The following is a 144,179-nucleotide window of genomic DNA, read 5'->3' on the forward strand; positions in this document are numbered from 1 at the left end:
GTATTTGAAACCAGATGACTCTAGGTGTGGTTGATTTGTTGTACCACTGACTTACAGTTTTACTGTTTTTCAGTTCTAGTAGCAACAGCTGGCAAACCTATCTTGCTTTTCCATTCTACATTCACTTTTTAGATTTCTACTGATCACAGAACTGTAGGGGCTGGAAGGGACCCCTTGAGAACATTGAGTCCAACCCCCCCTGCCAAAGCAGGCTCCCTGCAGCAGGCAGCGCAGGGAGGCATCCAGACGGGTCTTGAATATCTCCAGAGAAGGAGACTCCTGGGCAGCCTGTTTCAGTGCTCCATCATCCTAACTGTGAAGTTCCTTCATGTATTTGTGCAGAACTTCCTATGCTCTAGTTTATGGCTGTTTCCCCTTGTCCTGTTCCCACTAACCAATGAAAAAGGTCAGCCATGTCCCTCTGACTCCTGCACTTAAGATACTATGAACATTAATAAGATCACCTCTGAGTTTTCTTTTCTCACGGCTGAACAGACTCAGGTCACCCAGCCTTTCCTCACAATGGAACTGCTCCTTTATCATCTTTGTAGCCTTCTGCTGGACTCTCTCCAGGAGATCCCTGTCTTTTTTGCACTGGAAAGCCCAGAACTAGATATGGGTGAGGCCTGACTAGGACAGAGTAGAGGGGGAAGATTACCTCCCTTGACCTGGTGGCCACTCTCCTTTTAATGCACCCAAGGATCCCAGTGGCCTTCTTGGCCACCAGGGCACAATGCTGGCTCATGGCCAACCTGCTGTCCACCAGGACCCCCAGGTACTTCTCCACACATCTCCTCTCCAGTAGGTCATGCTCTAACCTGTACTGATACTTGCAATAATTCCTTTCCAGGTGCAAGACTCTACACTTGCTTTTGTTAAGCTTCATCTGCTTATAGCTGCCCAGCCCTCCATTCTGTCCAGGTCTTGCTGAATGGTAGCACAGCACATCTTTGAAATACATGCAGGAATGAACTAGGCTGCAAAAAATGCTCCTGTTCAATCTTGACTTCTGCAGATTACTCTAGGGCAATCACGTCATATTTTACATTGACAGTGCCACACTTGGAATCCATTCCTGGACCTCAGCTTTTCCAGAAGCCGTAAAATGGACTGGTTTCTTCAGCTGTTTTCTTACATTTAGCTGTATAATGGAGGCACAGGATTCTAAAAGCAAGCAGGTTCTTCACTGCTGGTCAAGTGGTTGGTCGTCAGACATACTGAAGCCCAGCTGCCACATCTTCCTCCAAGTTTCACCTATTCCACCACTCTGTCATCCAGGCTCAATATACTGGCCTTGTACCTTCCCTGTTAGCATCCCATAGGACACAAATGGACACTTTCCCAGGAGTTTCTTTATGGAACATAAAGCAGACTTATCTCTGTCTATCACAAAGTCCTGGCAAGAAGTATCCCAACACTTTCAGTGCACTGCAAGCTGCATGCAGAGAGTGAGGATGTCATGTACAACAGTAGCAAGAGGCAAGTATATTTTCCATCGCTTACGTAAGATCATAAGGAATCAAAACTTTATTTAAAAGCCTCTAATTTATCTTCCCTTTCCTTTGTTTTCCACCAGGACTCACTCACTGACTTAGTTTACAGCAAAGAACTGTTAAAAAATACTGCACTGAGAACTGTTATGGATCTCAGCTGCCAGGAAATGAAGTGTGAAATGGCAATAAAGTCAGAAAGCACAGCACGCTTTCAAACCCTGCTCTCAATGGCCTGGTTCAGAGTTCTGCCAGAGGGCTGATGGACTTACCTCACAGGGTGCTGGGATGGTATGTCTGTATGCTTCTATCTCAGGAGCCTGCAGCACGGATTGCTGGAATACCCAGCTTTCCACCTCCCAAAACTTCTGTTGTTTCAGAGAGACGGGATAAAGAGAAGGAAGGTCCACAGGCAATTATATTTGTATCAATTAACTGAAGAAAAAAAAAAAAAAACTGAAGCAAGATTTAGGGTTAGAGAAGTTAGATAATCAGGTTTCTTGACCACTTTTGGATTTCTTCAGTTTAAGGCAACATGAGCCAGCAGTCTGTTTACCTGTTGGATATTAGACAGTGCTTTCCTGCTTGCAAGGACCTACTATTTCTCTGTTCAAGGAAATAAATCACTGCATCAAGAACAATATTGCGATACAGAGAAGGACCTTGACAGTCTCTCCCAGACAAACTAAAACTGCCAAGTATTATCAGCCAGACTAATGTTACATTTTCAGGCTCCACCAGTGTTTGCCAACAGTAGAAGAAAACTTCATCCCTTTTTTACAGAGTGCAGTAGAGAGAAAAATGCTATCAGTCCCAGGGGCTTTATTTTAGGGCTTCTGTGGTATACACTTAGACTGCATTTTCAACACCAGAATACCAGCACATAAGGGAACTGTCCAGTATTGGACAGCTTTGATCATCAGCTTTGATTAACTATTTTAGTGTAGTCAGTTCACATGTTAAAATAATCAATTTCCCAATTAAATTCTGTCCTCTTCAGCAAGGGACAGGGAATGGAGAACATATATGGCAGTAAACTAGCTTCTCCTTCCCCAAAATTTGGCCTCTATAGGTCCCTCCACCATGATTTCCATGATTCCTGCATAGCATAATTTCAGCAGGGATGTTTCCTGCCTCTCAGTTTGTGTTTGGGAGCTCTGTATTACAACTTTAGGTAGCCTTTGAACTGTATCTTTGTACACCTTTCTGCTGTCTTAGGAACACTTGGTCATCTTCAAAACAAGGACTAAAAAATCTACAATTTCAATGAAAAGGGAAAAAAAAGATCTATAAAAATTGCTAGCACCATCAGTCCAGTGCCAATTTGAATTGCCTTTGGTTAACCTGTGCCTTACCCTGAAAACCCATCTACCAGTGAATAATCTTTATGATACTCTTCCATCACTGGATAGTGTAATGCAGAGCTCACAACAAGCTGTGTCCTTTCCTGACACCCCACACTTATTTTGTTGTTGGTTCCAGGCTGGAGAACTGGTGGAATGCATTCTTGCCAAGCCTAATCTTAAAACCATAGAGATTTATACAAAGTTTCATATCAGCTCTTCATCCTAATTCTAGAATTGGGCAGATGGCAGAAAGCAAAGTGTATTCTAGGAGAATGTATTGGAATGCCATAAGAAAAAATAATGACTAAAATTTGTTTTCATAGTGAAACATTTAATATGCATGACATACATTACACAATTACTCACATTCTTAACATGAAATGGATAAATGTTTCCAGAAGGCATCATCTTCTAACAATTCTTTCAAGTGGAAGCCAAAGGAAGGGAAAAAAAGCTAGTAAAATTTCTGTACAGAACATACTATTATTGTCTCCAAATCTATCAAATGTGTTTTCATGAAAATTAGAGTCAGGTTAAAAGAGAGGCATCCAAAATTTATTTTTTCTTAGGGTGGGGATAAGTCAGTGATTCATTTAAGACCACTGTTTCACGTAAGACATTCTGTTTCCATTAGGGAAGGTCTGTGGACGAGAGCTTCCAAAACATATTTGTCTGTATTTACAACTTCAATTAATGTTTAGTTTAGGTTAGATAAGATGAAATATACCATAGAGGAGGGTAAAACTGCATTCTGATAGCGTACCCAGCAACACCAAAACCTGTTCATTTTTAGAAAATGTTCTTACCTGTCAGGTTTACAGAGCAAAACTCAATACACTGGCCATTTGCTTTCTGATCATATTTCAACTACTCGTCCATTCCTCTTGCATGTATGGCGTGTGAAGCCATCACAAACCAGCTGCAGTCCAAAAGCCTCCCCTCTGTTTCCAGTCTCCTGTATCTGCCTCTTCAGTCATGAGCTCTGTATCTTTCTCCATGTAGTTTTAGAAAATTCACTATGATATTGCTGATTTAAGAGCCTGGTGCTAACTTAACACTGAGGGACGGGACGCCATCCAGAGAGACCTGGACGGGCTGAGCAGTGCGCCAGGTGAACCTCCTGAGGTTCAACAAATCCGAGTGCGAGGTGTCGCACCCGAGTGGTGGCAACCCCCACTGCCGGTACGAGCCGGGGATGTAGGGACAGAGCACAGCCCTGCCAGAAAGGACCTGGGGGTGCCGCTGGATGGCAGCGGGGCGTGAGCCAGCAGTGTGCCCTGCGGCCCAGACAGCCGGCCGGATCCTGGGCTGCATCCAAAGCAGCGCGGCCAGCAGGGCGAGGGAGGGGATCCTGCCCCTCTGCTCTGCGCTGTGACACCTCACCTGGAGCACTGCGTCCACAGCTGGAGTGCTCAGCACAGGAGAGACGGGGGCCTGTTGGAGAGCGTCCGGAGGAGGGCCACACAAATGGTCAGGGATGGAGCAGCTCCCTGCGAGGACGGGCTGAGAGAGCTGGGGCTGTGCAGCCTGGAGAACGGAAGGGTGGGGGACACCTGAGGGCGGCCTGTCTGTGTCCAATGGGGGGCTGTAAGGAAGACGGGGACAGACTCTTCATCAGTATCTGTGGTGGTAGGACAAGGAGAAATGGCTTCAAATTGAAAGAAAGGAGATTTATTGAATATAAGGAAGAAGTTTTTTACAGTCAGGGTGATGAGGCACTGAAACAGGCTGCCCACAGAGGCAGTGGATGCCCCATCCCTGGAGACACTCAAGGTCAGGGTGGATCAGGCTCTGAGCACCTGATGGAGCTGTGGGTGTCCCTGGTCATTGCAGGGAAGTTGGACTATGTGTCTTTTAATAGTCTCTTTCAACTCAAACGATTCTATGATTCTTCAGTTCTATGATTCTATGTTCTACTTTCAGGCTGGGATTATATCTAGGTTTTACAATAAAATGAAGACTGTGAGTATCACCCATTCACTATTACTACATCTATTTTTGAGTGACACTTATTTCAGATAGCACCCTGGCAATATTTCAAGACTCTGGTCCAGGAATCTTCAAAATATGGGCTCTACCAGGGTGCTGAGTACAGGTAGGGCATAGCAGAGCAGCAGCCAGGTGAAAAGCAGACCTTGCAGTGAGTCAGCTACTGTGGATGCAGACATCTGTACAAAACCAGGCAGTGATGTACAGCCCCTGCCCTGGGCAGATCTCAGGAAGCTGGAGACTACAGGCTTGTTGTAGGTTCCACTCTTAAGTTCATGCACCCAAAGCACTCATGGGATCTTTGTTCTATTCACTAGTTGTTTTTTTCCTAAATTTCTCTTTGAGGCTTATTTCAGCAGTTGATTTTCCTCCCCTGACTTCTACAGTACTTCACATATTTTTCCAGGGATGCTTTCCTCTCCTTTTCTGTTTCTCTTTCCATTTTCATAGTATTTATTTATGCAGCAGTGGCCACTTTCCCATCATTCCAGGTATCAATTGCAGCAGCAACAGGCTGTCTGTTCTTCCAGATGAACACAAATGGATAACACAGAATAAGTCTAACTTCGCTTCTGTCTCAGTCACTAAAAGGAGACATTATATGCAATGTTAAACCACTGGGAAGGAGCTTTGTCTCCTGCTCTGAAGTGTTGGGCCACTATCAAATTTCCTATCCTTATCAGTACAACCGTCCATGTGGCCAGTCATGTGTCCAAAACGTTGGAGGAATCAAGGGCCCATAATTTTCCATCAACTTTTCTCATTATAAAAATGCCATGTAGGATTTCTACAGTATTTTCTGTTGCTAAGATAAGATGACTCATTACACATTACATTCCATTTAAGTAACTGTTTGTAAAATGCTGACCCACTCTGTTTTTGCTGCATGTCATCCATTCCTCTTGTCTCTGAAGAGTTACAGACGCAATATCTCCCTCAACTATGCTGTTCATTATGACCAATGGTTGCCCTGCTGCAGTTCAAACCTAGCTGCTCACAGAAAGAGCATCAAAATGTCTGGTATCAAATGGCAGTTTCTGCTGAAAACCAGAACTCTGCTTCATCACTGAAAGTTTCAGAGGTAATTTTACAGAATATATGCAAAGAAAAACAACTTGTAATGTACAAACAATTTACTAAAAGTTGCTAACTGCAAAATAATTGAAAACATCGTCCTTCCTCTTCTGGTAGCTAGACTCACTGAATTTCAGACTGCTTTGATTACAACTCAAGCTAGAAATGCATTACAGATGTTTCACACTGACACACAGCTGAGGTGCACAAAGTCTGAGCAGACATCAGTTTCATCACTAAACTGTTGTTCTCAAACACAATGGATCCCAATTTGTACAAGGGCTTGTGATTCAGGGGAGGTTCATAACGGATATCAGGGAAAGGCTCTGCCTCAGAGGGTGGTGGGCATGGAACAGGCTGCCCACGGCAATGAGCATGGCCCCAAGCTGCTGAAGTTCAAGATGTGTTTGGACACTGTTCTCAGACATAGTGTTTGGATTCTGAGTGGTTTTTTTTTTTTTTTTTGTGCAGCAAGGAGTTGACCTCAGTGATCCTTGTGGGTCCCTTTCAACTTGGGATATTCTATGCTTATCTGATTATTTATTAGTTATGGTGTGAGACATCCATATATATGTCTTTGACCCTGAGAATGCAACTATGGCAGGGATTAGCAAACTAATATTCAGGTCTCCCTCCTTGGAGAACAGTCTTTGTGAAGAAAACGAGAAAAAATAAGCAGAGGGGGTTACAGCACAGTTCATTTACTATCTGTGGATTCTCATCATATCCTTTCTGATTTTGCTGACAACATTCATCCCTGCAGGCCAGTAGCATGTACAGGGTGGGCAGGCTCCCCATATCCCCCTGAATGCAAGCGTCTGAGTCCACGCTTCCTGCTAGAGATCTGGAGGACGCTTTCCTTGCTGAATCCATGCCAAGTATCAAAATGCACTTCCAAGACACATCATAGAATCACAGAATGGCTTAGATTGGAAGGGACTTGAAAAATCACCCAATTCCAATTCCTGCCATGGGCTGGTTGCCCCCACCAGCTCAGACTGCCCAACCCAGCCTTGAGCACCTCCAGGGATGGGGCACCACAGCTCTCTGGGCAGCAGTGCCAACGCCTCACTGCCCTCTGAGGAAAGAATTTCCCATTAACATCTAATTTAAATCCCCCCTCTTTTAGTTTAAAGCTATTTTCCCTTGTTCTATCACTATCAAACTATCAGTTCCTGATAATTTTAGGCACTTACAAGTCAAACAGGTACCAAATCTTTAAGGGTTTTGAACTTTGACACTTGGTACACACAGTCAATCTGCTTCATATTTCTGTGTCTTTTCATGGATCTTTAGCTCTTGTTCCCTGCATGTTTTCTCCTTTGATAACAGTTCTTTAGACAGAGAGTGCATTTTATTTCATGTAAGGAATGTGCCTACTGCGCCCTCAGCCCACTATCCAACTTGAGGCCTCCTGAGGAAGAAACAAAAACCAAGAATAATAGAATAATGAATTGTCTTTAGAATCCTCTTTAATGCCATGTGCCCCACTGTGTGTCCTGTTTTAGTCCCCTCCTGGTGACCAATGACTGGGTATGTGAAAGAAGATGCTTGCTGCAGGGTCATCCTGCGGAGATGGGTTAGCTATTCTAACCAAGTTCTGGGAATAACAGTACATTCTTCCTCTTGGAGAAACAAGATACAATAATAAAGAATTTTAGTCAAATATTACACTGTGTTCTCATCTTTGGCGAGCCTGAAAACATTTTCCACATGAAAAGAAAATAAATAATCAATAAAGGATTTCTTCTTCTTTTCTTTTTCTTTTTCTTTTTCTTTTTCTTTTTCTTTTTCTTTTTCTTTTTCTTTTTCTTTTTCTTTTTCTTTTTCTTTTTCTTTTTCTTTTTTTTCTTTTCTTTTTCTTTTCTTTTTCTTTTTCTTTTCTTTTTCTTTTTCTTTTTCGTTCCCTTTTTCTTTTTCTTTTTTGTTCCCTTTTTCTTCCCCTTTTTCTTTTTCTTTTTCTTTTTCTTTTTCTTTTTCTTTTTCTTTTTCTTTTTCTTTTTCTATTTCTTTTTCTTTTTCTTTTTCTTTTTCTTTCTTTTTTGTAAAGTAACACATGCTGCTGAAAAACATCATATGAAATTACAAAGTCAAATGCAGTGTGTTTTTATACTGACCCATAAAATGTTTACAAGCATTGTTTATTTTCAGTACCATGGACCACTGACATGCAGTAAATAGCAAGACAGCATCTGATTCATTTTTATAGATATTTTTCTCACAAAACTTGATTGCGTATTCATCCAAACCCACCACATGCCAGTTCTTCTCTGTCTGTGATAGTAACAACTGCTGAATGCCATCTCATCTGCAGCAAAGTGTCCTACAAAGACAGAAATGTATCACTTGACCCAAAAAAATAAGGGATTGTGATGCCAGTGGGTTCACTGTTTTTGAAAGGAAAAGCATCGTGTTTTAAAGCATTCAGTAAATGCAGGAAGGATGCTTCAGGATGCCTCTCCTGGTGCGTTTTGTTTCCCTTGCTGCACTGCAGACAGCCCTGTATTGTTATTTTTCCTTTTTTTCATACCCAAAGCAGTTTCCCTGCTTTTGATGCAGTCCAACACAATGGGAAAAAATATTTTGTCCTGCACTATGCATAGGAATTTCATCTGAAATGCTCCATCTTGCAGATGAGAAAGGACAGAAAAAGAAGAGTCACTCCCTGCTGCTATGAAGGACAGTTTTCCACCAGCTGACAGCACTGCTGGGGTCAGACACTGCATCCAGAGGGAAAACCAATGAACACAGAGGGTCCATCATCCTCCAGCCCAGCCATAGGGAATCAGCAGGCCACAGCATTATACCCTGGCTATACAGCTCATTCCTTTCTTCTCTGCCACAGTTGGTTCAAGTACAAGTCTGCATATGTGACAGTATCTAAAAACACTCATAAAACAGAAAATTTTGCCAGCATGATTTCAGAGATGCTGAGCTCCAACACTAAACAGATAACCAGGCACTTCAAATTCAGTTTTTAAGCATATTTAAAAACCTAACTCTTTCTCTAATGTGCTTCTGCCTTTGATGCACAAAGTGTCTCCTGCAGATTACTGAGCAACACATAGATGGATCCAGCTTGGTTAGCTTAATTATTATCTAGTTTTCCCATGCCGTAGGGGCAGAACCACTCTCCAGTTTTATACAGTGCACTATAGTATATGTATGAAGACAAAATTTTAACTGTTACAAAATTCAGGACAAGTGGTTATCTTCTCCTAAATCTCAGGTCTGCCTTCTTCTGTGTGCTGTCTAGCCCCAGCAGTAAAGGAAAAAATACTTGCTTTATATTCTGAATTTCAAATATATTTTGCTAATAAGGTCTTAATAGATTATTGAATTCTGCACAGCTACCCAATTCTCTCCTTTCATTTCTTAGGCATGCATGATGAAGGTAGGATGAAAGGATGAGATGTAATGTCCTCGAATTGCTCCATAGGACATTCAGATTGGATATTAAGAAACACTTTTCCAGAACTGTGGTAAGGCATTGGCACAGAGTGGAGTCACCCTAGAGGTGTCCAAGAACCATGGAGATGTGGCACTGAGGGGCACAATTAGCAAATGTGGTGAGAGTAGGTCACTGGTTGGACGTAGTGGTCTTTTCCAATCATAATAATTCTAAGCTATTCAGATGCGTGCTTTCCTCCAGCCTGCTCTGCACATGGGTTTCCTGGAGTGCCGGGGCTAAACTCTTTAATGGGTAGTGGAAGAAATTTGTCACACCAAGCAGCAAACAAATTGAAATAGTTTTACAAAGTAAAAGATAATATGAGTAAGAAGGATTGTGTAGGGAGTGGCAGATTTATCACAGTACCTGAGGATCCATTGCCCTTTCACTCATTGCAGAACTGAGTAGCAAATGCTCTGCCACAGGATGGCTAGGCTGATAAATCATCCCTCTGGGAACACTGTGGCTTTATCTGAGTGCATGCTGAAGGCTGACCTGTGACACAAGCCTGACGGAACAAGTGAAAGGCTTCACTGTAGGCTGAATTTCACTCCAAGTTCAACTGCTTTAACCAGCAAGACCCAGAACAGCCTTGTAATCCTCACTGGGTGGCAAGTACTACATTTACCCCAAACTGTATCCAGGTACATATGAGCCATTCTGGTGCAAGCCCTTAGTTACAGTAGAATTCACATTCCAGCAGAATCTGGAAGATGTGAGGACAAGAGACCCACCTGTAGGACTACCATCTTCAGTTTGCTAAGAATCCCTCTCCCTTAGCAACCTCTCCAGTAGCCAGGATTCAGGTCTTGGCTCTCCATCTGTTTGTCCTCCTTTGCAGCACTAATAAAAACATTGCATATGCTATCTACTGTTATCTACAACATTAAAAAAAAAAAAAAAAAAAAAAAAACTGCATATATTCTTGGCAGGGCCTTCTTAAACAAACAAGTCCGGGCTGCAGGCAGAGGGCCGTTCTTGGCCAGAGAACATCTCGGGAGCCAGCGCATGCACCTGGAGGAGCCCCAGACTGCACCAGGAGACAGATGAAATCCATTATCGCTTGGAAATAACAACAGTGGAGCAGTGACTGAAGGTGCAGGTGCAGAGTGAGGGATGACAGGAGCATCCACTGCAGCCATAAATCTGGGGGAGAAACAGATGTCTCACACCACCTCTAAAACTCACTTTCCCTAATGTGGCTCCAGCCAGGCTATGTCTCCTTTTTCAAGTGTCAAAAACCATTTAGCTGCATACAGACAGGGTACGTGATGAGAGCTGCCTGGTGCCATAGAATAGGGGGCAGAGGGGAGGCTGAAGCAGCATATTTCTAGGAAACCTTCCCATGCTTCTAAATACTCCTCCCAAATCCCTGCACTCCCTCCTTTTTCCTCCTTGCAGGCAGGAAGCACGTAAGGAGGAATGACAGCAGGAGATGGTGGGAGAGCTGTTGAACCGCCTGACCTTTCCTAAAGGAAGGCATCCCACAAAAAAAAAAAAAAAAAAAAAAAAGATGTTTCTTCAACTGCCCCAGTTTCTTCTTTCACTGAATTTGAAGAGGTGAAGAAGGACCTTTCCTGCTTGTCTATGGAAGAGAAGGGAAAAGGGAGGGGAGGGGAGGGGAGGGGAGGGGAGGGGAGGGGAGGGGAGGGGAGGGGAGGGGAGGGGAGGGGAGGGGAGGGGAGGGGAGGGGGCATAATGTACAATCCATTTTAACTGTGAAATTTACTTACATGTTTTAGAGGTGGTTCAAGATTTCAGTGCTGCCTATGTGAGTCCAAATATCAAGGCCACTTGTCTGAGTACAACTCTGTTTGCCTTGGGATTGTAGCCATTACTACAGGGAAGTATTCTTTGCTAAGAGCACAGTGCCACTTCTGCAAGTGCAACTGCAGCACACCCTGCTATTCCCCACTTACACTTACCTGTGCACTGGTACACTTGCTGTGCCTCTGCTATATTTCAAGCACAGATGAACACATGTTGACATCAAATTTAAGGAAAACACTACAATGTAATAAATTTTCAGCTACGTGTCAATGCACCTGCAAGGGTATCTGTATACTTGTGTCTGTTGTTGGCATTGCTCTCCTGCATCTCTACAACTGACAACCTATCTCAGTACGGGTGTTGGAGGCTGAATTCCCATATATATACCAAACACCATATAGGTGTTTGGTTTCTTGGTCACTGAGACTAAGATCTGTCTGGAGCATCTGCTTTTTGGTCACACAGTGTGGATCTTGCAACAGTGCAGAGCTAGGATGTGATCAGGGAACAGTTCTGTAATGCTGGAGTTCAGAAGTGTGTTTATATTCCTATTATTTAGGATAGCATTGGATTTTATTATACAAACATGAACCAAAACAGGTGTTTGAATAAATTTAACCCCTGATCGTCTTTCAGATTCCAAAATAAAAATCAGTCTTGAGTCTGAACATAAAGCTTTGGCTAAGGAAAGCTGAAATCCAGTTGAACAGTTTTTCACACAACTCAATACCCTTACAGACACCTAACTGAAGAGCCTGGTTTACTGCTCCCAAATCAGAACTGATATCAGAAAAAATCAAATAATAACCCATATGAGACTTCTAACTTCTGAATCTCAGAAAGATTAAAGCCTAAAAGTGCTGTAACTGAGAAAACAAGATCTCATTTCAAGACGTTTGATTGGAATTGCTGATCAGACGCCTGCTTTGGCCTCCCACCATGGAACTGCAACATACTTTTGGTTTCTTTATTTATGTAAAATAATCAGCTGTAATAGGATCTATTTTCAAAGTAACATCAGACCTGTTGCCAGAAAATGAACAAACAGCTCTGATCACTGAGGAACTGCTGCAGCAATGCATTATGCAGTAATTCAGCTGGTGAGGTATCAGGTATGAGTAATGGGATTTAAATGTGAATTCTATGCAGAAGGTCTGTATGCTGGGTTTACTGCTTTGTTTGAAGGAATAATACTACTAGTATCAACAGGAAATCAGAGAATCGTTCTTAGAGATCCCGTCAACTTCTACTTTAGGAGAAAATTAAGTAAAATCACTGCTTTTCTCTGCAGAGCAATGGGAAGAAAAATAAATCCTTTCACTGGGCTACAAATTGTGGGCACCATTAAACAGCTGCCAAGGATTATTCCTGACATTTACAATGAAATCAGAGGTAAGTAACACACTTCGCAGGCTGAAAAACAAAAGCAGTCATAAGTGATTTGGTTTTACCACATGTAGCAAATGAGAGTTGCTATTTCCCAAACAGCCAGTGGTGCTTTTTTCCCAGTTAGTGTCAATGGGGTTTGGACACAGAAATTCAAGTCACAGGACAAGAGAGCTGCAGATGGGCATTTTAAGCCTGTAAATTATCTCCTTGAACTAAGGCTATCCTTAAAAGATTAGCTGGCGTTACGTGTCTGGTGTTACACCCAGCTCATCCTTGGACTGAAAGAAGAGTTGTTTTCTTTCTCACCGCCACTTGAATTCACAAAGAAGTTCCCACACACCTAAGGACTGTTGGAGGTCAGTTACCAACTGTGCAGAAGAGAGAGTAAAGAGAAAAGCTATTTCTCTGCCTTTTCGTAATTCACATTCTGAGGCATCCAGACGTACATTTCAGCTGGGACAACAGAACTTCAGATGAAAAGACAATGCTTATGTTACTGCTTTCCTCCTAAAGGACTTTCCTGCTCCAGCTATTCAAAATACATGATGACAAAGCTGGATTTTACCTCTCCTTCCTATTCCTTAAATTGGTGGAACCTCAGGATAGGGTTTCATATATAGATAGGGCTGAACTATGCTTACACCATTACCCAAAGGATTGCACTCTCCACATATTTTCAGATCCATGTTCCTGCTCCTTCTTCTCAAGTTCAGCACCCAAAGCTCCCACATCTAATAAGACAATCAGCTCAATTTCAGATGATTTCACACACACAAAAAAATCAGTTTTTCAGCTGCCAGACTTAAGTAATCAGAAGATCATAATCCATCATCCTCTGTGCACAGTATTTTTGTGTCACCCATGTGATCTGGGAGCCCACTGCAGACATAGTTCTTTGGAACCAGGGCTTCCAAACAGGCAAAGGCAATATTTGAAAGCACAGAAGAAGTGAAGAAGAAGAGACAAAAGTTTCACACCACTTGTAGTAAGCCAAAAGAAGGAGAGATCAAGATGCAAATCAAGGGTAGTGCAAAAGACAGTTGGAATAGGTGAGGGAAAGAACAAGGTAAAGGAAAATCGTCTGCCAGAAGGATGGAGATATTTCCAGTGAAATGGTGTACACAAAAATGCAGTTTGTTAAATGCATGAGAAACAGAAGCCAAGAGAGGCATCCAACAAAGTCCTTTGGAGGACAGCCAGAGAAAGCCATTAGTTGTAAATGTATTTTACAAGTCAAAAAAGGAATGAGACTACACTAAACACTGCTCAGCTTCAGTAATGCTCAGCTTGAGTAATGCACCTTATAGCTGTAAGTGTATCTGTAGATCTGCATGCTCTACATCCAAACACTCTGTACTGAACACATCCGGAAGCATAGTTAAAGCACTTGATTTGTGCCATGAAGGGGACATAACAGTACTCCTCAATTACGTAGCAGTAAAGGTGATGACCAAAAAATAGGACTGAAATCAGAGGGATTTTTGATACGTAATATTCCTTGGGGTTTGACATTTTGCCTTTGAAAGACTAATTCTTAGCATCAACTAATTAAGAAACATAAAAGCATAAATAAAATGGTGCTGGAAGAAGTTTTATCTGCAGGTTGGTTCATTTCAGAGAAGCGAAAGCTATTTTCACTGTTAAAAAAAACAATAGGATATTCCTGTTCAAACTAAATATTTTTTTCTTTTTCCCTTAAATTGAAGGCTACCATTTGGAAAAAGTAAATTTGCAGGGTCGGGGGAGAGGGGAGGGGGGAAGAAGGAGCATATCTCTTATCCAGCAAGCTGAAGAGTGAAAGACTTTGGTAAATTATACCTCCTATGGGAAAAGGAGGAAGCAGAACAGTTGTTACAAGGGTTTAAAAGATCAAAAAGGGACCTCAGTTACATCTTGATAAAAAAAAAAATTTCATGAGTATGTTTCCCCTACAGGCAGCTTTGTACTCTGTCATGCTTGTGCTATGTGATGTTGTGATAAAGGTCATATAGTCTGTGTTCAGCAACATACAAATCTGAAAGGGGAGAATTGGCTGTGCCATTGCCTGAAACAACCTGAACATTTTAAAAGCTATCACAGTGCCTCCTTCTCACTTTTATTAATGCAAATACTTATTCCTGAATCAGAAATCACCTGAAATATATTATTTCGTTCTAACCACTCTTATACTAATAACTCTTCACCTACTTTTCAATCTGGACAGGCTTACAGTTGGTATTAGATTCTGCTGCCAAAAGACAGGACAGCCTAATGACCTCCAGTTCAGTGCCTTGTTTCCAAACGCAGCTGCTTAAAACATCTTTCTGATGGAGGCAATATGAAACATCTTCCTCCACTGAAAACTGTCTGCTGCAGGCTCTTCCAAAAGCAGCCCCACAGCAGCTTTGCTGGTCATGACATAGACGATAAACATTTCTGCACCCACCAATTTCAATGCAACAAGAAATATGGGGACTTCTATAAATGTGAACACATTTATAAGATGAATTTATAGATTAAGCTGTCTCAAGAGACTGTGGAATTGCATTATACCCCAAAAAGCATTCCTTTCCTTTCTTCTACCTCACCAGAAAAATCTTTGTTTTCCTGATTGCATCAACAAGTTGCATTAAGAGCAATGCAGATGTCATCTGTAGGATCACAAGCTGAACCACAAAAATCATAAAAGGTTGCAGAAACAACTTTCTGCTTAAATCCCTGCTGGCGTTTACTGTGGGGCTTGAGAAGCCAAGCTTTTTGTTAGGAATCTTATGTATGTGAAGTGGTACTATTGTACTGTGCTTGATATTAAAAATGGACACAAAAGATCTGCATGGATCAGATTATTACATAGCTAAAAAATGTAGAGAAAACTCTGAAGAAAAATCACACAAATTCGCAGTGATCTGATTCCATTAGATGTGTGGATCAGTTTGGAGCAGGAGGAAAAGAGCCAAGACAGTCAAATGAAAAGAGGCTTGAAAAAAAAGTCATGGAAAGGAAAATATACATTTGAATATGTTTTTCCATCTATGCACTTGGGATAGACTCTTCTGCTTGTTTGATAACATTTTTTTTAAGAATGCACTGAAGCACTGCTCTCTAGATAGGTAGGCTTATATGCAATCTGTCATATATTGCTTAAGTTGCAGATCTTCCAAAAATAAGGAAAATATTATTAAAAGCTGAAAGAAAATATTTTAGGATTGTATTTCAATAAGCTAAGAAAAGATACAAAGAGCCAAATTAATCTCTGTTGCCATCACACTGACGACAACAGAACTGTATTTGGAAAGGTCTGCATCGGTACTGCCAGACATATATCTGCAACTTACAAAACTAGAAACACAATGAGCCAAATTGCTGCTGCTATCTGCATCCCTGCAGACTCATTTGCTTTCACAGCCACTCAGAGGGAAACTTACTGCATAGATCCAGTCCACCAGTCCTTACAGATAGGGACCTCATCTCTCTACTTTGTTAAGTGTGAAGATATGAGTTGAGACATGTAACGGTGCCAGTACTGTTATAAATTGCCCTGGTGAGTCAGACCCGTGGTCTATTTAGCTCAGTACTATATGTAGATCTAGCAGTGGTAAAGTGAACACTGTTTAGAGTATGACGTTGCAAGTCCTGCTGTTTTAAGCCCTGTCCTTCCCCACCATCCAGAAAGACAGATGCCACTGAGTACAGCCCTGTTTTTTCAGTACCCCTTTCTGTACATGCCTTTCTCACAGCTTTTTTCCAGCCTACCTTTACCCCTCCTGAGGCAGAAGGCTCCAGATATGCTTTTCGTTTTCTGTTTCAAACCTTTCCCTAATGCATATGACTAATTTTTCCATGTCATCTACTACTCGTGTTGTAGAACAGACATCAAAAATTCTTCATTTCAGTTATCCATCACCTTCTAGACTTTCTTAATCAATCACAAACCTCCAAAGCTATTCCCCTACAGACTAGGGAGTCTCAGCTTTTTCTGGGGTGTTACACAGGTACAGTAACACCATGGATCAGTTTAGTGCTGGCCTGTGCTTTATAGTAAATTCGTTGTTTGTGGCCAAAAGAAAAGAGCAGGAATTTCAATTCCTTACAGTTAAAAACAGTTCAGGATGAAATCAACATGAAGAATAATTAAGCATAAAAGTGAATTTTACTCATTACTTTGCTTTTTTATTTTATTTTTTTACTAATAGGATAAAAAGTCTTGGAATTATGGGTTTGTACTAAATATACGTTAAACCCATGATTTCACTAACTTCCACAGAAAGTCTGGAAAACCTGTGATTACAAGCAGCTTGTGGGAATATCCACTCTGCTCAGATCTGCTGGGATTAGCCTGTCCACCTGAAGTTGAGCTGTGCTGTCAGAAACCATAGAATCATTAAAGTTGGAACAGACATCTAAGATCATCTAGTCCAACATCAGCCCATCCCCACCATGCCTGCTAATTATGCCCCTCAGTGCCACATCTACAAATTTCTTAAACTAAAAGATCCTAGAATCATAGAGTTGTAGAATGGCCTGGGTTGAAAAGGACCACAAAGATCATCCAATTTCAACCCCCCTGCTATGTGCAGGGTCGCCAACCACCAGACCAGGCTGCCCAGAGCCACATCCAGCCTGGCCTTGAATGCCTCCAGGGATGGGGCATCCACAGCCTCCTTGGGCAACCTGTTCCAGTGCCTCACCACCCTCTGTGTGAAAAACTTCCTCCTAATATCTCACCTAAACCTCCCCTGTCTCAGTTTAAAACCATTCCCCCTTGTCCTATCACTATCCACTCTTGTAAACAGCCATTCCCCTCCTGTTTATACACCTCCTGTTTATACGCTCCCTTCAAGTACTGGAAGGCCACAACGAGGTCTCCCCAGAGCCTTCCCTTTTCCAAGCTGAACAAGCCCAGTTCCCTCAACCTTTCCTCATAGGAGAGGTGCTCCAGCCCTCTGATCACCTTAGTGGCCCTCCTCTGGACCTGTTCCAAGAGCTCCACGTCCATCCTGTACTGAGGGCCCCAGGCCTAGATGCAGTACTGCAGATGTGGTCTCACAAGAGCCGAGTAGAGGGGCACGATCACCTCCCTCTCCCTGCTGGCCACCCCTTTTTTAATGCAGCCCAGCTTGGCCTTCTGAGCTGCAAGCGCACAGTGCTGGCTCTTGTCCAGCTTCTCATCTACCAGGACCCCCAGGTTCTTCTCCGTAGGGCTGCTCTCAAGGAGATCTTCCCCCAGTTTGAATAAATACCTGGGATTGCCCCATCTTAAGTGCAGCACCCTGCACTTGGCCTTATTGTACCTCATTAGGTTTTCATGGGCCCACTTCTCTGGTCTGTCCATTTCCCTCTGGATGGCTTCCCTTCCCTCCAATGTATTGACTGCACCGCTCAGCTTGGTGTCATCTGCAAATTTGCTGAGGGTGCACTCGATGCTATCATCTATGTCATTGATGAAGATGTTGACCCAAGACCGACTCCTGAGGGACATCATACTTGTTCGACCATTACAGTGGGACAGAAACCACACACCACTCCTCCTTGTGGCCCGCCTTCACCCTGACACAGAACCATTGATCACAACACTTTGGCTGCATCCAGCCAACCAATTCTGAATCCATCGAACAGTGCATCCTTCATATCCACACCTCTCCAATTTAGAGAGAAGGATGTGGTGAGGGACCATGTCAAAGACCCTGCAGAAGTCCAGGTAGAGGACATCCACTGCCCTTCCCCCATCCACTGAAGCCATCACTCCATCATAGAAGCCCACCAGATTGGTCAGGCACGATCTCCCCTTGGTGAAGCTATGCTGGCTGTCTCAAATCACCTCTTCATCTCATGCGTACCTTAACAAAGCTTCTAGGAGGATCTGCTCCATGATCTTCCCAGGCACAGAAGTGAGGCTCACTGGCCTGTAGTTCCCTAGGTCTTCCTTTCTCCCTTTCTTAAAAACAGGAGTAACGTTTCCCTTTTTCCAGTCACCGGGAAATTCACTAGACAGCCATGATTTTTCAAATATGATGGGGAGCGGCTCGGTAACCATATCAGCCATCTTTCTCAGAACCCTAGGATGGATATCATCCGGCCCCAGGGACTTATACACGTTCAGTTTCAGGAGGAGGATTCATACTTGTTCCATCATTACAGTGGGACAGAAATCACAGACCACTCCTCCTGCCTTTGTACCTGTAGAATCCTTTCTTGTTATCTTTCACATAGAATCATAGAATCATAGAATCACAAGGTTGGAAACGACCTGCAAGATCATCTAGTCCAACTGTCTTCTCATTACCATTCTACTACAAACTAAACCATATCTTGTAGCTTCTCATCCAGACGCCTCTTGAACACTGCCAGGGACAGCGACTCCACCACCTCCCTGGGCAGCCATTCCAGTGCCTGACCACTTTCTGAGAGAAAAAGTTTTTCCTCATGTCTAACCTAAACCTCCTCTGGAACAACTTGTAGCCATTTCCTCGGGTCCTGTTCGTTGCCTGGGAGAAGAGGCCAAACCCCTCCTCATCACAGCCTCCCTTCAGGAAGTTGTAGAGTGCAGTGAGGTCTCCCCTGAGCTTCCTCTTCTCCAGACTAAACAATCCCAGCTCCCTCAGCCGCTCCTCATAAGACTTGTGCTCCAAACCCCTCACCACCTTCTCTGGACACGCTCCTTTCTTTTAATGAGGGGCCCAAAACTGAACAATATTCAAGGTGCAGCCTCACCAGTGCTGGGTACAGAGGGATGATTACCTCCCTGCTTTGCTGGCCACACTGTTTCTAATGCAGGCCAGGATGCCACTGACCTCTTGGCCACCTGGGCACACTGTAGGCTCATGTTCAGCTGAGCATCAATCGACATCCCCAGGTCCCTTTCTTCTTCACAATCATCCAGCCACTCGTCCCCAAGCCTGTAGCGCTGCGTGAGGTTGTTGTGGCCAAAGTGCAGGACCCGGCACTTGGCCTTGTTGAACCTCATCACGTTCACCTCAGCCCAGCAATCCAGGTTATCTAGATCCCTCTGAAGGGCCTCCCAACCCTCAACAAATCAACACATCCCTTGCCAAGTTCAGCTCCATCTGCTCCTTGGCTTTCCTAATCCTATCTTTACACACACAAACAACAGGCCTGTATTCCTCCCAGGCTACACAACCCTGCTTCCACTTTGTGTACATTTCCCTCTTTTCTCTCAGTTTAAGCTGCAGGTCCTTGCACAGCCACGACGGATGCCTGCCTCCCCTGCTCAACTTCTTCTGCTGGGGGATGGAGAGCCTTTGCGCTCTCTGAAGAACGTCCTTAAAGAGCTGCCAGCTCTGTTCTGTGCCAGTGCCCTTAAGGACATTTCCCAGGGGATCCCACTCAGCAGTTCCCCGAACAGCCAGAAGTTTGCTCTCCTAAAGCACAAGGTCCTAGCTCCGCTTTTTTTGCCAGGCCTGCATTCTTCAAGATCACAAACTACACCAAGGCATGGTCACTACAGTCCAGGCTGCCTCCAATTTTAACTTCTCTAATGCTCTCCTCTGCATTAGTGAGCACCCGGTCCAGTAAGGCTGCACCTCAGGTTGGTTCATCTATTACCTGGACCAGGAAATTGACCTTGACAGACTCCAGGAATCTCCCAGATTGTTTGCCGCCTGCCATGCCACTATCCCAGCAGATATCCAGGTGGTTGAAATCCCCCATCAGGACAAGGGCCTGCGAGTGTGATACCTCCTGCAGTTGAAGCAAGAAGGCCGCATCAACAGCCTCCTAGTGATCAGGCTGCCTGTAGCAGACCCCAACCACTAGATGCCCTTTACTGGACTGATCATTGATTTTTACCCACAAGCTCTCAACCTGATAGTGGCTGTTGCTCAGACACAACTCTTCGCAATCTATCCACTTCCTAACATAGAGGGCAACTCTGCCACAACTCCTACACTGTCTATCCCTTCTGAAAAGCCTGTAGTCATCAATGAGGGTATTCCAATCATGGGATTCATCCCACCATGTTTCCATGATAGCAATTAGGTCATACTTTCCCAATTGTGTCGTGGTTTCTAGCTCCTCCTGTTTATTTCCCATGCCGCATGCATTGGTATAAAGGCACTTCAGCTTAGCTACTGGCCTTGTTGCTTTCTCAGAAGACCCCTCCTTCGTACCTCCAGGATAAGTCTGGGGTTTTCCCTTACCATCTCCCAAGGTGACTGTTCCCATGCGCTACTCTGTCAGTTAGTACAACCCCTTTCCCCATCATATCTGGTTTAAAGCCCTGCTAACCAGCCCAGCCACCTTGTTCTCAAGAATGTCTGTGGCCCTTCTAGTCAGTTAATTCCCATCCGCTGTCATCATTCCCCCTTTCCCAAGGCTGGGTCCCAAGCCATAGTACCCAAAGCCCTGAGTATGACACCATTTGCAAAGCCATTCATTCAGCATGCACACCCTCCTCCTTTTGTGCGGATCCTCAGTGAAGACAGAGGAGAACACAACTTGCGCTCCTGATCCCTTCAGAAGCCCTGAAGTCTCTTTTGTTCACCTGAGAATTTCTTTTGCCTACTCTTCATTTCCAATGTGGAAAACCAGTAATGAATAATAATCAGAGGGCTTAACCAGGCGAGTGATGTTCCTAGCAGCACATCTCACCCCGAGAGTGGGAGATGGGAGATTTAGATTAGATGTCTGTGGGAAGTTTTTTACTTAGAGAGTGGCAAGGTGCAGGAACAGGCTGCCCAGAGAATCTGTGGATGCCTTGACCCTGGAGGTGTTTAAAATTGAAAGGGGCCCTGGGCAATCTAATGTAGAATTTGATCTAGTGGTTGGCAACCCTGCCTGCAGCAGGGAAGTTGGAATGCGATGATCCTTGAGGTGCCTTCCAACCCAATTCATTCTATAATTCTTAAGCACCCCCAGGGGACACGTTAGAAGGAAGGGACACCATCCAGGGGGACCTCAGCAAACTCCAAAGTTGGATCCATGTTCAACATAGCCAAGTGCAAGGTTTTGCACTTGGGTCAGAGGAATCCCAGATACATATACCGACTGGGAGAAGAATTCCTTGAGAGTAGCCCTGCAGAGAAGGATCTGGGTTCTGGTGGATGAAAAACTGAATATGAACCAACAGTGTGCACTTGTAGCTCAGAAGGCAAATGGTACCCTGGGCTCCAGCAGAAGAGGGGTGGCCAGCAGGGTCAGGGAGGTGATTGTCCCTCTCTACTCTGCTCTCATGAGACCCCAGCTGGAGTACTGCATTCAGGTCTGCAGTCCCTAATACAGAAAAGATGTAGAGCTGTTGGAGAGGGTCCAGAGGAGGGCCACTAAGACGATCAAAGGGCTGGACCACCTCCCCTATGAAGACAGGCTGAGGGAGCTGGGCTTGTTCAGCCTGGAGAAGAGAAAGCTGTGAGAAGACCTCACTGCAGTCTTCCAGTATTTAAAAGGGAATTATAAAAAGGACAGGAATCTACTTTTTACTTGGGTAAATAGTGATAGGACAAGGGGGAATGGTTTTAAGGTCACCGAGGGAAGGTTTAGGTTGGATGTTAGGAGGAAGTTCTTCTCAGAGTGGTGAGGTTCTGGAACAGGCTACCCAGGTTGGCAGTGGTGCTCCATCCCTGGAAGTGTTCAAACCCAGGTTGGATGGGGCCCTGGGCAGCCTGAGCTAGTACCAGGTCTGGAGGTTGGTGGCCCTACCTGTGGCAGGGGGTTGGAGCTTGATGATCCTTGAAGTCTCTTCCAATCCAAGCCATTCCATGATTCTATGACAGGCCCCAGAACTGACTCCATAGGATCACTACTCATGACAAGTTGCCAGCTGCATTTAATTCCATTCACCACCACTCTCTGGGCCCCGCCATTCAGCCAGTTCTTTATCCAGCCAAGAGTGTACCTGTCCAAGCCATGAGCTGCCAGCTTCTCCAGGAGAATACTTTGGGAGACAGTATCAAAGACTTTACTGAAGTCTTAGCAAGTTATATCCATAGTCTTTCTCTCATCCACCAAGCAGGTCACTTGATCATAGAAGGAGATCATGTTGGTCAAGCAGGACCTGCCTTTCATGAACCCATGCTGGCTGGGCCTGATCACCCAGTTGTTCCACACGTGCTGTGTGATCACACTCAAGATGATGCTCCGTAACTTGCCCAGTACTGAGGTCGGCTGACAGGCCTGTAGTTACCCACATACTCTTTACCTTCAAGGATAACTGTCCTTACTATTAACAACAGAAGCAAAGTAGGCACTGAGTACCTCAGCCTTTTTTCTCATTCTTACTGGTAATAATAGTACTGCTTGTCTCGAGCCCTAGCCCTGACCTGTGAGCACTCAAATTTTATTTTCATCTCTCAGGCTTCATGCTATCACTTTGACCCTTTGCAAGTGGGGCATAACGAGACACTCAGAACAGCCAATCTCCGCTGGGTGAAGCAGTCATAATAAGACATAGTGTATAAAGGTGATTAAATGAAATTACCTGGTTGGAAATTTTCAGATACTCAAATATAAAGCACAGTGGTTGCAAAGCAATCAGGTCAACAACATTTCTAAAATATGTTGCAAATACCTTGGCAGGATTCATGGTGAGGAATAAAATTCTAGCTTAGCTTAATTACAGAACTCAATGGTATTTTCCACAACAACCAGCTTTTCAAGTATAAAATATTATTCTGTAAAACAAATGGGAAACCAACTGATATTATCTTTCTTTCCAGACTCCCTGCAAAGCTGTGTGTCTAAACCAATTGTGTTCACATTTCAGAAAACATCAGCCTCCCAGGCTGAACATTCATCTGCCAAATTGTAGTCTGAAAGGTATTTGGGAGTAAGGGTTGCAATACCAAATGTTAAATTCCACCGGGGGTTTTTAATGGAAGCACTGACAGCACAACATCATAACTGCAACCCTATCCTCCTGGATGCTCTCTCTCTCAACTGCTGGTTTGCTTCTGATTCAAAACCACGAACTGCTGGGATGTACCATTTCCAGTTATTTCTTATGTTACTTAAACTAGGTGTAAACTCTTCCTGAGGACCCAGAGTCCCCTTCCTGCAAGATGATGCATGCAACCCTGACAAACTCCCATTATCTACAGCAGGGCTTTGTGTGAATGTAAAAGTTTGATCAAATCAGTTTACAAATATAAGCCGAAGAGACTACATTTGAGAGCATTTTCGTCTATGACTCCTCACTGCAGCTGGGCCATAGTTATCTCTCCCCCTAAGACATACTTCCTTTTCAGCTCAGTCAGTCAAGGCTCTCATCCCACACTTCACAGCATTGTACTTCAGATTTCCATGCTCCTCATTTTTTACACAGCAGACAGAAACTTTCATTCACTTTTTTAGATTTTACCCCTGCAAAAACTCCAAACTCTCAGGCTCTGCTCCTCATAACCTTCACTTGTTAATGAGGTTGAAGAATAGCCCACATTTTCATGAAATAGCACATAGCCTCAGCACAGGAGAGCCGTGGGAGTGCATCCAGAGAAGGGCCACACAAATGATCAGGGATGGAGCAGCTCCCTGCGAGGACGGGCTGAGAGAGCTGGGCTGCCTGGAGAACAGAAGGCTGAGGGAGACCTGAGGGCGGCCTGTCTGTATCTAAAGGGCAGCTGTAAGAAAGACAGGGACAGACTGTTCAGCAGCATCTGTAGTGATAGGACAGGAGGAAGTGGCTTCAAACTAACAGAGGGAAGATTTATATTGGATATAGGGAAGAAATTTTTTACAATCAAAATGGTGAAGCACCAGAAGAGGTTGCACAGAGACATGGTGGATGCCAGTCCCGGGAGACATTCAAGGTCAGACTGGACTGATCTCTGAACAACTGGTAAAGCTGTGGGTGTCCCTGTTCATTGCAGGGGAGTTGGAACAGATTACATTTAAGGGTCCTCTCTCAAATGATTCTATGATTCTATTTGATTCCCCAAGCAAGAATTTCGCTATTAGTGGTTTGTTGTTGGTTTTTTACTTAAAGAGCTTGTTTTTACTAAGTTATGTAGAATGCACTTCTAAACAAAAATCTTTGCAGCGAACCAGCAAAATAAGCATGGTGTGACAGTTTTCATTTTGAAGATTTTATTTCAAGGCCAAACTTGCAAAACAACTGAAGCAATAATACTGAGGATCCTTGACTCTCCATGGTGCCTGAGCCTAGTTTTCACTCCCTTTGTTGCTGCAAAGGTAAGAATTAGACTGCTTTGTTGTCCCAAAACTGTTATTGGATTCTAAATACTTAGTAGAAATTAAAATTTGTTACATCTTTTGTAAAGGGTCTATCTTGTCCCGGATCTCTGACCTACTATGCCCACATTTCACAGAGAGGATGAGGTTGAAAAGGACCTCTGAGATTATCCAATTCAAACCACCTCCTCAAAGGGGGCAATTACAGCAGGTGACCCAGGATGAGTTTTGAATATCTCCAAGGCTGGAGACTCCACCAGCTCTCTGGAGAACATACTGTAAGTTTGGATCATCCTCAGAACAGAAAAAAAAAATTAGTTTTCTTACATTTGAATGGAGTTTTATATATCTCGAGCTTGCAGCCACTGCCTGTAGTATTCTCATTAAAAAGAGCTTGGTTCTGTTGTTTTTACTGCTCCCCTCAGCAGGGATAATAAACACGTTGATAACTCCAACCAAATCTCTCCATTTTCTAGGGTGAAACAAACAGGTTCTCAATCTTTTCCCACAGGACAGATGTTCCAGTGCCTTTGCCATCTTCACTGAACACACTCAGTATGCCAACATCTCTCTCATACTGGGGACACCGGTACTGAACCCAGCACTTCAGTGTCACGCAGAGGGAAAAGATCACCTCCTTCAAAAATTTGCTATCAAAAATAAAGCTTCTTTTCAATCCGAGCAAAGCTATGCAACAGATCATCTCTTCTTACCTCAGCTTCCCAAGATCCTAAAAACATAGGCCCGCAATTAGTTCTGCTCTACAGATTTATTTGCTAACGTATTTCTAAGCCTGGGGTGTACATGAGGTATTTACCATTTACCAGTTAATTCCAGACCTTGGTTCAATCCAGAGAAACTATACTGGCATAATGTAACACACAAGTGTGCACAGCATAAGCATGCACACCAAATCCAGAACAGGAAGTTAAACACATTTCCACGCTGTTTTCCTCAAGTCCATTTACACTGCTTTCATTGCTGGACTTGCAGCTTTTTGTTTTCACAGACATCAGCAGCAATTCCTTTAGGATAAGGCTTAACTTTGTGTTAGCTTTTTTTTAAATAGGGATTTTATTTCTAGAATAGTCATTCTGGAAGATATTCTTGGTTTAGAAAACTGTAAAGACAGATCCAGTATTATTTGGTAGTTCGTATTGGATGCACTTTCTCTCTGAACTCTGTACAAGCTGGAAAGCATAGAACACTACAGTCTTGTATTTTTATCATGAAGACAGACTGCTTTGGTTTTCACATTTCACTGTAATTAGATAGTCACCTTTTCTCAGCTTAAAATCTCTGCTGATCAGTAAAGCCATTAGCCCAGGTATCTTCTGCAATTACTACTGTTGAAATTCTTAACTACACCAAACACTTGCTTGCTGAAATGCATTAAGTGTATCTTGGACATAATTCTGAGTAACTTAATGAGTTGCTAGATCTTGTTTCTAGATTTCCCTGTCACAGTAAGGAGCTTTTGCAAGAGATTAATTGCAAAAGTACTTCTATTGTAGGGAATAGACATCTGACTTCCCCATAGTGTTTTACAATTAGCCTGTTTCCTGAAGATTTATGTAAATATATAAGAGTAGAGGTACATTCATTTAGATGGATTCTTTCAAGAAATCCAAACTAATCTTATGGTTTTTTTGAGCTGTCTTCCATCCAACGAAAGTGAAGAATTACTGCAACTTCATTAGAAGAGTTATCAGAAACAAAATAGTTATACTTTGATGCCCTACAAAGAGCATCTCCTGACTACAACCCACCTGGAGAAAGGTCTCACCTGGGACACCCCAACAGTCTTCTGTCCATCTACTTCTGCCAGGCACCCTGTCCATGCACACCTATCACAAAAAATAGATCTGCCTCCTTACACTGTACCTTAGCCCTTCAATATCTTCCTGCAACCCAGAAAGAGGCAATGGCATTATGAATTGTGATGCATATCTACTAGGAGGTGTGGCACATTCAGTAGACAGATGTGCTTTCAAAATATTGTGGTATAAATTTCAGAGTGCTGTGGAGATTTTCAGCATGCACAATCCTCCCACCTTTTGAAAAAAGCTGAAGGGTTTCTACCTGCAGGTCCACAAGTATAGGAATTACACACACCCTATCTTCTGATTTTTTTTCCATCATTTAACTGGTCAAAATAGAACAAATTATAACACATACTTTGCCAGTGCTAATTTTTTGTTCTCCCTTTTTCTCCCAAAGCAACAACACATTTTAGGGGGGAGGAGAGGGAATCTATTTATTTTTTGTAATTACTTCTGGTCTCAGACCAAGTTTCCAAGTGGAAGCAAATTTCTATGTCGAAGTTATAACCTCTGAAAACAGCATATAATGAGAATGCTGACACAATATTAAGTGGAGTGACATGAACGGCGCCAACATAATGTAGTCAAAACATGTGGGAAAAAGTATTTTGTTCCAGAAGGATATGAAATTCCCAACTCAAAATAAAGTATATGTCTGGTATTTACTGGATTCTACCAAACATAACAATTTTGAAAAACATATAAGGGCTTTGGGGAGTATAGAATTCAATAACACTTCAAAACCTCTTAATCTCAGATACACTTGAGACAAAGGGATCCACAAGCCACAGTAATGGGTAACCTCTTTCCTTCCTCTGGAAAAGCAAGAGGGGATTCACTCCAAGTGAATAATGCTAATAGACAAAATAGGAGTTCAGCAAAAGATTTGTGTAGGGGAGGCATTCAAAAGCCCATGTAAAATACAAAATGTTGTAAACCACTTAAAATAAGCTGTGTAGCATCTATGCTGCTATGGTTGGCTGGATGCAGCCAAAGTGTTGTGATCAATGGTTCTGTGTTGGGGAGGAGGGTGGTCACAAGCAACGTCCCTCAGGAGTTGGTCTTGGGACCGGTGCTCTTCAACATCTTCATCAGTGACACAGATGATAGCATCGAGTGCACCCTCAGCAAATTTGCAGATGACCCAAGCAGAGCGGTGCAGTCAATACACTGGAGGGAAGGGAAGCCATCCAGAGGGAAATGGACAGACCAGAGAAGTGGGCCCATGAAAACCTAATGAGGTTCAATAAGGCCAAGTGCAGGGTGCTGCACTTAAGATGGGGCAATCCCAGGTATTTATTCAAACTGGGGGAAGATCTCCTTGAGAGCAGCCCTGCGGAGAAGGACCTGGGGGTCCTGGTAGATGAGAAGCTGGACATGAGCCAGCAGTGTGCGCTTGCAGCCCAGAAGGCCAACTGTGTGCTGGGCTGCATTAAAAAAGGGGTGGCCAGCAGGGAGAGGGAGGTGATCATCCCCCTCTACTCGGCTCTTGTGAGGCCACATCTGCAGTACTGTGTCCAGGCCTGGGGCCCCCAGTACAGGAAGGACGTGGAGCTCTTGGAACAGGTCCAGAGGAGGGCCACTAAGGTGATCAGAGGGCTGGAGCACCTCTCCTATGAGGAAAGGTTGAGGAAACTGGGCTTGTTCAGCTTGGAAAAGGGAAGGCTCTGGGGAGACCTCGTTGTGGCCTTCCAGTACTTGAAGGGAGCGTATAAACAGGAGGTGTATAAACAGGAGGGGAATGGCTGTTTACGAGGGTCGATAGTGATAGGGCAAGGGGGAATGGTTTTAAACTGAGACAGGGGAGGTTTAGGTGAGATATTAGGAGGAAGTTTTTCACACAGAGGGTGGTGAGGCACTGGAACAGGTTGCCCAAGGAAGCTGTGGATGCCCCATCCATGGAGGCATTCAAGGCCAGGCTGGATGTGGCTCTGGGCAGCCTGGTCTGGTGGTTGGTGGCCCTGCACATAACAGGGGGGTTGAAATTGGATGATCTTTGTGGTCCTTTTCAACCAGGCCATTCTACAACTCTATGAAACCATGTGACTGCTCCAAAAGCATAATGAAGAAACAGCATGAAGCAGTAGGAAGTACAGAAAGAGTTAATGACACTTTTATAAATCACTTACTGAGAAATATAAAAAAAAAAAAAAAAGGAAATATTTAAGAATGATTAGAATGGTACAAGGTGGATTAGTGAAACAATGGAAACAACAAAACTGATACAGAGCTGAAAGCTGCAGAAGACACTTGAAGAGCTCTACTCAGCATCTTTGATACATGGAAAGGAAGTAGAAACAGGAAAAGGGGTTAGAAATTAAGGCTTGTACAGGACGTGCTGATGTTGAATTGCACAAGAGGAATCACACAAAAATGAGCAATTGCAGAGTTGTAGAGGATGGAAGGGTTGCATGGAGATCATCTAGCTCATGCCCTGCTAAAGCAGGTTCCCTGCTACAGGTTATGCAGGAAAGCATCGGGGCAGGTCTTGAGTATTTCCAGAGGAGACTCCGCCACCTCCCTGTGCAGCCTGTTCCAGCGCTCCGCCACCCTCACAGGGTGAACACAACAACAAAGACTATAATTACATCTGTCAAAAAGAATTTCCCCTCTGCCTTCCTTCCCTTGTGCTCTGGTTGCACGCTCTCACTCTTGGTGCTGGTTTGGACACTTGTCTGATCAGAGAGCTGTTGTCTCCCCAGAATAAAACTCCTCGCTTGTTCCTGCTCTGTTACTTGATCTGTCAAATAAGCAGTGCTGAGAGGACCATCTTTTCGGTATCAGTGAGCTATTACATCTGTTTAGCCAACACTCTCCCTCAGATGCAACCCTTAGCTGTGCTCAGCAAAGCTGAAGAGCTATGTGGTAGAAGCATTTTGTGAGCATTTCACAAATACAACAGCCTGTAGCCTATTGCACTAATTATCAATAATTAAGCAATACCCATTTTAGCAGAACTCACAAACACCAACTGACTCTGACCTTGAACATACAGCACGACTCCTACTACTCACAGTCAAAAATCAACTTCACTCCAGCACAGCTTGAACAGGAATGAACAGCGGTTGGATAGTTGATATTTAAAATAATGCTGACATCTAGTGGCTGATGTCACACACATCTTCAAGTTACTGCTGCGTACATCCAGATTTATTTCTTAGCCCTTAGTGACTTTAGAGGGGCTCCACCTGGCAGGGTCACGCCTCTCCTCGTAGTCTACTGTTCAGTTCAAATGTATCCCAGTTGTGCAGAGGTCATAAATTTTTAATCGTATAGAAAGGAGAGGGAAAAAAATACTATGCTTTCCCTCTTGGAAACTGAAATGATCACAGGACCATAGGATAAAATAAATTTGAAAACAAAACCTGCTAGTGTCCCTGTTCATTGCAGGGGATTTGGACTAGATACCTTTAAAGGTCCCTTCCAACTCTAAGGATTATGTGATGGGGTTAAGTCTTCCGCCAGATAGAGCTGAATATATCTGAAGTAGAGTGCAGCCTTACCTAAAATATTAAGAGTCTGAAAATTATCATACTGGATGAGTTGGAGCCAGGCACCCACTAACATTCATCGACACCTGCTAAATGTTTATGAAGACCAACCAGTGGATGTGAGCACAGTGAGGTAGCAGGAGGTGCCTTCCAGCAGTGGCAATAGCAGGTCACCCTCTGCTAGGGCAAGTTTTTACAAGCACAGCATGAAGGCTCTTGTTCGTTGCTTGTGAAAATCATTGAATCACAGAATCATTCAGATTGAAATAGATCTAAGAAATCTAGCCCAACCATCAACCCAGTAACCATGGCCCTCAGAGCCACATCTTCATGTTTCTTCAACACCTCCAGGATGGTGTCTTCACCACTTCCCTGGGCAGCTGGTTTCAATACATCACCTTATTACCAACCTGAACTTTCCCATCACAACTTAAGGCCATCATCTTGCATCCTATCTGTTATCCAGAAAAAGAGGCCAACCCTACCTCACCACTAACACCTTTCAGGTAGCTGTAGAGAGCAATAAGTCTTCCCTGAGCCTCCTTTTCTCCAGACTCAACAATCCCAGTTCTCTCAGCTGCTTCCCACAAGACCAGTGCTCCAGACCCTTCACAGCTTTGTTGCCCTTTTCTGGGTACTCTCAAGGGCCTCCTTGTAGTGAGGGGCCCAAAGCTGAACATCGTTCTCAAGGAGCAACCTCACCAGTATTAAGTAGATAATGTATAGCTAATGGTGGTGAGTATATTGAAGAATAGTGTTCTGTAGCTGAGAATTGGCTCTATCAAATAATATCATTGTGTTCACCATAGCTATTGTAATTTCCACTGAAATAAATAGGAGGCATTATTTTCAGAGTGACCTACGTGCATTTTCCAGTGTAACCTAAACATGAGGCCTTCAAAGACCAGAAAAGCTATGCATATATTCATGTAATCACTGAAGTGCAAGATGGTTCTGTTTCAGAATTAAGCATGCTGATCTGAAATTCCCTCAAAACAGCATTAAAAGAGCATTCATTAACAGAAGACAAGCTTATCCTACATCATATCTATTGCAAGTGTAAAATACTCCAGAAGTCAGTAACTGAACCTTACTTATGCCAGAAACTGAGTTTGTCCATTTTCAAGACACAAAAGGCATACCCATCCTGGAAACAATTTACTGGATTAGATGCAGATTTCCCGTGTTTTTTTCTCCCTACCAAAAAGAGTCCAGAGAGTCTGTTGCTGTGCTTTGCCACAATACCTTACCCCATTTCAGAGCAAGCTTTGGAGGTAGAAAGCTGTTCTTCTTCCAGGTGTCACAGAGTGCTGGAGACCACAGGTTAACAGGTACCAAAGCAGACAGCAGGTAGGGTGCCAGTACTCCAGCAGGAATGCTCATCCACAGAGAAGCTCCTGGGTGAAATATACTTAAGGGAGAATTACATAGTTAGGGCCATAATAAGATTGCCAACCATTAAGGAAAAAATTGTTTGCACTAAAGAGGTGCATTATGCTTCATGTCATAAAAAAAACAGCTTATTGCAGCATCAGAAGAATAGTTATGAGTAGAACTCACATGCTGCCAAAGTACAAGCCAAGATCACTTACAACAACCATCCTTACACATTTTCCAAAGGAGCCTTCAAATTTATATTCACAGCAGTGAAAGCTCAGCATTGCCTGAAAAAAATGAAGCTGCAAGGCAATAGACTAGACTATTGTGGCCAGCGTGATCTGTAGTTTTTCATACTGCTCAGATGGCACTCCTACTTGCTGAAACACAATTCTTAGCAATTGAAAACACCTTATTCTAAGTATTCTGAACAATGAACGTTGTCTTGTTTGAGCATATTGCTCGAAGTACTTACATCAAGACAAAAATGTATGTGTAAAACATTGGCCAATTAAGTCATCAAATGGAACTGACACAGGAACGTTTTTCCTGAGGCTGAGGACAACCGCTCCCAATATCCCTAATCCCATCATTAACATACTAACAGGAAGCTACTTAAGACAGTGCTTTCTAACTTCAACTCACATTACTTAGAAAATGAATCAAATCCTTGTTCCACCAAAGACAAAGCATTGCCCACAGCTCTGTGTGTCAGTAGTAAAAAGGACTCCTGCAAATGTTCAATTTCCAAAAGCTGCAGCTGCCTGCACGGTTGGCAGCCAGCGGTACAGAACACTCAAACAAGATTTATTCAAAATTCATCTGCCATCACAACCACTAAGCTAGCCTCAGACCTCACTGTTTCCACAACAGAGCCCTGTATAAAACAGGGGAGGATTTAACCCTTAAAGTCCAAGTAAGGTACAGAAAGTATTTACATTCAGAAATACTTCAAGAGTGAATGACTACTGTTTGGCACTACGTTAACACACTGATTCCCATTCTAAATACTGCATAGATTATGCCTACAGCTGTAGACCAGCGGTCTGACTCAAGCAGAAATGCAGCCAGATACAAACCAGAATTGGAAAGCTACCTAAGCCACATACAAACTACGGAATTATAGATTTCTTGACTATGTGCTACTCTCAATCCACTTGAGGACAACATCACACAAAACACAATGCTTTAAAAAAAAAAAGAAAAAAGTAAATATCCATCAAAATCTTACTTCAGTAAATGCATCAAAAACTCATTAAAAAAAAATAAAATCAGTGCTTCATTAACAAAGCAGACTGCTCATAGCACAGAGGCAATACTGATCTGAAGTAAAACACTGCTCAAAACACCCAGCCGTGTTTCAGCACGTTTTAGCTGCATAATCGCCTCTCCTTTTTGTAAGGCAAATCAAGATGGTAACTTTTCGGTTCTGACAGATACTTGCACCTCTTTTCAGCAGGTGCTCAGACTGCACGGCAAACGGTCTTCATTAAGATAATAACCTACGAATCTGAACCTGACATAAACTACTAGAAATGCACCCAAGCCTGAATTTAACAAGTCTGTTTTCAAAAGCTGTAACCAGAGCATGTTCAACGATAATATAAATGAACTGCAGAACTGTAGAGATCACTGGAAGAAAAAAAAAAATCATTTGTTTCCTGCAGAGCAGTGACACAACGTTAAAGTGCCACGAACGAATTCATAGCTAAGTAACTTATCTACAAAATTCTGTCCTAAAAAGTTATTCCCAAAACTTCTCAACAGACGAATCACATTTTCTACAGCTTCCTGCAATTTCTTCTTGTAGGTAAAATGCATTTTACCATGGAGCAGTGATGTCATAGATGTGTCAAAATAAGAAAAAAAACACCCGAGCATTTTCCCTCTAGCAGTTGCAGAGAGTGCCGGAATACATCAGGAGGAATAGTTCTCCTCCACCTCAGAGGACTACGCAACATACACTGACAAAACTCAAGCAAACAAACAAATAAATAAATCGCAGACAAAACCATGGATTAAATGGGGAAGAAAAAAGAAAAAAAAAAAAAAAAGAATGAGAGTGTAGGCATGCATCTCTACCTAAGGGATAAGAAGGTCTTTACACTTTTTTTTTTTTTTTTCCCACGTGGCATTTTAAGAATGTCTTTCAGGCTACAAAAGCAACTGCATTTGCCTTCCATTAATTATTTGCAATTACAAATGCCCTTGTATTGGCAACAAGCCAATATCCAGGTAATAATTCATTTTTACTCAGGACCTGTCTCCCCATAGCATTTTTTCTAGTTGTTAATATCTGCCTGCAGGGAAAAGCATAAGATAGAATGAAGAAAGTCTCCTTTGGGACACGTCAGCTGACTCAATTTTGCATACAGTCACCAGAGCTACGATCAAAGATGGATCCTATCAATAAGGAGAAGACAGTAATGGGTAACAGGCAGAATAACCCTCTACCAATTCCAAATGGTGTTTCTTCCCTACGAACTACACCCTTTACTACCTCCGTGGCCATGAAATGCTGAACTAATCAGAATTACTTTAAGAAATGTTTGGTTCAATCACAGAAGCAGACAATCCCGTCACAAGGAGTGCATGAAGTTACATCTTTCCTAAAGAAGCCTACACTGATCTAATTAGTGATTTAGAACAGCGGGTGAATAGCTGTTTTCTACCTAATCTACAGTGACATTTATTGTCAGATAAAAAAACTCCACTGGAAAGACAATTGCCCAATTTCTTAACAAAAGTGACTTTCCAAGCCCTTCTGCTCAGGGTTTGAAAATGTGTTCCTATCTGCTGCTTCCATATTTACAAGATAATTGTTCTAATCAAAAAGGAAAAACTTCTATCCTTCTCGGCTACACAATCAAACTCCCTCCCACAAACACAGACCAAATACAAAATTAAGTATTCTAATTCCCAAATCACAATAGTTGCAAGAAACAATCAGCAATTTCAACAACAAGAAAAAAATAGTGCAGTTAAATTTCTATTAGAAATAACACTATTTCAACAGAAGTCTTCATTTATTTCCAGGTGTTCAAATTCTTATTACACATTTGCCATTCAACTTTTTTATTTGAACATTAAAATTACAATTGGAGGACTCATATTTCCAGTGGTCTCTCTGCAGTAGAGACTACCAGAACAAAACATAAAACATTCTACATGGTTAACAATATGACATTTAAGTTACCAGAATTACAGTTCCCAATTTTTTTTTCCAACAGATCACATAAAAATTACATAACTGGGGCATTTCCTGTAACAGAAATATCAAACTTATGCTGCATTTCTTTAATTTCAATATGAATATTTCTACATAAGAGCAACATCATACATGACATTTTGATTTAGCAAATGCATGGTACTTTAGCTGGTCTAACTGATGTATTTTTCCTCCTCTGAGCCATTGTAATTAAGTTCATAAAACATGTTGCTAATATGCCCTGCATCAGTATCACATAACAAACATATCTTTCTTCCACAACTTCAGTGGGAAAGGGAGTAGTGTTTATTTTTACCTCATATTAGCCTTTTCATACATGCACAATTTTCTTCTACTTGTACCCTAAGTTCTATTTCATCTGCAAGAAAATAATCTGTACCCAAAAGTTGGAGTTCTTAAGTAAGAAGTAGTACAGCTGAAGACAACACACGACAAATCACAACCAACTATTAATTTCAAAATAACACTGAATGTTTAAAATACAAGTCGACTAATTAGCCATCAGTCATTTGAGGTGGAAAGAATTTCCTCACAATTCATCTGAGAAACTGACAGTTTAATTTAGCTACCCTTTTTGGTAGGACATTCATGCAGATGTTAACACCAGCTCAAGTAAAATATATATATTTTAATCCATATTACAGGCAGAAATATAACTGGCAGATTGGAAAGCTATTTTTCAATACTCAAGCCAAGTAAAATCAAAGTGCCTCAAATTTTATCTTGTAAAATGGGCTAAGCAGCTCTGGTAGATATCCCCACAAATACAGTAAGAGTGTTGTCTTGTAAGAACTAGGAATAATTTATTTGAACATTTCCATCAGGAGTTTCCACAAGAGAACTAATCACAATACCAAAACTTTTTCACTTACTCTCTCCAAATGAATAAATTTAATTCTTCACCTCCCTGAACATAATTATCTCATACTCTGATATGCAACTGCCATCCAATTACTTATTACCACAGTAATCTAACTGAAGACAATGTTCCTTCCATTGTGATAATCATGCATGTCAAGGTAGCCACATGAAAATTTTGAGGCTAAAAGATACAATCTGGTCACAAAACTTTGTATTTAAAGGAAAAAAAAACCTGCAAATACATACTGCAAATTTAAAAAAAAAAAAAAAAAAAAAAAGACCTAGAACTTCTCAGAGACCTAAAGCAATTTTTTTCTCACACTGATGTTAACAGGTATTTCATTTTTATTTTATTTGGTCCAGATGTCCCTGCATGTCATCAGCAGTTGAAGAAAGTTGTGCCCAAAAACGATGCAGCTACAATAAGACATTTCTTCACCTTTTATTCAACCTCACTGTAGTTCTTAAATTCATATTTCAGTAAGTTATAAAGCAGAATGAAGTACCTTACATAATATTTAAATTAAATAATACATATTTAATATCATTAACTCACTTTCTCTCACCCTTCATAAACCATGTGTATTGAATTATAAACTCTGCAGCACAAGAACAATCTGCATATGGCATTTAGCAGAACAGGATGTCCATGCATGTCTTCAGTATAAACAATTGCATTAAGTTACTCCAGAATTAAGTAGCAAATCCTGTTTACCTATATAAAATTTAAAAACACTCTTAAGTTTACCATCAAATGGAAATATCACGGGTGAAACAAAAAAATTGTACATTCATTATATATTCTTGAAATGTCAATTCTCATGAAGTTGGTTCATCTTCTTTCTGTTAACTGAAGTAAGTCAAAAAATGAACTCTTTTCCATTTCTGCTAATGGAAAGGTTCTTCTTTACTGTAGTTTTTCCTATGTCAGCTTTGATTCTTCAATGTTAATTTCTCTACTGGAGCACCCATTATCTCTTCAAGTTTTACACAAACACCATATTCTCCCTTTTTCATTCTATAGCCACAACACCTACAAAGATTTCCTTAATTTGAGGCCATACCTAGTCTAATAGAATCCCCACCGGATTGAAGCTTCTCTTATCAGAATAGTACACTGGTGAATGACTGAAGTCTGCTAGAGTCATGGATTCACTATGTACCAGTGCTTCACTGCAAGCACCTTCTCTAAAAAGATAAAAGTTGTGCACATGTAAGCTGCTCAAGGCAAGCCAAGTCAAATGATTTGGTCAGGCAGTGAGAACAGGGCAAGGGCACAATAACCTGGCGTTTTGGCTGCGTGACTGTTTAACCCGTGTTACAGCCTAGTTTAATCAGTGTTGTTTACACAATACTCTCAAACAAACAGAAGCCCTACAAAGACATATTAAATCTTGTTTTCTATAGAATAAGTAATCAGTATGCGTTCAAGAATAAATTGAATGCAAAGTTTGAAAAGGGTACCTAAACTAATAACCAAGTCTGGAGATTTTTAAATACTGTCTTACTCTGAGGTATGTCTATTACTGTAAAAGTTTATGCATCGCATTCTAAGATCTAGAGACCTTGAATAAAGTCTAATTGTATTTCCTAAGTCAAGCAAGCTATACAAAAACTAGAACAGATGATGGTGGATGGTGTTCCAGTGTTACTGTTTAGCATAACACTTCATGCAGATATGCAAGAAAGTCTACATACTCAGGACTGTTTACATCTGAATAAATAGGGTAAATTAGCAAATACAGTATTTAAAATTATCTACAAAAATGTGTTTTACCAGGTATTCACTGTTTGTATCAAGTTTTAAAGCTGAAAGCTGAGGGAAACAGCAAAGGATATGAAACAAAACAAAAAATTTAAACAGACATTTTTAAAATCCCCTTAGAAAGCAAAATCAGTAACTATTAACTAAATTTAAAATGCCTACAACTAGTTGGTGGCCTTGTCAGCAGACATCTTTAAACAAAAGGCCACAAACAAACACAAACAGCTTTACATATTACTTGACTTGTTTATTTTACACCATGAGGTGAAAGCAACACATTTCCTTTTAGTAAAGTATACACAATTAGCCTCACTCAGAATACATGTTTAATGCACATAAAAAAATTATTCATTTTACAAATTGTTTCGCAATCCAAATATACAATAGCTTGGAAAACAATATTTTAGAAAACAAAAGCCAATGTAAAAAGACTGCTTGAAACAACTAACGTGATAAAGATTCCTATATGGCTCTGTCTTTACAATTTTCTTACTGCGTCATCAATATCAGAAATCTGTTCCTTCAGCTGGTTCCACTGCTCTGGATTTAAAGAAATACCTGAAATGCATTAAAAACAAATATTTAGTACAAAAAAAGAAAACAGTAGTTCAGTACCTTGTATACTTACAATCCAGACTGATTTCATACACAAAGTCCACATCACAACTATTAATGCTTGAGATACATCAAATTTAGTAACAGACTTAAATCCATGGTTAAACCATTCACTTGGAATACCTCAGTTTAGAAATTGCCTACCTCTAGACAAGTCTACCTTACAAAGAAAACAACATAACAAAGGCAACAACATAAATTCATTCACACATGTTTCGTAAACACGGGAAACAGAGAGAAACAGAGCTCTGGCTCTGACAGGAGACAGCACAAAAGCCCTGCATGAGATATAGGAAGCCAACTGTATTTCTGTTTGCTGCTAAAGGCCAACCTCTGTGGATGGAACTTCATGTATTTACGATGTAACATGATTCTGGTTGGTAATTTTTTCTCCTTTTTTCTTAATGCACTGTGAAGAATGAATCCTAGCACTCACAAATCAACATAGAACGGTTCTTGCTTAGCTGCCTGGTTGTTCTTGTTGTTTAATTTAAGATCACTATAAATGCTTATGACATTCAACTAATGATTAGTTCCCCTCAACCCATCTCCTCAGTTCTGAACATTTATTTGTTCGAGTTACAGATCACATTTCCATTGTGCTTTACTCTCCTCACTCTTTCCCTACAATCTCTATGCCAACACTAAGCAAGTAGAGACTCACAGGCCTACCTCACTCTCTGCAGTGAGGCTCTTCTAATATGTACCCCATCTCTACTACTCAATTCATTGCCTTCTCACTGTACATAAAGAACCTGAAAACAAGTGAAACTATGAGTTCCATCTCTGGGGAGCATCACCTTTTTTTTTTTTTTAATTATTATTTTTTATTATTTTCCCTCTTTCTTGCCTATTACCACCAGAGTTCTATCATAAAATCAAAATTATTTTAAGCAGAAAATCATCTGCATGGCTCTGCTTTAAGCAGTTGTCCCAACAGTCCTTAGGGTAAAGGTTCTGAAAACTTGGCCAGGCATTATTAAAAAATACCATCAAATTGGCCCAAAACAACATATCATAAGGACTGTACGCAGACATGTATTTCAAACCTGCTGTCTAAAACAAGTCTGACATAAATTTCTAACAATAAGATTTCTTTCTTCTATTTTATTACAAATTTACTATTGTATCCTTTTTAGGATAGCTACGTAAGCAGCCTTCAAGTGTACCACTAGAATATTAGACTCAGATGCTATATCTGATTAATAATTTTATCCTAATTAAATCCAGACTTGTTTGACATCCCTACAAACATTTTCAACTATATCACATAATTTTTGTGAATTTGCCTGCCCTTTAAGAATCACTGTGATTTCCCCACTCAAGCTTTCAGCTGATGCTCTTTTCACTTTTAGCTCAAAAAGTTTTTTTGTTTAGCCCTTCAAGCTTGGAGTAATCATTTTTGCTAAGTTGTAGTAACACATTCAACAAAGACCTCCTTGTACAACCCGTTCACATAAACCTACAGTGGTTATTTAAGATACGTTGAAAACAATTCTCAAGCTTTCCAAGTGTTTGTTCACTGTGTTGCTCCTGGACACATCAGGAAAATACAATAAACCTTATACTGATTCTAGATTAAATTACTTGAATCTTCAGAACAGAACAATTCACACTTACCTGTTTCATTGGTACAATATGAAAAACAATATGTTTCTAAAGAAGCTACAAGACATTAAGAAAAGCACTACTACTGCAATGGTCAACCCACCTTTATCTCACAGATAGCAAAAGTTCTGAAAATGGTCCATTAAAAGGATGCTATAAAAATCTGATAGGGCAGTGGCAACTAAAGACTTAAAGCTTATGTGCTGTGCTGCAGGTTAGACAGACACAGAAAATGTTATATGAAATGTTTCTGATATTTTAATCTGAAATTAAATAAAAATTGAAAAGCATAATTGTTTTAAAGAATTTAATTTCTTATTCCAAATAAAATTAAATCTTTCCAGTCAATTTAGAAATAAAAATCCTATTGGAAGAAAGGTAAGAAATTGATTTAAGGAACAGGGGAGAAAAAAACAGTATGGTTGCTACAATAAATTCACTTCTCCCTGGCACTGTATTCCCATAAATTGTGCAAGATCCACTTAGAAAAATGGACTCAGGCTAACTCTGCTTTTGTTGCTTTTGTCTACAGGTAAAGCTAACCATTTTTTTTAAATAAAAATATTACCCTAGAATATAATGCAGTAACAAACTATATAAATCTGACACAAAATTTTCCAGTAAATTATAAGCAGTGTTTTAATATAGAACAATATGAAGCAGAACAGTACCTTTTCTGCCAGGCTTCATTTCACCTTCTTGATCCATCCAATATTCTCTAATATCAATTAAAACTTTCCCTTTAAAGTCACGAACACTGACATACCTCATTTTGCCAATCTGTTAAAACACATATAAGACATTTTATGTATTTTACATATTACAGTATTCACTTTTCCAAACAGTATTACTCAGATGTGGGACATGACCCACTGCAGCTTATTTTAGATACCAGAGAAACAACCAGATCAAGAGCTTAATCCAGAGTAGTCAGTAGGCTAATAGATAATGACAGTATAAATGGATGAAGGACTTAAAATTAGTTGAGCATTCAACACTTTTTTTTTTTGTCAAATCTCACTCTCCTGAAGTAAAAAGCCTATATCCTTAGCAAGTGGCATTCTTACAAAAGTATTTGGCTTTTTCTGATTTTTTTTTGTTTGTTTCTAACATAAACACCTTTGTTAACAGCAGTTGCAAACACAAAGGAAGAGAGAGCTCTACTCTAAAATATAAATTTTAGTACTATCCCTATTGACAAAAAACAAAAAAAACAAATTAGATATACACACCAGTTGAGTACAATTTCTAGACAGGGCTTAGTGTTATTCAGTTGTCTTTTTGTTGTTGTTGTTGTTGTTTTTTAATAAACACAGCAAAACAGATGAAAATGAAAGGAAGACACTAACTGCCCCATGCTCGCTCCACATTCCTCTTGGTATACTTAATTGCAACAGTGAGCGAAAAACATTAAAAAAACTTTGAAAGTTTACCAACACATATCACAGCATGAAACTGGTTTTGTTAAAGTGATGCTTTTGGAATTTCATCATTTCTGAACATTTCTTTAATTTTTTTCTTTTTAGAGGGTGGGCAACAACAGGAAGAACAACAGCAAATTGCATCACACTTTGGATCGCATTATATATTTAGGCTTTCTAAAGGTTTTCCCACGTTTAAAGGAAATATTTGTTCACACCAAATCAAACTACAACGGGAATTTGAAAATCAGAAATTGGATAATCAAAACACACAAAGACAATTAGTTTAAGAAATGGCTAGCATTTCATATGCATCTCCTGGATAGAGTTTATGAAGAAAAAACTTATTTCTAAATAAACGAATTTAAAATAGAATATTTGATCTGGATTGCTGGGCCAGGCCAATGTGAAGTTTAACAAGACCAAGAGCTGGGTTCTGCACTTTGGCCACAACTACCTCAGGTGACCCTACAAGCTTGGGACAGAAAAGTTTGAAGACTGTGTGGAAGAAACAGACCTGGGAATGTTGGTCAACACATGGCTGAACATGAGCTAGCAATTTGGCCAAGAAGGGCAATGGCATCTTGCATTCTATCAGAAATAGTGCTGACAGGAGGAGCAAGGAAGTGACCCTCAGCTTTGGAGAGGCCACACCTTGAGTACTGCATGCAATTTTAAGCTCCTCACTACAATAAAGACGTTGAGACCCTGAAGAGTGTTCAGAGAAGGGTAACGAAGCTGGTGAGGGGTCTGGAGCACAGGCCTTAAGAGGATCAGGTAAGGGAGCTGGGATTGTTCAGCCTGGAGAAGAGCAGGCTCAGGGAGACCTTACTGCTCTCTGGAACTCCCTGAAAGAGGTTGTGGTGGGGTGGGGGTCAGCTTCTTCTCCTGTGTAACTAGCAATGGGATTTGAGGGAACGGCCTCAAGTTGCACTATGGGAGGTTCATGTTGCATGTTAGGAAGAACTTATCCATAAGAGTGGTGAAGCACTGGAATGGGCTGTCCAGGGTGGTGGTGCTGTCATCGTCCCTAGTGGTGTTCAAGAAACATTTAAATGTTGCACTAAGGGACACAATTTAGTGGATAAATACTGGTGATTGGTGGACAATTGGACTGGATGATCTTGGAGGTCTTATCCAACTCTGGTGATTCTGTGCTTGATTACTTTCTAATAAAACTAATGTGCATCCTCCACTGACAATTTAACAGAGGATCACGTACGTCTTACTAGCATTGAGTCTGACCAGAAAACACGAATTCTCAAATCAACAATCACCCAAGTCATAAGCCGTTACTTCACAAAATAGATATAAACAAGTATGCTTTAAGTTCAGTTAAGGCCACTTCTTATGCAGACCATGTTGAATTAATTCCAAAATTAATTTTAAAGCATTCTCAGACACTGTAAGCCTAAAACGTGTTTTTCTTCAAAGTGAACAATAAATTTCAGTTTATATTATTTTGCAAGTGATTTATTAAATACTTCCACAGCACTACAAATACAGCAGACAAAAATAAGGTATGATGTCAGATGAGCTGAGTTCTTTGAGACTTAACTTGGTATAGCCTGTAAGATTGGCCAAGTCTGTCAGCACTGTTGGCAAAGAATATTACAAATAGCTTGCATAAAAAACATTTCATAGTTTTTCACTGTAATACATCACCAGTTTCAAGTTTATAATTAAAGCAGCAGTACTCCGGAGTATCTATCAATTAACTATTAGTGCATTACCACATAATCCCAAATTTGTTCTAAGAAATAAAATCTGATAAAAACACAGCACATTAGACAAATACAGTAGAAAGGCTGAGAATATGAATATTAAAATTGAAAGTACCTATATTAATTCAACTACAATAAGGTGAGGGGAGAAGAAAAACAAAGCTAATATCACATAGCCAGTAAGTGTAAGTTAACTGGAAATAGTCCGATATGAAGATCACAGAATCATAGAATGGCCTGGGTTGAAAAGGACCGTTATGATCATCTAATTTCAACCCTCCTGCCATAGGCAGGGTCGCCAATCACTAGACCATTTCAGAAAATGCTGAAATTAAGTTACATTTAATGCTTCTATCCACATATCATCTGAATGTTCGCATTAAATTTAGACCATTAAGCTGAACTTTATACAAAACAGTTGTCACTGCAAAAAGTTTTAACACTAGTTTCTGAAGTAGCTCTTATTAGCAACTAAAGTTAATAGAATTCACCAAAATATAGATTTACCCAAGCAAATTGATTTTTTTTCTTTTTTCTGTTTTTTTTTTTTTTTTTTTTTTTTTTAAGTTCAAATCCCTTTCGTTCTGGCATTAAGTCATTTCTGACTTTTTATACTGACTTTAAATAACTTTTTAATGCAGCAGCTCATAGTACTGGAATAATTTCCCTGGGCTCAAAGCACTTTGTTATCACTGTAATCACAGTAGTGTTCCAAAAGAATATGATTTATAGCAGAGTAGTTTATGATGTTCAACTTTCATGCACAAGTCCATATGCTTTTTATAAAATACCACAGCTCTTTAAACATACCTCTCTACTAAATTAAGTACATCAGAAAATACTATTTCCAAGTTTTCATTTCTTAGAATACAATACACTGAACTGCATCTAGGTTCCTTTTGCAGCTATGCAACTGACTTCCTGTATGAGTTTCAGCTTAATCCACATTTTCATTCCAATTGCCAGTTTCTTCTGAACACACACACACTGAAGTAGAAACTGCAAAAAAAAGCAGCCTTCCTTCTACAGTCTGAGGAGCACAGAAAGATAGTATGAACTCCTAGAATGCAGAGTCCTGTAAACAGCTGAGCTCTGCAACACACCAAATTGGTTTAGAACACTAATTCTGAAACTGATACTCACGCAACATTATCTCACGAACACCCTTCCAGATCACTGCAGACATGTATTTATCTATTTTTAGGATATTATGATAGGTGAAGACATTGCATTGTAAAACTGACAAACATATTTCTGACAAGTCAAAAAACATGTACAACTTAACTCTCAGAAAGGAGGGAGTGGGGGTGTCTTTTCCAACAAAAAGAAATAACAAATTTTGTGAAACGTCCTGGCTCCATTCTGAACAGTTACTAAATAATGTGTCCTGACAGCATTAACAAACCTTACCCAAATTAGGCATGAGTAGAAGAAAGGATTTGTCAAACTACCCAGAGCACGTGATGCAGACCTTATATGAGCTGAAGCCACAGATAGAAATCTAATGCAAGAACACTAAACTTTCCACACGAATAATGCTTGTCCTTAGGACTGCTGGTAACAAATCACGCAAGGAGTGAGTTAATTTTCCGCATCTCAATTGTGCCCAAATCCCTTCACCGAATTCCAAAGTACACATAGCTACCTTTAAAGTCTAAAAAGGCCAAGACACATAAATAAGTAAATAAATAAATGAATGTTCATAATGAAACAATTTCCTACTACTTATAATAATTCTACTCTTTATGAGTTTCGAGTATTAACATTCATTTTAAATAAAAAAACTGAAGCATAGATCTTGCAAAAAATGATATCATAATGAGCTCTACACTAAAAAGGAAGCTGCAATTCTTCCAGAATACAGCCTAAACATTTAGAACCTTAAGTCTCTATATTTCACATCATTTGTTGCACTCCCACACAAAACATGGATGTCACAAAACTGAATATCTTATGAATGCTTCACATCCTGATTTATACCAGTTCAAGTCAGGTGTTAAGTCATACTGCAGTGCCAACCGCAAATCAGAGATCACCTTATTGCTACAAGGAACTAAAAAGGAGAAAGTTTTCTGTATTACTAACAGTTTCAGAACAAACAAAATCATACCTAAAAATTTAAAGACTAGAGCTTTTAGCATGCTCTCTTGGGTAGAGCAGAGAGAGAGGAGGTAACCATAGACTCACAATGCTATTTCTACACCAAGATAGACACATCTCAGTTAAGGTACATAAGCTGATGTAGCACTGCAATGCTTTCATAACAGAATAAGCAACCTAAAAAACATTTCTGTTAAGTAACTAAAAAGTAGGTAGATACCAAAGAACACTGATGGAAGAGTCCAGGCATTAACACGTATCCAGTTGAAGCCCTCCCTCCAACTATACATGAGTAAAGTAAAGACTGATAATTAATAATAACTGACCCATATTACATAATCAGTTATGCAGGTCTTCTGTCTGGAGAACAATTTTTTTGCTATTTTATTTTGCATAGCAATAGCCCAAAGCAATTTATTTTGCCTTATCCCGAAATGGGACCATTCTATTAAACATCCTCCCCAGACTCTTTCACAAGCTTAAGAGTAAGAGCCTAGGTTTCTTCTCTATTCCCTGCCTTTATCAATCCAGCTAGTCACAGACATTTACTAATTCCAAGATACATATATTCTTTCACAGCTTGCAGTACACACTGCTACTGCCCCAGCTGAGCCTAAAAGTTAGTCTACCACTCTAAGCTTACAAATAAATCAGGCTAAGGAAAAAAATCTACATTCACGCCATCTAAAACAAGTATATCAAAACTGCAATCTTTCTGGATGTTTAGTGAGAAAAACCTGCATCACAAAACAAAGAAACAAGCAAAACTTACTCTGAGGCACTGCCTTATAAAACAGAAACCAAGTTGCCCTTGACCTAGTTAAACAGAATTAAGAGATCCTATTTTGCTTTCCAAGAACATTTATTTCAAAACCTCTGATTAAAAGAAGTGCCCATGCACAGATTGTCCTGATTTAATATTTGCAGTGTATTTATGATAAGTGCTGTATATGCAGACAAAATGACTACCCAGAGAGTTACCATGGGCAAAATGCATGAAGTCTGGATCAATTGCCACAACTCAGTTTCTTTTATTTTACTAAGACCTGAAGATTGTTTTTCTGAGTACCTCACCTGCACTGCATCATTCACAGTAACCTCGCCAAAGGACACTTCAGGAGACCAGGCACCACATGATCAAGACATTCACATCAACTCAAAATTTATACTGAATATGATGTAACAGGATGCCTTAAAAAACGGTCATTAATTTTTACCTGAAACATATTCTCATCTCTGTTGCTGCTTTGCTTAGAAGAAGCGGCACCTTTTGAACTTTCACCCGTCTTTTGTTTCTTTACAGGCTTTTCTGGAGCTGCTTGCTTTTTCCTCTTTGCCTTGGAGCAAGAATAAAACAAATGCATGAACCACAACTCATTCTTACCAGTTATAGAAAAGCTTACATTAGAGGCCACAAACTACTATCATGCAACATACACTATCACTTTCCTTTTGTGAAGGCAGGACTCCAGTGTCATACAAGTTCAAAATTAAAGTCTCCAAATGAGCCTAGTTCTGCTCTTTATGAAATTTACCAGAATCCTTCAGCTTTAAAAAAAATTATACTATTTCCATTTATTATTTTTAAGAGCCTACTGTTTTTGCACAGCAATGCTGTTGGTCCACTAGTTTTAATTAAAAAAATAAAATCTGGTGGTCGTTTCACATTCCTTTCCAGCGAGAGCTACAAAAACACAGAACACCTAATTACACTTCCAAAAAAAAAGGCAAAATAAGAGATAATGAAGAAAGGATCTGGAAGTCACACCTCTATCAGGGGAACATTTTTTTCCTTTTCTTAATCAGAGTCCAATCTCTGTCCATAGCAAGATAAATTAAACACATTTTTAAAACATTCAGATCATATCACCTGTACATCACATTACTTGCAGTTGCTATAAAGTTACTATTTTTACCAATATTTATACAGTAGTCATGCTCCTATAGCTCATCTTCTCTTCATCCTCCATTTCAAAGAAGTGATATAGATATCAAAAATTATTCTCAACTGTTAGAATGACATTGTGGATAATTTATTTTAAAGAGGAATGGCTGCAACAGATGTAGGCAGTTGTGACAACAAAACCCACCAAAGCAAACTGTTCAAGTTTAACTTCTTAGGAATGCATACCAGTCCATGTTCTCTATTAGGATTTGACAGAATGTCTGATTTGTTTAGGGCAACTAAGTCACATTTTAATCGACTCAGTAGAGCAGACTATGTTTTTTCCAAGTACCGACTACAAGTTTGCATTAACACCTAGCATTTATTCTCTACTGTATTCTGGTTTTGTTAATAATGACTATGAATCTATGAATTAAATAATTACTAAAAATAACTGTGAACACTCAATTTACACATTTAGAAATAGCTAATGCATTAAAATTAATCAACTGAAAGACATCCAACTTGGCTGAGCATTTAAGTGAGAAAATAGCAGACAGAGTAAACAGATAACACTAACAGTCAGAATCTGAATCAGAAAAAAATATGTATAAATAAGAAAAGCAACTGGCAGAGATGACAGGGCAGTTGGAGCTTTTCATTTTGAACTAGCAAGTAATCCTGACAAAACAAAGAGGGTTGGGGTAGTCTTAAAATTAAGCTGAATTCTTGCCACAAGGGGCAGCTGATACCAAAATCTTCTCTCTCTTGCCACAAAGCAAGAAGGAATTCCAGGAAGATTGAGACTAGCTATACCACATGGAAAAACCTAAATAAAGCAAAATACAACCTAAGAAAAAAGTTCACTGCAAAGCGAAAAGTATATTTTCTACACAAGCCCTAATAATATTTTTTCCGAGTGTCTGATAAATGGTATGGAATTATATGTATTTTGATACATAAAAGTTAATACAATCATAATGAACCACACATAATTTTCACCTTTTTGTCAACTTCACTATCTGAATCACTGGCGGATGAGCTTGAAGACACGAGTTCCTTTGACTTAGGCATTCTAGGATGAGAAAGGTAATATGAAAATACTGTACAAGAAATAAATCACATTACATCTAGAAGGCAACCTTAATACTGTTTACTCTCCCGAAGACTTTCCTGCCTTTTCACACAAGCTTTAAAGCACATCTTTAAAGGATAAAATCTCATACACAATTCCTTTTTATAGCTTTTCCCTTTCTTGCTGCAACTGCCTTAAGTGCAGTGTTTCACTTTTCAAACAGCTTAGGAAGGGACAGTTTTCTGCTAGTTCTATTGTGGTCTATAAAAAAAAAAAAAAAAAAGGGAAAAATACAATAGAGATACAATAGAATACATGACTATCCTCAGCTTGAATTCTCAATACATTAATTTAATCACTACATTAATTTAATCTACAAACGCCACAGCATTATCCATATTCTTACACAGGCATTTTGGCTAGTCGAATTTGCAGGCAAAAGCTATATAATAATCCTACAAGAAGCTAAGCTCCCCCACAAGTAATACAAGATCTGAAAAAACACATTAGTTACAATGAACTACAGTATGCAATTATTTCAACTGCAGCTTTAACAGATCGGTCACTAGAGTCTATTCATTTGCCAGACAAGTGGACATTCAACTTTCCTTGAATGCATGCTGCCAGATGTACTTCTGCATCTCTCCACTATGCAAACATGTGGTTAGATATAGCAGAAGAACATCTTGCCTGCTACTAGAAACTCTTTGTAATAAATAAATAGCTCATTTGTTCTTTCCTAGTAACAAGCATGACAGAGAAAACAAAGATAAGCTATGGAAGGCTAAGAGAAGCATGTCTCAGCAAAGGAAAAGGAACAGCATCGTTTTTAAGTCAGTGGTGAAATCACAGAGCACAAGTATAACGCTAGGAGCTCAATGTAGTTGAAAAGCGGGGCAAGTTCTGTCATCACAGCCTGGAGTACAATGCTGGAAACTGCAGCACTGAAAATGAAACAGGGCAAGGGGAAGCACAGGGCAGGACGGAGGCAGAGGGGATCTGGAAGGGGACAAGCACAGCAAGGACGTGAAGGTGGGGCACAGAACGAGGCTGATAAGAGGGGGCCGGGGGCCACAAGCCTTTCAGTCTGCCTTGGGATGCGCGAACGGCGGCACGGAGGAAGGCAGGGGAGGAAACTGCAGAAAGGAGAAAGGGGGAGCAGAACGATCTGCTGGGGAGAGGCCGGCAGGCAGCGCGAGGAGACGGCGAAGCACCGGGGGAGCGAGGGCGGAGTGAGACGGGCCACGCGAAGACGAGGCAAGGGAGAAGAGAAAGACAGGCCGGGAACAGCCGTAGGCGGATCCAAGCCGCCATTTTCCTCCCCTCCTTTCCACAGCTCCCGCTGCCCCCCCCCCCCGGGAAAGAGGGGCGAGGGTCCGGCGGGGCCAGGAGCGCGGCACGGGTCCTGCGGGCAGGGCGGAGCGAGGGGCCGGGCTCAGCGCCGGCGGGAGGCAGGGAAAGCCGAACAAAGAGGGCGGAAGGAAGGGAGGAAAAAAAGGGTCTGGGGTCGGCTGCGGGCAGGGCCTGATCCCGGCGCGGGGGAAACGGAGCCGGGCGGATCCCCGACGCCATTTTCTCCCTCCCTCCCTCAAATCCTCCTCGCCCCCCAACATGGCAGCGGCTCCTCCCCGCCCCAGGCCCACCGCACAGCGGGGCATCCCCCCCCGCGGGGCACAGCGGGCACTCAAGGAAAGGAGGAAGGCCGCACCGCACGGCCTTCCCCGCGCCTCCCCGAGGCCGGCCGGGAGATGCCGAGCCCCGGCGGCCGGCCTCAGGACGGAGGGCAGAAGGAAACGGCGGGGGGCTCCGGCGAACCCCGAGACTCACGTCCTACTCCGCGCGCAGCCCCGCTGTTCCAGGAGAGGAGCGGAAGTGACGCAGGCGGAGCCCCCGCCCCCGCGCGCGCCATGTGACGGGGCGGAGTGCTTGCAGCGCGCGGCCCTTTGTTGCTCGCTCCCGCTTCCCTCGCGCTGGCGGTGGGGGCGCGGGCTGGGAAGCGCCGCTCGTGGGGGAGCCGCGAGAAAAGGAGAGCGCGGGATGGATGGCTCCCAGCGCCCGAGCGGGGCCCTCGGCTATGCGAGCAGCCGCTCTCAGTTCCTCGAGCTCGGGGTGGGGGAGGAAGCGCAGCGGGGGCACGGCCGCTGCTTTGCATGCCGAGACCGCAGGCCCGGCAACACCTGAGGCCGCTCCGGAACGCGCCGCTTCCTCTTTGCCGCTTCCGCCTTCCCCCCTTATCTTTCCCCCCTTTTCTCGTTGCCCGCTCTGCTGTCTCTCCGGGGCCGGGGGTGAAACGCTGCTGATGAGAAGTCCCCCTAGCTTGTGCAGGACGACACGGTGAAATCAATCGATCCAACGACACGTGACTGTAAGCACCCTTGACCGGGCAGCTCGCCGACCTCTGTGGCAGGTTCACCCCAGAGCCCGCTGCACCAGCAGCCCCGCGCTGATGGCGGCTGCGCGGTGATTTGGAAACGAGAGGAGGCTCGGTGCTCTAAAGTGCTTCTCAGAGAAGCCGAAACAGCACCAATTTTGGAGGAAGGGAGTGAGGAGAAGGAGAATAGGGAAGGAAGGCTTCTGCCAGCCTTGCGCTCGTGCCGTGGCTGAACAACCTCTTGGATTGCCTGGGCCATACTGAGTGAAGAGGGATTTCTTGGGCCACGTATAAAATATAGTTCATGTACAGATGTGACAAAACTTTTATTTTTTTCTAGTTAAAACATAAAGAGGGCAACAAAACCGGGTTTGGGATATATGACCTCGTTTCTGTGGAACTGATGCACCGCTGGTTCCGTGGCAGAGGCTGCCATTCTCAGCGAGCTCTCAAGGAGCTTGTCATGAAATTTTACTCTTCCTGGACTTCACCCTTGAAAATAGTTGTTCACAAATATACATACTACCAAAAACTGACAATATGAATGAGGGGCAATGCAGAAGTAAGGGATATTTTTCTCTGATAAGAAGGGGCTCTGAAAAGTCTGGTGAAGTGATACAATTAGCCTTTTCTTTGAATAAATGTCTGTTCTTTGAATAGGTTGTAACTCTGTATTTCTTTGTGCCACGATGAGGACACCGTAGGTGTTACAGTTACTCTTACCCTTCTAAGAGTTACAGTTAAAAATCCCCATGCTGCACACCCTGTGTTTCATTTGCCATTTGTAGACATTACCGCATTCAGAAGTTTCACTCGTTGGTTATTTTATAGCAATTTTATATCTGCTGCTCCTTTCCCAACTGTAAAGTAAAGGTTAGGTGAGAAAGTTTTGAAATTACGCCTAATTTTGAAGTATGTACTTATTTTTTCTTGTATTTTACTTTCATCTGTGTTTTAGATTTTATCACAAAATAGTTAACGTTACTTTCATGAGGAAAGCAGGGGCTGCTAAATACATAATTTGGCAAATTTTCAAGTTCTGAGGAAAAGTGAATAAAAGTAGGTATAATACACATTTAATTAACAATTAAATCACAAAACTTGCAAGCCTCTTTCATAAAAAACATGTGTCTTCACAGGCACACGCACATATATGTAGGCTGAAATATTACTGTTGGCAGTCACTGCATTTTACCCACCAGGTGCACAAGCACATGTAGTGTGCAACTCATGAATCTTGATTCGACCGAGTGTTTGTGGTAGGCATGAGTCGTGGAGCTGGCACTGCACCATGCACTTCTCCCTGCAGTGCTCTGTTGTCACCAATGCGGCCCACAGTCGAGCTACACACAATCTATTCCTGGAAAATATTGCTAAAAATCACACAATAATATTATAAGTTTATTATAAGCTTATGTTAAAAGTTTTGGGATGCATTGCTGCCTGTCCTGGGGCACATGCAGCCTGTGGGCTACAGACATGCCTGACGTGCTATTAGAGCATAAGTGTATTTCCCAGGTAAAGCCGATGTGGTTGCAGAGATTGCCTGTGGGTGAGCATCCTCTGTGGTTCCAAAAGCAGTTTCCTCTTAATAAAATGTTTAAAATCAAAAGTATTGCGTTTTTTTAAATTCCAAAGACTTCTGTTCATCAGCCAGGATAATATCCAAAGTCAGCAAATGCTAAGCAGTCCTTCTAAATACTCAGGAAAAAATAGGTTTGGGGATGAGGTTGCTGGAGAACATTCATGGGGTATGCATTTCACTGTGAATTGGCATATATAGGCTCTCGATATGGCTTTTGACTTTATTAACAGAAAAGTAAGAAGTTAATATAAAAAATTAGAAGTATGCTCTTGTAACTAATTCTTTTAAATGCCGTGTTTCATTATGCTATTTCATATCTTGGAAAATAAAAAGAAAAAATACGCAGTTTTTTACACAAACCTTTCAAAAATAAAATGTGTGTTTAAATACCACTGAAGCAGTTATGTTACATGCATGTAAACAGTGCAAACATCAAAATTGTCAGGCCATTTAATCTTGGAAGATTAACAGATGATCCTTTAATGCGTAATAGTAACACTAAAGAAACTCAACGTGAGATGGACTCTGTGTATGTAATATTTAAGTGAAAATATATATATATATTCTCCAAGTATGACATGGTCTCAAGGCCTATACCAATTTTTATATTAGAATATAAATAGCAGTTCAGGCTGTAATTCTTGTCTGCATTGTATATTTATATCCAATCAACACCTGGTACACAAAGAATGCAGAGGTTTTAGGAGCATCACATTCAAATTAACAATTCCTTATGCATTTTTAATCAACAGCATCAGCATTGAAATAAATCAAAATGACTTAACAGGAACAGATTTTTTTCATCTGGACCTTAATAAGTTAAGATTTGGACCTCAGTAAGTTAACATCTCCCACCTCTATCATTTCCTCTGAAGCTAGGACCAAGTTTATTTTTAAACAGCTAAATTTTCAAATAATATGTTAGTGATGGGAATGGAGTGTTTGTTACAACTAGAGATTTCATGTTTTGCTCTTCTGTAATCACAAGTTTATTTGAGAATTACTCTGGTATTAAGTTCAGTGGCCATTTGAGCTTTTTAGTAAATTACCCTTTCTGTATTTTATTCCATTAAAAATAAAATAAAAATAAAAATAAAAAGGAAGAAGAAGGAGGAGGAGGAGGAAAAAGATATTAAGAAAAGATGCTGACTTTTGAAAAGTAGTGGAAGAATCATAATTTTTTCCAAGGTAAATTCCTCCTATTGCCTTCAAAGTGAGTCATCTATCCACTCAGTGAGTACAGTTCCCTTTCAGAGCTCTTAATTATTATTGTTTTTAATCTCTTTGTTCCATCATCAGACATTCCTTTGGTGGCTGCCTTAAAAGGGCTTAAATTCTTCTAGCGACTGTCTGATTGCCTCATCTCATATCACACATTTGAAAAGAATGTTGTAAGCATTAGCTTTTTCTTCAGATAGGATTTTTAGAATGCAGATTTGAACAGGAATACTGAAAAATACAAGGTAATACTTCTGATCTCATAGCAATTACTAACTGATTGTTTATTTCACTAGTTACAAATAATAGTTGGTAAGAAACAAGTTTTGGGGAAGCAAAATGAGGGACAGCTCTTATGGTATTAAGTACTAAATAGTATAAAAAGAACATCGGATGTGGAAGGTTAGCAAGGTTGCAATACAGACATGTTTTTTTAAATGTTAGGAAAGAGAGAGTAAAGGGATTTGTTAGGCAATTTGTTATTTTTGCATGTGTACTGTAAATAGTTCATTTTCCATGGAGGCTCAATGTGTATTAACAACTTTGTACTATGATTCAATGTTAAGATTTACTTTCTGTAGGAAATTGGTATTGTAAACACTGATGACTTTCATGTATTATTTCATGTATTATTGAAGAAATCCATTTATTTTACTACCACGTATGTTAATCTTGTCACTGTAAAGCTTTTAAACCCTGTCATTAAAAGGTAACACTTTTTTTACTTTAATCATTTAAAAAAAAATGGTGGAAACATCTGCTTTTTGTCTTCATGGCTTAAAAAAGATATTTCCATTTTAAAAGTAACTCGATAAGATGATGAATGCCTTACCTCTGTGTAGCTATCCTAAATAATTTCCGGGTGAGAATGGGACTCCTTATGCCGATATCAAAAACTCCTTTTATCTTGGGCTTTTACAAGGAGAACACTAAATATCAGATCATCTTTTCAAGAAATGAAAGTGCAGCTTTTGTTAGCACGTTCCTTACTCGCTGTAGAGAAAAGCTTTTACCTTCTGCTATATCTGTCCTGCCCTCTGGTGGTCACACCAGCCAGCTAAACGCCTCGGTTTTGAGTGAACTGAAACGCTGCCTCTAAGAAATCTTACCTCAATACACTACCAACAACAAGAAGAAGTATATATTCTATGTCTTCTTAGTTTTGGGTTTTTTTTGTTTGTTTGTTTGTTTGTTTGTTTTTTTCCCTTAAGAGAAGGTACAAAAGATTTAGAGCTTTTTCTTTCAACTGCAGTCTAGCAGTCCTGTGGTAGCAGCATCTTAGAGTAGGATTCATGACACTGGTTGTTAAATTATAGACTTTCTTCTAACCATATTTTGAAGATTTCCTATTATACAGATAAAATTAAGGTCAAAGATTTGTTTTTCTAAACAACGTATTTCTATTTATGTCTATGATATTCTTAGACTCCCTGAACTTTGGACAAATAGGGTAAGTGTATATTTAATCCCAATTTGAACTTTTGTGTTCTATTGTACATTTTCATTCTGTAATCTTAATAGGAACAGAAATAGACTTTTTTTCCTTTTTGGTTTTAGGTAGATAGATAAACAGATAGATAGATTATATATATATGTATGTATGTATATATACGCACACACACATATCTAATGTTTTACGAGAGCTTATTATCCTTTCTTCTTCTGCCACATGATTTGCACTTTATCACTCAATTTATTTTCCTTCTGGCTGAGGATGCAGAAATAGGTAGAGTTCAGAATGCCCTAAAGGAGTTCATCTAAATTTATTACTGTTTCATCTTGCTGCAAATATGATATGCATCATAGAGAGATGCAATCTTGTTTTATAATCCACTGAGGTTTTTTAAGTACAGGCTATGAATCTGATCCTGTGAGCTAGCAGTAACATAAATAGATGTTATGTAATGGCTCACAAAGTCACCAAGAAGCATCAGGTTCTTATTAGGAAACTGCTTGGAGAAAAAGTTTCACAATATCACTGTTTTTTGGAGTTTTTTTTTTTTTTTCAAGAATATGGAAAATCTTGAACTTTTTTTCTGTTCCACTATATGCACTGAAGATTCAACGAGCAAAATTTAACTGGAAAAGAAATCTGACGCTTCTGGTGAAATTGCAACTGAATCCAGCTGCCAAATGAAAGTTGACACAAAACATACAGAAGGCTTAGAAAAAAAAAAAAAAGGATGGAATATTTGAATTAGAGTCTTACAAATGACTTGGATAAAAGAAGCTATGAAACCTATGATGGAAATCTGCATCGTGAATAAACAAGCCGTGTTGTTCCTCAGCTCTTGAAAGTGAATATTTGAAAGAGAGTAAATATTCCAAATTAACTTCATCAGCATTTGCGGGGGGGTGGGGGGGGGGAGGCGGAGGTGAAAAGCGCAGGACTTTCCACTCACAAAATATAACTTTAGTGATACAGTTTTAAATGGCATGCAAATGTCTATGCATGCATATAAACATTTATAGTTTTAATTAAATGTGTCTTGTATACTCAATGTTTTTCATTATATTGAAAGGTTTGTAGCTGACAAAACTGGAAAGGCAGTGGAACAAATAAAATTTTAATTTTCTTTTTGTCCTTGTAACACAAAATTGAGGTCCAATTATGAACAATTTTTAATATAGTAAATATAGATGTATCTCAGTTCTGTGTCCTAAGCCTGTTCAGAATCTAGTTATAGAGTTCATGTCCTATAAGTTCTTCTGTGAAAAGCTGTATAGAGACCTCTCCTGAAGTACACTTGTATTTCGTTTCTGGATTAGGAGTTTTATTTTTTAAGCAATTGTAATTACATTAATTTACCTAATACCTGCTTTCTTTGCAGAAAAGCACTTTGACCTAAAGCACACAACAGAAGTTGGAAATTCATTCCTTTTCCTATGCAGGTTCCTTTTTGTATTATACTCTAATTAGGATAAGAAGAGGTACGGTGCTATTTAGTTCCCCTGCAAAACTAGTAATAATAGTAAGTGAATTATATTTAGTGAATAGGGAAAAATATATGGCATCTTAAGTAGCTATACTTGATAATTACCTGCAATAATATAAACTTCAGATGAGAAATTATTTTCCTCTTCTCATTTGTTTTATATTAAAAAAAAAAAAAATAAATCTATGTTATGCATGTTGAAGTCTTACCGCCTGAGAAGACTGCATGAATTCTGGGATAAGGGAAACCTGTGGTTTTGCAAGAACAGCAAGGATTTTTTTAATAAGAGCAATTTATGGAAAACAAATACTTGTGAAATGTACACTTCCAAATTAATTCAGAGTACTTTATGAGATTTAGTTTGATGCAAAACATACAGAAGGCTTAGGGAAAAAAAAAAGAAAAAAAAAAAAGGATGGAGTATTTGAATTAGAGTCTTACAAATGACTTGGACAATAGAAGCTATGAAACCTAAGATGGATCATAGTACATTTGTCATTGTACATCATAGTGCAAAGCTCACAAATGAGATGAAAGTATGTAAGCCACTTCTGACAAGACTTGTGCTCCAGACCCTTCATAGCCCTATTGCCCTTCTCCAGATGTGTTCCAGATCCTCATTGCCTTTCTCGTAGCAAGGGGTCGAAAACTGAACACAAGTTTCGAGGTGCAGCCTTCTATTAACAGAGAACAAAATCACTGAAATGTACTTTCGGTCACCAGAAAGTTACTGCATGGCTTGCAATATACTGTCCAGCATCTGCTCTGGCACTTTGGATACAGGTCAGATAATGGCTTAAGTTGGATGGCAGTTCCCTTGCTCTTCATGTGTGTAGCTGTGGTGGTGCACACTGAGGCCTGGATGAACATGAAACTTGCTTGCTGCAAGTCAGGCCAAGTCCTGGATCGTGTCAAGAGCTTCTGCTGCGCTGCCCTCTGATTGCATGGCCTTACATGAGTCATGCTGAAGTGAATGCTGACAACACAATTGGTGGGAAAGACAGTTAATACTGATACATCTGATACATGCATGGGACAAATATTGGTATGGGGCAAGAACGATGGTGATGTCTCTTCCATCTGGACTTCTGCTACTTGAGTTACCAAGACTACACAGATGAGGTCACACCTCAAGTACTGTATTCTGGACCCCTCATTATAAGAGAGGCGTTGAGGCCCTGGAGCGTGTCCAGAGAAGGATCTGGAGCACAAGTCTGAGGAGAGGCAGGGGGAATTGGGATTGTTCAGTCTGGAGAAGGGGAGGCTCAGGGGAGATGCCCTGAAAGGAGCCCGTGGCGAGGTTGAGGTTGGTCTCTTCTCCCAGGTAACAGTGACAGGATGAGAAGTGATGGCCTCAAGTTGCACCAGGAGGGGTTCAACTTGGATATTAGGAAGAACGTCTTCTCAGAAAGAGTGGTGATGCACTGGGACAGGATGCCGTGGGAAGTGGTGGTGTCACCATGCCTGGAGGTGATCAGGAAAGGCGTAGATGTGGCTCTGAGGGACATGGCTTAGTGGGGGGGAGGGGAGAGGAACTAACGGGCTAGATGATCTTAATGCTCTTTTCCAATCTTAATCATTCTGCAATTCCACAAACTGTGCTGCGCCGTGTCAGTGTGTGCAGCAGTGAGAAAATCGGGGTTATATACGCCGCAGAAGTTTGTAGGTACGGCTGCGGTGCGATTACAAGCACAAAACACGGGATAACGGAGGACCACGAACGACGACCCCGCGCCTCGGCCTCAAGATGGAGGACTACAGTTCCCAGGAGACGTTGCACATCCCGCGCATGCGCAGCCTCGCCGCTAGGTGGCGGCGGCGGCCCCCGCGGCGCCAGGCGCGCTGTGCGGCGGGCAGGAGGAGGAGGCGCGGCCGCGGTGCGGACTACAGCTCCCAGCGGCCCCTCGCACATCTCGCGCGTGCGCACGGCGCCGGCTCGGCCGCACTCCGCCGTTGTCGCCGTAGGTGGGTGGGAGGGGGGGAAGGGAGCGAGCGCGGCGGTGAGGAGGAGGAGGTGGCGGTGGGAGGGGGGGGGTGAGAGTTAAGAGTTCAGACGCCGCCGTCGCTGCCGCCAGCTCGGACTCATGATTCCCATATGCCCGGTAGTTTCGTTCACCTATGGTAAGTCACCGCGCTCGGGGCGGGCAGGGGGCGGCTGCGGGGCGGCGGGCGGCTGAGGTGCGGGGGGGGGGGGCGGCGGGAGGCGGGGGGGGGGCGGTCAGAAGGCGCCCGTCTGACCTGGCGTTCTCTCTGTCCCCTGTCCGTGTGTCCGCGTCCCCTTCTTCCCCCCCCTCCCCCCTCCTCCCTTCCCCTCCTCCGCCTCCTTCCCTCCTCCTGCCGGGCCTCCTGTCATGGCCCCGACCGCCGCCGCCTCTGCGTTGCCGCCGCCACAGTGCCCAGCCGGCTGGGAGAAGATGCCAAAATGGCCACCGGCAACTACTTTGGATTCACCCATAGCGGTGCTGCTGCTCAGTATAGGTAACCGCCGCGACCCCGCCCCGCTCCGCCCGGGCCCGCAGCCCGCGCTCGCGTCCCGCAGCGGGACCTCCTCCCCGCCCGTGGGGCTGCGCGCCCGCCGCCGCACCTGGACGCCGCCCCGGGGCCCGCGCCGCTCCGCGCCCCGGCCCTCCTGCCGCCCCCCGGCCGCGGGCGTGTGCGCTCCTTCGCGCCTGGCCCGGCCGGCCCGCGTGCGAGGGCGGGAGGTCGGGCTGGGCGCCGAGCGCGGAGGGAGCCGGGGGCGACGTCGCGTCCCGGGGCCTTAAAATGGCCACTTTCAGCCGACACCGGCTGTTCCACCCGCGGCCCGGGCCCTTCGATTCTTCGGCCCCGCGGAGGGCAGCGGAGGGCAGGGCTCGCTCCCCAGCTCGTTCCCCCACCAGTTTTGACGGCGTGGGAGGGTGCAGTCCTCGTTAATCTAGGGTAAAATTATGCCAGCCTAACCTGTGGGGGAGTGGGTGAATGAGGGAAGAGCTGGAGGTCCAGAAAATACGGGGGGCTGTCTCATTTCCCTATGGTATTATGATATAATGAATGTTCTGTCTAAGAAAATAGAGAAGGTACCTCAGGGCCTATCAGCTTGCAAAAAGATTTCCTTTCTTGGTGTTATCTAAGACCAGGAGAGGTCTTACCGTGGAGCTCAGGGACCTGAAACTGTACCTGTTGTTCAGGGGCACTCCCATAAGTGTTGGTATTTTTGTTCATTGAGGATTGTTATCGGAGCGTAAAAAACAAAGTAGGATTTGGTAGCACCTGTTATCTCTTCTTCTGATATCAACTTATTTAATTTGAGGGGGGAAAAAACTGGTTATAAGCAGAAACATTTATGTTTTTGACTTGTATTGGAGTAGCAACCTAAAGCCTGCATTTAAATCCATGTTAGTTGTTTCATAAACCTGTAATGAAGGCTTGCCTTGACTCTAAAGTCTTGGTTAATGGGAAAACAAACAAAAGAATAAAGCAAATATATGGGAAGTTATTAGAAACAAATGCAAGTGTGTGTTAGTGGTAAGAAGCTAATCAAACTTGCATACCTGATGTAGTTTCAGGAGAGTAGAGTTTTATGGAGGTCTTACAATGACTTTCAAGATCATGCAGCTATTCTTTCCTGGAAGCAGACATAGTTTGCTTTCATTTTTATTTACTTCAGGTGTTGAATATTTAAAGGAAGGGATTAAATTCAGCTTATCTTCTAGTTCTTCTGAGATGGGGCGCTTGCAACATGTTTATGTGCTACTTGACAGTTATAGTGAAATTTGAAACGGAGTCCTCATGAAATGTGGAAGAGTTTTTAAATAGCGTAAAGGATTTTTTTTTTCTTTCGGATAAGAAAACAAATGATCTGTAAGTTAACAATAAACTATGAGATCCATATGACTGCAGTTATGCAGTGGAGATGAAGTGCTAAAGTCATTTTTCCTTTTATGGTGTAGCTGAGGTGTATAGATTTAAGAACTTGAAATTTACTTTTGCACTGTGGCTTAAAAATATTATTAGAATAAAGTTCAATTTCAAAACTGTTTCCTTTAACTGTAAATGTGTTTTTGAGAAAATGGAAAAACTGAACAAGAGGAGATTTTTCCTTTCCTACCGCAAGTATGGTAGGCTGTTCCATTTGTGTATCAGTAAACGACCCCTATAAATGTCTTCGAAAGTGAAGAGAGACAGCAGTCAGTGTTAAAGTAGTCCTTTCATAAGAAGTTAATATTTTGAGCAGAAAACACAGGAAATGTTTAAAAGATCAGAAAGGGGGATTTATTATCAAAAAATAGATCTGTCAGATCGTTAATAGCTGGTTTACTGAGTGCTACAAAATGTATATTCCATTCTAGTATATTTGAGCAGAAGATGGTGGTGGTAGGGAAAGATAACTGAAAGTTTAATATTGCAACAAACTCCCTCACATGTCTTTTGTTGTTGTTCACAAACACTGTTTTTCATAAAAAACACTTGAAATCTTACCTCGCTTTATATTTAATCAAAGGCAGCAAAAGAACAAACTGCTCTTTAAACCTATAAATAATGGATTCTTGTTCCTTTCAATGTTGTAACTGCGTAAGTTTTGTTGCTGCCCACTTCATTCAGAATTCTGCGAACTAGCCAGTAATAATTTCATGATATTATTACTTAATGAGAGAATAATTAAAGTATGCAAATACTGATCCTGGAAATTAATCTGTGTATTACAATTCATACTTTCTGCTGAAGGTGGTATTACGGTCTAAAGTTATAAACCTGTGTGTAGTGCGAAATTCATCTGTTACTTATTTCAGTAACAGTATTCTATTTATTTACAGTTTGAATTAAATGTGTAATTTGGCCATGCCAGTCCTCTTTTGTGTGAATATGTGCACACTGTAGTTCAATTGAGTTCAATTGAGTCTATTCAGTTTGAGATGAAGATCTTAATATTGACTTGCATTCTGTGTGTAAGAAATATTCAGTGTGCTGTTATGCTTTCATTTTAAAGTTGTCTGATTGACATATAAGGATACTGATGGGGAGATGAGGGCATTGAGAATTTAGATAGAGAAGTGGGCTTTTCTTTGCTTGCAACTGCAGTGGTCTTATCTAATGAACTTCGTGTTAAGATTTTTGGTTTCTGTTAAGAAGAGTTGCTCTTCGAGTTTCATTTAGTGATGTCCCTGCAGTAATGAGACGGGTTATAAGATGGGAAATCCTTGGGTACTGAGCAGTGATTTATTAACTTTAATTTGCCCATAAGTTGTGCAAGTATTACCAATTCACTATTGTGAGCCATAACAGATAAGGGAAACAATAGCAATTCAGGCACAGAGCAGATCACAGCGTGTGTAAGTTTAGGTTAAGATGAAGTCTTCTGTGCAGGAAAAAAAAAAAAAACACAACCAAAAAAAACAACCAAGAATATGTGTGTTGTGCAGAGTTTTACAGGACTTTCAGAACTGGTGCAGAGCAGTAAAGGAAAGGGAAATGCCGTGAGTGGATAAGTTTGTTATCGAGAAATTCGGTGGAATGTGTGTGTGTGTGTGTTATTTTTTTCATGTTTGATAGTTCTTAATTTCACTTTTATTTCAGCAGTGTCTGTTTTTCAATCAGATGCATATTCCAGAAGCATTTAGTGTCAAAACCGTAACCCACGTAGGTCTGCTAGCCCAGCCTTAAAGCATTACTAAGCATAATTCAAGCTTACAGTGGTGGACAACAGAATAGACAATACTGAGTAGGAGTTACAGCTTATTCTGAAGTGAAAATGCGTTATTAAACAAACTTAATGTTTATTAATCTTAAGTAGTGTTAAGCACACCCAACTCTTAAACACGGGCAACAAAACTAACAGTAAGAGGGGTGCTCCTAAAGCAATGCCTCCTATTTTGTTATGCTGTCCCATAATGTTAGGGGCAGATGTTGGTGCTATGGCAGGAGAGCATGAGCCTTCCCACCAGTCTTATGTTATGTTTTGTTGCTGTGTGACAGAAGACAGCAGAGGGGCAATCTGACAGAATGATGTCTGGCAAGGAAGTGCATCTGAAAGAAAAGTGTGTAAGAAAGGCACCCACTGATATTCACAGTCTCTTGCTGAATGTTTATGGACACCATAATCCAGTGCGGCGAGCACAGCGAGGTGTTGGATGGTGTATTTCAGCAGCGGCAACAAGTGACAGCAGATCACCTTTGCTGGTGCGTATTTTTGAGTATTGCGTGCAAGTGCTTGTTCATTGCTGGCAGAAATGGATAGCAAATGGTGGCAACTGTGCTGAAAAACGGCGTTTTGTAACTAAGAATTTGCTTTATTAAAGAGTGCTACTGTGCTCTTTGTATCTGTTTCAGTTTCTGTGGAAATAAATAGGAAGTATTCCTTTTGGAACAACCTATGTAATTTTATTTCATGATGAATGTACCTACATCACAGAGTAAAAACTCCCAACTCTGCTTTCTGTGACACTGCTTTGAGTTGTGTTACATCTTGAAAAGAATATGCTTTTTTTCTTTTGCAGAAGTGACTTCTTGGTATGATCAACCTGCACAGTGCTGATTATCCTTTGCTTAGTCTATGCTAGTCTTAGGTGCTATCCTAAATGTGCCATTTTAGTTGATGAAATATACGTGACAAACCTCTCATAAGCTACTGCTGTTTATGCAGACGAGTGACATGCTGCTCTCAGGTGAGATATGCCTGGGAGGTAGTAAGAAGCTCTGGGTTTGGTAATGTGGGCTGTATAATGGTAGTGACAGGGAATCAGAGGAGGTGCTGGTAAACTGGGGAGGGCAAGGTGCCTCGGTAATCAGAGGAGCCTTTGTTGTTTCTGAAAGGGAAGTCTGTCAACTTGTTTAAATTTGCAGCAGGATCGTGTCTTTAAGAACCAAGCACTTGGAGAAAGTTTTCTGTTATTAGTATGTTTAAGTCCTTTGTAGTTGTAGTCTCAGAATGGTTTAATGGTTTAGGCTTAACTCTGGAATGTTACATGATAAGTGAAATTTTGTCCACTGATTAAATACAAAAATGGTTTAGTGTGGTTGCGTTGCTAGTATTTAGAAGAGCGTAGCAGTAGCTAAAGTTAGGAAATAAGGGATGTCCGAAGAACTGAATTCAGTTTTCCATGCTAGTGAAGTTTCTTTCCTCTAAACTAAAACTTGCCCTTTTAGTTTTTTTTTAATAAGAGAGATGTTAGTAATTACTAGTTTTTTAGGCAGATGTTGCATCTCAACTTGTTCCTTTTGTTTTGTGCTATCATTGTGAATGTGGGTTTAAGAAGACTCTTGGAAAAAAAAAAAAAAGCAACATTCTGATAATGTAAGACTGTATAGGCAATGAGCAGTCCATTGTGTGCAACAGAGTACAGGGTGGTAGATAAAGAGTTTGTATTGCATCGCTGGTTTAGACACTTCAATTATGGTGTGATGTGAAGGGAGCTGTCAAATTTGATTGGTTTTAAAACAAGTAATGAGAACAAACGTAAAGATTAATTAAACAGGAAGAATGTGTTGAAAACATAAGCGTCTTTGAGATGAGTTACTGATAGTCTATTATTTAGCTATTAGTAGCAGTAAGTACATTTGGAATGTAGTGGAATAATACAAGGATGATTTTAGAAACAAGGAAGAGGAAGGGAAAATAACAGTTGCTTTAAGGAACTGTATTTTTCAGATGAGATGTAATTAGATTGTAGAATGCTTTACCAAGAGCTGCTAAAATTTAACAGGATTTGAGAGCATTGTATATATGCATAGCTTAAGGGCCTGTCTTTGGGTTCACAGTGAATTGCATTACAATCAATATTCTGTTCACAGAATTATTATAATAGGAAGTAATATTTTCCATTAATGTTCTAAATAATTTTATTCAGACCATAAAAATTGTATGATTATTCAGTGGCAGACTCTTACAGAATATCTTACTGGAATATTTTACTTCACCATATTGTGATGTTTATTGTTAATTGCATTCAGGAGAAATTAATCTTATTATTATTACTAACAGTATTGTGATTATTATTTCAGCCCAGGCTTCATTCACAGACCTGCAACTTTATTTGACCAGTTACTTATTAGTGCCTCCATATCTGTTTCTATAAAGAAGCAGTAGGTAGTGCTTATTTCAGTTTTTGTAGATTTAGGTCATACATACTTCATTCAGTCTTACAGTCTCTGAAAAAAAAAATGCAGAACTGTATTTTTAGATAGAGTTTTGCTATCCTGCTAGTAACATAATAGTCTATCAAACTTTGAGAAAGTCTGCAGTTAGATCTCAATAAATATGAGTTCCTTAATTCTAAAATATTTGTAGAAGTTAGAATTCAAGAAACAAGGCTTAATTGTTTTATTTAAAGATATTCGTAGTTTAAAAATCATGCTTATGAGTAGCGTAACTATTAGGTTGAGCTGTCCTGAAAAGTATATTCTTTGTATGAAAAAAAAAAAAAGTTTCCTAGAAGTGTTATTTAGAAGTTGACATTTCTGAGAAAACTTATAATTTGGGTAAAGACAAAATTGGTTTAGCCATGGTCTTTAATCAGTATCAGAATGGTGCTCTTGAGAAGGCTAAAACTGAAAATGTAGGCATGTCCTTTAGTTGCAAGAAGAGAATTTTCAGTGTTTGGTGCTCTAAGTAGGCCAGTCCACGGGCCATCTGCACCCTCTGACAGGAGTAGCATAGCCCCATGTAACTGTGAACTTCTACCATTATTGTAATTTTTAGTGAAAATGTATTTCAAGTAATTTCTTACTCAAGTAACGTATTTCATGAAATGATTGCACGTAGCTTCAGTGCAAACTGCATGGGTGGCAAGAGAACTGTGGAGTGGAGGCTGCAGTGCGGTGCTGACTCCATCTCTCATCCCACTGTACATGCTCCATCCAACTGGTATGCATGTATGATGCTACGTGGGGCTGTGCCACTTGGCAAGTAAAATGCAGTGATTGCTGATGGTAGCATTTCAGCCTACCTGCACCTGTGTGTGCCTGTGAAGATGCATGTTGTTTTCTACTAAGCAGACATGTAAGTTTTCTTAATAATTAAACTTGGGTCGATTTTGCATTTTTAGAGGACATGATTGCTCATTTAAATGAGTCAAACGTGTCTTCAAGGTGAAAATCAATCTGTCTGTGCTATGTTTTAAAATATAGCTGTTGAAAATGAAACTTAAATTATGACAGGATGAAGTTTTGGTTGCTAATTTTATGCATTTTGATAAATTGGCTAAACATACTTCGATGAACACTAAAAAGTTTACAGTGTTACTTTCTGTTTTGATAAAGGAGTTTGAGAATACGCTCCAAGATTTCAAGAAAAAACATTGATTTTTTTGTATATTTGCAATTTCATTTTTAGTTGACATAAATACGTTACCTGCAGATTTTCAGTCCAAATGCACAGAGTTGCAATCAGACATTCAAGTTGTAAGAGAGAATTGATCATGTCTCTTTACCAGAGTCTTCCTAGACTTCTCTTACTGGTGAAAAATGTCCTTTGCTTCATAGTTGTCCCTTATTCATGTAGTCACTTTTTGGTAGTATGTGCATTTATGACAGACTGTTTTTAAGGACAAAGTAGAGGAAGAGTAAAATTTCATCAAAAATCTCTGAAGAGCACTTTGAGAGCTCACTAAAATTGCAGCCGCTGCCATCACACCAGACATTGATGCATTTGCAGAAAGAAGATCAAATATTCCGTTCTGGTTTTGCCTTCTTTTTTTTTTTTTTAATGTTAACAAAAACTGTTTCTTATATACATGAACTGGTATGTATTTTATATGTGGTTCAAGATAATTCCTCTGCACTCAGGTGCAGCCCAGGCAAGCCAAGATACTGGACATCTGTATTCTGAACAAAGCTGGAATAGCAACAGCTTTAATAATGTATATGTTTGTTGTTAGTTTTTTAATGGATGACTTAACTCCACAAATATCCTTGTGTGGAAAATAAAATATCTTCACATTTAAATCACTTGAAGTTATTATCTGGCAAAATAGGCGGTATTACATCAAAGTGTTGCATTCTCCTGATATTGTTAATGTGCAATAAATAAAGCTTTTTACCTTTTTTTTTTCCCTTTGGAACAAAGAAAGCCACAAATCTTTGTTACAGAAAAAGGTCAGTGTCTGGAATAGGATAAAAGCAAAATGTTCTCTGGAGAAGAATTCAGTTTTTCCAACTTAAATGCTTGTAATTCTGTGTCATTCTTGGGTTGATAAATCACAGGAAATTCAGTCTTCCTATCAGTATTAATCTTTATAAGTACTTAATAAGGACTGTTCTGTATTAGATCTAAGAGTTTTAATACTTGTCTAAGCTTGTTCTTGTGGAGGCGTGTTACTTGCTGGCAAACTTTTATTATGTAGCTATTTAAATTAAACAAACCTGTTGTTTTGGAAACGGACGATAATGTTTTACTAAGTGAACACTGGTACTTCATTAATTTTTGTTTTATCAGCATATGTGTTGTAGCCATTTTCTAACTTAAAATTTAAAGCATTCTCCTAGCATATGAAAAAAAGTCTTTCAAAATGAAAAAAACACTCTGGAAGTCAATATTTCTCTTTTTTATTTCAAAAACACTACTCCTGTTTCCTTAGTGAAGATCTTTCTGTAGCTCAGATGAGGTTTTTCTAATGCATCTTAGCCAAATGTAAGCGTTCAGGCAGGAACTTTGCAAACTAAATATCTACATAGAAACACACTTTTTTGACCAATACTATAGCTTAATTGATTTTGCAGGGTAGAATTGGGCAGAGTGGTGTTCATAATTCTTTCCTCTGTGTTTGGAATTGCACCAGCCTTCATACTGTAGAGTCCAACCAAGGTTGGAAAAGACCTCCCAGGTTATCCAGATCAACCATTCACTTTCCACCAGTATTTCCCCACTAAACTGTGTCCCCTAGTACAACATCTAAGTATTTTTTGAACATGTGTCTTGAACATCGTCATTGATGATCTGGACAATGAGGTATATTGGACCACTCAATGAGAAGAAACAGGGCCTGAAAGAGTGACTTGCCAGAGAGCTGCACAGCCGTGCAGAGGGACCTGAAGAGACTGGAGATGTGGGCTGACAAGAATCTCATGGAGTTCAGCAAGAAGACCACAGTCCTTCACCTGAGGAATAACAACAGTAAACAGTACATGTTGGAGGACACGCAGGTAGAACTGCAGAATAGAACACAGATGTCCTGGTGGACACCAAGTTGAACATGAGTCAGCAACATGACTTTTCTGCTAAGAAAGTTAATTGTATTCTCAACTGCAGTACAGGAGAGACATGGGCATGCTGTAAAGATCCCAAGAGAGGGTTACCAGGATGATCAAGTGGCTAGAGTACTTCTCCTATGAGAAGAGGTTAAGAGAGCTGGGATTGTCCAGCCTGGAGAAGACAACTGTCAGGGGATTTCATCTATGTTTATAAATACCTGAAGGGAGGATGTAAAAATGATAAAGTCAAGCTCTTTTTGTGGTCCCTGGTACTAGGTCAAGAGGCAGCGAGCACAAACTGGAACACAGGTTTCCTCTGAGCATCAGGAAGGACATATGTAACGTGCATTGTGGAGCACTGGTACATGTGGCCCAGAAAGGTGTGGAGTTTCCTCCTTGGAGATCTTCAAAAGCTGCCTGGATGTGGGTTTGAGGCACCTGCTCTGGGTGGGCCTGCTTGAGTAGGGGTTATCCAGAGGTCTTTTTCAGTCTAAACCATTCTGTGACTTTGAATTTGTAAATAGGCAGAAAGACAGAGAGCTGTTGGAGAGAGTCCAGAGGAGAGGCCACAGAAATTATCAGGGGACTGGAGCACCTCCCCTACAAAGACAGGCTGAGGGAGCTGGGCTTGTTCAGCCTGGAGAAAAGAAGGCTGTGGGGTGACCTCATTGCAGCCTTTCAGTACCTAAAGGGAGCCTACAAACAGGAGGGGAATCAACTCTTTGAAAGGGTAGATAACAGCAGAACAAGGGGAAGTGGTTTGAAGTTGAGGGAAGGGAGATTTAGGTTGGATGTCAGGGGAAGTTCTTTACAGAGAGAGTGGTGAGGTACTGGAACAGGCTGCCCAGAGAGGCTGTGGATGCCCCATCCCTGGAGGTGTTCAAGGCCAGGTTGGATGGGGCCTTGGGCAGCCTGGTCTTGTATTAAATGGGGAAGTTGGTGGCCCTGCCTGTGGCAGGGGGGTTGGAGATTCATGATCCTTGAGGTCCCTTCCAACCCTGGCTGTTCTGTGATTTTTACATGTTTAACTGTTTGCAATTACAGTTCTGAACATAAGCAATCCTAAATCACAGAATCACAGCATCACAGAATCACTAAGGTTGGAAAAGACCTATAAGATCATCCAGTCCAACCATCCACCTATCACCAATGGTTCTCGCTAAACCATATCCCTCAACACAACATCCAAACATTCCTTGAACACCTCCAGGGAAGGGGACTCCACCACCTCCTTGGGCAGCCCATTCCAGCGCCTGACCACCCTTTCAGAGAAGTAGTATTTCCTAATATCCAGAACATGGGGAAATAGAACTATGTGGTAACATTTTAGGGCAGGTAGGGAAAGAGTAAATCAGGTAAGATGCTGAAAATGAACTTCAGTTGACTGAAATGTGTACAGAACATTGGGTAGAATAATTCAGTGCAACATTTAAACTGTAAACTGGACATGACTGGGATAGTGAAAATGAAGTGAAATAGAGATCTGAACTAGAGGATGAGTGTTGAAGAATATGTGTTCCTGTAAAAAAGAAACTGAAGTAAGCTTGGTGGAATAGCTCTGTTGGTACTGTGATCATCTGAAAAATTAGCTTGAACAAAATATATAACTTTTGAATTAAAATCTTTGGTAGAGGAGTTATTAAGGTAATACAGCAAGGGTACAGTTTGAGGCTGCTGAGTCCTTCCCTAGCAACTTAAGTCACAGGGTGGTTTTTATTTTGATTTTCTTCTGATAGTAAGATTATTAAGAATTTTAGTATGAAATTAGCTTGAACTGAACAGTCACTGGGTGGGTTTATTTTAACTAGGTGTTGGCCTAGAACTCTTTTTAGGCTGAAACTTTTATAAACTAAGGAAAATAATCTTCACATTGAGGGTACTCAGACTCTGAAACAAATTGTTTAGAGTAGCCTTGCAATCTCCATTCTTGGACGTATGACAGCACAAAGCCCTGAAAAACCTAGTTTAACTTCAAGGTTAGCTGTTCTTTGAGCATAGGATCAGAGCAGATCACCTCCACAGGTTTGTCTTAGCCTAAGTTATTCTCTGATTTTTAAGCTTTACCTAGTTAGTAAGGACAGGTGGTCTGAGAAGCTTGTCGTATGAAGAGACCTGGACCTCTAAATTCAAAGATACTTATAAGCACATTAGAATTTATTTAGGGGAAAGGAAGAATTAACCTACAGAAAAACTTGCATAATTTACCAGAACACTGTGTTTGTGTTGTGTGTGCTGCAATAATTGTGTGTTCTTAGCCCATAGAACATGGAGTAATTTTAAGCCAGCTGTGTTGAATGATTAAGCCAAATTGAATTACCTTATTTGTTATGGTGAAGAATGCACGTTTCCTTACAGTAGCTCAGCTGACATATTCATCATTACTTTAACAATTTGTATACTTACCAAGTCTTTTGGAGTCTAAAATATTAGAACTAAGTTGAAATACTCTGTGTGGTGGAGTGTGGAAAATTATTATGGAAGGTAAAGATTAATAAAAGATTTAGAATAGTAGAGAAGTCAGAAGAAAATGATTCTCACGTAGGAATAATTATACTGAAGTTATGCGAGGACTGATCTTGATGATTATTTAGCATTTACATTAGTATAGCGTGTCATGATATATGACGCAAAGGAAATTTGTCCATTCTTAGTTGACTTCACAAGAAGCTGTTCTTAGGAAAGTAGTGTGTCTGGAGGCTTCATCTGAATTGATGAATATGCTTTTTGCCATCCATGGTCAAAAAAGATGAGTAGATAACACTAGGATAGGTGCAAAGATGAGCTGGTAGAAGAGTCTGGGAGGAAGTAGGTTGATCTCAGCAAGTGCAGTGACGCATTTGTCACTGAACAAGGATAAAAACCTCTGCTAAGTTGAAGGACAAATAGCTCAAAAATCCTTTGGCAGAAATTAATTATGTATAAGTGTCTGGTCATCTTAATATTAAAAGATTTTTAGTAAGAACTCCAAGAGAAAAAGAAGCCTCATAAATTTGGAAAAGAAGATGCCATGTATTGCAATGAGTAGTTCTTTTAAGAAGGCAGTAATAGTCAGTTCTAGAATATTTTTCTTTCTAATCTTGCAAACTCGATCACTAGCTCTGCATGATGTTGCAGAAGCAAGGGGAACAGGTTTGCTAAAGTAAACATGGTAATAGAACTGTATTAGCCTTAGAAATCAAATGATTGGGGCTGTTAATTCTATACCATGATAAGGAAGTTTGTTATAAAAATGGCAAAGAAGTGGTACTGGGCAGAATGTTAATGCTTCTATTGAGAGCAATCACAATCTCTTCACAATATTGAATACTGAAAACTCAGAATAATATATATTCTGAGAATAAAAGCATTTTCTTTTATAAACTGTCTGATAATGTTACCTCACAGCACCTTAATGTATTTTATAATAGTAAACTGAGCATGGTTTCATGAAATGTGAAGAGTTAATACTTTTGGGACAGGCTTCTCTTCTTTCTCTTTTTCCCATTTTTTTTCCCTGCTTCCATATGTATACCTCGTGTTCTGGCAGGCATACTGTTCTCTGATCTCCAATGTTTCTGACAGTTCTACTGTGTTAAAAAAATGAGCCCAGGAAAAAAAAAATCTGATCGTGTTCTGTGAGATGAATGCAGTAAATCAGTAGCTTGACAAGTGGCAGAACTAACACAAGGGATGGAATAGGATGGCAGGTCTGGGATTGAGGATAAGATGAAATAAGGCTTTTCCTTGTTGACAGCGTTGGATTGCTGAAGAGTTCAGGTGCAGTAGAAATTAAAGTGTAAGTCTGCCTGCACTGTCAGTGTTGTATGTTTTTATTAGATTCATGTGACACAGTGAATTATCTTAACACATTCACTCTTCTTTGCTGTTAAATAAATGGATAGCGCTGCCTAATTTTATGGCTTATCATTCACTTTTACCACCACAAAATAGTCTTCCTGAGTTTTCTGGTGGAGTCTGATTTCTGAACCTGAACTGATAAAACAAAAACTCTACCTATGTATGTCAAGCAGGAGGAATTGCTTCGAGCAGCGTTAGGAGCTACACCAGAGCGGGTGAGGGAGGTGATTGTCCCTATCTACTCTGCCCTCCTAAGGCCCCAGCTGGAGTACAGAGTCCAGGTCTGAGGTCCCTAACACAGGAGTGATGTGGAGCTGTTGGAGGGGTGCAGAGGAGGGCCACACAAATGCTCAGATAGCTGGAGCACCTTTCCTATGAAGAAGGTCTGAGATAGCTGGTCTTGTTCAATCTGGAGAAGAGTGCTGGGAGACCTCACTGCAGCTTTCCAGTATTTAAAGGGAGATTATAAACAAGAGAAAAAGCAAATTTTTGTGTGGGTAGATAATGATAGGAAAAGGGGAAATGGTTTTAAATTAAAAGAGAGGTTTAGATCAGTTGTCAGGGAAGCCTTGCACTGATGCCCAGAGAGCATCCCATCCTTGGAGGTGCTCGAGGCCAAGTTGGGGCCCTGGGCAGCCTGAGCTGATGCTTGATCTAGCACTTGGCAACCATGCCTGCAGCTGGGGGGCTGGACCTTGATGATCTTTGAGGTTCCTTCCAACTCAGCCCATTCTGTGATTCTGTTATTCAGATCTTTTCCTTCTGCTGCTAGGCTCAGAAGCTGAAAATGAGATGAAGTATGTTTGTCAGTTTAGTTTGGATGGAATGTAGTTGGTGTTTCGACCATTGAAGTATCAAGGGCCTGCAGTGGAAAGACATAGAGTCTGGATAGGGAAGCCCAGTAGTATTAATTTTTTTTCTGTGTGTTCTGCCATAAGAATGGCTTTCTAATATGTTAATTTGTTCTGCTGTAATTAAATTACAATTTTATTTCTTTTTAGTTACTAAATTCAAGGGAGTTACAGAAATGTCTTTAGCAAAAACTATATCTACAGCAAAAAGATGCTTTATTTCTGGTAGTTACGTTAGAGAGAATATTGTAGGCTTGTGGAAAAAATACTGCGACTTCTTGTTCCTTTTGGTTTTGAGCAGAACTGCACTGCAATTCCAACTTGCCGAGCACGTTCCAAGTGAGATAGCATATTTCTCTTTACTTTAAAGTAGGAGATACTGTCTCTTGATAGACATGAAATGGGGTTTTCATTATCTTTCAATCATGATTCTTAAATATAGTTGAACCACAGTGTAGAAATATGAAAACAAAAATCAGAGTAATCGCTGAATCTCCATTTTATGTCATTGTTGCAGACAGAGCTATTTTGCCCAGTTCGCTGTATTTGTTATAAATCAAAGTAACTATTCTAAGCTTTAATTGTAATTTGTGGTTACAGATTGAAATAGGACAGTAACATCATTTTTTCTTCAAATAATTAAATTTCAGAGGCCATAACTTTCTATTTGGACCGGTAGTGCTTACTCATTCTTTGTAAATAGCCACATATTAATATCCTACCTGCAAATTTTAGAGAGGCAGATTAGGCTCAGCATGTGCGTGGAAGATTGCCAGAGCCCTGGTGGCAGTCTTCTTGCTTGATCTGCCTGTCCTTTGTTGATGATTCATATTGTGAGGCTGAGGACTGCTATAAAGCAGGGCCAGTATTTAATAATTCTAATTTTCTGGTGGGAAAATGGTATTAGAGATTTGTTTTTAAGTGTTCCTGTTTTAATTTCAAGAGTTATGGAATTTGAAAATCAAGCTCATAACTTTAATGCATTTTACTAGAAAACATCATGCAAGTGAAAGTCAATTATGAGCTGTCACAGGAAAGTAGTTATCTTAATAGGTAGATAGTTTTATTGAAAAACTAATAAAGCACTGAACATTTTGTCAGATATGGAAAGATAGCTTACGCATAGCATACCTAAAACTTATATATTGTTTTGAATGAAAGTCTTCTTTGAATGAAAGAATTCTACTGCCACAGGGAAAAACAACTGCAAAACCAACCCACAAAACCCCCCCTCTTAGAAAAATTCATCGGCCACTCAATTTTCTCTATTTATGGAAACTTCGAAATAATATAGATGTTTTTTTCATGGAGGAGGAAGAGAGGTAATAGAAACCACTGAAATGTATTCATAAGTAGATAGCTGATCCTCAGTGTTGTAGAACAGCCAAATATTAATCAAATCCAAGATTCTGAAATCTCTAGGCATTGGCTTACTATGTTGAATTAATTTGATTATTTACTTACTGTCTTTTTCCCATATAGCCAGCAGCCAGCTTCGGGTGTAGCGTATTCCCATCCAACTACAGTGGCCAGCTACACTGTCCACCAGGCACCAGTTGCTGCGCACACAGTTACTGCAGCCTACGCTCCAGCAGCAGCTACAGTTGCAGTAGCCAGGCCTGCTCCAGTGGCTGTTGCAGCTGCTGCAACAGCTGCTGCGTATGGAGGCTATCCTACAGCGCACACAGCTACAGATTATGGTTATACGCAGAGGCAACAAGAAGCTCCGCCACCACCACCTCCTGTTACTACGCAGAATTACCAGGTGTGTTAAACAAATAAAAAAAATTACTGCTGAATTATTGTGATCTGTCTGTGTTGGAATTTTTAAGGCCAGCGTAGGATGATGGTGAGGGCTTAGCTCGAGTACTTTGTTCAGTGTTGGGCACCTCGGTACAGAAAGGACATTGAAGTGCTGGAGCAGGTCCAAAGAAGGCTGGTGAAGGGCTTGGAGATAATGCTCTATGAGGAGAGACTGAAGGAACTGGGGCTGTTTAGTCTGGGAAAGAGGAGGCTGAGGGGAGACCTTATTGTTCTCTTCCAATATCTGAAAGGTGCTTACAGTGAGAGCCAGGTTGGTGTCTTTTCACTGATGACAGGTGTTAGGACAAGGGGCAGTGGCCTCAAGTTGCACCCAGGGAGGTTTAGGTTGGATATGGGGAAAGACTTCTTTACAGAAGGGGCTGTTAAGCACTGCAATAGGCTCCCCAGGGAGGAGGTTGAGTCACCATTTGGATTTGATGTTTGAAACCATTTGGATGTGGTGTGGTGCTCAGGGACATGGTTTAGCGGAGGGTTGTTAGTTAGGGTAGTATGGTTAGGTTGTGGTCAAACTCGATGATCTTTAAGGTCTTTTCCAACCTGAGCAATTCTATGATTCTATGATGTTTGTAAACTTGTGACTTCATATTTTGTCAAAACAATTGCATTGGTTTTTTTCTTACATATTTTGTAGGAATATGATACAGTCATTATGAAAAGCTAAAGAAAGTTGCTTTTTTAGTTACAAAAATAGTTTGTGAAGGAGAGTAATTTAAAAGCATTTGGTGATTTTTTTTTTTATTACATCTGGCAAAGTCTGTCAGGTTTTTCTTCAAGTTTAATTTATTTAACTTAATTTTTTAAATTGTTAAATTTTTTAATTTAATTTATTTAATGTATCTATATACAATGCCTCTGTAAATATTTTTTCAAAAAAAATCTTCTTCAGTGTAGCTTAGAAGGAAATGTTACTGGATTTTTTTCCTCTACTAATAACCTTTTTTTCTAGATGAATATTTTAAGGATATGTTCACTGTTTTTTCCTTTTTAAATCCTTTTAAATCCTTTTAGGATTCCTATTCTTACGTACGGTCTACTGCCCCAGCTGTAGCTTATGACAGCAAACAATATTATCAGCAGCCAACGGCAACTGCTGCGGCTGTGGCTGCTGCTGCCCAGCCTCAACCTTCAGTGGCTGAGTCGTACTACCAGACAGGTGGGTTGCATGCTCCAAACTCCTCCCATTATACAATGTAGGTACTGCTTTAATACCTTAAAATATATATGCCTGAAACATATTTCTAGACAAACCTTTTGCTGATTTGTCTTGGAAGTTTGCTGAACTATGTCAACATGTCAGGGGAGGATTCAGGTGATAATTTGGTTTGACATATATGTAATTCTTTAGTTAGTTAATGTATGTAGTTCTTTAATTATTAGTATCATGACTGCTACAAAGCGTAGTTACTTTTTTTACATTAATAAGAAGTGCTGGAAAATTTTGATGTACTTCAATTTAGCATACACTCCTGTAAAACTGTTGAATAAGAGGGTTAGTTTGGCAGCATTCTTAAAGAAAAAAACAAACACAGTAACTAATTCTTAGTAATATAACCTGAGATATCATTATTCAGTGTTGAATTACACAGTTATATAAAACGTAACTGTGACTTCAAAAGTAAATAAATTAAAAAAAAAAAAAAATTGCAAATGGAACCAACCAGAAAAGCTACCTCCACTTGTTAGATTTGTTCCCCAGAATATAATCAAATATCATTAAATATTACTTAATATGGTTGGCACTTCGTTCAACTAAAGCCTGTCTATGTTTGTACACTTATATCTTCTATCCTAATTAGCTCCGAAAGCAGGATATAGCCAAGGGGCAACTCAATATACTCAAGCCCAGCAAACACGACAAGTAACAGCTATAAAACCTGCAACCCCAAGTCCAGCAACCACTACGTTTTCTATATATCCAGTATCCTCTACTGTACAGCCAGTAGCAGCTGCAGCAACTGTTGTTCCATCCTATACTCAGAGTGCAACATACAGTACAACAGCGGTTACTTACTCTGGTAAGAATTTTACAAATTATGCTTCTGAGATCTTTGCAGTTGTTACAGAAGGTTACAGGATTTAAATGCTCAGAATTTTAGCATTTTGTGTTCAATTATATCAGTCTACTGAGAAGTATCAACCACTTATATAAAAATATTTTGCCAGCGTAATGATCTGTCTTTAAAAGAGATTTGATGCTTAAATATGCCTATTTTGTCTCATGTGAAAATATACAGGATACTGCCAGTGTGTTGAGACTTACTGCAAGATTTAGAGAAAAGATGAGGGGGAATAAGAATAAAGAAGGAGATATATCCACACAAATATTAACCCAGGGAAATTAGGAGGAAGCCTGATGCCATGTAACAATAGTTGTAGTGGCAGGGAGGAACGATCCATTATAAATCTTAAAAGTCTGGATTGTATTGAACCAAAACAGAAGACTAATAATTGGTGCTTTGGAAGAAAAGCAAACAAACAAAAACAGGAAAAAAAAACCAACCATATTTCTTTCAGTAATTAGAAATCCAGAACCAGCTCCAGAACCAGCTGGCAAACTGGCATATTATAGCTAGTTTAAACGTTTTTATTTTGTTTCTTTTCTGTTTACAAAAGGGATTTTATAGGGACTCTCTCAAAACAGAGTATTAAGATAGTTGAACCAGTAGATACAGAAAGTTTATGGGAAAACTGGCTCAAGGGTATAAAAGCCCAGTTTCCTTGACTTCTTCAACTTCAGTAGTAGCTGTCAAGGAGTGCATACCTAGTGTGTGCTGCAGAGGTTTTAGCAGGCCAGCAGCTTTGCACTAGAACAATTTTAATCCTTGAAGTAGAATGTGATAACACAAGGTGTTATATTTTTAATATTCTTTTTTTTTTCCCTTACTCTACTTAATCTGTCTTCCTTTTCATCTTGAACTGTAAATCTGGTTCAGGAAAACTGTTTACTTCAACTGGCCCTTGAGAAATATTTTATTCTTGTTACACCATAGTGAGACTTGCAAGATGTACCAGGAATTTTCACATATTCTTTAGGGATGCTAGTTATATCCAACAACATAACTGTGCGTTGCAGAGATGTGTGAAAAATGAAATATGTTTCTGATAAAAGTTATATATTATGTATTTGTGTGTTATGAAACATTAAGAAAAACCAGGATTGCTTACCAAGATTGCAATACATTGTTTGTATTCTGCCCCGCTCCCTCAACTTTTATTACAATGCATGCTTGTAATTTGTATGTTATGTAATTGATACATGATCTACAGTGATGTAACATTTATTTGTTTTGATCTTTGAGGTACCTCTTATTCTGGCTATGAAGCTGCAGTGTATTCAGCTGCATCGTCCTATTATCAGCAGCAGCAGCAGCAACAGAAACAGGCAGCAGCTGCTGCTGCTGCTGCTGCAGCAACGGCCGCCTGGACAGGGACCACCTTTACTAAAAAGACACCATTCCAAAATAAGCAACTGAAACCAAAACAACCTCCCAAACCACCGCAGATCCACTACTGCGATGTTTGTAAGATCAGCTGTGCTGGACCACAGGTACCTGTTTTATGTAATATTGTGTTATACATTTTTGTTACAACTTCTCCAGCTATAAAGACTCCTGCAGAAATATTTGTTAACTTTTAAGGACCTGTTAAAGACTCTGTAATTTTACTAATGGGATAAATAATCAAAATGTGTGCTGTTACAGAATAACAATGAGAAAACAGAAAGGTTTTACAGAGAAGCTGTATCTGTATTTCAGACTCAGAAGTGTTCTGAAAGTTGAAGTTGATTTGGTTTTTTAGGATAGCAAACTTCTTTGAAAATAACTTTCATCAAAACTCCTGAATCATATAAATGTTGTGAATGGTAAACCTAAAAATTTATTCTTTATTGTACTCCATCATCCCAGTTTAGTTTCACAGCAGGTAAAAGTGTATAAAATTAATGCTGTATTTGTGTGTGATAGGTTATACAGTTATTTAAGTGAATCTGCCGTTATCTCCCAGGTTGCTAATGTCAGCACAGGAGCTAATCTCAACTTCTGCATTTCATTTTCAGCACAGCTTTCTGTGCTACCTTTATTTGAATCCAGTTTTTTAGTTCTGTCATCATGCAAGTTGATGAAAAATTCAAAACTGAGAATTATTCTGTGCAATGCAGGAAACTGCAACTGAGATAAACTTCTGTCATTGTATCAAGTTTTCCATAGCAGTATCTTTTCAAAAGTACTTTGTTGAGGAATCAAGGAGGTGTTGGAGACTCAAGACAGTATTACCTCTAAAAGTGGACTTCTATTGGAAGAGAAGAAAATGTTCTATCTTACAAGTGGTCTACTTATACCTTAGAGCTTGTCATATGAAAGAAATGCTCAGCATACTGACTATTTCTTACATAAAGCATGTATTTTATGCTACATTCTGTACTGCGTGTGTTCACACAAGTGATGGACAAACAATACAAAGGCAGCTTAGTGTGTGTGTGTTATTTGTTTAAACAGACTTACAAAGAACACTTAGAAGGTCAGAAACACAAGAAGAAAGAAGCAGCGTTAAAAGCGTCCCAGAACACCAGTAACAACAGCACTTCTGCTCGTGGAACTCAGAATCAGTTGCGCTGTGAGCTTTGTGATGTGTCTTGTACAGGAGCAGATGCATATGCTGCCCATATCCGTGGAGCCAAGCATCAGAAAGTAAGAACTTCCTTTTGTTTTTGTCACTATTTGTATATTTTCCCACTCATCTTAGAGAGGAGAAAATGAGCAGAAACAATACAATTTGAATAATTTTGTTTAAAAATATTTTGCTCTGTGGTTTGTTTCAAGCATATATTTAATCTCACTATTAGAAGGGTATTGTTGGCAGAAGAGGTGAAAAATATTGCCACAGCATCAGTGGGAAAAGGATGTTTTGGAAAATTTGAAAATCATGGGATGAAGATGTTGACTAAGGTGGGGAAGAGAGTGAGCAAAGGACATGTCCCTCCTAAATCTTTCCAAGACTGTTTTCTGTAGTTGTCTTTGTCATCATTCCTTTGCATTTCTTGCAAAGAAAACATATGGGAGCAAGAGCAGCACCCTGTAGTAGACTTTATAATGAGTATTTGGAAAAATTTGGTAAGTGTGCACTTAAGTAGGAATTCTGGATTACAGAGTACTGGCTGCACTCTGAACCCTTGTGACCTGTGTTTGAATTTGGCCGTACAGTAGTAGATGGAATGTTGGAGTGGATCCAGAGGAGGCCACAGAGATTCTCGGGAAGCTGGAGCACTTCTGTTAGGAAAGGCTGACTGAGTTGGGCTTGAGATGTTAAATTTTTGGGTTATACTCAATAACCACATAAGTACATGAGGTGTGGTACTTACTGTCCTCATACATTTGGTTGTAGCTTTCTCTTCCCTGTAGGTAGTCACTAGCCACTGCTTATTTAGGTTTCCATCTGTGTAAAACTGAAATCTCAATCTATTACTTTGGTATACTCTGAAGAATCTTGTTTATTCTGCTGCAGATAGTCATTTTAAATGTTGCTTAAACTTCTACTATTACCTGACAATATGTCTGTATTCTGACGGGGATTATGATTTACTTAAAAAATAAGAACAAAGAGAAAAAAAAGTGTATGTATGCTATTGTATACATGTTATCATTGTCTACAGGTTTAGATAAAAGCAGACTTTTCTTGCTATTTTCAAATCTTTCCTAAATTTAGCTGTCATCGTGTGTATTTGTTCTTTATGAACCCCCTGTATTCCTTTCTCCGGTGGTGATCAGCTGTCTGTAAAAGGAACTACTATTCTGCCTTCAGCATTATTTTTAAGAATAAGCGTTGTGTCTCTTCACTTTCTATGAACTTTAAGGAGCACTGAAGTACTTCTCTCACATCCTTCTTAATCGTCTCTGCAGCTCTGTTTAAAAAAAAAAAAAAATAGAAAAAAGAAACAACCGTTCCCTAACTAATCTCTTCAAATTTGCTGGGTAATTTGGCAGTTCTTTCAATATTCTTAAAAGATAGTGATCAAAAGAGACAATGTTCTGAATTTGAATTAAATAACTTCAATTTATAAGCAATTTGGAACCAAAATAGCTTAATGAACTGTGCTTTTTGAAGAGAAGAAAAAGCAACCAGACAGCAGAGCAGTGACGTAGAAACAGTTCGAGCAAAACACTTCCTTCTGTTTTATTGCCTTGTCAGCTTATTGGCTTTCTGTTCTCAGACACATAGCTTTTGGAGTAAATTTATGAATTTGTGATGAAAATAAGCAATCTGAGATGATGATTAAGTATTTTCTAGTTTCAGATGACAATAGCTTTTACATCTCCATCCCTTTTATACCAAGATCGCTCTTTATTAAGTAGCAGTAGCTAACTTTTTAGTTACTGATTTTTTTTTTTTTCCTTTGGTGTTACGTTCATGTTTGTATTACAGCTTCCATAAGCTGTTAGTTCATTTTTTCTAGTTTTTCCAGGGAGGTGATATGAATTTCTTTTTATTCTTATAGGTAGTAAAATTGCACACAAAACTTGGCAAACCCATTCCTTCAACTGAACCAAATGTGGTTACCCAGGCTACTTCCTCAACATCCACATCTGCTTCCAAACCAGCTGCCTCTGCTTCAAGCATAGCAACTAGCAGCAGTACTGTGAACTCCTCTGTTGCATCCTCTGCAGTGAAAATTCTTACTCCCACGGCAAACACACCACTTAACACAGCGTCCAACAACAAAACATCTTCAACTGCTGCTAATATAGCAGTAAAGAAAATATCTACACCGAAAATAAACTTTGTTGGCAAGTACAGAAGTCAGTCTTTATTTTGAAACCTAACCTATTCCATAGTTTTTTTAAGATCTTACTGTAGCAAATACAAATGTATTTAGTTAACTATGCATGAATAACTCTGTTGTATTTAAGAGAATTACTGATTGGTGAAAATAAAAATGGGTATAAAAGTTTTGCTTTACAGTTTATGATGTTTTCTGTTCTGTTGTCTCTGCCTTTCCTGGAAGCTTCTTCGTACTTCATAAGAGTGTAGTAGCTTCTGGAGTATGGCAGTTTATAGTCCAGCTGGCCCTAATTTCAGCTTATAGCTGGGCTGTTAAAGCACATTGGTAGTTGGTAACTGGGCAACTGGAACATCCTTGTAGTAGTGGAAATGTAGCATGGAAACTTTTGTAATGAGCGTGACAGACTTTCAGAGATGAGAAGCAGATGTTTCAAAACAAGGTTATCCTGCTCTTGAAGGAAAGACCCCATGCAGTTGCAACAGCAAGAGCATAGTACCTTTGTTAACACAAACATATGATTTTAATTACCTTTTTTCATCCATTTACAAAAGTAATACCTGATGATGAAAAGAGATCATTAGAATATCTTTGCTAAACTGTTCCCTCTAATTTCTGTCACTATTAAAAAAGCATGAAAATGATGAAAATTGCAGTTACTTACGTAACTTCTATTACATAAGTTGCATTTATGCAATGAAGTTTTTCATGCTAAAATAAAACTAATACCAAGTGTTCAAGTTACTTAGATGTTTTTAAATATATTTATTCAAAACAAAACCCTGTTTAATTGTAATTTCAGCGTATTTAAGTTTTAATTAATTTAAAAAGATTTCTAATGCTTTGCCCAGGACATTGATACTTGCAAATGAAATCATCAGTCTGCATATCATGTGTAATCATACTCTTGTTTGATGAAAGCTAAGAATTGAAATATTTTGATTTCTAGGTGGCAATAAGCTTCAGACAACAGGAAGTAAGCTGGAAGAAATGAAATCGGCTGAAAGTGTTAAAGCAACTCCCACTGCCACGGTACAAACACAGGAAGTGAAACCAGACACAGCAGCTGAACCAGTGACTCCTACAACTCTTGCTGCTTTGCAAAGTGATGTCCAGCCAGTGGGACATGACTATGTGGAGGAGGTATTAATATGGCAATTTGTGATGGTTTTTTTAGATGTTTTGGTGAAAAATTGTTCAAAATGAAACAAAGCATTGAACCTGAAAAGGGCTTGTTTATATGCTTACGTTATTGTATTGTGTTTTTGTTTTGAGTTTAGTGAGACACTATTTGTGTTGGTGAGATGAAATGAATAGGATCAGAATCTGATGTCAGTTTTTCATATTTTGCAGATTTGCAATTACTGACTTCAACTCAGTATGTTCATGTTCAGGTTTGAAGCTGCCTGTTCTTTTGAATGGAAGAACTCTTTTTATAACTAAGCAAAATGGTGTCTCTGACGGAACTGAAAGATCTAGTTTGTCTTATTTCAGTTAGTGTTTGCATAAATATTTTAATGTGTGTTGAAATCAGACAGTATCCAATATCACTGAATTAAATCAATTTGTACATCGTTTTGGGGTTTAAAAATCAAAACCCATAAAACCATGTATTATAATTTTATTTTCCAGGTAAGAAATGATGAAGGAAAGGTGATCCGCTTTCACTGCAAACTTTGTGAGTGCAGTTTTAATGACCCTAATGCCAAGGAAATGCACTTAAAAGGAAGGAGGCACAGACTCCAATATAAGGTTAGTAGATATGCTTATGCTTCTATCTGAAAATCTACCAGATGTCAGCTGACTAACTGCATGGTCTTACGCTAAGGATTATCAAATTAAGTGTTCTGAGTAAACAGCACGTGAAAAGGTAGAGAAATACATTCACCTTCTAGTTGATTTTCTTTATAGTTTTTAAATAAGATAAGGAGACTGAAAGTGCATTTTTATTTTTTAACGTTTTGAACACTATATTTGGGAACATTTACAACATTAAAATATGGTACAACATATAGAAGAACCCTAGTTTGCTTACATGTTGTTTACCATTAATTTCAAACACTGTAAAAGAGTATTTCTTGATAATTTTATTTCATACCTATTAATTATATAATACAATTTTATATATAATTATAATTATTATCTATTATATAATAATATTATATATTATTAATTAATTATATATGAAAACATAGTATTATGTATTTCATATATATTAATTATACATTATATAAAAATAAAATTATATTAATTGTATTAATATTTTCTGAATAATTTTGTTTGGGTAGACAACATAAACCCTTTGTGGAGACATGAGAAATAAACATAGGCCATTTTTTTACAGTCATGAATGGAGAGAGAGTGATGTACAGTATGCATTTTGGTTATTACAAAATTATGTAAGAAGAATCTGCTGGGTTACTGGAGATCTGTTGGGCCTGCATAATCTTAAAAAGGACGAAAGAATTACTAGAAAAATGTTTTCAGTAATTTGTGAATATGTTCTTTCAGGAACAGGGTATCAGGAAGCACACAGTATTAGAGAGGAAATGTTTTTTTTCTAGCTACAGATTAGTCATCCAGCTATAGAATGAACAGCAAATGATTAGGTATTACATGAAGCATTTTCATCTTAAAGTGCTTGGTTCTTGAGGCAAGTGAAAAAGGAATTCATGCCATTTGTAATACATCAGTTCTTCAAAGTAGTGGAAACATAATTTTTCTTGAACTACTTGATGTAGTTCTAAAACTGTATTTTATTACTCTTGATGTTATTGTACAAAAGTAGTTTGTGTTAAACATTCCAGAAAAACTGTTTTCACAATGAGATGAGAGGAAAACCAACGTTTCCTTTTTTTTTTTTTTTTTTTTTTGAACTAGAAAAAAGTAAACCCAGATCTACAAGTAGAAGTGAAGCCCAGCATTCGAGCAAGAAAAATTCAAGAAGAAAAGATGAGGAAACAGATGCAGAAAGAAGAATACTGGAGGAGACGAGAAGAGGAAGAACGCTGGAGGATGGAAATGAGGTAAATGCATTTATACCAGTGAGACGAAGCTGCAGTGAAATTCATCTAAAACTAGTTGGTGCCTTTGGAGTTGGTGCTTCTGAATGTTATGGGAGCTCTACACAACTTTTGAATTAAATAGTTGTTAACCTTCTAGGATTTTTTGTTTATTAGTGTTGACACCTTCTGAGAAATGTAGAGTTAATAGAATTACTTTGCTATAAAGAGACTGACTTTCAAAAAGGCATTCATTTTTATTTACCTTCTGGAGTTTCCTGGTATTTGTAGATGACTATTAGAAATGGGTTAGAGAGGACATCCAAGAATTCATTACAGTTTGGAAGTGCTAATGGCTGTGTAAAGAGAATGCTTTGTTTGATGCACTTCAGGCGATATGAAGAGGACATGTACTGGAGGAGAATGGAGGAAGAGCAGCATCATTGGGATGACCGTCGTAGAATACCAGATGGAGGATATCCTCATGGTCCTCCAGGACCTCTTGGCCTGCTGGGAGTTAGACCAGGAATGCCTCCTCAGCCCCAAGGACCAGCTGTGAGTTTCTTAACTTAAGGGGGGGAAAAAATGAAATGTTACTTACCAGGAGACACAGTTAAGGACCAAAATTACGCAGTGCTGCATTTTCTCCAGTGTTTCTTAGTAAAGGATTTGGATAGTAAACAAAAAATTATATGTGAACCTGTCTTCCAACGTAAGTCTGCCTATAAGAAGAAAGTACGCCTCAAAGACAAATATTATGAAATACGTGTGATTATGGATTTGTGTATTACTTTCTATTTAAATGCATTATGGAACATTTTCTTGATCTCTAAAGATTATTTCCTACCAAAAACACTTAATGATTGTGGACAGATATTTGAGTAAAACGTGGCTGGTTCATCAGTCCCAGAGAATGGTTAGAATCTCCTTAGAATCATAGAATGGTTTGGGTTGGAATGGATGTTAAAGTCCATCCAGTTCCAATGCAAATTCTGTGGGCAGAGCCACCCACCAAATAAGGCTGCCCAGGGCTCCATCCAAAAGTGGTGGCCAGCAGGGAAAGGAAGGTGATTGTCCCCCTCTACTCGGCTCTTGTGAGGCCACATCTGGAGTATGTTTATTGTATATACATTATGGAGTGAGTGCATGCACAGCAGGATCACAGCTTGAATATTCTGTGAACTTTGAAATATGCAAACATTTCAAAAATACTCTTTTTCCTCTGTTTAGCCTCTGCGTCGCCCTGACTCCTCTGATGACCGCTATGTGATGACCAAACATGCAGCAATATATCCAACAGAGGAGGAACTTCAGGCAGTCCAAAAAATCGTTTCTATTACTGAGCGTGCTTTGAAACTTGTTTCTGACAACATGACTGACAATGAAAAAAACAAGAGCAAAGAGGGAGATGATAAAAAAGATGGCAGTAAAGACAGGTATTTTTCTTTTTTGAGAAATTCATCTTTTGTTTCTAAAAGTCATTTTTCCTCAGACTGTTCTCGTGTTTCCAAGGATCCTGTTCTTGTAAGGTTTTGATATAGAGATTTTTGATACTGACTCTGTCCTCAAATTATTAGGGATAGTCCTGTTTTATTTCATTTTTCTATCTTCAGGATTAATTGTAAGGTTTTAATTCTACTTTGAATGCAGCTTTTGACTATAATTTACTTCGCAGAGCTTTGAAAGGAGTTTTACGGGTGGGCGTTTTGGCTAAAGGCTTGCTGCTCCGTGGAGACAGAAATGTCAATCTTGTTTTGTTATGTGCTGAGAAGCCTTCAAAGACATTACTCTGTCGTATTGCTGAGAGTCTGCCCAAACAACTTGCAGTAAGTAGAATTGAGATTTTTTGATGTTTGTGTGATGATACTGTTTGTTTGTTTTTTTAAAGTCTGTTTTAGAATATGTCGTGTTCTTTAAGCTGATTGCTGCATTTCCTGGCTTGGGCTCAGATTCTTTTTACATTCTGAGTGTTTCCATCTGAATTCAATGACCATGCTGTATGTTTTACTTTTTCTGTATTGTGGGTTTACACATTTCTAGATGTTTATGCTGGTGTTGTAGTATTAGTCGTCATTTAATGGATTCCATTTAGTTGTCAAATAAAAATGAGCCAAGGAAGAATTTCTGTTACTGTGGTGTTTTAGGAAGCTTGCTGCCTGAAAGTCAAAGTTCTGAATTAAGGCCTGTCTCTTTTCAGTGTGTATGCTTTGAGGTTCCGCAAGTAAGTTAACAAAATAAGTCTTGTAGCTTTTTTGTTACAAAAAAATTCCCAAATTAAACATTCAGTTTTAGACTGTTCAGTGGAATTCGTATAAAACATTTGCAATACTTCTGTAAGTAATGAATATAAAGTCTGTAGCTCCATTGCTCCCTACTGAAACCAAGTCTGCCCACCATCATTGTAGAAGTCTTGCCCTAGAATCAGCATTTCAGTACAATTCAGTGAATTGCATGGCAGAATCAGTAGCATGGTAGAAGTGTTAGCAGGATCAGATTAATTAAAAAATAATATTGGGTCCTGCTCAAAGTAACAAAACAAGAAGAATAAAAGATTGTACAGCTTGGTCTGTCTATGCAAAGAAGTCACCTCTGGTTTATGGAAGGAGATGACTGATGTGCCTGTTGCTTCCTGAAGTAGAACTATTAAATCTAGTAGCAAGAAATAATTTAGAATAACCTCTTTGTTATTGTAACATTTTCCCTGGGTGTCTATCTGGCCCTTTGTTCCTATCTGAGGATGCTGTAACAGCTAAGTAAAGAATCTCCCTAGCAGTACTCAGCCTGTAAAAGTGAGAGCTGGAAGGAGAGGAACTGCTGCAGCATTGTGGCTGCTGTATTCTAACAGGAGGCATACATGCTTCACATTTCAAGTGGCTGTGAGGATTTCTTTTAAATGCTGTTAAGATTCGTGTTATGTAACTTACTTTGCATGTGAATTCCCTTTATGAGTAGTGCTTTCTCTTTTGCATGCTTGTTGACAGCAGATTTGGCAGCCGTAAATCCATATCTATATATATCTCTGTGTTTATAGGTTTCTTTTTTTTGGATATACTGTGACTCCTTTGAAAATACGTGTATCTGCATTGTATAATTATTACTGCATTTCTGTCTTTCTGTCAAAAAGATGTTGAAAGTCCATTTTCTTCTCCATACTTGCTTTGGTCATCTGCTAATAGAAATCTCTGTTTCCCAATATTTAGGTAATAAGTCCTGAGAAATACGATATCAAGTGTGCAGTCCCAGAAGCAGCGATAATTTTAAATTCATGTGTGGAACCCAAAATGCAAGTTACTATCACACTGACATCTCCAGTCATTCGGGAGGAGAACATGAGGGAAGGAGGTTGGGAAGTTGTTAAAGATATTACCTCTCTCCTATGTATTTTGATATGTTTATCTATTCTGCTTAAGATGGCATTAAGGTCCTGGAAGGTAACATGCTGGCACAACACTGATTGAAACCTTGTTTTTCCACAACCAATCTTGGTAGACAACAGTTGGTTAAAATAAATACTTACATGATGCATTTATTTAATTGTTTAAAATTCTAACTTTATGTCCAACCTCAGCTTTCTGGAAAAGGTACAAACTTGATTATTTTTTCCCCTCTTCATTTTGACTAAGTGAAGAACTAAGCATTCAATAGTAAGTGGCTATAAACTGCATTCTAGAGCAGTCTTGCCTTAAGAGAAAGATTGTATCCTTTTAGAAAACCAAATCACATGGTTTTTGATTTAAACTGGATCAGTATTACCATCACTTACACATTCCAATTAGCATTGGCACTTAAAATGCACTTGTGTAATACTTTTGATGGTAATAGCACTTCTGACTTTAAAAGACAGTGCAATTTTTTCCAGCTCTCTGAGGTTGTTGTTTTGGTCCTTAGTGCTTTTTTGAGTACATTTTAGGCTTTTGGTATTATAATAAGTCTCATATCCAACTGGCAAACCCAGACTAGTACAGTAAGAAACAGCTTGTCACTGAGCTGAAGAAGAAGGTGGTGTTCATAAATCAATTTACGTTTCTGAAGTCCACAGTTTCTCTGGTGCCAGCAGTGTTGCTTTAGGGTCTATTCTGTAACACTTTCAAAGCTCGAAAAGCTTTTAAGCCAACAAGCATGATTAATGTCTGCAGTACATTGGTTCTTTTTGTCTACGGGTCAGATAAAATTAACATTTGTTTCCTTTTAATTCTGTACTTTCATAGTTGAAAGACATCATGGCAAACAGGGTTCTGGTGTTTGACAATGAACCTACAAATAGGAGGTCTGAGATTATTTTAATGCTTCTCATGCAGGTTGAAAAAATTGTACATTTTTATGTATATATGTGCTTCTGTATATACATATTTATATAAGCTACAGTTGTTTTTTTATTTTATCTCATCATTACATGTCCTCTAAAATGTTTGAGGTTTTTATACTGCATTAGTTATGTTCTGTAACTGTGACTAGTGCATCATAAGCAAACTGAGTTAACAAAGTCATCCTGTGTAATCAGAGAAAATTCCAGATGTCTCCTGTAGTTCGGATGTCTTCTGAAGAGTAGTTAAGAATACTTTGTACATGATTTTTAAGCTGTGCCTATCATACCTACCTATAAATGTTTTATATGTAGACTGTCACATCCAGTCAGTAGTACTCAGGATTTGGCAATCTGGAGTGTAATATGACTCTTGGTTGGTCTGTGTTCAGTCGGACTTTGCATATTGCTTAAGTTTATAAAGAATACTTTCATTTAATGGCTTTGATTATTAAGTCACATAATCGTTACAAGAATTTAGCCTTAACCATGTTAATGTGCTATGCAAAAACTGCAGTTTTGATTTTGCCACAGTACTCAGTTGCAATTAAATTGCTTGTGGTCTAAAATTACATTATAGAAGCTAAAAATAAAAATAAGATGCCTACAATTAATTCCTCAATTTATGCCTCCAAAAGGAAACAAATTTGTATTTTTGTCTGACCCGCTCTTGAGTTAAAATGATCACTGTGAGTTTATTCACTGCTGAATGCAGTACTGCCTCTGGGCAAGCAAAATCAAGTTAGATTTCTCTCCAAGACACTGAGCAGTATGAAATAGATGTTCAGTAAAGTTCACTCTTGAAACGAGAAAACAGAAGACTGAATTGCAAATTGTTGCAGCAAAGAAGGCCTTATTATGAAGACTGCTGCTTATTTGCTGCAGAGTTATAACAGTGTGTGTTTTGTGTTCTTTTTCTTACTGCAGCTTCTCATGCTCTGTGTCTTAACAATGGTTACAAGTTTTCTTTTTTTTTTAGCTCGCTTGGGGAGCTAGTTCAGGTGATAAGGAAGGCTTTACCGGAAGAACCGGTTTGAGTAAAGATGAGACCTGAGACTTACACATGGAGAAGAATTATGTTTGATGTATAATAATCCTATTACATGATAAAAAAACATGGTGTGATATAAAATTGTTAACCGCATAGCTACTGTTCTTCACAGTGTTCTGCGTTTGACAGTTTCCCAAATCTGATATAATTGAAGTGTTCTAACCCCTGCTGTGGAATCTTTCCTTCAGCAAGCAAAGTGTACATACCTATAAAGCATACATGTGTGCGCGTGGTTTTCTTTTATCCTTAGCTAACAGCCCCGGTCCAAAGCCTTCTAGCAAAGAGACTTGATTCCTGTCAGGGGTTGCTGCCAAGACATCGGAAGGATTTTTGACCAAGGTTTTCAAAAGCTCACTGTCACACCTGCCATACTTTACAAAGAAAGGGGGTTTGGATGCATCGTCCTAGCATCTACTGTTACTTTGTGTTTATTTTTTTGTTTGTTTGTTTTGTTTTTCTTTTTGTCTTGTCTCTCTCCTAGAATTAAGCAGTGTTCACACTAGTTTTGAAACAGTTGACTGGGTAATACGTATTTCGCATAATAATGCTACGAAATTGATATACCTGTTAACTTTTAATGAAGAAGTAGTGTGGACACGGCATGTCTAACTGAAGATTAACCCCTTATACTTAGACTAGTTATAAATATGTTACATAGGATGAGAATTCATGATTGAGTTTTGTAAATTAACTCTGTGCCTTAGTGTAACAGGGTGGTAGGTTGGGGGTCTGAATTTAGTTAAATAGTCATTAAGGGGTTAATCCTACAACGTGAAACAGATGCAAAAATCCACAGATTAAATATTACAAGAGTTTTCTTTTTTTTTTTTTTTTTTCAATCAGTATTTTCTCAATGCAAGAGGTACCTTGGCAACTTCTGACTTTTACAGTCTTTTTAAGTTTCAAGGGTATTCTATTCATACGTTCTTCCTATACTGGTACCACATTTTAGATTTACATTTCTAGCCTTGAGTAGGATTCTCTTCTATGCACTTAGTAGTGTAATACTTTTTCGTAAAATTATTTTCCAGCTTGGGAGTTTTTGAGAGCTAGAAGTCAAGTAAGAGGAGTATAAAATAATGCAGTGAATTATGCTGAAAATTTGCAATGTCACCTCATTGCATATTAATTTTAGAAGAATGTAAATAATGAATAATAAGGCCCACAAAAACCATATTTCTGCTTTAAATTTCTCAACTTTACTTTGCCACTCTTTTCTTCTGTAGGTTTTCTCTTAGTGTACCTCTTGTCTCTATTATCCAAGTTGTGCTCACTTTGTCAGTTATCTTACCTGGCACCTCTCTTGCATAGGTTTGGGGTTTGGTTTCTTTTTGTTTTGTTTGTGTTTAGTTATTTTTTGTTTTGTTTTAAATACCACTTTAAATGTGTTCATTTGCTCCGTAAATGCTTTTTTAGTTCCTTCTTTCCACTTTAACATATGGTCCCTATGTTTGAGTATTTTTGTGAGAAGATAACAATATTCTTCTTGACCTGGTTTGAAATACTTTTTTATTTAATTTTATTCAGAGCAATAAGACTATCATATGAAAATGCCTAAATCTAAATGCACTACTTCAGCTTAAATTTAACTATAATAATTGGAAATTTGTAGCACTGTGCTTATTTACAGCTTCTTGTACTCAGGAAAGTATCCAACTATTTATTCTGCTTTTCTTGTAAACTAAGTGGCGGCTTCAGAGCTGTCTTTCTGCAGCATCACAAGTGACTTACCTAAATTTATGTCTTGCTGCCATAAACTATATTGTTTCATAGAGCTACCTCCTGTGAAATGCATGCCATTGAGAGAGGACTTTTTGTTTCTTCCTATGTTACCAGTTATGCTACCAATATTCCTTATTGCTGGTCACAATAGCCAATTTCATAATTAATACATTAATTTTTAAAGTTGATTGCTACAGCGTGGCTTTACAACTGAAAGTAATCTGAATTATAATATCACTTTATTCAGTGGTTCCTGTTTCATTGATAAAACCACTTCCAAAATGGCATTGTGATCTCTTCCATTTAGGTAACAAAGCAGTCAGCTTGTCAGTTAATTTTCTGAATATTTAATAAATGGGATCTTCTGAATTGTCTTTATCTTTCAGACATTCTGCTTTGTTTTTTAAACTATTCCTTGCTTTGCTTTTTTTCTGCTAAGTCTTAAGGAATCCCCTTTCTTTGCATCTTAAGTTATTTTGGAGCACATATGTCATGGATTGAGGTGTTAATTTGTCTGAGTAACAGAGGGTACTTAGAAAGCAGTGGAACTCTGTAATATTGAAGAGCATTTCCATTTCCAGTTCTTATAGTCAGCTTTTAAAGCAAAATCATTACATTCTCATGAGGTATAATAATAATACTGTTACAAAACATCTAGGTTTTTTTTGAGATTTTTTATACTTTTCTTTTGAGGTCTAGGTCCCAAAAAACAGGAGACAGTTAAAATATACAGGAAGCCTAAGTTTGAATGTTTCTACTTGGTTAAAGTGGATTTTTGTGTTCCTTCTGTCTTGTGTTCTCTGTGCTGGTGCACTGTGTCCAACCATCCTTCCTTCAGTAGTTAATTTTAGGGGATATGTATTTTTCTAGTGGCAGCTTAAACAAAGAAGCACTAGGCATTGCATAATCTGCAATGCGTTTGAAAGTAACCAAAAAGATAATTACGCTCTTGATCTTCATGTTGGGTTAATGCCCTAGTCCTAATTGAATACCTTTTATGGAACGTTTACACTCGTTCAAGGGTTTAAAATTCAAATGGCATGTGTGACATTGAAGCTACTTTAAGGAAGTGTCTTGCTCACCTGGTCAAACACCCATTCCTCACTGCATTTTGCCAATTCAATCCATTTTAGATGTAACCTCGGGTATGGTGAAAGACCCACCGGACGTCTTGGACAGGCAAAAATGCCTTGACGCTCTGGCTGCTCTACGCCACGCTAAGTGGTTCCAGGTTCGGAACATCATTTTACTTTCTTCTTGTAGCCTTATGAGAGATTAAGTTCAGTTGCATTATAAGTGTTTAATTGTCTGAAAACACTCAGCGTTGTTCATGCTAATAATACTTAATATTTTTCTGGTCCCTAAATTTAAATGTAGAAGGTTGAGTATGGAGGAACTGCTTTATGCAGTTATGGCTCATTTGACATGATTTTTTTTTTCTGCTCTTTGAGAAGGCGATGTTGAAAGTTTGACTCGCTTGGGGTGATCATATATTGTATATTTGTTATATATTCCATAAGGCTGCAGAGTAACTTTGCTTTAAATAATGGAATATGTGTTTAAAGCTTTGTGTTTAGATTTAAGACTTTTTTTCCTATTTCTTTAAGTGCATTGAGTGTAGGGAATGAAAGGTGAGAAGCAACTGTTTGGTTTAGTGACTTTGCATTCTGGCAAAGGCACAGTAAAGAAACCAAACAGATTCCCTTGACCTTTCAGTCCCTATACCTACTTCTTAGACCTTTACTTTATCCTTTTTATTTCTAATATAGAAAGATACTGTATTTATTGTTACAAGTGAACATGGGTCAAAGTGTACAGGGAATCAAGAAATGTTATTCTTGTATAACCTGGGCACTTTGACTTCTACCACCTTAAATTACTAACCCTGTATAAAATACTGCTGTAAATGGCAGCTCATGGAGTAAACTTCTAAAATGATTTGTTTCAGTCTTGGATCTGAGCTTCCATTGAACAGTGGTGTTTTAGTCTTTCAACGAGTCATATCTGCTGTTGGTGCTGGGATTTATTAATTTGGTTTTGTATTGCTCTCAAGGCTAGAGCTAATGGTCTGCAGTCCTGTGTGATTATCATTCGTATTCTTCGTGATCTCTGTCAGCGTGTTCCAACTTGGTCTGATTTTCCAAGCTGGGTGAGTAATGTTCTTTTGAATGAGTCTTTTTGAAATTCATATGCAGGCACGGGAAAAGGTTATTGCCATTAAATGTAGACGTTTTCAAGCAGTAGCATTTGTTGTTGTTGTTGTATTTAGAGGGAATCTATGTAGTCCCTCTAGAAACTTAATTTTCTGAGGTTTAGCCATTTGCAGATGGAATTTTTTTTTCCAAAGGAATTTTCTTGTTCATATGAATTTTTTACTGGTAGAATCCTTATTCTAGATGTTTGTTTTCACTGTATATAAAGAAATTAATCTTTTTTAGCCACCTACTGCTGGTTATTTAGCAATTGTCTGAACTTTATTAAATGAGATTTAACAGTTATCTGTGCCCAGGTAACTCTGTGATAACAGAAAGGCTACTTTAAAGAACAAATGAAAAAATCACAGTAATTCCTGTGATTGTTAATACAACCCTTCTGCAAGATGAAAATGCGACAGTTCTAGTCAGTGAACGTGTCAAAATTCGCATCTTGATCAGTGCCATTTAAGAATAGGTTTCTGGGTTGAATTCATTTATTTCTCATAATTTCTCCAGCTGGATCTTCTTGGAGAATTCCTTTTGCATTGACTATTTTAAAAGATGCTCTCCAGGAATGCAATCTGTACTACAATTTTTTGACCAGAGAAGATTAGTATGAAACAAAACTCTCAAAAATATTTATATTATGCAGTTGAACTGACTGGTTTGTTTCACAGACCAAACAGTTGCAGTGTGCTGCTTCCCACTGTAAACTCCTCACTTTTGGTAGAAAGAGAGCTAACATTGTCAAAACAGTTTCAGTGGTTGTAATTATTTTAATGAACAGTGTTTTACAGCTGTATTAGGCTTGCAGACAATTTTATTAAAATACTTCTGGTAGTATTGATTGTTCCTGGAAAAATATAAAAAGTGTTATGCTTAAGTTTTTATAGTAATATACAAATATCCTACTCACTACTGTGCTACATTTCTGAAAGTTACACTGTACAAATATAGCTTAAAAAAACTAGAAAAGTATTTAACTAACCTTTATTATCACCATGACACAGAACTGCCAAAAAATAAGCCCTGCGTACTTGTAGAAAAGCGCCTTTATAAGTATCACAACACACAGAAGACGTATCGAGAACAAGGGATGTTGTTTCCTCTTTGCCACATTGTTCTGAGGCACATTCTGAAGGGAACAGAGATTTGTGTCAGGCGTAGCTGTGTTCTCTGCAAGGAGGCTCCCTGATTTGCTTTTGGCACAGGATGACAGGATAACAGATGTTAGTGAGTGACATGGACCAACATGAAATCTGTGTAGTTAGTTATTCTTCTGGACTGTTCTCAAAGTCTCCCTGACAAAACAAACAACAGAGTGACAAATGGTGATTTTTAAACTTACGTAATTTCTGCAAGTCACAGCTGGAACTCTATAGATCTGGATACAGAACTTCTCCTGACATGTATGCCTACTAGCCTGTAACAAGTGAAAGACCTTTTCAAAAAGATCTCAACTATTTTTAATAATACAAGATCTTCAGAAGATTAAACACAGAAATTATTAGTAGCCTTTTTATACACCTAAAAATAAAAACTAAACTTGAAGAATTTTGTCAATTTCCTACGAATCATTCAAGATTATTCAAGGTTAATTTTCTAGTCATGTAATCTGGCCTAAACACCAGGGAATTGGTGTAATTCACATTGTCCTATTTTGAACCCAGAAAAAATAGATTTGAGTAAGTGCAAAAACATTATTCCTTTTTTTTTTTTTTCTTTACTGCTATGTTTTGCTTCATGCTTGAAAACAACTATTACTGTTGATAGAAGTGAGAAGCTTGGTCCAAAGTAATATGGTGGGACCATGGTAACGTGATGTTCAAGAAGTGAAAATTAACAGTTAAATCAAACAAAAATAGGAAGGAATGAGCATCCTTAATAAAGAATTATAGTCAATATTGCCTACAGTAACTTGTGTGAATTTATTCCTAGAAAGTGAAAATAAAAGGTAACATTTGAAAAACTGTAAACTAACAGGGAAAAAAAATAAATGTTTGCAAATGAACTTTGCAAATGAAGTAGTATTGAAATATCCATTTAATGCTGAAAAAGCTAAGGAAAGCTATTCCTTAGTATTGCAAATATCTTCTACAGTTTTTGGTTTTTTTTAATAGTGTCTAAGAGAAGCAAAAAAAAAAAAAAGGAAATAGTCTCAGAGGGAAAAAGGTAGTATTTAAGATACTGCTAGTCATTTAAACCATTTTAGATGTGTTAATTTTTGAAAGTCTGTTAATTATTAAATGTGGGTTTTTTTCACACTTGTTGAAGCTATTGCTAGCTTATATCCAGGAAAAGCATTGACTGTAAACTTCAGTTTTGTTAAACTGAGGACCTAGTAACCGCTTAGATTAAACTTCAAAAGACCATTATGTTTTTGATTGAGTTTGTGTTCTTCTAGCAAAACATGTTGTCATATTCTATAAATCTCATTAGGTATACTGTGCATTTTTTGTTCATATGGCTGCCAGATTCAGATAATTCATCTTTTTTCATGCAAACTCAAAAAAATCTTGGACAAGTTGGCTGTCTTAATGGGTAGGGTAGCACTGTGCAAAGTTATAAAAAGCTTTTGGGATACCTGTGAAAAGAGAGATATCAAGACTGATACTTGTACCAGCTTTCTTTTTATTTGCCTTTATAAAATAGCCTTTTTTTTTTTTTTTTTTTTTTTCCCCATTTAATTGAAATGCTTCTATGTTGCATAATGTTCTTCAAAATTTCTATATCGAAAGCTCTGGACTGGACAATAGTATCAGAATTTTTCTGTTTCAAACAGTCTTCTAAATTAACCAAGTTTTATTACTATTACAGGCTATGGAGTTGCTTGTGGAAAAAGCAATCAGCAGTGCTACTGGGCCACAGAGCCCTGGGGATGCACTTAGAAGAGTTTTTGAGTGTATATCTTCAGGAATCATCCTTAAAGGTAAGTTGAATTTGATCATTGTATCTATACTTATGCTGAAGTACTATAAAAATCTCTGATCTTAATCAAGGTAAAGATGTGCTACTAATTAGCATAACCATTCTAGGTGGTCCTGGCCTTCTGGACCCTTGTGAAAAAGATCCTTTTGATACACTTGCTGTAATGACAGATCAGCAACGAGAGGATATTACTTCAAGTGCACAGGTAAGGTGAAGTATGTTTAAAGTAAATAAATGTGGATGACATTGATAGCTGTCAGAGTCCGCTGTCTTCTTTCCAGAAATAAAGTCAACACAGTCATATGTGCATTTGCTGTGTGAATTTCACATTCCCAGCTTCAGTATAATGTGTCTTTGCTGCTGGACTCGCACTGACACAGTAAATGTGACGTGCACGTATTATGTTAACTTTGTTGTGGATAGCAGGAACTGAGTGGGATATTATTTTACACCATTTCTTCATTGTTTGACAAATTATTCAAAATTGATATTTGTTTCTAACTGAAATATCTTCTTTCTATCCTTTTTGTAGTTTGCACTGAGACTCCTTGCATTCCGTCAAATTCACAAAGTTTTAGGAATGGATCCATTGCCACAGATGAATCAACGCTTCAACATCCATAACAATCGTAAAAGGAGAAGGGACAGTGATGGGGTTGATGGATTTGAAGCAGAAGGAAAAAAAGACAAAAAAGATTATGATAACTTTTAAAAAAAAGTTCATCTTTTATGCTGAGAGTGAAGGTGATAAAATATCCATTTGTTGCCTTGTTTTTACTCCATGCATAATAATGTCTGTTTAAAACATCCAAAACCAACTCAGAAATTAGATTTGGAAGAGAACGATCTAGCTCTTCTGTGAGATTCTGAACATTGTAATGGATGTTCTGTATCAGACAAATTATGGATGGAAAGACTACAAATGGAAACTGTCATAGGAAAAAAATAGTTAAGAGTTTTTTTCCCTTATAGCATTTTCTTTCAAAGTATTGCTAACTTCAGTAACTCTTGTTGTTTTTTTGTCCTTTTTTTAATGAACAAGTGCGTTGTCTTATCTTGACTGTATTTAATGCAGTATTTGTGCTTTTGTTGCGATGTGTACTTTGACATTTTATTTAGAAGGTTTTTTGTTTGCTCTTGACACTAGTTGTGTAAGTTACCTTGTGTTCGATAGTATAAACTGTTCCCTTCCCAATTAATATTTTACAATCCTTTTTTTTTTTTTTTTTGTAAAGTGAGACTGCAGGATTATGTTTTTTTCTAAACATGAAGGGGTTACAACACAATTAGCCTGCCGTTTGAGTGCTCAGTTAAATGTTTTTGCCAATCTTGTGGCATTTGTCTTAGTGTGATATAACGTTGTAATTAAGACAAATTTGTGTTAATCTAAGCAAATTTGCTGTTAGTTGTGCATTAGCAGTATAAAAGCTAATATATACAGTATGATCTTGCAACAGTTTTAAAGCAGCCGCATAACTGATTAAAGTTTTGCATGATGTTTGTTTTTAATAGAAGGGCTTTAAAAACTATTATTTTAGATTAAATGCGTAGTTCTTCGTATGATTGACTTTGTGACATAGCAAGGCCAAAAAATAACTTTCTGACTTTCTTTTCTGAACATATAAGCAGAAGCAGGCATTTCCCGTTTGGACAAAGTTAATCATTCTTTTCCATCAACTTTTGGCAACATGATATTAATGCCTCTCAGTCCTTAAAAAATAAATGTTTGTCATATCGGTGCCTGTGAGGTTATTCCTTATAGCTATAAAATTTCTGTGATTTTTTTTCACTAATGCAAATTTTAAAAGTGAAGTGGAGGTTATCAAAGAAAAAACCCAGAAAATTATTTGGTGTGGCCATAGTGTATGCTTATGTCTCTTTTGAAAAGCTAAAATATAGCAGTGGTGTAAGTTACATCATACCATTGACGTATGCTCTGATACACAGGCGTGATTTGTTGTCACAGCACTACAGTGGAAATACGCAAATAAAAACTAAGATTTATTAAATGACTAAAATTCATTACACACTGGAAACTGAAGTATCACTTACTCTGTTCAGTGTTTATTACACTTCATTTGCAAACCCGTAAAACACACAGATTAACATAGACTAACATTCCGGTAACTACTTTATCAGTGGCTGATGAGAGTATCAGATGTCACAAAAATAATTCATCATTTCTGATACTATTCATTAAGAAAGCCTCCTGCTGCAGTTTGTGGTTGAATTTATCTTTGACCTTTTTAATTAAATAAATCTTAGAGTAGGAAGGTAGTTCTCTTTTGCAACACTCACTGCTGACAGGATGAATCTGGGGAATACAAATAAGATATCTCAGAAAGTGGAGAGAATCTTAGAGAAAAAATGTAATGCAGTATTCTTAAAGCATCAGAGTATAATTTTAAGAGAATGTTTGTGTGAGTGATTAGTAAATAAGGAAAGCTTTCTCATGGTAGAAAACTTTTTTTAAATAATTTCAGTATCAGAAAAAATTAGCATGTGCTTTAAAATTACTTTAGAAAAAGATTAGGCTTGTTTCTCTAGTCCAGCTTTGAGATGTAGCTTCCAAGCATGTGTTTGTTCTTGGTCTTTTTTCTTTTTTTTATTTTTTGAAGGGGGATGTCTTGCTGCTATGGCATCTAGGTAGCCATTACTATTTATTTTGAAAGCTACAGGTGCTGTTCATGTGGCAAGTTCAACTAAATACCAAAGTTTATTCCACATAAAGCTAAAAACTTGTCTCCTCAGACATGTGACTCTAAACTTCAGGATTAATAAGGTCAAGGATGTATTTCGGATTTCCTGTGTTTTTGTTCTGCTGGCTTTCCTTTTTTTAACTAGTTTCTGAGTCTTTTGAAATATTGTATACTTAAAGTGATTCCACATTAAATATGAAGCTGTGACTATGATTTTTACTTGTGTGGTGAAGAGTCAATTATACTTTGTTGCTTTTTTTTTCCTTTCCATTTTAATAGGCTTGTTTTAACTAGTTGAATCCTGTTTCTGGCAAAGCTAAGAAGGATGGAAAAGCAAGTTTTAAAAAGTACAGAGCTACTTTTGACTTTAATATTAAAATTGTGTGCTTGGGAAGACAAAGCTAAGACCGTGTAATCATTTTACAAACAAGTAATTACTGTAAAGTGTTTTGATAGTCCTAGCTGTTCACAGATAAGAAGAATTTGCCTTTTTTATTCATCAGTGCTACGCGAAATCTCAAAATGCTCTATGCCGTGATCATAATACACAAAAGAGTGCTTACCTTTGAGGAACAATTTGTGAGAATGAAAGCTCCTGTTTTGAAACTTCCTATTCAGACTTTGACTTGTCTGCCTAGTTTTTGAGTGTGTCCTGTCCACACAAGAGCACATCCACAGCAGGATCCTACTGAGCAGCATGGTTTCAAATGGTGTGTTTATAGAGGCATTGCTAGAAACCTGTTGAATACTGTCCATCAGCTTCTTGCCATATTGTGAAATTCTGTATGCACTGCTAATCTTATAGAACTATTAACATGGTGTGTTGATTTGCTTCTATTTTGAGACTTTTTTCACTACTCAGATGTGGTTTAGTAGTACTTATTGTACCTAGCAACACTAAGAGTTTGAATCAACTTTAGATATTCCTACTATGATTTTAAGCATATTTGATGTTCTCGTAGTTTGTTGAATATCAGCTGATGATTGATCTATTAAGTATTCACACAATGCCAAATTCATTTCCTTAATAAACAATGAGGACTTCTTTGGACTGCCCAAATGCATTTTACTAGCATAGCACCAATAAGGGGGGATGGGGTAGGGGAAATTCAGATGATGTATTTTTTTTTCCATTTGCATTGTAGATTATCAGGTACAATGAGTGATTTATTTCAGGATAGTTTAAAGCCTGACAGCTTTCACAGCCTAGCTTAAATATTTTCAAGTATATTCTTCATCAATCCACTTTTGTGTTGATATTCTAAATCCAGAGATACATGAAAGGTGTCAAGAAACATCTGTTAATTTTTGAAGTTTCCTACATTTGACAGTACGAGTTTTCAGAATGGAATAGCTGACCAATAGAAAGTTTGTTCTACAGTAAAAGATTATCATTAAAAAGGGGATGAAAAGTCTCATTTCTACATGAGTGACAAGCCTTGCTCCTTATATAAACCTTTTTTTCTTTCCTCTTCTGCATCCTGATTCATGTTTACAGCAAGTGGATGCATGTACGAGCATAAGAGTAGGACATTCTCTCCAGAATATCTGAGATACCTTTATCACAGACTTAACTTCAGGCACATATTTAGATTTGTCAGTAACTTGATGGTTAAACAAGTGAACAGTTTGCTATTAAAACAGTAAGCTGATCTGTATTGCTACCAATGCAAGTAAGAACAATATAGAAGTGATTAAGGTGCCTGAACACATGGATTTAATGCCATTTTATTTGCATCTAGAGAATGCAGTGCTCTAATAGGGGACATATTCCACAGAGCTGTCGACCGTGTCTGCCAGCCCTATAAGGATACCACAGTATGCCTGATGACATCTAACATGGCATTGCTTAGGAACTACCGTGTATTTATAGGTAGGAGAGAAAGCTGTTGGTATTTTATCGCTTTAGAATCTGTGCTGGTGGGGTCTAGAATATTGCTAGTATAGTCACATGAAACTATCGCTACAAGGTGGGATAACTTACAGGAAAGCAGTGCAGTGTTAAAAATCTATGCATATCACAGCAGGAGGGGAAGCTGAGATACCTATGATAATTAAGTGTCATCCCAGCTTCTCCTAGTAATATTGATAGCTTATTTAGTGTCTTTTGCAATTTACACCTGTACAAGCTGTTGAGAATTAGGAATTGTGGTCCACAGCTCCTCAGAGGGAGGGGAGGGCAGCGCTGAGCTCTGCTCTGTGTGACAGCAACAGGGCCGAGGGAACGGCCTGGAGCTGTGCTAGAGGAGGGCTGGAGGTTGGGGAACGGCGCTGCACCAGAGGACGGTGGGCATGGAACAGCCTGCCCAGGGCAGCAGGCATGGCACTGAGCTGAATTCAAGGAGTATTTGGACACTGCTCTCAGACAAAGGGGCTGGATTTTGGGTGGTCCTGTGTGGAGCCAAGGGTTGGACTTGATAGTCTTTGTTGATCCCTTCCAGCTTGGGATATTCTGTGGTTCTTTGAATGATCGGCATAACATTTTTCTCTTCCAAACAGTAACTTTTTTAATGTACAGTGACTAACTTAGTTGGATTACGTCCTTACTGCTGTGTAAGAAATCTGCTCTGCCTGCACGTGAGGGACTAATCATTCCTAGTAGCTTACTAAATACATTTATTAATGCTCTAAATATTTAACCCATTCAACTGTACACATGAATTTTTCATATTGAGCAGTGAGCTCTCTCTAGCTGTACATAACACACCTAGCAATTTTTTTTCCATGACCAAGTGTGTTGTTTCTGATAATGTGTTCTGTTTCATTACGGTTTTGATGCCTTTTTGCAGAACTGAGGACATAAACAAGTTAGCAGAAAAACATTTTAGCAGGATAACCAGTCACCTCAGTAGTTGCATTTTCCCTGTGAAAAGAAGTAGTCTTTGATCAAATTTTATGAATTTGAGAAGAGAGAAGAAAGGGGAGATAAACTGAGAAAAACAGTATCAGAAAGAATAGAACTGGTTGAGTGGGTCCAACTGCAGAGATAAAGTGAGGAAGACTCTTTGATAGAGATCTGCAAATCAGTGCTAAATGAAAAACAGAAGAAAAGATATGTCACATAGTGTAACAGCCAAAAGGGAAAAACAGGTAGTGGAGGAGCAATAAGAAAAGAGCTCTGTTTCATGCATAGAGAAGAGCCAGTGTAGTGTGTGATTTGCCATCTATGGAACACAGGGCTCCACCGAAACAGAAGAAAATAGAAGCGCCAGCTGATTTAGAATGTCAAGTTTGAAATGGGTGCTAATAAGGAAATTTAAGAGATATTGTGCTGGAGGGGATGGGGAAGACAGAGAGAAGGAACTGATCTTTAGTGTGTATGTCTTACTTGCCAAGTAAAGCTGTGTATCTGGCATTAGTGCCTTGCTGTTACATTTGAATGAATAATAACTCTGTGTGCAACATGTAAAATAATTGGAAATCAAAATGCTGCACAGGCAAAAAGAAAAATGTGTGGTTTTATGCAGGAAATCACCCAGATTAGCTGGGGTGGTACTTGAAACGTGTTCGTGTGCTTTGAGCAGCAGAGAGCGCTCCATCATCATCAGCTGCTGCTGTTTGGAAAGGCTGAGGTAATTCTCACATCACTATGATGAGTACAAAGCAAAAACTATGGTGTTCCAGCTGTTCCTGGCTATTGCCAAAGGCACACTCAAGAATAAATAAATGAAATAAAACACAAATCTTCTGATGCAACAGAGTTGCCATTGCTGCAAAACCCAGTATAAAACCAGTTTTGGTGCATAACTTGCGAGCAGTGGTTAGAAGCACCAGCATCATAATCACTGAATCATAGAATGGTTGAAAAGGACCACAGTGATCATCGGGTTTCAACCCCCTGCTATGCACAGGGTCATCAACCACCAGACCAGGCTGCCCAGAGCCATATCCAGCCTGGCCCTGAATGCCTCTAGGGATGGGGCATCCACAACATCCTTGGGTGACCTGTTCCAGTGCCTCACCACCCTATGAATGAAAAACTTCCTCCTAATATCTCACTTAAACCTCCCCTGTCTTAGTTTAAGACAATACCCCCTTGTCCTATCACTATCAACCCAAGTAAACAGTCATTCCTCCTCCAGTTTATACATTCCCTTCAAGTACTGGAATGGACTCTTACAAGCAAAGAGTAAGAAGTAAATCAGAAGTAAATATCTTCTGGAGTGAAAACGTGAAATATTTTGGGGAGCAAGTATAGGGGGAGGTAGAAGAAAGATTCAGTATGTTCAGAGGCAGTGTGGGCTGCAGAGAAGAAATGAGCTGAAGAAGTAAAGATTTGTGCTGAGGAATGCAGCCTAAGAAAGAAGTTATAAAGGAAGACCTAAGAAAATGTGTGTCAGAAGAATCTGTCTTAAAAAATCATTGGGAACAGGAGGAGAGACATTTCAGATGTAATTCCTGTATGAAGAGACAGGCTCTTTTGGCATTCAATTTCTTAAGAAATGCCTTGCAGCTGTTCTGTCTGCCTCTCATGCTGTCAGGGGTGATTTCAGGGTAATGGATTCAGGATAAGCGTTCCTCACATGGCAGTGGTAATTCATGAACAGGGATTTTGGATGCTTTAACTAAAGTCCCCACATGTTCTCCAGCATATCCAAAGGCATGCCGGTTTACAAGATGCATGACCAATTCAGAGCTTGCATTACAGGACATGCCAGAGCATAATCATTTCCCGAGGAGCAATGAAGCAAAGTGAAAGAAAAGCAACGTGAATGCCAAGGGCTTGGAAAAACATCCGAAGAAGTTTCCACCGACCCTCTACTGTTTTACACACTCTCCTTGAGGAACAGTCCCTCCACAAATGTCGTGCACACATCAGGAAGGAACAGAAGATTTAAAATAACTAATTTCCCTGGAAAAAATGTTCTGGAGTTCTGGAAGCACAGGTGAGTGCTAGAGGACAGACAGACTGATTTCCTAACACCCATCTGACATTCAGGTGAACTAAACTCAGTGCACACATCACCATGAATGTGTTTAAAATCTAGAAAGTGTGGTCAAAGAACTTTTTCCACATGCTTAGAAAACCACAGCAATTCTACTGAATATTTTTAGCGAATGACAGACAACTGCTAATATGGAATACATGGTTTCAGCAGATTTCTTTTTCAAGATCTGCTACTTTTACAAGGTTTGCTCCTTTAAATATTCATTTGCTATATTAAAATAAAAGTTTGCCTTGCTCAGACTAAAGTCTTCTTTGATTCAGGGACAAAAACGGGAAACTAGAGCCAGCCTCTAGAGTCCCATTCATGTTTTACCATTAGCCTTCTCTGAAGACCATATAGCTTTTCTTAATGGGCCTGTTTGCCATTTCAGAATACCTGTTTCTTAAACTATCCAGGCCTGGATTTTCAGTTACAACAACTGAAGGGGAACTGAGGATGACAAAAGAAGCACTGAGCTAGATGGCTTCTGTCAGTACCTAAGCTACATGATTACTGTGAGTCACGCATGCATTTTTCATTAGCAGAGAGTACAGCAAGGGCTTGGTATGCAAATTGAAACAAACATTGTACTTAAGTCACGTGCTAGATACAATTTTCACGTCTAAAGGAGAAAACAGATGAGATGGCATATTGCTAGCAAAAGCTTAGTCTTCTTACGCTTTACAAAGAGAAGAGGCTGCTGCCGAGAACTGACACAGGTTGCTCCGCTGGCACACTGCCTGCCCTGCCCAGTCTGACTCAGATGCTGGGTGGTTCTCTCTGGCTTATTCCAGAGCAGGACCACTTATCCAGCAGGAAGAGTCCGAGAAGAAACATCTATTACCTAGATGGACTGCATTCTCAGTTGGTGATGGATAGCTAGAAATCTTCCCCAGGGACTTCTGATCCACACTGGAGAAGGAATCTGGGCTGCCTGGTAATTCCAGCAAGGACTCCTTGGAAGCTTTCTCCACCACCTAGCTCAGGGACAGCATCCAAACTGGAAGCTGCTTGTGTCCTTACCTAAGATTCTTTCCAAGGCAGAAGAATTGGCTCAAACAACATGTAAATTTATCTTTCTTAGTTTTTTGAGAGCTCATGATGCTCAGCATTTGACTGCAGGTTGAGAAGAAGTGAGGCTGGGAGGCAAGCCTTATGTCACTCTGCCTCACACTCAGCTCTGGCACGGACCTAAGTGCTGATGCAGACAGGCTTTGGCTCAACCTTCAGGTATGAGTAAGGAGAAGTCCTCAGCTGAGGAAATTTGGATTCAGAGCCTTTGGAGAATAAAATAAAAAGGTTTACCACACAACAAAGAACACTGTGCACCCATGCATAAATAATTGTTTGCTTTAAAAAGAGCTGAAGAAAGGCGGGGTACTTCCCTAGCTGCTGTGTCCTTTTTTTTTTCTGATGCATGTGCTTCCTCAGGTGATTAGAGATATTAGTTATTCCCTCTCCTTCCACTTAAAGCTAAGAAAGGAAGAATGGTGGTTTTGCTATTAGTTGTGATATGCTTTCTTCCCTCAATTTTCACAGCTTTCATTGCAATACAACGTTTTCCATTCTCACCTTTAAAATATATAATCCCCAAGTACATCTCTATTACTGAAGTAAACGCCCATCTCCAGGGTGTGTTCTTAGCTGCCAGTGCCTCCATCTTACTTTTCTTTGTGTTGTCACTAATAAAGTCTTGCAGTCATGTTTTGGCAGGCAATTGGTGGGATGCCCTCATGGCATCTCTCCACCGCTCTTCGATATCTGGGTTACTGCTTGATCAGGGCTTAAAAACCTCAGTTTCCTCACTAGCTCTGGAAAGCCTTTGTAAAACATTCAGTAATCAGAGTATAGACACAAAAATGCCATTGCTTACATCACTGGGGCTGAAGGAACTGCCGATTGCTGCCTGAGCCATCATGACAGCACTAAAAGCATTGTCTTTTTCATCTGCTTCTAGTTTGTATAGAATTGTCTCAATGTAGACAAAGCTAAGACTTTGAATAAGAAGTTGTCTTAACCTGTTTACAGCAGAGATATAGCTGGTTGTTTATGGGCAAACTGATTTGCTGACCCTTACTTGTAAGACATCATTACATTTCTCATTTCCAATTTTTAGTTCTGTTTGTTTCCAGTAATCTGACATCAAATTTAGTCTCAAGCCTTCCACATTTCTTGCACACTCATTTCAGTAATGTGGTTTTATGCTGTTTAATATAACAGTCCTTGAGTTATTTATTTGAGCAATACAAATAGGAAATGTCAGGCCCACCAAGCCTGGCTGATCTCTGGGTTCACAGTGTAAATCCACCACTCCTGGCACACCTACCTCCAATGCATGCATGGCCATCTGTAACGCTCTGGGGAGTATCAGCCTAATTGTTCTGTGGAAATGTCCAGATTTCTGCACCTGTGGACTGTTCTTCTGGTAATGCTCAGATAAGAGTAAAACAAGAAAAATCTTCCAATTGTCTCAGGATAGCTTTTCAGCAGAACAGCTGTAATGTAGCAAAAAGCCATAGTTGGTGATCTTTGCCAACTGCACTCCAGCCTTATCTGAGGGATGGCATGGGACCCATAGTATCAAGGGAACACTGATGAGCAGGGATGACTGCCCCAAAGTAAACAGCAGAGGACATTTCTTGTAGTCTTGCTTCCCTCCATCAGCTGCTCCACCATGCCCCTGGCACAGCTGAGAATCTGGCCAAAAGAATTACTCAAATTCATGGCATGTAAGTTTTTTAAACAAAGCAATCTCTGTTCATAGGAAGAGCAGAGCTGGTCTGTGCATTCCCCTCCTGCAGACAGTTTTAGGGGTAAATACCATGATTATATTTTTAGAAGGAAAGCAAAATATCAGATGCAGGTTTTTTTAAAAGCCCATGATAAAGTAGGGGCTGTGAAATGCTGAATGTTCTTCATCCACCACAAAAGTGCTAGAATATGACTTTTTATAAAGTTTTGCTCTCCTCCATTTGCATAACTGTCACTGGCACACATCTAAAAGTGAAATGACAGGATTTGACATGCTCACTTTCATTTTCAAATGGACAGAGTTGTTGGAAGCACAGAGCCAGACTTGCCGAAGTGACACGGGAAGAGAGGCAGCATTAATACACCTCCCAGGAGCTGCTTTTCATTTCTGGGAATGCTCCTCACAGATACTCAAAGCTGAAAGAGAGAATGGGGAAAGACAGCACAGAGGGCTTTTTGGGGAAGTGAAAGAGAGCAGAGCCTGGTACCCTGCAGTTTGTTGAGGCACAGTGACTTCGGATTGCAGCTGTTCTTTTCAGATGCAAATGTGCTTTCCCGAGGTAAGTTACTTTGCATATGTAATAGCTTCGTTTCTTCCATTCTAAAATATGACATGATCGATGTCACAGAGATCCAAATTCAGCCCTCATTCTTGGAGAAAGGTTTCAAATCTCTGCAGTGGGCTGAGTCCCACACACCGAGTGCGAGGGAAGCTCCCTGCTTCCCCACCTGCCCTCTGCTCTGCAGTGGCCCTGATTGCTGCTGGGAGCGAAGCGTGGGGCTGTGGAGATGTTTTGCTGTTACTGCAGAACAGTGGTTACATTTGGCTTCTTGGATGTAGGGCTCTTTTGAAGAGAAGTTAAAGAATGAATTCCCATGTGCTCTGTGGGAATTAAAGCTCCTTCTGCATTCTCCATTGGAGTTAAGATTCTCTGGCACAATATAAAAACATCCCTTTCCTTTCCATATGCACAGTGCCATCAAACAGCTGATTTTTGACTTGGTCAGCTGTTAACATCAGAGTGAACTTGGGGTAATACTCCTAGTGGTCCTCCTTGGGACTGATGCCCTTGGACATCTTTATCAATGACACAGACTGAGTGAACCTTCAGCAAGTTTGCAGATGACACCAAACTGAGGAGTGCACACAACAGAAGGAAGAGATGCCATCCAGAAAAGTGAGCCCGTGAGGTCTGAATAAAGTTGAACAAGGCCAAACGCAAGGTGTTGCACTTGGTTCAGGGCAATCCTAGCTGTGTGCACAGACTGGGAGAAAATCTTGAGAACAGCCCCACAGAGAAGGACTTGGGGGTCCTGATGGACAAGAAGCTGTACATGAGGCAGCAGTGCATGCTTGCAGCCCAGAAGGCCAACAGTATCCCGGGCTGCATCAACAGAGGGGTGGCAGCAGGGACAGGCAGGGGGCTGTTCCCCTCTGCTCCCGAGACCTCATCTGCAGTACCACGTCCAGGCCGGGGTACTGTCCAGGGTTTGGAACTACAAGAACTTTTAAACCTCTCCTAGCTCAGCCATTCCATCAGTGTTTTACAAGCGTGGCCGCCGTCGCAGCCCTGCCCAGCCGCTCAGCAGCCGCCACTCCGGGTTAACGAACGGCGCTAATTGCCGCCTAGCAGGGACGCACCGACACGGCGCTTCCTCGGCACCCCGCCCCGCGGCCGCCAGCCAATAGGAGGAGGTCGCTCTCATGACGGACAGCCGCCCCGCCCAGTGAGCGGGGCGGGGCAGAGGTGAGGGGGCGGTCGCGTTCCGCGCGCCGGATGCCGCGGCCGGGGCCTCGCCGAGGAGGAGTCCCGTGAAGCGGCGGCGGTGCCGCTGGTCGCTGTGGCGGACGGGAGGCGGCCGGAGCCATGTTGGGCAGCGGAGCCAAGGCGGCCAAGCCGTCCTTCGTGTCCTACATCAGCCCGGAGGTGCGGGGCGACGGGTGGGCGCGGCCGGGCGGGAGGGCTGGCGGGGCGGCGGCGGCGGGGCTGCGCGGCGGGTCGTCCCGCTCCCGTTGTCCCGCCGGGTTTCCGTGCGGTGCGGGGGCCGGGCGCTCGGCTGTTCTTTCGCTTGTTGGCGGGGTGCGGTGCTGGCGGCTAGGCTGGAGCGGCCGCTGGGCACGTGGCGTTGGTTCCGTGCCCTTCAGCTCCGTCGTGTCGCCGACCGCTGCGTTCCGGGAAGGTTAATCTTGGAAACGAGTCCTTTGTGCTTGTTGTCTTCCTCCTCGATTCCCCGCAGCCTGTGACAAAATAACGCTTTATCTCCCGTCCTCGTGATAGCTTCTGCGGGAAAATGTTTTCTTATCTTGTTAATTAGTACTGAGCAGATTGCTGAAGGGACCTTGGAGAACCCTCTGTTTTGCTTGTCGCTGTCTCTGAAATACCAGCGCAGAGTTACTGTGGCCTCGTTAAGTCAACTGTGCTGTACAAAGCCTATTTCCTTATTTGTGGCAGCAGCTCTGTTTTTGTAGGTTTTTCAGTCCTGGTGACGTGTAGTTTTGGCACTTCCAAAGCTTCCTTATACTCCCCAGTGAAAGGATACAGGCAGCAGGTACCAAGACTTCTTGGGTCTGCAAACACATCCATGTGAAGTCTGTCTTTTACCTCAGGAAAGTGGTTCCATTCTACAAATAAAGCTCCTGGAATCGAGGTAGGAGCTTCACTTGTTGGGCTTGCTAAAAGGTAGTTCACCCTTTAAGCAAGCGTGCTGGGTGATTATACTTCTCAGGGGACAAAAAGGCTGGTGGGAAAAAGTGTAAGTTACATACATGCAGTGCGCCAAGCCACCAAACGATGAAGAGTAGTTAACCTGGTCAGAACTACTGCTGTGTAACACTGCAGGAAGGATAATGAGAGCACTTAATGTTGAAAGATTTAATTAAGAACTTCATATCCTAATGTACCAGAGCTCGGTCATTTGTTTTTTATTTGTTCATGCTGCTTTCCTGACATACTTAAATTTCATGGACCCTTGCAGCTGAAGCTTTGAAATATGTAGAGGGTGACTTCTGCCACAAAGCTGCTGTCTTTCTGTGGCGTCAAGAGCTCAATGAAACGGAGGTCAGATGCTGGCAGCAAGTAAAGCAAGTTTAACTCTTTGCTCTGTCAAGTGTTACTGTCTTTCTGACAACCTGTAATTGCCCTATGACGTGATTGCACAGGAAGCTGGAAGACTTGAATGGTTTTTAGTAGTATTAAAAATGTAACTCTAGATATCTAATGAAACCTGTGAGGTTGTCTGGAGATCTAGACAACCATGTTAGATAGACTAAAAATAAGCAGAAGTGAGTATCTGTCAAGGAACTGTATTTTATGTGCATGTGGAAATGATAACCTTCAGGACACAAATTTTCTATATATGTTAACTTCCATCTAGCTGAGTTTTGAAACAGGCTATGCTGGTAAAACAGTGGAAACGTTCCAGTCCCTCTTCTGTGGAGCGTAATTTGGTGAACTGGAAACTCTCATTTCATCAAGATAATGCAGTTTCCATACTAGGGTAGGCTGGAGGCTGTTGCTTTCATTAGCAGTTGCCTGGAAAAGCACATAGGTGACAGTCATGTTTAGTGTCCTCCTCTGGTAGATTCTGCCACAAAGTGGGAAACAGCTGCACAGGGGCTTTGTGAGTTAAGGCTACATCTGGGTGGCGTTTGATCTGATGATGGACTCTCCTCTAAATGTATGGAGCCTTGCCTCCTTTCTGCTTCTGACTTGCAACAAGATTATCTGGCCCTACAGAGCAATATACTGTGTTATGCTGTGGCTGTTCATGCTTGCAACCTTGATGTTCATTGGGCTTGTCCTTCGTTGCCTGAAAAATTGTTTAAGACCTGATTCTAGGTTAGGGGAGCCCTTCACTAAAGAAGTTGAGCTTGGTTCCAGTCCCAGCTTGCCTGGCCTCCATTTTTTCCACTTAAGGGACACTATAGGTAATGCTCAGGGAGATCAAGCTTGCTTTAAGCTGCTTTTGTGCTTTTTTAATTGAAGAAGTGAGAATTCTACCCATAGTAATACTCCATGGCACGGTAGAAGTAAGGTGTAAACAGAAGATGCTATTTGTTAAGGAATGGAAGTGGCTTCTGTTGTGTTTCACAGAACGTCTGGAAAAGTGGAGTTTCTGACGTCTGGCTAAATATAACCTAGTTATGCTCTGCTGTATGGAGCCACAGATCAATCAGTGGTCTGTTAAGAGCGAGCCCATAGGATGTTGATATTAATGACACACTTCCCCTCAGGACAGACTTGGCTACCCTGCAGGAAATGGAGTGAACACCAGGGTGTAAAAGTCAATGTTTTTACATGCCTGGTCATAGGCTAGGAGTATTTGTCTGTGGGGACACAGAAAACAGAAGCGATGAATTACTTCATGTTTCCTAACTTTAAAACTTAGAAACTGTAAACTTATACAAGATTAACATGTGAATCATGTTTTCTGTAAAACCTCAGTTTGAATAAAAGCTGTGCTGTCAAACTTGATTAGAAGCTTACTCTTTATTTTGGTATATATGCTTTGAAGTTAAAATTCTTGTGTTAATTCTTCTAAGAGATTAGTTCTTGTATTAACGTGTGGCATGTTCTTTTTCTAACATATGTAAGTATCAACTGAAAATTCTGTAATTCTGTTCCATGCAGTTTCAGAAGAGCAGTAGTGGTGCCTGGTTGTTGCTTTGCCCCATCAGAGCTCTGAGTGAGTGTGGGGTCAAAGCAAGATCAGAAAGGGGGGGTGACTGCTGGTTATTCAGTAGATGCAGAGTGTGCCCTGTGGAATGTGAGTGGAAGTTAAGCAGTCTGTAACTACTACAAACACTTGTTCCTGATAGATCATGATATCTCACTGTGTATTCTGTGCTGATGGCTGTCCTGATTAGAGTGGTGGGGTGATGGGTGGTGTAAGGATTAAAAGTCCCCCAAGTAGGCAGCTGGGCCACAAGCTGACGTGGGGGAAACCGGGCACTGAAGTCAGAGGAGATGAGCAGAACAATGTGAGGAAAGAGGAAAGGATAAAAGATGAAACAAATGTGGAAAACATGTGCAGTGATCTAATGGGTACTTGGATAATGGAGCTGTGAAAGGAAGGAAAACAGGCATTTAGAGATTATTTTCAGTACTGTTATTTTGATTAAACGCGGTATCTCTTCTGTTTTATTTGGAATACAGGATGGGATTAGACTTGATCAGAAAATAGTCTTTAAGAGAAGACTGAGTGTAGTGAAGTATAGTTAAATTTAAAAAAAAAAAAAGTCCACAGCATGCTTCGGTATGCCGTGGAGCTTTCCTGCAGGCTATTTAAAAAAGCCATGTAACAACATTAGGCAACACCTGGCTATTGAAGCAAAGAATCCATGAGGAGTGTGGTGTCTGCAGGGCAGTCACGGTGCAGTCAGCTGAGGTTGGCTTGGATCAGTGAGAAGGATGATGCAGAACAAATTGTTGTGTGGTGTGCCATATCAGCCTGTGGTTCTGTGTGTTCTGAAGTTACCAGTCATAACAATGTGAAATGTTGGTGTGTTGCCTCTCCTCTCACTGTTTACTCAGATAACTTGGAAAAAGGCATGCAGAGTATGATACACACATAGGTGGAGAAAGTTTGTATGATGTTCAGTAAAGTGGAGGTCTTTGTTTTCCTCCTTTCCAAGGCAATCCAAACTTCCTGCGTAGTGTCTTCTACATGTCTCTTAGGTATCATTCCTAATAGAACTTTCTGTGTTGTATCTTGGGTAAGAAGTGTGAAGATGCTGCTTTAGGCACTCAGAATGAGGATGCTACAGGTGAAGAAGCATCAGCACAGAGGTGGGGTAGCTTTCAGTGGTCGTATACATAAAGTGCTTACATGCTTAACTTCTACAAATGTTTGACGAGTGAAGCTTCGTATGGTCTGAGCAGATTTTATAGCTTGTTGAAAGAGATGCACCTGCTTCTGCTGCCTTCTTTGCTTTTGGTTCTGTGCTCATTTGTTCTGTTCATGAACTGGTTCTGCTATCATTAAGCAGTAACAATAAAGCCAAGCACATGTAGAGGCTTCCAGTCTGGTCTTACAAACTGTGATTTACCTCACTATGTAGTCACACAAACCTGGTATAAGAGAGCATGAACTGTATGGCTGTGATTACATGGATGTTGAGGAGTGTGCCCTGTAGTGGCTACAGGCACTGAAGTCAGTCCCAGGATCTGAATGTCCCGAACTGGAACACTCTAGAAACTTTGAGTTGATAAAGAAGAAAAAGTAGCTAAACTGAGTTCAGTACAGCTTGTGCTGACTTGTGGCTGATTAACAACTTTTCCTCAGATTTTTGCCTTATCTCTTAAAAAGAACACACAAGAAGTGACGTTAATAGAATTCAACATTTTAGTGTCCTTCCTTGGGAAACAAGTTCAGCAGAATGGATTCTTTGGCAGTGTTCAGCTGCTCGTTGTTTGCATTCTAGCCATCCCAAGTGCATATGAGTGAAAACCATCTTTGCAGGATTTATGCTTTTGTTAGGGAATGTGAGTGTTAACTCTAAAATAGATCCCTTGTTTGTGGAGTTTCAGCAGTGGTAAGTTGTTGCATGGGAATTCTGCTTGTAGTTATTTCATCATTTTGTTTTCTGTTAACTGGTGGTGGAGTTGCATTTTTTAAAAGCTGATCTTTAGTGTATGTTTGACTGAAGTCTCTGATTTGCTGTGGTGCTAAGTAAAATTCCTGCTGTTTTCAAAAGTCAACTAATTTACCCTTTAACCACTCATGTCATAGGGACAAATCATTTTGAACCTGTTATAAAAAGCTTGTTGTTGCACTTTAGCAGATAAATGTTAACTCAAAAGAATTCTTTGGAGTCTTTTTTTCTTTTTTTCTGTAATTCTCCTGCAGCACTGAAGAAATGGTAGATATAGTGTGAGACTTAAGTGGTTTATGTATATACACAGTAGTTATTACATTCTTTGTAGTCTCTTCGAGGCTAATAGGAGAATGCAAAGTCAATATACTTCTGTATTGTTCAATACTAGTGATTGTTGGTGCACAGTTTCTAAGTGAGCCGTGCTGCATTTAGGTGCATGTAGGATATAGGATGCATAATTGTAAAGTCACTGGAAAACACAGTGTTCATTGCAGAGCTGCCAATGGTGAAAACCCAGCATTAGAAAACCTTATTTCTTCTCTGAACATGGCAGTGTTTGGCCAGAGCTGTATTCGTATAGTAACTTGTTTAGCTGACAAACATTAATTTTGACTAAAACTACTTGTGCAAGAGCCAGTCTTGGAAGTCAAAGCCAGTAAACTGTGTTCTGTTCTCTGTGTCAGCTGCCAACTGATTTTTTTCTTCGTAACACCACTGCTTTTTTAGAACCTTCACCTCTGTCAGCCTGCCTTGAAAGTCTGCTGCTCTCATAGTTTCCTGGTATTTTTAGTTTTACTATGCAGCTGTAAAACTCTTTTGAGCTTTGAGAGCAAATGTTTGTATGAAGGGTAAATGGAGATTATTTTTGTGCTCTCAGAACCTTTTTTTCCTGTTGCTTATGTGTCCTTGCAATTGCTTGTCTTGATTTGAAAAATCTGACTTCGGATGCTGTCAGAAGCTAAAATTAGTTTGCTTACTGCTGTGGCCCTGGGGGTGGTTTCCAGTTAACTAATAGTTTTCCACAAAAACTTGTGTGCATGCAAAGTGACTCTGACTGCAGGAGGAAGTCTGATCTGTCTAAGCAGGAAGGGCGCAGTGCATCTTCCTGTTTAATGCTCCTTCAGCTGGAGATTTTTAGCCCAACTGTCAGCACCTCAAGGCTAGAATAAGGAATAGTCAGGGTTGAATAGGTTTGTTTCAGGCATTTTGAGTCCAAACTGAAGTCCAAACATCTTCTGGCTTGTGTTCCCCCCCTTGCTCTGAAGTCTATTTCACTATAATCTTAGTGCTGTTGAAATGACTTACGTACCTTGATTGCAAAAATACACATAAGAAAAGTGGAAACAGCTAACAAGGATGAGGAATTAAAAACTACCAAGGGTGCATTATAAACAAATACTAGTTATATGGAAGAGTTTTCAGTGAACTCTGGGAGGTAATGTAACACTAGGTTTACACTTACCCATTTATTTTTACTGAAGAAACTTATGCTAGTAGTAATGCTTTTTTTTTTTGTCTGTTCCTAATGAAAGCAATTTCATTTTTCAATTGTGAAACTATCTTAAAGCCAGCTGTCTATTAGATAGATCACTAAGTGGAAGGAGTGTACTGCAAACTTTCTCTTTACTTTAAGAGAGGAAGTACTCTTCCCAACTTTAATTGTGCTGTTAGCTAGAGTGTGAGTGCAGTCATGTACAGTGTATATTAAAGATATGATTTCTGCCAAGAAGTAATTACTCTTCTTCTCTCTAGGAAATACATATAAAGGAACCAGTTGAAAAGGAAGTGAATCCTCATTTACTACCAGGTAACTGTGCTTAGAAGTAAATAATAAAAGAGCTACATAAGAGTTATTATTCGTACTCTCATTTGTGTATCATAATTACCCAAGTTACATCCATGTCGAGGATGGTAAAATACTTGTTTGTGGATTACCACCATGCAGGTTGAATATTTTAAGTATCTATCTGTGTGGATTATAGAGAATTTTTGAAAAGTTGATGTATATTTTGTAGAGAAGAGTACCTTCAGCTAAGATGCATGTGGAAAATAGTCCAAACTTCCATTTTGTCCTGTTTCCTTAAGGTTGTTTAGATTTCTTTTTTTATCTTCAAACTGAAGGCTGTGAACCTAGTAGATACTTAACTTCTATGTGCCCTGTTTCCAATTTTGAGCTATTTTGGCCTTTCCTTATCTCATTCATTGTTATGAGACTTATAAAATTTTCATTTGTTTGAAAAAAACATCAGTGTTTTCCAAGGTTAGGAAAGATGAGATTGCTAAGACAGACCACAAGTAAAAGCTTAATGTAATGTTGTTCTGTCATGATTTCCTTCTAGAAAGGAGTAGTCTAAGTGTCTGTATTTATTAAAACATGCTTTGATTTTAAAGTTGAAGTTGAGTACCTGCTAACTTGGAGATTAAAACTTCACTAAACATTTTTGTAACTTGTTTGAGAACTTTAAAATAGTTTGGGATGTGTAAAATAAAGAAGATTTCCAGTTAAGGCTATGGAAAACTAACTGTGAGAACACTATAATAATTAACTCAGATGTTTCAGCATTATAAACAGTGTAGTGGTGTGGAAAACTGGGACAGTTTTCAGTTTGTTCATTGACTGTATTAACTGCTCTTTACTGGGATTTGGGTTTTGTTTTTCAAGTATACATATCTGTAGTGGGTCTTTATTATTCCGTATTATTCTCCTGTTACTGGGCCATGGTCAAGATGCTTCTTGTTATAAAATTTGCTGTGTGCAGCGAACCATGGTTAGTTCATCTTTAGTCACGTTAGTAACCTGAGAGGCTCTCTGGGTACTGATTTCAAGAGCTTCCTCTTATTCTTTCTGTAAGTACTTAAATATCTACAAGCACACAGTTACATGAAGCAGCAAAGGAAGTAAACGCTAGTTTTAAGATGTACCATTATTTCAGTACGTATCAGTCGTTACAAGTTAATGTTTGTTTTATACAGGTGAACAGCTGCTTTGTGAGGCAAGCACAGTATATAAGTACATACAAGAAGATGGATCAAATCGTGGCACTTATGGAAAACTTGTATGCACAAACTTCAAGATTGCTTTCCTCGATGATGATTCTACTTCAGATGATAACGTAAGAAGACAAGTCTTCTTATTATGACCAAACAGACTCTGAAGAAGTATAGTCTCTTTGACTAAATAAATTTACTTTTCCTTTATATAAGAATGAGTATATATTTATAGAAAGTTTTAATGGTGCTAGACTTGTGTTAATCAGTCTGCATCTGTTGTTTTGATTGCAGCCAGATATTTGGGGGACAAAGTTTCAGGGAATTTAATATTGAAAACTAAGGCTTCTGCAGTAAAATATGGGGTTTTTCAAACCTTCTGAAAGGAATTTGGACAAGGCTGCACAGCCATTCCCACAGATCCCATGAGATATATTCTAAACATGGTAGTGACCTTGCTAATTTCTGTTCTGTTTTCAGCTTATTAAATCCTGGGTTTATAGCAAGCTGAATCAGCAAGTATTTCTCAGTGTAAGTTCATTATTAGTCACCTATTTCAGAGTAGAGCAGACCTGGAAATAGTTTGAATGAGCTTTGTTCACAACTATATATTATTTGCTCATGTAGTGTACATAAGCCTTCTGGCATTAGTATTTTGTGGCATCACTCAAGTTCTTTTTGAATCTGCTGAATTTGTGGAAGGTGAAGGAAACCTGACAGAATTGGCTTGTGTGACTTTATTTTGCCTAGTATTTTATTTCTATTTATTTTGCCTAGTTCAATTCTTATGTTGGAATAAGTGTCTTGAGAACACTTGGGATATGCATTCTTTTAAGACACTTTGTGTTTCCTGCCAGTTTCCCACAGTAAGGAAACTTTTCATAAAAGAGCTTGGATTACATAAAGTTACTGTATTTCCTGTTTACTGCAGTGATTCTAGTTCAAAATGGGACCTTCAGTAGAAATGTGTGTTTCAAAGTTACTTGGAGAGTAAGAATGATTGTAGGCATAGTAGAAATTTAAACACAATCTTCAACTTATATACCATGCCTGTGTAACCTAGTTTATCTGTATTTTAAGAGCTATTTCATGTTTTGTCTTACATAGCTTATAAAAATAAGAGTGAAACTGGTATTGCAGTATGTGCCAAGTACACACTTTACTCGTGAGAAGAGCTAGTTCTTAGTAGTGCAAGATTTCTGAGATTTTTTTTCCTGTGTTCTAGGAGCCACAATTTAAGAATAAGATCATTGGAGAAAATGACATAACCCTGCAATGTGTAGATCAAATCTATGGAGGTAGGTCAGCTCTTGATTTAATGTGTGTCACACTTCTAAATGCCTTCTAATTCTTGTTCTGTACATATCCTTTTCAGAAAATGAATAGAGTTCCTGCTTTCAGGACTAGGTTGGGTAATCTGGGTCATTTTAATGATGAAATGACAGATAGAAAATCTGCAAGATCCAGTTTCATCTCTCATGCTTATCTGCCCTAAACAAAATGTAGATTGATCAATTTCTTCAAAATACATTTATTCGTAGTGAAAAATGTACTGTACAAAGTCTCTGATTAAGATTGTACAAATATCTTATTCTAATACGTGTCAACTATTTCCCATAAATATGAAGTTAGAAATTGCATTTAAGCAATTGCATTGTAGAGTAGTACAAGCGAGTAATTCCTCAATGCCTTTTGTTTGTATCTAAGGGAACTTTATTGAGACTCTTGATTTCTTCAAAATGTCAAAAGTGGTAGAAAATGAGCTTTTACTTTACAAGCCAAAGTGGTGTTTTGCAGCACCTATGTTGCTTAAAAAAAAAAAAGTAGGCATGAGATTAGTAATTTGTAAGCAGTAAGGAAGACTCTGTTGAGCAGCCTTGTTTTAGATTAGTGTTCAGAGTATTTATGAACAGTGGTGTGGATCGGTGAAGGAGTAGATGAGGGAGAATATTGGTGCATTGTTATGAGGTAGTTTGGTTTTGTTTGCAGTGGCCTTGCTGATAGTACTTGAATCATAGAATCACTAAAGTTGGAAAATAACCCCAGGATCACCCAGTCCACCCATCTACCCGTCCAATAGTTCTCACTAAATGATGTCCCTCAACATAGTGTCCAGACGTTCCTTGAACACCTCCAGGGTCGATGCTCCACCACCTCCCTGGGCAGCCCATTCCAGTGCCTGACCACTCTTTCAGAGAAATAGTATTTCCTAACATCCAGCCTAAATCTCCCTGGCACAGCTTGAAGCCATTCCCTCTAATCCTATCACCAGTTACACAAGAGAAGAGGCCGACCCCCAGACACTACAACCTCCCTTCAGGTAGTTAAAAAGAGCAGTAAGGTCTGCCATGAGCCTCCTCTTCTTCAGACTGAACAATCCCAGCTTCTTCAGCCGCTCCTCATAAGGCCTGTGCTCCAGACCCCTCACCAGCTTTGTTGCCCTTCTTTGAACCCGCTCCAGGGCCTCAATGTCTTTCTTGTAGTGAGGGCCCAAAACTGGATGCAGTTCTTGAGGTGTAGCCTCACCAGAGCTGAGTAAGGGGGACAATCACTTCCCTGTTCCTGCTGGCACCACTGTTCATGATGCAAGCCAGGATGCTGTTGGCCTTCTTGGCCACCTGGGCACACTGCTGGCTCACGTTCAGCCCAGCAGCAATCAATATCCCCAGGTCCATTTCCTCTGCGCAGTCTTCCAGCCGTTCTGCCCCAAGCCTGTAGCGTTGTCTGGGGTTGTTGTGGCCAAAGTGCAGGACCCAGCATTTGACCTTGCTGAACCTCATCGCATTGGCTTCAGCCCAGCTATCCAGCCTGTCCAGATCCCTTTGTAGGGACTCACTACCCCCAGGCATATTGACACTTCCTGTCAACTTGGTGTCATCCGCAAACTTACTGAGGATGCACTCATCCAGGTCATCAATAAAGATGTTGAAGAGCATGGGCCCCAGCACCAACGCCTGGGGAACAGCACTCGTGACAGGTCACCAGCTGCATTTAGTTCCATTCACCACCACTCTTGGGGCCCAGCCTTCCAGCCAGTTTTCTTCTCCAGCCAAGAGTGTACCTGTCCAAGCCATGGGCTGCCAGCTTCTGCAGGAGAATACTGTGGGAGACAGTGTCAAAGGCCTTGCTGAAGTCTAGGCAGACCACATCAATAGCCTTTTCCTTGTCTACCAGATGGGTCACTAGATCATAGAAGGAGATCAGGTTGGTGGAGCAGAACCTGCCCTTCGTGAACCCATGCTGGCTAGGTCTGATCCCCGGTTGTCCTGCACATGCTGCATGATCTACCTCAAGACAATCCTCTCCATAACCTTCCCTGGCACTGAGGTCAGACTAACAGGCCCATAGTTCCCCAGATCCTCCTTACAGCCCTTCTTGTAGATTGGAGTCACACTAGCAAGTCTCCAGTCTTCTGGGACCTCACCAGTCAACAAAGAGGGCTGGTAGATAATGGCAAGTGGCTCGGCTGTCACCTCAGCCAGTTCCCTCAGCACTCTCGGGTGAATCCCATCTGACCCCATGGACTTGTGACAGTCCAGCTGGAGTAGTAGGTCTCTGACTGCGTCCTTCTGAATCGTGGAGGGTTTTGTCTGCACCCCAGCCAAGACTACCAGGTCAGAGAGTGGAGTACCCTGACGATAACTGGTGTGGCCTTTAATAATTTTAAAAGAAGGTTAATTGACACAGTTGTTTGACTCTCAGGCAAAACTACTAAATTACTCTTCATGTATTTCAAAACTGAACTTATTATGCTGTCAGAATAAACAAAAATAAACACTGAGCAGATGGTTTGGCTGTAAGTCCAGGTCCTACTTGTAGCAAGTAATGTGAGTGGGTTTATGTTAAAGCTGATGAGTGCATCAACGCATAGCTTACAATACTGTTGTAGCGTGCTTGTTTCAAATGGCTAAAACGTGGGATTGAATTAGTTTCTCAAATTTTGAATGGGCAAGTAGGGATAATTTTATCAATTGATGGTACTGTTCTTTTTGATATATTTTTAAGTCTTGTTGATTTTGCAGTTTATGATGAGAAAAAGAAACTTCTAACTGGACAACTGAGAAAATACCCAGAGAAGCTAATTATCTACTGCAAGGACCTTAGAGTATTTAACTTCTGCCTCAGATATACAAAGGAAGAAGAAGTAAAGCGAGTAAGTATAGGAACTTCATTTGTTCCATTAACCATTTAAGCATAGTTTTAGGTATTAGTTTCTTTGCTGGGGATTAGGGAAGGATGAATTTAATACTAAGAGATCCATTTAAGTTTAAGTGTTTTCTGAGCATTTCCAATTGAGAGAGAGAGACTTCTTTAAGCCAGCCTTATTCATTAAACATTTTTACATACAGCAGTTAAAAAGATAAAATGTAGTTGCATATGAGGATAAGTGGAGCTTGAGAGTGATATGTATAATTAGGTTCAGATCCAACAAACTTGTAAATCTGTTCTGTGCTTATGTGATACTATTTCACAACGTTGTGGACCTCAGTCTTTATAGTAGTAAAGCAGTTAGTTTCCTGAGAATTTGAGTGTTTTTTTAATACAAAACTATAAGTCTCACTAGCTTTATTTAAATGAGTCAATTTATAAATTGAACATGTAGAATGCTTCTCAGGGAGTCAAGTAAGCAAATTGCCCTGAACACAAGGGAAGCCCTTGCAGAAATTACTCTTCAGCTACTGTGGATAGAACCCATAGAGCAGTTTTGTTTGAAACCTGGGAGAGGGGATTGAAAAGTGATGTTGTTTACACTGACTGTTTAATTAGTTTGGGTGTTAATTTTTGGTCCTTTCCTAGATTGTCAGTGGCATAATTCATCATAGCCAGACTCCTAAGCTGCTTAAACGCTTGTTTTTGTTTTCTTATGCATCAGCTGCCCCAAACAACACAGGTAATTGTTCTTGTATTTTTAGATGGTATCTGTTGCATGCTGTTAGTTCCTAAAGCAGTCTGGGATGCTTAATAGCTGAGTTTGTACTTGGTTTATGACTTTACCTGATAAGCAGTCTGCCTCTGAAGATTCATTTGTCATGCATTGTTCCACTTTGTCCTAAAAATCTCGAAATCATCTACAGTTGATCTTTGTGAATGTCAGTGAAGTTGTGCAGAATTTTTGCAAGCAAGAGTAACATCTTTGGATTGAAAACTGTTATCAGTATTTGCAAATGCTTTTTGTATGCATCTCCCCAGGGTGCTCTCGTCTGGAACATATTTTGCTTATTTTATTACTGTTCTGTGTAGCACCGCAGTGAACCAAACTTCCTGTTCTTAACTTTTTAAATTATTACAGTTGCAATGGCCACTGACAAAGGATTTCCCCTTTCTCTCTTATTTGCAAGCATTCTACTTTTCCCAGACAACTACAAAAAAACCCATAGGTTCATATAGTGAGGTTCCAGTAATTATCTGACTTCCTTTTTGCTGATTTATTACATAACTTTCCCATTTGATCAAACTTCGCTGAATAATACAGAATATTCAAAACTTAAGATAAAAAGTTATCAGTGCACTTTTTAGTACTCAGTGGTTCTATCTTCAGCTGAAGCAGTAGTGTTAAATTAAAACCCTATTCTTGATGCACCAGAAATACGTGCTTCTTTTCCAGAAGAAAGTTTTCCTTGTACCCAAGATGTTAAATGGACACTTATCAAAGTATTTCATGAATTACAAAATCATTGGATCAGGTGAAACCTTTGGATATCAACCAGTCATGTGCCTTTCCATCTTCTCCGCTCTGCCCTGCACCACTCAAAGTAGTCTCAACTACAGCAAGTTCCTCAGAATTGCATCCAGTTGAGTTTTGAATATCTCTAAGGACGGCATCCACAATTCTGGGGCAACTTATTTCATTATTTGGCTGATCTCATTGTTATTCTTATGGAATTTGCTGCATTCCAACTTGTGCATACTGCCATATATCATCTCACTGGATACCTCTGATAGTCTAGCTACAAATTCTTTATTCCTGCTTCTCCCATCTACCCCATCAGGAGTTTATATGTGTTGAGATCCCATGGAGTTTTCCATTCTTCAAGCTGAATGGTCTCAGCATTCAGGCTCTTATCTCTTGTTTCAACAAACCTTGAGTGGATCTTCACCTTATTTGTACTGTTCCTGTCTTGTACTGAGGACCCCAGTGCTGGATACATTGTTCCAGCAATTGCCTCTCCAGTTCTAAATTGAGAGGAATAATCAGCACATTCAGGTTGTGGGAAAGTGGTTTAATTAATGCAGACCGAAAATACGTTTGCTTTCTTTGCTGCAAGGGCACGTTGCTGGCTTAGGCAATTCATCTGTAACTGCTATTCAGTTTCAACTACGAACATCAGAAAAAGGTTTCTCCAGGTGGAGACTAAGTAAATGTGGAAGAAACTAATCTTTATTAGGCATTGCAGTTGTATCTTCCATGGAAGTTCTTATCGTTTCAGTTTTGCAGGATGTTTAATTATGACCAGTGTCCAGAACAATTGACATTACTCCATAAATTATGTGTCTGTTGAATTAGAATTGTGGCTAAATTAGACTGCTGTTGCTGAGGTGCCTAAGTGGAAGTATGGGACAAATCTTAGTTGAAATGATTGTGGCCAACTGCTGTAATCAGTTTTCCATTCTTACTAAATTCCTCAGATTCAGTGTAAAACTCCTAGCTGTGATGAAAGAATGAGCATTAAATGAAATGCAAAATCTGAATTAACATAATTTGTCTGATAGATGGAAGAAACCAAACTGTGATGTTTGATACTCTTGAAGACTGGCGTGATGAGTTGGAGCGAACAAAGGGGAACGTGCAATACAAAGCAGTATCTACCAATGAAGGCTACAAAGTCTCTGAAAAGTAAGCTTGCTATGTCTAATAATGAAATTTAGATATACATCTCATTCTTGCAAAAAAATTAATTCTTGGCATCATAAGGTAGCATTATGCCTGATTTTTAGTATTTGATTTACATCGTGTGTTATAGTATGCTTTGACTTGGGAGGTTGTTTTATGCAATCCTTGCTCAAGCAGAATTAACTTCCAAATTAGGTCAAGCTTAATCAGAACGTTCTGATTATCTCCAAGGATGAAGAATACCACATTAAAGTGGAATTAAAATAATGTGGGTCTAGTGTCTGTACTTTGTCACACTTAACCAGCCAGGATGATACTTATCTTGTTAAAAACTCAAATCACATGCAGTTAAGATTTTTTTTTTAATTTTTTGGGGAAAAATAGTAACTGGTTTAAAGTATGTCAGTGAGTGTGCTGGTGGAAATTAAATTATTGCTCCAGTAGTGGAAGGTTAGAGATGTATATGCCTTCCAGTTACCTAAGGAGTATTTTGAGACCTGTACAATACATTATGTACTACTGTTCAACAGTTAAATCCTGTAAGGTTTCACAGACCTTGGAAAGAAAGTACAATTTTCAAAGTAGAGCTAAATCTTAATTACTCATTCTGGATCTGCCTTGAGACTCAAGCTAAGATTAAATACTTATCGTGGCTTGTGTGGGCCTTAAATGTAAGTCGTATCTGATACTGGAAACTCATGGTATATTAAATGACATCCTTGAATTGTGACTCGCATGGCTTAGAAGATGCAGAAATTGAATTAGTTATCTAATATTACGTGGATATGGTTGAAACAGCTAGTAGTGTGAGAACAAAGACTGTCTTAATGATCATTCGTGGATGTTATAATTGAATGTGGGACTTAATTGCAGCCTTATGAAGTCAGGGTAGTGCTTTCAGTGAGAATGAACAGTTCGGGATTGGAAGAAAATGTTAACAAGCTGAAAATTTTGTTGAGGACAAAATTAGCTAGTTGGAAAGATTTTTGTTGCTCTAAGAGTGAATACATAATTAGCATGTGGGCTAAAGCAAATGCCATCATTAAAGGAGCTTGGAGATTGTTCTTTGTTCTGTTCCCAATTGTATGAAACTTTTTTTTTTTGTCATCTTAGGTTGCCTTTGTATTTTGTTGTTCCCATATGCGTTTCTGAAGAGAGTATTTTGAAGTATGAAGGCAGAGGCATTCCTGTAAGTATATATGCATATGTGGCTGAGGTCAATAATCATACTGAGATGATAAAATTCAACTACTACTTTAGATGTTACTGCATTCATCTTCAAAACGTGTTTCAAACAGTTCATTTAGTTTACATAGCCTAACAGTTCACATTTAGTTTACGTAGCCTATAGCAAAGGCAATAGATTTTGGAAAGAGAGGTGCACAAAGTGTTCTGTATTCCCTTGAATGGTGTGAAGCAAAGAATGTAATCTGCTGATTCACAGATGTGTTTACTTATATTAAATATATAACATCCTATACTCTGCATGTACTGTTAATTTGTGTTTCCATCAGCCTGTGTCTCATGAGACTGAGTCTGACTGTTACCTAGCTGGGGCAGGATGTAGGGCTGGAAATACATTTTGGGTATTGAGGTGAAGACCTGCATGTGCAGTTATAGTCGAACAGCTCCAGTTAGCCAGTTTGAGTACTGGTAAATAGTATGTCTGTAACAGTGCAGCATTTTTACAAAGCCAGTAGGGGGAAAGAAAAATCAACTAATTCTACCAGTCTCAACAGAAAATGAAATTAAATATATTCTACTGCCTGTAGCTGGATTTGGTTTCCTGGCTCGCACCACTCTTGAAGAACTGGCAAGACAGAATACAGACAAGAAGCAAAGTAACCTCACTTAGGACATTTAACCTTAGTTGCTGAGTGTCTGTCAAATTTGCCAATTAAAAACATGTACACTTCATGCTCTTAATCAGTTCATGAAGATAGTTCTATTCTGTCCTGTCTAATCTTTACTTTTCAATAGTGAAGATCAAAATAATTTAATTTACTTGCCTTCATTTGACTAGACAATATAAAGAACCTTTATTGCCTTTTGTATTGGTCAGAAGCTTAGTAGAATTCTTCTTATTTCAAATCCTCTATGGGAAGTTTGTGTTCAAAATATCTTGAATATATTTAATCTTGTAACAATGCAGTTTGACTTATGAGGGCTGCTCCAGAAGTAATGCCTCCTATTTGATTCCATCTGCCCACAGAGGCAGATGTTGAGAGTATGACTGTAGAGACTGAGCCTTCCCAACCAATATTCCTTTATGTCTTGTTGCCATGCCACTGATGGCAGTGAAGGTCGGATGGCATTTTGTCAGGCTGCCTGTGGAAGTGCATATGAAGCAAAGGTGTGTCATCGAATTCCTCCATGTGGGGAAAAATTGCACTCATTGATGTCCATTTGCACTTGCTGAATGTTTATGGAGACCAAACATTAGATGACAGTGCAGTGAAGCATCAGTGGTGCATCTTAGCAATGGTGACAGCACAGTGGGTCACCTCCCCTGGTGCAGATTTTTAAGTGTGGCATGCATGCTTTTATTCATCACTTGTGAAATGCATAGCTAATAGTGGTGACTACATAGAAAAATAGTGCTTTGTAGCTGAAAATTTGTTCTATTAATTAGTGTTATTGTGCTCTTCGTAACTGTTGCAATTTCCATGAAAATAAATAGGCATTGCTTTTCTAGCAACCTATGTAGCTGTGGAGCTCGTGTTTAATGTTTCATTGCCTTTGTTACTGTTTGCATACATGTATCTATTGTGAGTTATTTTGTGACTTAACTACTAGAAAAATACTACTATTTTGGTGGTGAAACTGAGGACTGTTGAGTTACTTACAAGAGCCATCTTTAGCAGATCTTCCAATGTAAATAGCATACTGAGGCATGTAGTTGGGATGCAAATAGAGAAGTTTGCTATTACTGAATCATGAATACATAAAACATTCAACAAAGCACAGCGTAAAGAAATTTCCTGTAATGATTCAGTCAGCTACTTTGTATGAAAGGGTTTATCAACTTTTATTACAGTAAATGTCTTCCTGCAGATTTGGTGTTGGTCTTGCCATAATGGTGCTGCTCTTCTCAAAATGTCTGCATTTCCCAAAGAACAGGATGACAGCACTTCACAAATGCAAAAAGCCTTCTTGGATGGGTCAGTAATAGCTATTCTGTCCACAACACTTTGCTTGGTATGGACCTTGCTTCTCTTTTTCCATATATGCTATATCTTTAAGCTTGCACGCATCAGGCTAGAGCTAAAAGTAATTTACTGTAGTGAAATGGGTTTAAGTCCTTTCCTAATAGCATCCCTGGTCAGTTGTGCAGGACTGTAATGTCATTGAAGACTTACTTGCAGAAATATATAATACCAGACTAATCTCTGTACAAACCATCCTTCTTAAGTAAAGCAGTGCCAACTCTGTAGTTCTTAACTACAGTAGTAGTATCATTAATTAATGGGCTCAGTTGTTTGCAAGTTAATGAGTCCGATGTCTTCATCTCTAAACATGAATTTTTTTAGTTGAGATAAATCTTTGTAAAATCAGCTGTCTTCTCAGCTGGTTTTTAGTACTTTACTACAGATGTGTTGGTAAGACTTTTTTTTAAGCTGAATTAGTGAGTTGGAACAGCTCAGCAGGTTGAAAAATGTGAAAGCTGAGTTAAAGAGAAGAACGTGATGCCTGCTGATGACTTGCTGCTTCCCTACACCCAGCTTTTTTTAACCTATTTGGTGTCCTGGAGAGAACTTATCTAATAATTTGCTCCTAAGAGGTGAAGTCAAGTCAGTATATATTATCGGTACTGCTTCACCACTAGCCGCTTGTTTGCCATAGATGGGAGCCTGTTAATCAGAGAATAACAGATAGTAACTTAATTTGGCTCTTTATTTTTAAAAACAAGAAGTTCTTAATTATATTTCCTTGAGAGAGGCTTTTGACCCTTCCTACAGATTCTCAAGCATTTCCTTCTGAAATGGGGAAGTTCGTGTGTTGTGGCTCTTCTTAATGCTGTTTCATAATGTGGAAGTAAAGCTAACAGTAAGCACTAATAAAATATCAACTGATATTCTGATCCTTATCTGTGGACTTCTGAACTTGTGGGCAGTATTGGTGTGTATGTATTTTTGCTATGGAATGGAGTACTAGTAGTTTACCACTAATATTTCAAAATATATGTAGATGTCCATAAGGATATGTTAACATGTCACTGTAATGGGAATCTTAACTAAGTCACACAGCAGATATATACAATTGACATCATATTTTATTGAAAAGGTTTTACAGCCAAATATCCTGCCAAAACTGTTTCAGTTTGGAAGAAGTGTCATAATTGACAAATAATTGCTTTTGCTTGATGCTCTTCTGATCTGATGTATCCTCTAGTAGATCTGGTGACCTGTGTTTCTGAAAGGTACTCCTGTAATTGTTACTTAAAGCAGTTTTCTGTTTTACAACAACCAGGAAACAAAATACTGTCCTGTGCTGACCAAGTGCCTACAAATTCTGAGTTATAAGCTGCAGTAGCTTTTGCAAAAACTTTACAACAAAAAGTCAGTGTAACAATAGCTATTTACAAAGTTGGTGCTTAGTATCTTACTCATACACAGCCTCTGGAGCATGAGTGAGAGGGTCCTCCCTGGTTCAAACCAAAGCTTACCTGGCCTAACATTTTTCTCCCCTCTTAGGAGTAAATGCATGTGTATAAAAAGTACAAGGCAGGGGTATACTGTCTTGTTTAAGTTGAAGCAGATTATTCTTTTACTCTCATGTCTCATGAACAGACTTGGTAGCTAAGTGCCAGAATATAACTTGGTAGAAGTCAGGGAAAATTGTGTCTGCTTGGAAATGAGGGTATTTCTATCCATTCTCTTTCTGGATTTGCCTGTAAGTAGTCTTCTATTAAAGTAATTCTGGTGTCTGTTGGAAAGACAATGCCTACTAAGGAAGTAGTAGTAAAAATCAAGCAGTCTTTGTAATATTCATAAAGTGCACAAATATGTATGGGCATTACTCTTCTCAGTGTGAGAGGTCAGAGCAGCAAAACTTTTCATAAGCTTGTAGGCAAGCTTCCAAACAGTATGTAGAATTTCATGGGGGCCATTAGCTTCTGGGGATCTGTATCTCTTAGTCTTATAGTGATTTCCCAAACTTAAGCATATTAACTTTGTATTTAATTGGTGCATTATTTGGCTTGTGAAGCAGAAGGCTTTAATGTCTTGGTGATTTGATATAGAATCTATAGGACAATTAGAAAACCTCCCTATGAACTCCTGAAGACAGATGACTTATCAAGCAGCCTTCCATCTCTGCAAGAAATCCAGACTGCGTACACAAGATTTAAACAGCTGTTTCTGATAGGTACGTTGAACTTCAAAGTAATCTTTGGTCTCTGAAATATGTAAATGAATGACAGTGCTGTTCTGTGTATTACGAAGGTAGCCCTTCTCTTTGTGCCTTATTTTCTGGTTAAATGCAGACTTATAAGTATGTAGCTAAGAACTGTGCTGATGACTGGCAGACTAATGGAGATCTGTAGTTCTTAGACTTATTTATCTCCTGCTAAGCAGTTCATAGTATTTGAAAAATCTGCTTAGAAGAGCAGCTTTTACTGGTTAAAATGTTCAGTAGTATACATTAGGTGGATTGAAATTGTAACAGACTTCAACTTTCTCTGGTACACTGAAATTGAATGTTTGATGTTAAGATTTTTTAATCCTTTGGGTTGTATCAAGTATTAGTCTAAATGCTAACTTTTCCAAAAGACTACTGTGGTTGGACGTAAGAAGCTGACAATCATTGAGGCACTGTATATTTGCAGCCTAGCTTTAATACAGTATCTAATGCCTTTTGGTTTTATACGTAGAATGTAGTGGAGCTGAAATTGATTGCAAACTGGTATGGATAATTTCTGTTAAATTTTCTGGAAAGGTTTTTGATACCAAAGAGAAAGGTAGGATACGAGAACTCATCAGAGGTTTGTAGTGAATATTTCTTTTTTCTAGAATGTGCTCTCAAAATTGCAGTGAATCCTTCATACTACTTAAAAGCTAAAAACAATGGGTTATAATTTCAATGTAGTTATTACTGTCTTAAGCTTCTATGAGAAAAAGACCAGCTTCAGTTTAAAACACACATCAGGAAATACTGTTTGCCTTTTAATCAGAAAAATGTAGGCTTGAAAGAAGCTGAATAAAGCAATAGCTCCCCTTCTTCTCTGCACTTAGTCTAAAGCTTTTGCACTCTTGCTTCCAAACTTGACAGCACTGCAGCCTTGTTACCTGCAGACCAGAATGAGCTGTTCAACTTGTCATTCTTGTCTGATGAATACTTCAATCAATGTGAATTACTGATTATCAGAATCCTAGCAGCATCAAGCCACAAAACTGGAAAACCAAGAGCAAACCCGAAGTAAATTATTTCTGAGAGTAGTACCACACTGCTGTTTTAAAAGTTCTGGATTTTTGATTCTGAAACTCTTACCTGAAAGACTTTCTAGCTAAACAGTTGAAATATCATACTCAGTCTTCATGGAGGCCTGAGCAATGCTCTTAAATGTCTCTACGTTCTTATATTTTGTATAATTTGTGATAAACAGGAGTTGAACTCAAACTCTAAATACATGTCACTTCAATGGATTACTCATGGAAATTAGAAAGATTCTTTTAATCAAGAAAAAAACACAGATTGCTCTTAGTGCTCCTTCATAGCTAGCCTATAATCTTTTAAATGATTCAATATTCTTTTGAAATACATGTTTGTTATCTCAAACTTGAATAGGAAGCTCAGTAGTAATAAAATGCATAGTCAATTCTTGCTGGGAGAGCTAAGAAAACAGTGTTGTTATATTCTTCATCGAAAAATATGCATAAAATTAATATTCAAATCCATAACATAATGCATAAGTGCAGTATTAAACAGTGTTTAGCTACAGCTTCTGGTCTATCTGTCTAGTTTTCAAATCTAAGTTAATCACTTTTCAATTGAACATACAACCTTCTGTGTGTAGCAGCTGTGCAGAAAAAGGAACATCCAATAATTGAAGTATTGAATAAATATCATTGGGCAACACTGTTTAGGCTGCTAGTTGATCTTCTGAATCCATTTTCACTTTTCTGGAGTGTTCTCCATGCATTCTGCACCTGCAAACCAGTACTTAACTGCAAGACCATTATACCAGTAGTGGTGTACATTGGTGATAATAGCTGAGTGAACTTGATTCTGGAAGTATATAATGGTGCTTTTGAGTTTGCATTATAAAGTATGCTCTAACTTCCATCTGGGCTCTCACCTCAAAGCAATGCTACCTGATTTCAGTAGCATTGTCTCTAGGCAATGTGTAGAGTTTACCAGTAAAATAATCCCTGCTGCCTTTTGTTGACAACTTCGCACTAACAGATGTCCTCTTTGGAGTTGATGCACCACTGTCTTTTTTTTTCTTTCCCTCCCACTTCTTTTTTTTTGCCTTTGCCTTCAGTAGGTTCCTATTCAATGTCAGGATCTTCAACTTTCAAGTTCAAATGAGATGAAGTGCTGTGTAAATTGAACATAAATGCTTAGTTTCCAGAGTCACAGGATCTGAGTATTCTCCTGCCACAACTTTGCAAACTCATACTCAAATTTTCATATACTTTCACATAATGTATGTTCTGAAGCTTTAGTATAGTCTGTCAGTTCCCAAGACCATTAATTTCCATGGCATTACTACTCTTGAGCAAGCCAAATAACATTGGCTTTTCTTTATTCTGGTACAAAGCAATCAACTTTGCTCTTTTCTTTGAATGTTCTCCAGTGTTATGCAGTGTCAAAGCTCTGGCCTGGCTCATCCTGGTTCCATGACTGATGGGGTGGAGGGACCCACAGACCATGCTTTAGGAGAGGGGGAAGAGGGGTAGGGAAAAGGTAGGGAGGTGGGCCTAAAAACAAAACAGTGGAAAAGAGCTAAGGGAGAAAACTAACTTACTAAATATAATACTAACTTACTAAATAAAATATTAGAATGCAAGATTACACAATATAATACAATATAATTGGAATTGAAGCTAATAAATAAAATGAGATTAGAGAATGCCCAAAACCTAAGGCCCTAATGTAATGCTGAAGGTGAGACAGCCAGGGAGCACACACTGCAGAGGTGATCAGTAACAGAAGGGGCGGTCTCGTGACTCGTGAGCAGTTTCATCTTTCCCTCTGAATGGAAAATGGAAATGTAACAGTTAAGTCTTGTGGGATTTGTAGTTCTTCTCTTCTGAGAAAAGTATATCCAGAAATACTAACAGTCCTCGGACCTGGAGCATTTACTCTTTAACTTCCAGTGCACTACATGATGTTACAGTGTGGAATACCAGTAACAAAAATCATAAAATGATGATGTGATTATCAGCAACTGAACATGCTGCCAAATCTGTCTCTGAATCTTTTACGCACTGGCAAAAGCTTTGCAGCTTGGGATGCATGCCTTATCTGGGAGAAGCCCACTATTAAACAAATCATACTATCACTTACTCCTGGTTTCAGAGCTGTGTGATTCTGAAAACATTGTGAATTTTTTGTTTGTCTGATGGCTTATGAGAATTTGACAAAACCTTTATGTCCCGTGACTGTGCATCAGGTCCCAGCAACTCCTCAGAACACTCCAGGGCATTTCTACATTGGCTAAGCTGATTCCGCAGAACTTTAAGTTCATGAGCTTCTTCCTGCTAAATTGGCTATGTTCTCCTTCATCTCATCCATTGCAGTCTAGAGCCCGTCACTCTTCACCCAACTGGCAGTGCTCAATTAATGGTTGCACCCAATGATTTTGGAGGTTTTTTCCAACCTAGAAAGAGTTGTCAGCTGTTGGAATGGACTGCCTGGGGAGGTGGTAGAGTCACTGTCCCTGGAGGTGTTCATGAAACATTTAGATGTTGTATCAAGGGACATGGTCTAGTGGACAAATACTGGTGGCAGTTGAATGGTTGGACTGCAGGATCTTGGAGGTCTTTTCCAACTTTGGTGATTCTGTGGCAATATAGGCCTAGTGAGAGCCTTTCAGTTTCTGAATACTGATTATGCAAAAAATAAAAACAACAGAAATTTAGATTGTGTTTAAACAGCTACAAACATTTAGTGAAGTTCATAGGAATTATATGACTTCATAATATGACACTAGCCTTCCGGTTTATCCTAGCTGTTCTCTTTTTTTCATGTGTTTTAATGCTGCTTTTTTTTTCCCTTTGTTTTTAACAGTTCCAGTTAACTGTTTAAAACTTTTCCTGGTATTTTTCCATCTCATAAATTTGTCTAATCACCTTTTTACAACCCTTTTGTATTTCTGGCTGCAATGTTAGTGACTTGCAAAGTCCTACCTTCTTATGTTAAGATTTACATAGATCATACTTTAAAGTCAAGACAGCTGAAATTCAAATAAGAAGTAAGAATTTGTCTCATCTGATTTAATTTTTCCCATATTGTCAACAAGTTTATTTAATTGGTTGTATAAGTTTTCTAAACGTCTTGCTACAAAGCTTTGCTGGTATTTGCAAGACTACTTTACTTCCTTGTTTAGGTGTAAATCAAGTGTCAGCTTTAACAGTAACTGTGATTTACTGACTCAGCATTAGTTGTTGTGTAACGCTTTGTAACTGAGAAGTAATATAATGGATGGCTGTTACTTAGTGCTACTTATGAGTAATCTGCTTTTTTTTTGTTTTGTTCAGATAACAGTACAGACTTCTGGGCAACTGATGTGAAATGGTTTTCATTGTTGGAGAGCACAAACTGGCTAGAGATCATCAGGTTTGCTATACCTATAACTCTTGTTTTCAGATTGTTGCTAATTGAATTTCTGGAGGGTTTTCAAAAATTTTCTTTCCTACTGGAAAGGTGAAGAACATCTTCGTATTTCAGGAAACTAAGGCAATATTATGATCCTATTTATCTTATTTCTACAATATAGTTCACCATTTCTACAGTGCAGAATTGTGTGAAGCACCCCACTTTTAAAAGATTGGGAGAAGCAGCAGATCTTTCCAATTACAGTTCTTTGAGGAAATCTCTTAAAACTACATATCTATAAATTTCCTTCCTGTACTTAGCTTCTTTCCAATCTGAAGTATTCTTTCTTTCTTGCATAAAACCTGTTCCATGTCTCTGACTTGCCTTGCCATTCTCTGTACTCTCTTCTATTACTTCTGTAATATCCTTTAGGATGGGATGAACTGCAGTATTCAAGATGTTAGCCCTCCACAGATTAATAAAATGACAGTTGTTCTCAGTTTTGTCCCCTTCCTCTCCTGATTGTTCCTCAAGTTCTTTTTCTTCTCTCAGCAGTCCACAGTGAGTAAGTCTTGGAATGGTGTTGGCTGGCATAAGGCTTGGTGTAGTAGAATGTTGAGGTTCTTTTATTTGTTTTCAGTGTTATTTTGTGCTGTCTGAATTATCTGTTGGCTTATTCTGTGATCAGCTTGTTACTATGAAGTACTTCAGTTTTTTGCAGTGAGCTTAAGTTCATTCTGTGCAGAATAATAATCAACAAATATTGACATTGATTGAATAAGAGGTTCTAGTGAAGGTCATATATTGGGAAATCTATTGACATAACTCATAATTTAGAACTAAAGTACATACCAGCCCAAGTTCCTATCCTTAGGTTGCTTTGGGACTGGTCAGTTCTATACCTGGATGCAGTTACTTTCTGAGTCAGCCTAATCTTGGCTTTTGGAGTCAGAAGGAATGCCATCTCAAATACACTGAAGAATCCGACAGCTTTACAATTAGAGACTAAACTGTTAGCTTTTGTTAGTGGCCTAATCAGTTGCAAGAATCCTCATTTGCATGCAAACATTTTCAGAAAATGCCAACTTCATCAAGAGTTAGGACCAGAAACCAGCAGAGTAAGTCTGTTTTTACTTGATCTTTAACTCCATTCAGTCATCTGTGTTTAGTGATAATCTCTGGGTAAGCATTATCTGCATGCTTACAACATCTGATTGCTGGTCTTCCCCTGTCGCTCAAAAACAGATCGTGGGAGAAACATACCATGTAGTAGGTTGAAAAATAAGTGAGGCAATGTAGTAGGATAAAGATCTGGATCTTAGTAATAGAAATGCTTCAGTGTGTGTAATGATTTGTACTGATTCAGAATCAAGTACTGTATGATGTATGTACAGAGCTAACAATGGAAACGCGTGACTGATTGCCAAATAAGGATATCTCCTGGAAGCTTGATGTTGAAATTAAATGCTTCATCTGTAGAAGATGAGTGAAGTTTTATATTAAAAGAATAAGCAAGTTTCAATAGTAATTTTTAACTCCTTTTTAGGAGGCTTTTTTTTCTTAAAAAAAAAAAAAAAAAAAAGCTAACTAGCTAACATCTTAATACTTAAACTAAACTTTTCCTATACCACAATAGGCGAGTCTTGAAGAAAGCTATAGAAGTTGTTGAGTGTCTGGAAAGGCAGCATACAAATGTTCTCCTTATCGGTAAGAAATTGATGAGATTATCCTATTTTATATTATTTTAAATTTCAATATATTATCCTATTTATGGAAATAATTCTGATTTTTCTTTTTGAAGTTCTTTAAATGTAGCTTATGCTGTCAGTTCTTAATCGTGGTAGAAGCTGGTACAATTGATAAGTGTCTCCTGCTTTAAGAATGCTGAAGATCACACATTCCTGGAAATATTTCCAGTAGTTTAAAAACAAAACAAGCAACAGGACAAACAAACAGGAAAAAACAGAAGGAAACATTTAATAAGCATAGTTCAAAGCTAAGAGGAATACATTATGAATGAGAAAGCTGTTTATAAACTTTCATGCAAGTCATACTGTCTGTTGTTTGTGTTCTCATTTCCTAACTTATTTTTAAGGTCTCTTTTGCTGTATTTTGAGATTGAAGAGAGGGGATGAGCTTTGCACAGAACATAGGAATGAGAACTTTGTAAAGTGTTATTTTTGCTCTAGATGCACATTAATATATATAATCACTTTAGTAAAGTGTATGCTTACTGTACACATCTTGACCAGTGCGTTTGCCCAGACTGATGAAAGTAATCACACAGAAAACCAAATTTAATGTTAACCATCACGCTATTTTTCTATTAACAATTAAGGGATTTTTCACTACATTACCATTTGAGAAACCTAGCTCTGGAAGATGTTTCTCAAAGGCATGTGAATGACAGAGGATGGATACTGCACAAGGGGGCAATTTCAGTGCTGTTGTACACTCCTTATCTTATGTCTCTTGTGTGCATTTAGGGATACTTTAAGTCACAGCCCCACCTTGTGAAAAGGTGCATGCAGAACAAAAGAGTGAGGATTGAGTAGCTGGCCTAATAGTTGAAGGCAGAAGGAGGCAGTGTGTGCCCTGTGAGACTGAAAGGAGTAGGGTTCAAAATTAGAGTACTGAAAGTTTGCTTTCTGTTTTGGATACATATGCAAGACAAAAACCTTTTGTTTTCAGGAGGAAAGAAAAACAACAAACAGTATTAGAAATACAGATTTAATATCTCTGTTATATAACTTGTGAGAAATTTTGTGCTTTGTTCAAAACTGTGTTTTGAAATACAACTTTGTTTAGTAATGTGCAGTTAGTAGTTCTTTGCTTTGTTGTCCAAAGCTTAAGGAATGGTTTAGACAACACAGCTTTTTCTTCTCTTTTGTAGAAGAGACTGCTACTGATCTGTGCTGTGTAATCTCCAGTCTGGTTCAAGTGATGATGGATTCATACAGCAGAACAAAGTTGGGATTTCAGAGCCTTATTCAGAAGGAGTGGGTAATTGGAGGACATGGCTTTTTGGATCGTTGTAATCATTTACATAAAAGTGACAAAGAAGAGGTATGATATCTTTTTTTCTTTGATTTTCCTTACCTGATATTTAAAATTTTAATCAGCATAAGGAGGGGCTTAGCTATCCATCCAGAAGCTCTTCTGGTTTTTTTTCTGCTTCATGGATGAATATTTGTATAGGGTTAGTGTTTCTGCTATTTAAAGTTCAACCATGTCTTTATAGCTAAAAAATAAATGTGAAATGTAACTTCAGTCTTTGAGCCTTTCAAAAAAGACTTGTATCTTGTATCCTTTTAAATTGTTAAATGGTTAATTTCTGTAGAAATAAGTCAAGTGAATTATGCATTTTTGTCACAGCTTCATAAGTTTGTATTTTGGGAGTGAGTCAGATTGCTATAAAGAATGGAAGTCATAGGTGTAAACTGTTCAATTCTAATTAATAGTTGTTATGAACTAGTTTTGCAACTTTGAAAGTGGCTCCTTTACAGCCTTTTATAGTGAGCTAATATGTAATATGTACAAATTCAGCTTCAAAGGTGTTGCTCTCCTCTTTTAATAGCTGGCTTGGGGTCACTCAGATGATACTGCAGAGTTCAGCCAAAGTTGTATACAGCAAGTCTGTAATTCACCAGGTTGCATTCTTTGATTTGTGTTTGTAGATGCTAAATAGTGTAAAATAAACGGTCTGCATGATAAAACGTACTTTATTTTTGTGAAACTGATACAATATTTTCTTTTAGGCTCCTGTGTTTCTGCTCTTGCTAAACTGTGTCTGGCAGTTGGTACAACAGTATCCTTCAGCATTTGAGTTCACAGAAACTTACTTAACTGTCTTGTCAGACAGCCTCTATGTGCCTATATTCAGCACTTTCTTCTTCAACTCACAACATCAAAAAGACACTACTACGGTAAGGGTTTGTTTTGTGTATGCAGTGTGCTGGATTACAAGTTTGTCTGATAGGCAAGGAATACTCAAAAAAAAAAAAAATCACTAGTAGCATCATCTTCCTTATTTAATTGAAGAATGATGCCTTGGAGGTGAATCAGTTCAACTTTGGGTCTAGAGTCATGTTCAGTACTTCAGACTGTGTGATGACAAGATGAAAACAATTCAGAAATCTGTTACTTCTCGTGTGGGGCTATAGTTCCATGTTCATTACTCTCCAGTGAAAATTGAGTTCCTTAACCTAAGCTGTCCAGTGTAAATTACCTACAATTCTCCTGTACTCTGCTTTGTTCTAAAATCAGTGTTTTTTGGCTGTTGATTTATATTTGGTTAATACTTTTCCCTAGCACCTTCCGTAGCAGGAGGTGGATATAGGCGGTAAAGAGCCTACAAAATTGAAGATCACTGTTTAGCATATAAAATGCTGAGCATAAAGTTTAAATTGGCATCACTGCGTGTCTGCAGTGAAATACAGAGAGGTTTATTCCATAGTCCTGGTATGCCCTCTGTTTGAGTTCAAGTGTCCATCTCCTGCCCAGCTTTCAGAATGTTTCTTAAGTTCACCTTGACTTGGTCAGAAATCCTTTCTAACTGTCTTAATTGTGACCTGTTTGCTTTGGCAGACTGGTGAAATCCTGAAGACACAAAGCAGTCCTTTCAGATTTCTTACTGTGTGGGACTGGTCTGTGCAGTTTGATCTCAAGGCCCAGGCTTTTCTGAACAACCCTCTTTATGCAGAGAAACCAAAACCAGAAAAAAGCCAACGGAAAACTGCACGATTCAAAGTAAGATTTTTTTTTTGCTAAACCTGTTATTTCTATCATTTAAAAATAAGAAAAAAAGTACAACTCAATCATACTTCTAACATGCTTACAGTAGTGGTATTAGTGTCAACTTTTAACTAACAAAATATATGTACAACTCAGACTCATCTAGGTCTTGAGTGCTGCTCGCATCTCTCTCAGCTTTTCAATCAATCTTCCATGGTTTCTGTGTTCAGCACAGTTTTTCTTACTACTGCACTTGCATACAACTACTAACTTCTCCCTGGGATTTAATGTCCAGGTCAGTTGTAATGATTTTAAGAGATTTTATTGTTTTGTTCCACTAAGTACTTAACTGAAGTGCATAACAGGCTTGTAATTGCCTCCTTGATTTTTGCCCTGAGTATAATGGGAGTGTATGCATGTGTTTAAAACAAAAACAAAGGGAAAAAAAAAAAAAAACACAAAACAAACAAACAAAAAAACAACAATGAAACCCAGAAACAAACAACATCTGTCAAGGATATGCAGTATTGAATGGGTCACCTCATTACTGGCAAATAACATATATTCAGAGGGAGAAACTTATTTGGGGTAGCTGTTCTGTAGTTTCCCTGTTGTCTAAAGTTTCTTCTATACTAAAGCATTCTCAGGTGTGGCACTGTTATGATATACAGTATAATATGCTTCTATAAAGTGGTAAGTAATGAGGAAATGTAGAATTAAAAACTTCTAAATCAAATGCTCTTTGATTTGTATGGCCATCTTAAATTAAACTTCAAAATCTGTAATACTTGTATGAAGGGCATTTTCTTGTTTCAAGGAATGCTTTATTCAGTGTTACTTCACTGCTATAGTTGCAGGGGAAGTAGATGCAAATACAGAATGCTGTGTGAGCTATTTGATGTATTAGCCATATAGTTTTAGACACTATAGCAAAGGCAAGGCTGTGTTTCAGTCACTTCATTGATTTTAGGTATTTTCTGAATACAGTTTCAATGTTTTTCTTCTGCTGAGGATTTTTAAAGTCTCATCAATATTTATCGTTGTATATTTTTATTTTCTTTTTCCCCTTAAAGCATCAACGGCAGCTTTCTTTGCCACTGACACAAACAAAATCTTCCCCAAAGAGAGGATTTTTCAGGGAGGAAACAGATCATCTAATTAAAAACATTCTGGGTAAAAGAATTGGCAAGTTCATTAATTCTTCAGATGAACCTCCGAATAGCTTCAGGGAGTTTTATGATAGCTGGCATAGTAAGCCTGTTGATTATCATGGTCTTCTATTGCCTCGCATCGATGGACCTGAAATCAAAGTCTGGGCTCAACGCTATTTACGATGGATTCCTGAAGCACAGCTTCATGGCGGTGGTACAATAGCCACAGCTGCCAAGATTTTGGACTTGATGGAGGAAGTGCAAAACTTGCAGGTGAAAATGGATGAAGAACATAGTCAAGCTGTTTCTGGAGACACACATGCTGTTCCAATGCTGAGAAATTCTGCCCGTTTGTCGTCTTTGTTTCCTTTTGCTTTGCTTCAGAGACAGTCCATCAAACCAGCTTTACCCACTAGCACCTGGAAAGACCTGGAAGATGAGGATGACTTGGTCAAGAGAGATGATGAATTTGTTGATCTAAGTGATATGTTATAAAGTGTATATAAATTTAAGTATGAATTGTATGTGGTTAAGCTCTGAGTTTAAGATGTTGTCCTAATCTAAAGAACTCGAGTATCTACAGCCTGCTGAGTGGGTTTGTAGGGTAAAGGAAACTTGGCTGAGTATATTTTGAACTTCCATTTCACTCTAACAGTATTTATTGCAGAAACACATTTTTAGTATAGATGTAAAAAAAAAAAAAAAAAAAAAGCAAGTCTAGCAGCACTGTGTGGCTGCTTTATGCAAAAAAAAAAAAAATTCTGATTCAGAGGTAGAATACTAAATGCATACAGCAACAGTTATGAGGAATCTGCAGACTTGCTTAACATTAAATATTATTCCTTTTGTGCTAAAAGCTAATAGGAATTATTAATACATCTGCAGCTGTCCATCACGTGGAGTGAAGAAAGTAAGGTGAAACTAAATGTGCTTTCAAGCATAAGCTTTTACAACTGAGAACAAAACTTGGGGATTTCTGTCTGATGTGGCATCAATTGAAGTCATGTGCTTGTCAGCCTCATCCTTTCTGACAGTGTTCATCACTGGCTTGCAGAACTTCACCTTGTGTAGTGATATAATAGCAGCTTGGCTTTTCTGAAACTCTGCTTGCACTTAGCTTAAAGATCAGGTGCAAGAGCTAAAGTAAACATTTCAAGACCTGTTGTGTCTGCTGTCATACTCCCTTGCTGCCTTGGAAAATTAAGTCCCAAATGTTTGCTGTTGATTGTAGAAAATAGCCTGAAAAAAAATAGCCTGACAGAGATTCTAGTTTATTGTGGATATTCTTTTCCTCTCCTTTAGAGGTGGAGATTTTTTTTTACTCTAATTTCCATGCATATGCCATTTGCCTTTGAGGCTTTCTGAAGCCTGCACTGAGACCTCCACACGGAAGGGAAGGCAGTCTTGAATTTGCAGTCTGTTGCCACTTGACATGAGTTAGTGGTACAGCTTATGAATGTGGCTTTCATACCCTACAAACATTTGCATCCTGTTACTGGATGTTCTAACAGTACCTCAGTGAAAAAAGCCATAAAGAAATGCCTGTTGATTTTTTGATCTACTGTGTGTATGTTTATATAAAAAGTATTTTTGCTGCAAATAACTGTCCTTTGTAAAGTTGAGTGTTATTTGACTGTCAAATCTATTTTGAACCCTTAAATGGTAGAGTACCCCAAGAATGGAAGCAAATCATAGTATCAGTTAATTTGAGATGGTGGATGTTGAATATTCTCTGTATGATTTAGAAATCCATGCTGGAAAATTTAAATAGTTAAACTAACACTTTAAAATTTGATCAGCTCAATGTAATCAGGGTTATTAAACTAAGTTACAGATCAGTCACTTCACAGTGAATTGTACTTCATATGTGTAATAAGAGATCATCTGCAGCTCTTTAAAAATATTAATGTTAAAAGAAATGTATAAGTGGGGGGAGGGAGAGATCTTGATGCAATTCTATGCCAAACTGAAGCTTTTCAACTCCTGATTGCCTTAATCGTAGTAGCCTGAGTTTGTAGCAATTTGTTTAAAAATATGCTTGTACTTACACTTTCTGCTTTGATACATATCTCGTTGTTTGTACAGCTAGCATTTATTGGGATGGGCTGTCCAGCACATGTCATTCTGATCTTATTGTAGCTCAAGTAATCCATTTATCCAATGATTTCTATGTATGTTTGAGCAATGCATTTTTGTAGAGAAGAAATATCCGTCATTCTAAGGTAACTTGGGTTCGGGGCATTTTTAAACACTGTCATTAGAAAAAAAAATCTATTACATGCATTTTTCTGTACTTTTGATCAAACTATTATTATGGCTCAGTCCTGAAGATTACATATTTATATTACAGATGTTGGACATCTGATTTGTACATAAGTTATCAGAAGTTTATATAGAGGAGAAACATATATGTGGAATTAAACATAGGAACACTTCTAATGTAGAGTAAATACCATTGCTGGTTTTCTGCACTGCAGGATTGGAAATGTACTTAATATTTTCACTCAACTTCTGTTTATACCTCCAAGTTTTTACACTGAATGCAAGCTAGAAATTGTATAGTTGGCTTACAAAATAAATGCAACTCTTTTTCCTCTTTAGTGGGCAGTGTGGAGAGTGTCAATAAAATATACTTTGTCATTTCAAGATAAATATGACAATGTATGTTTAAGCTCTGTTTTGCAAAATGACACTTTAAATTGTAGTAAACTTGACAATCTGCAGTGACAAGGCTTTTTGAGTTGTACACAGGGTATTTGCAGACTTACAGAGAGGACGCTGTACAGTTTTGACCTGGCTATGCTGTAGGGTGAGTGTATCAGTTCAGAAAAGATCAAAATTCAGTGCAATGCCATAGGATGACTATGGGAAGCTACTGAAGTGATCTAGAGCGTGTCTGCCAAATGGCATTTTTTGGGGATCTATTAAAATATTGCAATCTTAACTGTTTTGGGGATCTATTAAAACTTTTCATTCACAATGGTGTGCTTGTCTTTCATTGAGTTGTTTCCCCATTTCAAGGAGGAGCATTGTTCCTACCGTGTTAGCACAGGAACTTCCTGAAATTACAGTGGCTGAGTATTCCTCAAACTGAACGTGTTCTGAGTCCAGGTTGGGTGCTGGTCAAGGTAAACTATAGAGTATAAGTGAAAAACATGTAATTTATTTTTTCCAGAGATGACATATTACTAGTTTCTGCCCCAAAATCCAGCACGAGCACAAATCACTCAAAAATAATTTCCTAAAGGGAACGTATAAAATTGCTGTAAGGTTTAAGAAGGATTTGCTGTTGGAACAGGAACAGCAGCAGGGTGCTGGGTTGCAGTGTAACACAAGGTGTGCCACAGCCTCACCCACATCTCAGATCCCTGTGTGTACTTTGACCGCTTGGCTTTGAGATGGCATTCACTGCACTGAACATGCTCAGCTATTGCTGTAAGCCATGCTGGAATCCGAGTGCTTTATAAAGGTCCTTACAGCCGGCTCATCCTCCTGATCTCTTCCGGCAATTAAAGTTTTTTCATTTCATGTTCAAAGCATATAAGCATAACCATTTCAGGAGGTAGTATGATAGCTTCTGGAGTGCGTGTCTTGCCAATTTGTCACACAGAGGTTTCCTTTCTTCAAGTCTTGAGCTGGAAGCTTTGTGTACAGTGCTTACTGCCTGATACTCTTATTTTGCATGAATGACACTTGGTTTATAAACTACCTGAGGTGTGTTTCTTTTTTTGTGACAAAGAAGAGGTGGAGTAATGAAATAATTTGAATCTCAAAAAGCATTTCATATTCAGAACTGCTTTGGCTCTTCCATGATGTATCAAATGGCTGAAAGCGGTGTGAGGTAAGATCCTTCTGATGGGCCATGTCCTTTTCCTTTGTTTGTCGTGAAACTACCCTGTGACAAATGCTTTTTGCCAGGCTTTGCAGAACACTGAACCTGGTGTATCCCAGAAGGCAGTGAGCACAGAGATGAACACAGCTGCTGTTTGAGTTGGAGAAACAGCTGTTTCAAAACAAACAGTGTTTCCCCTATTGCTTTGCCTGGCTGCTTGAAACAGGCTCATTATGTTTACCTAGGAAAGCATTTGATAAATAGCTTTGTAAAAGCAGAACCGTGGAAACTGCTTTCCCACAGTGATGATTTGTCCGACTGTGCTGCTGTTCCTTGAAATTCCCCATCCCTTCTGGCATGTCCCAGCCCTGCTCACACCATGACACCTTCGATCTCCCCTCTCTTCATCTCCTCTTCTGAAGTGAGATGCAGTGTTAGCAGTTAGTCTGTCATTGCTATTAACTTGCTGAAAAGCCAATTTTAGTAACTGTTCCTGGGGGACAAAATAAATGGGCTTGTGGTGGCTTGGCTGGGCCAGGTGGTCTGCAGCCTGCTTCTTAGTTTCTAGTAACTTCAAATCTATTTCTGTTAAGCATGATCAGAACTACCTGCTGATTGCCAAAGCTCTGGTACAGGTAAGTGGAGAGGACATGTGAGCAGTCCTCTGTGGTCACTAGGGAAAAAGAGTGAGAAAAGGAACCAAACCCCATGCCTGTGGTGTTCACACAAAAATGAATGCAACTCTTAGATAGGAAAGTCTGCTCATTTACAGTCAGATCAAGTATCACATGTTATGCAACAAAATTTTTATTTTCTTTGTCTTGGTTAATTCTGTTTCTGTGTTCTGAAATACTTCTTTCATTTTATTGTAGGAGCCCAAACTCAGGCAATTCAGGCTTGAGAACCTTTTGATTTTCCTGAGAATCAGCTGGCATTTTTATGACTTCTGAAAGTCACTTAAAATCCTTGTTATTAGTATCCCCATTCTGGGGAAAAAACAAAAAAAGAAAGAAAGAAAAGAAAAAAAAAAAAAAAAAAGAAGAAAAATCAGTAATCATTAACTCAGCTAGAATTAATGTACAGTTTTGCTAATTAAGTGCAGATCTTCAAATATTTTGTAAACAGTGCCAAGCCTGTGGACTGGTAGCTTGCTCACTTTCAGAGAGTAGGATTCACTAATTTCTGTTTCTACAAATATTGTTTTAAAGAATGTTTGTGAGCGTGACGACAGATAAACAGATTTTATGTGGAGAGCTCATTTCTTGAATCATCACCAAAACATGAAGCAGATACTTCAGCTTTCACTGTGACCTCGATGTACAAAACAGAATTCCTCTTACCAAGTTCCTCATACACAGATAAATACTATTTGTTTCTTACAAAGCCACTTCCTCCATTTTCTGTTTTCCCAGCACAGACTTTCCACTGTGAGTCCACTCTTAAAAAACTCTTTCTTGACACGCTCTCGTGAAAGCACTCTGATGAAGTTTGAAATAGATTGAGTTTACACCTGTTGTGGTTTTTCCTGCTGCATTCTGAGATGGTGAGAACATGTGAAAGCCAGGTAAGGGAGTGCTGCAGATGTCCTAACTCAGGACAATTAATGTGCGGGTTTTCAGACTGCAAGATCCCTCACTTCTGTGTCAGTATGGAGCATGGCAGCTCTGGTGGTTGTCCTGTAATTAAGGGAAAATATTTAGAATAAATAAAATCCTGTTGTGTGTTATTTTTCCTAAATTGAAACTGCATAAAGAAAACGCAGGCTGATAATGATAACTATGTTTTCTAATGCAATGTGTCTTCTGGAAACTTTCAGTACTTTGCTGTGCTGATGCCTGCCTAGAGGAGTCCTGAGTGCCTGATTGCCTGGGTGTAGGTTGCATCTGATGTGGGGCATCTGCAGGCTGCTGCTTGAGGACTCCTGCTGAGCGCTGCCCAGCTGTTAGTTTGGCTGCCAGATGATTGTATGGAAATACATATTTTGCTGTTGTAGATTGCTTTTCTATTACATCAGCTTGTTGTTGCAAATCACCCCATGGTTGTGCAAGGGAAACATCTACGGCAGATTGCTTGAGTGTGACTTTCTCAGTAGGCCAATTACAGCAGAAGAGGAAGGTGGAATCACAACTGCAGTAGAGATGGCTCTGGAGCTGCTATGTTGTTGAAAAACAGAAATTTTGGGAACCAGACCTAACGTGCTTTTATTTGAAAGGTTATAAATGACACACACAGCTGTTTAACTCTTCTGAGAAGAAAACACAGGAAGCGCAAAACCACTACCAAAAACAGACAAAACAAGCCACCAACCAAACAAAAGAAACTTTGGTTTGGGATTGCCTGAAAAAGCCTTCCAGGGTGATCAGAGAATAACTGCATTGGATCTGAGCTGGTTGTTACAGGAAGAAGCTGCAGCTGGCAGAATAAGCCAGCCTGATCCACAGTCATCCGGCACGTTCCTCAGGCTGTGCTTTGGTTTGGACTGGGGCATGTTTTAAATACCATCATTCTGCCTGGGCTGTGATTTAGCAGCGACTGTGGCTGCT

The 144,179-nt window shown here is 39.4% G+C and overlaps 3 protein-coding genes and 1 non-coding gene across 8 annotated transcripts; 3 read left to right on the forward strand and 1 right to left on the reverse strand.

Moving 5' to 3' along the window:
* Positions 1 to 34,339: 34,339 nt before the first annotated feature.
* SUB1 (SUB1 regulator of transcription) lies at positions 34,340 to 49,744 on the reverse strand. Of its 2 annotated transcripts, none has more exons than XM_031610652.2 (5): positions 49,431 to 49,744; positions 47,531 to 47,603; positions 45,861 to 45,980; positions 40,070 to 40,178; positions 34,340 to 37,733 (listed from the first exon to the last, which is right to left on the reverse strand). In XM_031610652.2, the coding sequence occupies exons 2-5, from the start codon at positions 47,600 to 47,602 to the stop codon at positions 37,654 to 37,656; spliced, it is 381 nt and encodes a 126-aa protein (XP_031466512.1). In that variant the 5' UTR covers position 47,603; positions 49,431 to 49,744; the 3' UTR covers positions 34,340 to 37,653. The 2 variants fall into 2 exon arrangements, with proteins under 2 accessions (XP_031466512.1, XP_089987440.1); XM_090131314.1 differs by lacking the exon at positions 49,431 to 49,744 and adding an exon at positions 49,312 to 49,418.
* Positions 49,745 to 57,686: 7,942 nt separating this feature from the next.
* On the forward strand, positions 57,687 to 96,174 carry ZFR (zinc finger RNA binding protein). 3 transcript variants are annotated; one of them, XM_031610655.2, is made up of 20 exons: positions 57,687 to 57,834; positions 58,107 to 58,191; positions 73,047 to 73,329; positions 74,397 to 74,541; positions 75,185 to 75,403; positions 76,688 to 76,935; positions 77,882 to 78,073; positions 79,879 to 80,179; positions 81,110 to 81,303; positions 81,793 to 81,912; positions 83,041 to 83,186; positions 83,555 to 83,717; positions 84,393 to 84,598; positions 84,838 to 84,988; positions 86,363 to 86,504; positions 91,372 to 91,469; positions 92,292 to 92,387; positions 95,251 to 95,362; positions 95,469 to 95,566; positions 95,894 to 96,174. In XM_031610655.2, exons 1-20 carry the CDS (start codon positions 57,798 to 57,800, stop codon positions 96,071 to 96,073), a joined length of 3,216 nt encoding a protein of 1,071 aa, XP_031466515.1. In that variant the 5' UTR covers positions 57,687 to 57,797; the 3' UTR covers positions 96,074 to 96,174. The 3 variants fall into 3 exon arrangements, with proteins under 3 accessions (XP_031466515.1, XP_031466516.1, XP_031466517.1); XM_031610656.2 differs by having other exon boundaries at positions 79,879 to 80,167; XM_031610657.2 differs by lacking the exons at positions 91,372 to 91,469; positions 95,251 to 95,362; positions 95,469 to 95,566; positions 95,894 to 96,174.
* Positions 69,954 to 70,090, forward strand: LOC116240338 (small nucleolar RNA SNORA66). The gene has a single exon (XR_004169287.1). It is a non-coding gene; the product is annotated as a small nucleolar RNA SNORA66 (small nucleolar RNA).
* An 11,297-nt stretch (positions 96,175 to 107,471) lies between the features above and the next one.
* Positions 107,472 to 140,404, forward strand: MTMR12 (myotubularin related protein 12). 2 transcript variants are annotated; one of them, XM_090131125.1, is made up of 17 exons: positions 107,472 to 107,667; positions 114,090 to 114,144; positions 115,311 to 115,450; positions 115,806 to 115,856; positions 116,551 to 116,623; positions 119,348 to 119,478; positions 120,123 to 120,216; positions 122,037 to 122,160; positions 123,271 to 123,346; positions 125,212 to 125,318; positions 127,400 to 127,524; positions 131,862 to 131,940; positions 133,556 to 133,626; positions 134,813 to 134,985; positions 135,678 to 135,845; positions 136,507 to 136,668; positions 137,727 to 140,404. In XM_090131125.1, the coding sequence occupies exons 1-17, from the start codon at positions 107,608 to 107,610 to the stop codon at positions 138,297 to 138,299; spliced, it is 2,262 nt and encodes a 753-aa protein (XP_089987251.1). In that variant the 5' UTR covers positions 107,472 to 107,607; the 3' UTR covers positions 138,300 to 140,404. The 2 variants fall into 2 exon arrangements, with proteins under 2 accessions (XP_089987251.1, XP_089987252.1); XM_090131126.1 differs by lacking the exon at positions 115,806 to 115,856.
* The last annotated feature ends 3,775 nt before the right edge of the window (positions 140,405 to 144,179 follow it).

Source organism: Phasianus colchicus, chromosome Z, assembly GCF_987193195.1.
Source record: "Phasianus colchicus chromosome Z, bPhaCol1.hap1.1, whole genome shotgun sequence".
Taxonomy (NCBI): Eukaryota; Metazoa; Chordata; class Aves; order Galliformes; family Phasianidae; genus Phasianus; species Phasianus colchicus.

What these genes read in the sequence shown, in the direction of transcription:
- SUB1 (XM_031610652.2), bottom strand. Translation starts at nt 47,602, where the DNA reads ATGCCTAAGTCAAAGGAACTCGTGTCTTCAAGCTCATCCGCCAGTGAT. An exon ending in ATAGTGAAGTTGACAAAAAG is followed by an intron (nt 45,981 to 47,530) that starts GTGAAAATTATG and finishes TCTTGCTCCAAG; the next exon opens with GCAAAGAGGAAAAAGCAAGC. An exon ending in AATGAAGCCTGGCAGAAAAG is followed by an intron (nt 37,734 to 40,069) that starts GTACTGTTCTGC and finishes AATGCATTTCAG; the next exon opens with GTATTTCTTTAAATCCAGAG.
- ZFR (XM_031610655.2), top strand. Translation starts at nt 57,798, where the DNA reads ATGATTCCCATATGCCCGGTAGTTTCGTTCACCTATG. An exon ending in GTGGAGCCAAGCATCAGAAA is followed by an intron (nt 78,074 to 79,878) that starts GTAAGAACTTCC and finishes TTATTCTTATAG; the next exon opens with GTAGTAAAATTGCACACAAA. An exon ending in TTCAGGAATCATCCTTAAAG is followed by an intron (nt 95,363 to 95,468) that starts GTAAGTTGAATT and finishes TAACCATTCTAG; the next exon opens with GTGGTCCTGGCCTTCTGGAC.
- MTMR12 (XM_090131125.1), top strand. Translation starts at nt 107,608, where the DNA reads ATGTTGGGCAGCGGAGCCAAGGCGGCCAAGCCGTCCTTCGTGTCCTAC. An exon ending in GAATCCTCATTTACTACCAG is followed by an intron (nt 114,145 to 115,310) that starts GTAACTGTGCTT and finishes TGTTTTATACAG; the next exon opens with GTGAACAGCTGCTTTGTGAG. An exon ending in TAAACAGCTGTTTCTGATAG is followed by an intron (nt 127,525 to 131,861) that starts GTACGTTGAACT and finishes TGTTTTGTTCAG; the next exon opens with ATAACAGTACAGACTTCTGG.